The sequence below is a fragment of the Pyxicephalus adspersus genome, chromosome Z, assembly GCF_032062135.1.
Source record: "Pyxicephalus adspersus chromosome Z, UCB_Pads_2.0, whole genome shotgun sequence".
NCBI lineage: Eukaryota > Metazoa > Chordata > Amphibia > Anura > Pyxicephalidae > Pyxicephalus > Pyxicephalus adspersus.
The window spans coordinates 49,444,691-49,588,869 of record NC_092871.1 but is presented as its reverse complement, the minus strand read 5'-3'; the positions used below and the strand labels follow the sequence as shown (position 1 = coordinate 49,588,869).

At 40.5% G+C, this 144,179-nt stretch overlaps 2 protein-coding genes across 2 annotated transcripts in view; one reads left to right on the top strand and one right to left on the bottom strand.

Annotated features, from left to right (window-relative positions):
• The window catches only part of FAM163B (family with sequence similarity 163 member B), a 121,051-nt gene extending 62,995 nt beyond the window's left edge, over window positions 1-58,056 (bottom strand). Inside the window, exon 1 of the mRNA XM_072430013.1 lies at window positions 56,298-58,056. The gene's annotated coding sequence lies outside the window, so the exon portion shown is untranslated. The remainder of the gene's footprint in view (window positions 1-56,297) is intronic.
• Window positions 58,057-74,681: 16,625 nt separating this feature from the next.
• On the top strand, window positions 74,682-132,579 carry DBH (dopamine beta-hydroxylase). Its single transcript, XM_072429710.1, has 12 exons — window positions 74,682-74,999; window positions 82,845-82,991; window positions 83,673-83,930; window positions 86,080-86,256; window positions 88,681-88,783; window positions 91,451-91,617; window positions 98,113-98,256; window positions 98,774-98,812; window positions 114,111-114,170; window positions 115,427-115,554; window positions 121,953-122,112; window positions 132,204-132,579. Exons 1-12 carry the CDS (start codon window positions 74,733-74,735, stop codon window positions 132,327-132,329), a joined length of 1,776 nt encoding a protein of 591 aa, XP_072285811.1. The 5' UTR covers window positions 74,682-74,732; the 3' UTR covers window positions 132,330-132,579.
• Window positions 132,580-144,179: the final 11,600 nt, after the last annotated feature.

Below are 144,179 nucleotides of genomic sequence, written 5' to 3'. Positions count from 1 at the left end.
ACCCACCTTTTTTCATATTCATTACCATCAAATTTATTAATATTATTATTATTATTATTATTATTATTATTATTATTAATATTTAGATTTACTCATCCAGTCAGACATTTATTTACATTTAATATACCTACAAATATTTTTATTGAAGTTTTTTTAAACAAAAATACAGACAAGAGAACAAAAAAGAAAGAAATAATATTAAATAACAATAGAGTGCAAAATAGTAATAAGACAAAAAACCACAACTCTTCAGTCAGTTATTTACATTACCGTGACTTGTATGCTCAAACAGATTCTTCATAATGAAAAGATAGAACATATAGTGATCACACTCATTAAGCATATATTATACAACAGAACAGTAGCCAATAACATAGGCAAACCAGCAACAAAACAGAGACGAGAGGGGAGAGGAAGAGCAGGGATAGGGGAAGGGGAAGAGTGTGGCTAAGACATAGGGTGACACATGGCATTTATTCATAAAGAAAAATAAAACGCCAAATAAGTAGAGAGTCATACTGTCAGCCGGGCGTAGTAATGGTCCAAGACTTCACATGTTGCCTCAAATTTTACCACAGTGTCCCTAATAAGGGCCGTGAGATACTCCATAAGACGTATTTCCTGAATTTGTGTATGTAGATCAGTAGTAGAGGGAGACTAGTTGACTAGAGACTAGCAGATTTCCAGTTGGAGGGAATCAGAGTGCGTGCCGCAACCAAAATATGAGCACACCTTGAAATATTTACTCTTACATAATATGAGAATAAAATACATATTTCCCTACCCTGGAACCCATACTATTTGAGGGTTTCTCTTCAAACTCTTCTTTCTCTGGATAAACAAAAAGATGTTTTAACTCCTCTAATCCTACTCCATCCACCTAATTTACTCTTTTCATCATCTCAAGTGAGTCCATTATTATTATTATTATCTTTTTATCTTCACTTTTCGCTTTACCAGCATTAGATCCAAAGATTTCATACTAATTATGATTTTATGAATACACAATAATATACTTTGAATATACTATATAAACTATGATTTAGTCTTTCAATATACTATTGTTTGCTTCTGTGTGTTACTTTGTAGCTTGAACTATAATTTAGGTTTTGACTTATGTTGAACTAGATAGCCATTATTATATGAATATAGCACATATCATTAAACAATAAAAGACATATGGGTTTGTTACTTTTTATATGTTATACTCTTTAATATACATTTTTTTTCTGTTTTATCATATTATTAAACCGGTTTATGTCTCTGGTCCCTGAGGGGGCCAAAACGTGTTGGGATCAGAGATGACCTATATCTACCATATCCTATTGATATCTGTTACAATTATATGTATCCCTGTAGTGGAACTTTGCCTGGTATTTGTAAGTCCCTGGTCAGTGCCAGTATTCTCCAGACACCAGTCCGTGAATCTAACGCCGCAGTCCTCACCTATAGCAGCCCCGGCTCAGCCTTGGGAGACTGGTTGCGTCTACCAAGACTCGGTTGCCCCCAGGACTTAGTGTGCAAAGGAATGGTGTCTGGGGATAGGTTGGCAGCAGACCAGGAGCCCACAGAAGCACAGTACAGAAATTACCAGGGAATCCAGAAACAAGACGAAGTCAAACACAGGAGATCAGTCCACCAAACAAGGTTCAAAGGAAAAGGCACAAGCAGAGTCGGGGTCACAGGCAAAGGTTGGTCCAGGCTGAGTTTAAGCAGATTGTCAGGAACAGGCAAGGGTCAGCAACAGAAAAACACTCAGAATATCTCCAGCACAGATAAGCCCAGCTAATGCTATAACAGGCACCGGTGAATGGGAGCAGAGAGGCTTTAAAGTCCCAGCAGCCAATAGAACTGCAGGCCTGGGTCAGGAGCTGATCAGCTTCTAGAATCCACTTCAGCTGTGCACAGCCTAACAAGGGATGCTGGGGATGCCATAAATCCATTAGGCTGCATGGCTAAAGGGAAGCAGGGGCTGCTGCTATCTTAGTTCTCCTGGCTGCTGCAAATGACATCTCCGGACAGAACAAACACTGTTTTATATTGCGATGACACACAGCACGGTAGTAGTAGTCAGCGAGATGAGCATCTCCTAACAGTATTACCACTAGCATTATTGTTGTATATACCGTATTTTTCGCCGTATAAGAGGCTCCGAAATATAAGACGCACCCAATTTTAAAGGAGGAAAATCTAGAAAAAAAAGATTCTGAAAGATTATTCCCCTTCTGATCACTCATGTGCCATTCATACCGGTATTCCCCTTCTGATCACTCATGTGCCATTCAAATTCCCTTTCTGATCACTCTGTGTCATTCAAAATTCCCTTCTGATCACTCTGTCATTCAAATTCCCCTTCTGATCACTCTGTCATTCAAATTCCCCTTCTGATCACTCTGTGCTTTTTTTCCACTGTACGGCAGTTAGGACAGGGAACAGCAGATGGCACTGTGCCGGCTTCTTTCGCTCTGCTTTACAGACAGGAGAAGACACGCGTTGGCAGAGGAGAGAAGAGACAGACGCTGCATGCAGCCAGAGACACGCAGGATCGGGTATCGGGTGAGTATATTATTTTAATTATTTTATAACACATTTGTCGTATAGGACGCACTAACTTCCCCCCCAGTTTTGGGGAAGAAAAAGTGCGTCTTATACGGCAAAAAATACGGTATATCCTAAAACAAATAACGAGTAAAAACACTTTTGCCACTAAAATGCCCTTTTCTCCTCTTCATTTTTTTTACTACGGCATCGTTGGAACATAAAATACATACCTATCAAAATGAGCTGCCCTGTGATACATAACAGCCCTCTTGAATCCCCATTTCTCTGGAAGGGAAAGAAAACAAAAATGTAGGTGCAAGTGGGGGACTCTTGTGACTAACACCCCTTTCCTAAAACGTCATCACTATGGCCAACAAAAGATAGAAACATTATAACAATCATCATCAATATCTAAATGGTTGAATACACCTCATCTACGTGCTTTCAACACAATTTTGCCTCATCTTCAAGGAGCCATGTATGTTTATTTTATTATTCAAAATATAGGGACTTTAAGAGGCTAAAGAACAATTTTTCAATTATTCAAAACATTTATATAACATACCACATCAATTGTACATACACATTAAAATCATTTAAAATCATATACCTAAAACTCTCTGTATTCCTAATTGAACTTTTGTTTTTCTTCTCAAAAATGGTCCATTTCATCAGAAAGAAAAGATCAGAGAGAATTTAAGGTAGAATGGTCAGTTTCATGATTGTGTGATCTCCTCAGGCATTAAGTGCGGTATCCAAAAGGAAAAGTGGCAGCTATGCAGGGTATTTTTTGCAATTCAACCAAAATGAACCATTTCAACTATTTTAACCATTTAGATGAATACACCAGAAATATAACAGCCATTAACATAAACATCTGCTAAGGAAATATCAATCCAGTATAAATGCTACTAGTCCAATGTTTTACTAAGCCTCCAATGAAGCATTATAACAATCATACTTTGCTACCCTGTCACACATAACTGACCACTTGCAATTTTTTAACCTGAATTTCTTTAGAACGGAGAGATGAAGGTAACTAAAAATGTAAAGCTGCATACACACTTCCAATTATTATCGTTTGTAAACGAACGACGAACGATCCTGCACGATATCAGCGAACGATCGTATAGCACCGACCCTGTACATACAGATAACGACACGATCGTTCAAAGATATTGTACACACGATAGATGCGATTGTTTGAACGATACAGGAAGTGACGTGCACCACAGGAAGTAAATATTGTGTACGAACGTTCGGATCAAACGAATAACATTCACCACACTGTTCCTTTCTCCCTATGTGCAATATGCCCTTCAAAGTGTTCTCAAGGAAGAAGAAAGCCGCTCTTGCTTTGGTATGTCTGCTTGAAAAGGAGGAGCTTGAGAAGAAGCGGCGAATGTGGTGTAAGGATTGGTTGTTGGACTGAGACAACATTTCATATGAGAATCTGCTACGGGAACTGCGCCACTCATTCCCAGATGACTACAAGAATTATCTTCGTATGTCAGATGTCTGCTTCCAGCAATTACTTTCTGCAGTTAGACCTTTTTTGCAGAAACAAGATACCTTCATGAGGAAGTCTATTACACCTGAGCAGAGGTTGATCGCCACCCTGAGATACCTTGCCACTGGAAGATCTCTGCAGGACATGAAGTTCTCCACTGGGATCTCACCGCAAGCAATGGGTCATATCATCCCCGAGACATGTGCAGTGTTTTTATAAATTGTATAATAAAAAGATTTTTTAAAAATTACCTGGTCTGTTGTCTTGAAAAGCTCAGGAGTCTCATCAAGGCTTTCCCCAGCATCCCTGTGTGTACCTTCCCCAGCATCCTTGTCCGCTTCTTCTAGGCTCCACACTGATGGGCGACCTTCATCCTGATCTGCAGTGAATGCCAACAGATTAAAGTACCATAATTTAGGTACGTATACATCATCCGCTGCAACACCTGACCACTGTGAAGCCTTTATTTTGTTCATTTCCTTTTTGAAAACGGTACACAGGTTTTGTATCTTTTGTTTCACATACTTAATGTCAGCGGCAGGATTAACGATCTTGCTGAGCTCCACCATACCGGTATACGCCTTTAGTTTCATCTGACGATTTGAATAATCCGCAGACTTTACCTTCCACAGACAGGGATGGGACCTGTATGCCTTAATGAACTCACGCATGAAGTCAGGATTATTAAATGCATCATAGGCCATGATCAGTGAAAAACATTAAAATATAAAATGTAACAAAACTATAAACATATAATTTAGGAAAACATAAAAATATGCAGCATCACCCACCTCAATAATGTTCGTTTCTCGGTCGAATTGTCGGACGAATATTCGTACGAACGACCGCACGTGCCGGATTTTGCACTTTGCACTTCTGATTTCCCACAGCACTTTGCAAATGCACCCACCCACTTCCTGTTATATGTTTGCCTGTGACGTCAGAGGATGTCTGCCCAGAGAGCCACACCTATGTCAAGAGAGGAGATGGAGGTGTTGGTGGAGGTCCTGGAGAAAAGTGACTATGATGGTAGAAGGGGGCATTATAAATCCCAGAATGCCAGGAAAAATCAAATTTTGGAAAAATTGCAGAGGAGATTGCAGCACAAATTATTTCGTGTGGAGCGGTCAAAGGATCAATTGAGGAAAAGGTGGTCTGATCTAAAGAACCGAGAGAGGGACGTGCTGCATACGTTAAGGCGACGTATCGCCAGAAAACGTAAGTAAAAATTTTGTCAGTTTGTAGAAGTTAATTTTTTTCAAAATTATTCTTTAGAGGTTATGTAATATTTTTGGACAATATTTTTAATTTATTTGCATTTGTTTATCTATTTTTTTAATTAACAGTACTTTTTTTATTATTATAATTTTTTTTAAAATTATTTTTAATGACAATTTCTGCTTCTAAATATGACAAATACATTATTTTTAGATATAGTTCAAATATGTTTTTGATTTTATTTTTATGCAGAGTTGATTCTAGGTTCACCTGGCCAGACTGAGCGTCTGGAGGAGCTTTCCAACGACTATCCTCGTTCGTCGGCGTCGTTGGTTACTTTTTTTACGAACGATTTTTGGCCAATCGGTCGTTCATTCGTCGTTCATTTCCAACGATAAAAATTGGACCTGTGTACGCAGCTTAAGTGAATCTCCTCCTTTCACTATCTCACCCACAAATTGTATTACTCTGGAAGTAACCAATGCAAAGATAATGGGGTTCAAACATGGTTAGAAGCCCCCTGGATCTGAGTGCATTGTATGATAGGTGTAGTTTCTGCGATTTGGTTGAGCATGGTGAGCAGGTAGCAAAAGCTGACATGCCAGCACTATATGATAGCTTTAGTTTGGGGGTGAGCTTGTTTTAAAGCTCTTATACTGCTTGATAATATCATGTAAATTTTAGGGTTAGGGTTATAGTTTATTATTCATAGTCTCGAAGCAAAAAAAACAAACAAAAAAACACCAGTGTTACTATATACCCACATCTTCATAGCATCTGCCATTCTGCCATCTCATCTACCAATCCATCTTTAACACTGCTATAGGCTCAAGTCATTGGCCACTGTTATTTCTGGACCTTTATGAGATGACGTATCCTAACCATCCTTGTTAATACATACATTTGTTTTAAAAGTTAACTTATTCATTCTGATGGATAGCTTGAGAAGAATGCTTAGGACCCCCACTGGGCTTCTTTATCATGTTGTAACCCTGCAGACAAGTCACTGCTGACAAAATGAATCATTCATATCCTAAGCTGCTCTATTGCCAACAGTAGTTCTCCATGGCCAATGTCACTTGAAGGCCTGTGGCCACTCTTAAGTCACAGTTTGAAAAGACCTAAACCAGGAAATATATAAAGTAAAAAAATATCGTTCTAGTACACACCTAAAAAAAGGAAGGGGTAGCCTGTGTTCCTGTCTTCTTTGCTGCCTTCTCTGTATTGATTTAAACCAAAACTTCTGTAAAACCTCATGGGTATTTAAAACTTGATGCATACCATATTGCAGTACGTTGCAGAGAGGTCAGTAATTACAATCCTCCCAATCTCTGGCCTTAAAGTTGTCTTTGTGAAAGTCAAAATGTTCCAGTTTAAAATGTATCTTGCCATTCTGTTTTCTCTTAATGTATACTGCTTATTGTACTCAACCCTGAAAGACATAAAAACAACATTTTATCTAAACCCAAACCATTCACATCTGTCAACGTACCCAGACAGATCATATCCAAAATCCAAGGCTTTTATCAGCCCCAAAGTGAGATTCTGTTTGAGGGAGAAAGAAGTGGCAACTGTATATTTAGATAATCACAACATGAAATACTAATGTTTATTAGTGCACCGCTGTCAATATAGACATATCTAGTACTATAATGCCTTTTTGTACAACTCTTAAAAGCTGTCATTATTGCCCTTGTTTTATTACATCATTATTGACCCACAAAAAAAGTAAAAAAAAGCAATTGATTTTGGAACTTTCCACCAGCACTTTTGTTCAAGGCCTGTTGCTATCATGAGGTAGTACAGCAAGGATATGAATATGACAACCCTTGAGCTTGAACTTTTCACATACTTCAGTATTGGTCACTCATATTTTTAAAGGACACATGTAACACTCAAACAATGCTATCTTTTTATTAAAAGATACATTAAATGACCACCAGTTTTCCTATTTACTAGCACATAGCCCACCACCCAGTCATTTATACTTGTCATGCTCCTGACAGTGTTCAGGTCTGAACATTGGCCACTCAGCACCCACAGAAGAGATCCCATACTTCCCCATACCCTAAATTCTTGCTTCATTAGAAAGGACTCTGGCAGTTAAGGCAAGGCAGATTGATGAAATAAGTATACATGTCATGGGGCATGGGCTAAGGGCTGACCTTGTCACTATACTTTATATGGGCAAAAGGACTGTCTATTAACGTGGACACCATTTTTTTTTACAGATGTCTGAACTTAGAGAATGTTCACTGTCCCCTCTACAAAAGAGTACTCTGTCTATAATAAACCAGTTATCAGTGTTGAGCATAGGCTTTTGAGAGTCCCAGGGTCATTTAGATAGGACAAGGACAAGATAACAAAAGAAAGTTAAGCTGAGGCACCTTATGAGAGTGAAAACCCAGACAGTACTTTAGTTTTGAATAGGGGTCAAGACCTTACTTTTATACTGCACACACAGTGTATGAATTTAAAACTACAGATAATGAAAATAAACTCAGCAAAATGCTTAAGCTGCGTACACACCTGCAATTTTTCTCGTTGGAAAGGATCTTTCACGATCCTTTCCAACGAGAAAAGACTGCACGAGTACACACGGCAGATTTTCGCCCGATAATTGGCCGATACCGATTATCGGGCGAGAAAAATTTGCCGTGTGTACGCAGCTTTAGATTTTTTGCAATTGCAAAGCAAATACCACAAGTTCTTCTAATGGTTTTCATGGCATTTGACAAAAGGTCTGCTCTCAAATGGCCTATCATGACAGTAAATAGAACTGATGAAGATTTAGTCTGTAAATTCACAGCAGCACAGAGATATGAGGGCATTAAGATCTCTGCTTGTCCAATCCCCACGTCTTCTATTGGTCCTGCCATGCTCTCACGTCTTTTTATTCATGCTTCTGCCTGTTGGAACAGGTCAGGCAGAAATCATCTTCTCCAGTAGAACAACAACAACCAAGATTGTATTTTATGAGCTCATTACTTTCCCTCCACTGTCCCATTGCCATCTTCCAGTAAATTCATTCCCAATTCCTGCAACGGATATCCATAAAGTGAGCACTAATAATTGTTTCTTTAACAGAAAATATAAGGTCAAAATAAACACAAAGGATGAGATCTGAAAATATTACTTTGTAATCCTTTGGCAAAAGCAACATTCATCTAAATGTTTACCAATTAGGTCACCAGCATCTCAACTTGAAAATAGGAACCAAGTTATTGTGCCATTTATTTGTAGCAAAAGATAAACCTATTATAAGGCTACTTCTCTAAATACCAGTGGCTTCAACTCTTTCTTAATGACCTATTTATAAAGCTGTGAATCAGACATCCACCAAACACTTTCTGGTGTGGAAACAATCACGAACTAAAACAAATGGACCTGGAAGAATCTCCACCAGGAAATGAATGCACATTTGCAGATTTTTTTTTCTCTGTTTTTCCTGATTTGTCACATTGTTCAGGGTTAATCACTAAGAAACTATTGAAGCCCGAGGGCAGCATGACTAGCAGTCAACTAGCATTTCCAGAAATAAGTCAGCAAAATCAGCTCTTACATTTTGATCCCTGCAGGTTTGTTTTAAAAGAGATGTGCAGATGAATCTAATAAATCTACAGGATTCCACTGGCCAGCTAGCTCTAAACTGGTCTGACTCCAACCTATACTTGTTTTAGTTTTAGATGGAATGGCCTAAAATCTCTGTCAGCCGTTTACTGTGTAATGAGCTCTGACTGGGGAGATTTCCTCTCACTTTCTGCCCAGGTAACAGCAGTCACAATCTGGCAAACTGAATGCTAGCAGAACAGGATGTGAGTGAAAGTCTTCCCCACAGGCACACTAAAGCAAATAATACTCTATGCTCTCCCAGGAGTGGTGACTGATGGTTGGGTCTTTGCTCAAAGGAGGAGCATAAAAAAAAAAAGCATACAAATTCCAGAAGAGAATAAAAACTTGACTTTGACTTTATAACTTCTGTTTTTGGTGCTTTCCTACTTGCATACAAAATCCATAATCAAACAATACAAACGAGGTCCTTACTTTGTGTCAAGGTGAAGTCCGTTCAGAGTTTAAATCCGAAGTCCTATTTCAGAGCCACTGACTCTCCCAAATGGTGACCCAGCAGCATTTCCTGATTTAGGTGGTAACAACAGCAGCCCTGAACCCTTGTATAAACTGGTTTTGTTCAAATTTAGAAGGGGTTGTCCCATGTCCTTTAATGCAGTCAGATGAACTGACTAAGGTGGACCTGTGGGAATTATCACTGATTTGGTTAGACTCCACAAAATCTGCCCTACTAACCATTTTCTGAACAGATCCATATTTCTTTGGAAAAAGAATATATGATCAACAAATGATTGCATACATTATTATATTTAATTTATTTGAATAGATGTAAAATTTTTTTAGATGTATCAGATACTGTTCACTCAGAGATAACGTATGTTATGTTACATCAAGTAAAATAACATACATCATGTGCATATGAAACCAGACTAAAGCTGAACTCTAGTCAACAAATGGAACTAAAGTTTCAAAAAACAAAACAAAACAGAAAGCAAGCAGGTTTTTAGTTGTAGAAGAGAAAGACTCTTTTCTCAAAGGTACACTGAGCTGTACTTAACGAAGGCCCAACCCTGGACTGGGTACAGATGGGGGGGCTTGAGAAAGAGCCAGGACAAGTACATGTTTTTAAAATTTGTGAACAGTATGCTATATTTATTTTATTGCAGTAAGGAAGCTGTTTGTAATTTTTTATATTTTCCACCCTCAAACCTCCATCTCCTGTTCGTGTGTAGTACCCTGTGTAATCCCTCTGTTTAGCTACTGTTATTAACTACTACTAATTGTTACAGGGATTTAAAAAACATACCCTCAGGAGCCAGGAGGAGTCCAGAGTGTCTGCCAGTCTCTGTGACCAGTGACCAATCATAGGCAGGGCATCTGTAATATGTCGCTATATAAATCCTGTTTAATAATAATAATAATAATGTGTCAGTGCAATAAAAGCAGGGAAGGATCTTTCTACTGTGCTAATCAGGTATGTCTTACACTGATCTTAGGACAATAGCTTGTGACTCCACTAAAGGTGCGTACACACTTCCAATTTTTATCGTTCCAATCGAACGACGAACGATCGATTGGGCAAAAAATCATTCGTAAAAAAGTAACGTCGTTATCTCTATGTGCAGGATCGGTGCTATACGATCGTTCGTATATATCGTGCAGGATCGTTCGTCGTTCGTTTTCCAACGATAATAATTGGAAGTGTGTAGAAGTCTGTATGAAATAATACCATGAATGCAGAATAGTAAATTTCTGTAAGGACAGGGGATTTCTAACTCATGCACTTCCTCTTACGTATTCTATCACCACACCGCAATTCTGGATAGATCTGCATGCAGACGACCCTAGGTAATGTTGGGTGGATGATGCTTGTTGTGAATCATTAAGGAAATGAAGTGGCCTCAAGCTACTCTCTGCACATTCTAATGTTTGTTGAATGCCACAGTGCACAGGGTAATAGAACTAATACATCTCAGCTCAGAAGGGGATTATCTACATTATTGCAAAAAAAAAAAAAAAAACTGAAGTTCAACTTTAAAATTGCAGCAGCTTCTAGAGTCTCATGTTTCAAACACTGGATAAAAATGTGTTTGAATTCTTTCACAGATTAAGTGAGAGTCAAGCAGCAGAGCTTGGACATGGAAAACATGATTCCCAGAAAAAGGTTCCCACAACTGAGGCCAAAAAAAGTTACACGAGGGGAGAACAAAATTTACACTATGAGATGCATTACAATTACAGAGACCAACATAAATTTGTATCCAAACGGAATTCTTCAATCTCAATAAAATGTGTAATACTTCACATGGAATTCATATTTCTGCTCAGCTTCAATTTGCTGTTATCATACAAAGCTGGTTTGCTGAAAACTCAAAGGGATTACCAACAGGAAGCAGACTGTTATTAGGAAAACGTATTCCCCCCACAATTAAAGGCGATCTAAAAGGTTTTAATTCTGCTTAGCTTCTAAAAATTCTGACATATCAATGAAAGCAATTTGCTCTTTCATATGAGCTGGTTGTCTTTCTCTATTTGTTAAATGTTCTTTTAATACTCTAAAAGTAACAAAGTAAAGAATGTGTCAGTCTTGGAAACACAGATACAAAGGGCCTGAATTATCAATGAAATCCGCGCTTCCAGCGAGCCGGTTTCCCGCGGTTCGGAGTCGAGTGCGCTCGTACACTCGCCCCCTCACTGCCAGCCGGATTCCTGCCTTGATAATAATGAGCAATTGGGGTCGCGAATCTGCCAATTAAGGGGATTAGATTTCAGCTGCGCGATTAAGGAGGATCTGGTTAACTCTTGCATAACAGAAAAGAAATGAGTGATTTTAAAATATGCTTTTTTTTTAGCGCACATACATGTTTTAAACATTTGAACAGCACAAACCTTTTTTTTTAAGTGGTAAGGGTATTATGTGTGCCATTAGAAAAATGATTTTTTTTAGGGGAACAGTGACTTTTAATGCAAGCTCGCCAGTGTAAAGCTGCCGGAGATGCACGGCTCCGGCCGCGAGCTCATTCAGTTGCATAATTGCGCGACGGCTTACGATTTCGGATCGCGAATACGAATGCGCGAGCGAGCTTCTGATTTTGCTTGATGAATCAGCCTCCCAGTATCAGAAGAGAGACAATTACAGAAGAAGAAAAACAATTACAGCAGAGAAGATGTAATTACTGCAGCAAGTAATATTCACTTTTGAGAATATTGGACAGAAAAGATTTAATGCCTGACTCCTCTTAGATTGTGGGGATGTAAAATTTATAACACACTTGAATCTGAAGCGAGCAGACACATACTTGTTAAATGCCAACCTAAAGTTTCAGATTTCATTGGACTCAACTGAAAATGCTGTCACTTTTTGGTATGTTAGCTTTATGAGATGAGCCTAACATGTATATACAGTCTAGGGCAGGGGTCGGCAACCTGCGGCTCGCGAGCCACATGCGGCTCTTTGGATGTGAAGCTGCGGCTCTTTAGTTCAGTCCATCGGAAGCTATTTTTTTTTTTTATTTTAAGTACAAGTTACACTGTTTAGTAAAATATAAATTTTCAACTTGAATAACCATGCAAAGCCATCGCTCCCATTGAATTTGTTTGCTCAATTGTTTGTTATTGAAGTTAGTGTTGTAAGTAAATGTTTAACTGTTTTAATTTTTTACTTAAATAATAAGTAATTATCTAATAATGCCATATATATTTTCTAATTTGTTGTGAAAAACACTACTTATATATGAATAAATAGATATTTTTCCTTATGAATAAATATATTAGTTTTTTTTATCAAAAAACTTTATTTATGCGAGTACTATTTATTGTTGGCAAGAAAAAATTTTGTGGCTCTTTAAAAACTTTGAAATTTTGTAAATTGTAATTTTTTACTCTTCCGACTCAAAAGGTTGCAGACCCCTGGTCTAGGGGACTCTTTTTCAGCTCACAGCACTGTCCTTGCCAAAAATAGTCCAGGTTAGTTTTTTGGAGCATGGTGGTTCATTTCATATTTAATAAATTGGCTTTGTAATTAGGTCTTTCTTCAGAGGTCCAACACATACCTTGATAAAGCAGAACTACAGCTTTAATTGGCAAATTAAATGTACTCCATTGTTTGGAGAGTTCTTGTAGAATTCTTTGACTAAGCAGAGCAGGTATTGGACCTATTCTATTTTCCTTTGTTTCCACGCTTTCGTTGCACTCTCTGGTGTAACTGCAAACCCCCAAAACATCCTACAAAAATGCATATTTTCTGACTGGTGATGGCTGACTGAGAAAATGAACAATGAATTGAGGGAAGGGGAAAGGAACATACAAATTCCACCCTTGAAGGGTCTCTTTTTTTTTTAGAGAGAGAAAGCAGCCGTAGCAAAGGAGATGAGCTATGTACTAGTACAGCACTAAACAATGCTAAAGGACAGAGTGCTAAATGTGAGAAGGACATAAAAGACAAATGTAGGGCGTGGCTTAGAGCATGGGAGAGTGGGACGCACGGAAATAGGACTCCTGTCACCTACCAGCTTTTTCTTCTCTCCACACAGCTTCACCACTTGCCACACAGAGGCAAACACTCCCTATGGGGAAGCACAGACACTGGGTTTCCAACTTGACGCTGGGCGCCTCCCGCCCTTGGGAAAATAGGGACTTTTTTTCACCTGACCAGCTCCACCGGGCCTGCAACCTGTAGCCAACATGGTGGCAAGATGGCTCCGGCTGCTGACACTCCGGCCGCCCTGGACCCCACACTGCCACGGTTGAGCCCTTAGCCTTACTCCTAGGCCCCAAGTAGTCCTGGTGATACCCTGGAACAGGGTCCCCAAGCAATAACTCTCCCTGCACCTAACCCCATGGGCAGTGATACAGGCTTGGAGGATCTTGAATCCCTCCTGAGAATTCTCCCCACAAAAGCAAACTTTGACTCTTTAGCCCAATGGATGGAGGGTACATACAGGTCAGAGATGGCTGAAGTGATCTGGGAAGCAGAATGGAGGATTTAGAGGACACGACTGAGGTTCTTAGAGAGAACATGGTGAAACACACTAAGGCCCTCAATGCACACTCCATGCTTCTTAATCAGTTGATCTACCAGCATGATGACTTAGAAAACAGAAACAGACGCAACAATACAAGGATAAGAGGTGTCCCTGAGAGTGTCAGTACAGAACAGCTGCTGCCAGCTGTGACTGCTACCTTTAATGATTTATTGCAGAAAACATTTGATCACTGTATAGAATTTGACCAGATCCACAGGGCCTGGGGCCCCAAATCGCAGGACCCTGCACATCCACGTGAATTTATATGCAGAATCCACTCATATCGCCTTAAAGAGGAAATTATGAGAGTGGCCCACTTTCAAGCCGCCATCCTGTTTATCGGTCTCCCAATCCACCTGCTGCAAGACCTTTCCCGCCATACCATGTCACAGCGTAGAGCACTTAAACCAGTCCTGGAAGTACTTCAATCACGCAAATTCAAGTACTAATGGGGCTTTCCCTTCCAGCTAACTGCTTTCAACAATGGAAAGACAGCAAACATTAGGCACCTGGATGATTTACCCTCCTTCCAACATGCTCTGGGCCTATCTGACCTTTTTATTCTGGACTGGCAAGTCCAACTTCCTCCTCTGGATCCTTCTCAGCCCTCTCCTTGGACTGTACATAAGTGCAAGTCCCCAAGAAAGATGACCTTCTCGACTGCAACTCCAGTGACCCACGACTGCTGAGTCTCCTGGGACTTCTCCTCCTCAGCCTTCCTCTTTGGGTCGGACCTTTGAAGAGCTCCATTTGATGAGTTTACCTCTCCTACTTAACTCAGGATTGTCTACTGTTACCTATTTTTGCACTCGGTTACATTGTTTTCATTGTAATTACTGTTGATTGTATCTGCAGACAATTGCAGACAGGCACTTATTCTTGGCCTTCGGGCCTTCTTTCAGATGTTGAATATGACTTATTTTGCTGTGGCTTTCTCTGCTCATTTTTGGCCTGTTAGAGGCCTTTTTCCTCTGTTACTTTGACCATGTAATTGGTCCATGTTTATGCCGCACTTTTTCAGATTGTTATATATATATATATATATATATATATATATATATATATATATATATATATATATATATATATACACACACACATATATATATTGTTTTAGGTCAGTTGGACACGGGAACCCTCACCCCCACCTTGTTGACCCACCATGTTTCCTCACCTGGGGACTTTAACACAAATTGCTGTGTCGCACACTTTGGCTTTCCATTCCCCTCATTCCCCTACTACTACAGGGACCATTGTAATCATATCCCCATAGTACCTAAGAAAATGCCTGCAACCATTGTTCTCCATCCACTATTTTATGATGACAGTAATGGTTTGAAAGTCTCATCTTTAAATGTCCGGGGTTTTAATATACCAGAAAAAAGGAATAAAATACTTAATTATTTCAATAAGGTTAAAACTAAAATCCTTTTTCTGCAGGAAACACACTTTAGAACTAACTCAGCCCCACCCTTTAAAAATTCTTACTTTTCCACAGCACCAACCCCCATGCCAAATCTAAAGGGGTATCCATTGCATTCCATAAATCCTTCATCCCTGGGCTCCAAATAAAGATCACTTGCCAAAAAAAATAAAAATTAAACATATTTGGCAGAGGATTGGCCTGGCATATCTCACATTCTACCGATAAAGACTACAGCTATTGACTATTTTTCATTAGGTGTTAATATTTTTACGCGGTGAGCTTATCCAACATGGAGCAAGTTTAAAAGCTAGACCTAGGTTAAAAAGACCTTTTAACCCGTATTGCTAATTTAGATACCCAACATAAGTGAGACTAGCAGGCTGGTACTCTCATTGACTTTTCCAACACGCGTAGGGTTTTTTTTCGTATTCTTGATTCACAATCTATTACTACAATCGCCAGAAACAAGGCTAAAAGACATCATTACAACTTTGTTAACAAGTGTGGCATGCACTTAGCTCAAACTATCCACCCCAGACCACCAAAAACCCCTATACCATTCATGATTCCAGAGGGCTCTAAAGTGTTTGGCAATATGGACATTGCAGGGGTATTTTCAAAATTTTATTTAAATCTCTATAATCTTCCCCAATTATCCTCCACCAGGGCAGATTCACATTCCGAAGCTATCAGATCATATGTTAGAGACACAGCTTTACCAAGGCTGGTGTCCTCCCAAATAACTGCATTGGAGGCACCTCTAAAACCAAAAGAATTTACGCAAGCCATCAAGAACCTTAGATCAGGAAAATGCCCAGGTCCAGACGTGTTTAGTCCCTGCTTTTTTAAATCCTTTTATGATGGATTTACTGTTCTTTTTGACCATTGCCTTCAACGCAGTAGATGCTGAACATCCTGAATCTTCTCAAATGATTATGGCTAACATCTCTGTGATTCCCAAACCAGGAAAGGACCATACTCTTTGTTCTAACTACCGCCTCATCTCCCTCCTCAATGTAGATATCAAACTCTACGCTAAAATTCTTGCCATCCAGCTATCTCCCTTCCTCCCCTCACTGATCCATACTGACCAGGTAGAATTTATCCCAGGTCAAGAGGCCAGGGATAATACCATAAGGACTATTCATTTGATTTCTTACACTGAAAAAAAAGAAAACACCCATATGCCTGATATCGGTTGACGCTGCAAAGCTTTCGCTAGGGTTAACTGGCAGTTTTTTGACCTGACTTTAGGGCAGATCGGGTTAGGCGCAGTGTTCAGAAACAAAATTATGTCACTTTACCCTGCCCCTATGGCGAGAGTCCTGGTTAACGGTTCCCAATCTGAAGTGTTTAACATCACTGATGGTACCAGGCATGGCTGCCCCTTGTCCCCCCTCCTTTTCGTTCTAGTTAAGGAACCTCTTGACGTAGCCATCAGACAAAATCCCTCTATTTATGGAATACAATCACCCTTCACCACAAGGCTATATATGCTGACAACATTCTTTTATATGTCACTCAGCCTCTTTGTATGTTACAGTTCCTAATCTCAATTCAACAGGTTTGGTGCTTGCAGTAATTTTATGGTAAATTATTCCAAAACTGAGGCCCTAAATGGTAATCTGACTAAAGTTCTTGCTTCCCAGATTACCTGTAATTTCTCCTTCATCTTACACCCTATTCATTTCACATATCTGGGGGTAGCTATCCCTTCTGTGCATCAAGAGTAGTGTACTGTATTATGTTCAAAGGTATTGGGCTGTTATGCTATTGACCTAAATGCTTGCATATCACCTTTTTTGAAGCATCAGTAATCGAAGTGAAACAATAAACCACACTAATTGGTCCTACATTGGTGTTGTCAGTAGTTATTATTATTATTATTATTATTATTATTATTAATAAACTAGATTTATATAGAGCCAACATATTACACAGCGCTGTACATTAAATAGGGGTTGCAAATGACAGACAAATACAGACAGTGACACAGGAGGAGTGGAAGACCCTGCTCTGAAGAGCTTAAATCTAGGAATAGTTGCAACTAAAAAGACCCATACTGGTGTTGTCAAAAGCTTGAATGAAAAGTCACACACGAAGAGCCTTGTACTTGGTAGGAGCAACATATTGCCCATGAGTGACAGCGGTAAAATATAATTTGTAAAAAAAATACAGACCAAGAAAGCCACTCATCATGAAAAAAACCCAAAAAACGACATTATGGTTCTTACCACCCTCATTACAAAGAAATAACTGAAAATGTGTATTTGAAGGTATTATCAGACCACCGCAAAAACTAGGTTTTTTAAATCCTTAGCTATAGTCTAACATTGTTTTAATACTTTTAGACTTAAGATGCCCATAATGCTAAATTTTTCTTTTTTTCTCACAGTTTCCCAATCATGCAAAAAATCTTGAAACAGGACTAGAAGACTGTCAACCATCCAGGAAGGTTCCCTGCAAGCAGAATACCGAAATAAGGCTCAAAAGGCAACAAAACAAGGAATACCACTGTATTGACCACCCTCCCTTTTGGAAAAGTAAGTCACATTTAAACATTCATCCTGGACCCCCAAAGCATTTGGAAAAAACAGCTTTATATCCTACTGCTAAAGACAGAGAAAGCTGACATTCTGAAAATATGAACCGGGTAAGTTTTAATTAGATCAAGCCTTTCTTTGCATGACATTAAAGTGTTTTTCCTCTAATGGACAGATTGACATGAATGGTTTAGTGATCTCAACAGAACTGCATAATGTAAAGCTATTAATGTATTTCAGTAATAATACTGTGGAGGTTGGTTGGGTACATTACATTGCAAGGTGTAGAAACTGGCGTGAATAGTTTAATTTTTAGCTTTAGTTAGTTGGCTAGCTGACATAAATAAATATATATTCAGCCTGATACAACTGGAATAAAATTGCTGAGCAACTGATTTAAAGGAGCGCAGTGGTGAATACGACAGACAGCCTCTGGTTAAAGTATTTCCCAGAAATTGACCTATGCTGCATCCTGTCCATAATACCCCCCCCCCCCCCCCAAGGGAGATTTATCTCTTTCTGCCAGCAGAGCAGCTGTAAATTTCACTGGCCTGCTGAAAAGAAGAAGAAGATTATTCATTTATATGTGTATTTTGGCTTCTCTGTACTTGTACTTTATCTTCCCCTAGCATACAGATCAATATTCACAGTCAGACCAAGGCCTGGCTTTGCTCAGGGACACTGAACTATTAGATATTTCAAGGGATTGTGCAACAGTCTATTATAAAGCAACACCATAAGGTGCCTTCACCTTCAAATTGAAAAACTAAAAACACAGCTAAACTCTGATGTTGGAAATTAAGCTCCTGTGTTTGGACACTCCTTCTTCACAGTGCCCAGGCTAGAAAAATCTCTTCTGGATTATAAAAATAATTATTATGTGTTTTCTACTTAAATTCTTTGATCAGGTTTTTTAAATAAGACAGGTCGCTTGCTAGAATGAATTGTACTGGAAAATGCTATGAGAACAAATTATCCTTCTTCAGGTCCTTGAAATGTCATGTTAATGACCATGGGGATAGTTTGGTCTTCTTGGTGGGGCATTTTTACTTTGTAACCTTCTTTTCTTAATAAAGGATTTTGTGTTCAGTATCAGCTAGTGGAGAATGTGGGCACTGTGTTAGATTAAAATGAATTTAGCCTAGAACATACTTTCATTTATATAATGGATCCAGGGAACAAATCACTAGATACTACACTTTCCCTCAGTTTTTTTTAATATAATACAAATGCTGACTTTTTGTAAGACTAGGCACAATGTATATACCTCTCCCTCCTCTTCTTTTATATAATACAAATGCCGCAACACAAGGCTAAATAGTGAGGGGGTGCAGCTGCAGAAACAGCTCCCTGAGCTGTAGGAGGAGGATTATCCTTGTCAGGTTCACATACTGGGAGACATTTTGTTCTTCCACAGCCTACATTTGGCTAACAAATTACCCATACTTGTCTGAATGTGCACCAATGAAACCCAAAGACAGGTAGACAAGCAGAGCATCCAATATCTGCTTAAATGTAATGTGTAGTAGCAACCTGACACAATCCAGCAGTATTCCTGAGAGAGGGCTAATAATCAAGCAAAACAGTCCATAGCTAAGAGGTGATGCTAATCCTGTCTCACATGAATATATAGTGAAGCCGCAGAAAATACCACACAAAACCATAGCTTTCTTCTGTCCTTTTCAATAATAAAATCAAGATAGTGAACAAGTGAGGGTGTGAGGAAACTGCAAAAAATACAGGGAGGACCCTAACGAACAACGGTGTTAGGTGGGTGGCTGTAGTGCTCACTGCACCCCACATGCCTGGAGCCATTTACCAAGACACAGATGTGGTCAGTATGCTGCTTATCCTAGACAAGACTAGTTAATCTGACCTTACTTTTAGAATCAAAAGTGATTTAACAACGTAGTTTCCTTAGGTACACAGACAATCACACCATTAAGTCATCCCATGCCCTTACCAGAGAGAGCAAACTAGCAGAAAAAAAAACATTTCCCATGAGGGGGACCATAATTTCGTTGTCAACATACCTTCCTACTAAAAAGTCTCATAGACCAGAAAAGGAGAAACTAGTAACCAATATCATACCATTGGTCACTTAGTGTAAGTCCTAATTCTCCAAGTCCAGATGCTTACAGTGCTGGGAAATAGCTGAGGTTCTGGATGGCCTGTCATTCTCCACCAACTGACTTGCATTTTCAAGTGTTTTCTTAATTGCCAGACCCTTAATTCCATTGGCCAAGTGAAACCTTGCCAAGCTCCTACAACTTGGAAAAGGAACTTTTCAGATCCTGTTGACTACTGCTACATCAGTTAAGTTTGGTGGTAAGCCCACCGGAATTCATACCTCCCGCTGCAAAAGGTTTACATGCATTCTTGTGGACATTACCACCCCAGGCGGGTTTCTGTGGGTTACCAGTCAAGGAGGAGTCACTGTTAGGTGAGAAAGCCACTACCTTGGCTGGATGGAGCCTTTCAGGAGTGAATTGTTTGTTGCTGTATATGTGCTGCATTTTACCAGTGTGACTTAAAGTAATACTAAACTTGAAATAAAAAAAAAACTCCCTTACCTTTACCTTTAGCAGATCCCTCGCTGGGCACTGTCATCTTCTATCTTGTACCTGTATCTGCCTACGCCACCTGATCTCATACTGCGTATGCACAAAATTAAGTGACCTAGCCACTGTAGTTGGGGGGAAAAGGGTGCCTTTTGTTATTTTATTTTTTCCCATTGAAGAAAAAGCTCCTTCTTTCTCCTTCTAGGTGGAAAGAGCACCTAGAAGACTCCTGGGATGCATGACACGGCAATTAGGATAGAAGGAGAGGGGCTTCACCTTCACCTTAAAAAACAAAAATATATTTTTTTTTTCTTTCCTTCTCATTTCATGCTTTAGAGTCTTTTTCTTCCCATGCTTGCTTTACCATCTGGTACCATAACCAGATTCTCTGGTTTACAGCATAATAACCAAAATGAACAGGATTTTCCCCATTAAGGACTATTTAATTATGTGTCCATTGCTCATAGAGAACTCGCCATTGTTAATTTAAATTTTAGATAGGACTTGGAATTCAAACAATCACCTAGTAAATTACAAGATCAGATATTGACATCCTAAGATTACTTCCTTATCACTGGAAGGTTAGATATATATATTGTTACTAAATACTTTGTTCTATATATAGAACAAAAAATAATTTTTTCACTTGAATGAGAATAATGATATTACTTTCTCTCCCATTTTTGTATAACAGTACAAATTCATTATTGTTCACTAAATATACAATCAATCAGCTTCTCTATTGACCTGATCAAATGTAAGTCCCACCACTACAATTGTAGATTGAATCTTTCATTACTAAAACCCTAATATAATTTCCTATTCCTATTAGACCCACAATGCAGTCCGGACCTAGAACACCTCATCGATTTTCGAATAACCCTTTAGGTTTTACCATAATGAGCCTCTTTTGCTAACATTGTAAGTCATTGTAATTACTATTTATGCATAACACATGTCAAAATGGTATAATAATAACAATAAGATGACACTATTCAAAGCCATGTTTTCCACTTTATTTGTTCTGCAATCAACTATTATGGATAAATTGCACAGATCTCCATATCCCCTGAGGAGGCCAGTTAGGCGAAACGCGTAGGGTAGGAGACCTATTTAAGGGATCTGATTACTTCAAGCAGTTACAATAATAATATGCTCATGATTTGTGCAACTTGAACTCTTTTAGAGCAAAAAAACACAATACTTTGTGTAAATTGTTTTTGTACACTTTTTATGTTTCCCGTGCTAATAAAATCAACGTTTTTATCAGTAGTTAAAAAATGCCACAAAAGCCTCTCTTTCTTTTTACTTTACTCTGAATCGTTTCATTACGAGGCTTGGCAACTGCCAGAACAATTTGGCTTATACACTTTAAATCATTCCTGTTTAGATATTTGCCCAACATTGTCTGGAACATAGGCCTTCCATCGGGTGAGGAATGGATGTCTTCCTTATCATGTTTGCTTTCTTGCTATCCTTTCTTGTGCTCCATATACCGACAATGCTTTGGCACAACTGCATAGTATTACTTGGACTTGAACTGTTGGATATGTGGCCATATTTCTTGTACCTGTTTTTGGGGGTACCCAACAATTAGTCACGGATTAATTTTCCAGGGAAAATTTGCTGGGAAGAATATTTCTTCCCCCAGAAAACATCATGTTTTAATTAGGTTAGCAGGTTTACTGCATGTTTATGGTTTTACTTTAAAATGTGTAGTAGTATTTTATTGTCCCAGCATGGTAGAAAAGGTGTATTGGTTAACCAAAGACTGCTGTAGTCTATAAAAGCAAGAACTTAAGATGTACGTTGGGACAGGTGACTACGTAATGAGGTCACACTTTTCTAGTTGAGATGTATCATGTGGTATATTCAATTATATTTATAATACTGACAAGGGAAGTTTAATTTACTTTGTTATTAAGAAGAATGCCCTTGGCACTATCAACTTTTTTTTTTCACTTTAGTTCTGTTTTAAGAGAATGATCTTATGTGAAATGTTTACGTCCTGGGAGCTTCTGGATGGCACATGTCCAGAATTATACCTTTAACCTCCCTAGCGGTTCATTTCTTTCCGGTTTTATATGTCTAAAAGCGGTACATTGTTTTTCATGAAAATTTATTTAACATTATAATATATTAGTATGAGTATAATAAAGTTTGAAACACAAAATCATGTAAAAATATTAAATTGAATAAATTTAAAAATCTATATATTTAAAAAAAAAAATTTTTTAATTTTTAAAAAAAAAATACATATTATACTCATACTAATATATATACTGTAAAATAAATGTTCTTGAAAACAATGTACTGCTTTTACACATATAAATCCAATGTATTGCATTCCGGGAACTTTTTTCTACCCCGAGTCACAATCCGGGTTACCGCTAGGGAGGTTAAAAAGCCTCCAATATGACTATCAAGATAGATCCTCTATACATACAATGAGGATCTCTGTGTGTATTAACCTTTTGCTTTATGCAGGTTTATAAACTAAATTAGGAATAGTTAGGAACCATAGAGGGGAAAGATGGATTTGGTTACAAAGGAGTACCAGTTCTTTTAAATGAGGTTGGAAACTGGAAGGGGGGGTTGCTACCATATTTATATATACTTGTTTAATTGAAAATACTGCTACAGGGGACCCACAGGGCCTCCAAATCTGGTATCTACAGTACATTTCTACTATTTTTTAGAATTACTTTTGCTTAATCCAGCAATGCAATGTAGACACCTTTTCAATAGTTATTAAACACATGATTATGAAGTGCTTCACTGATATTTTCAAAAAGTTAAAATGTGGATACTGCAACTCTTGGGTTTTAGGGGGTCCAAGGTCTGACCTACAGGAAAAGTTTAAAAACTAAACCCAAAAGAATGATATAGGATGGGGGTTAGTATTACTTGGCAAGGTTAGCTTAATTAAAGTTAAGATAACTGGCACGGCTGACTCTTTGTCTTCTTTGAAATAAAAAAGCAGTCATTATACAAATTGGTACAAACCCATTGGGTTTAATGTCTATGCTAAACTGAGAAATTGTGTAAGCACTGCATTACGGAAGCTAATTTTTAAATTACAATTGGTATCCTTATGTACTGTTAAAGTAAAAATGTGTATACATGCACCTTCAAGTTCAAAGCCTAAAGAGGAAACCATATTTTGTAAGATAAAAATAGTGTACAACAGTTCTATAGAACACCATGTGCATTTTAGCTGTAAATTGCGACAACATTTTGAGCATTACTAATGTTGTATTTTTTGATAACTTCAGTTATCAGTTCAGTTCAGATAAAATCAGTTCAGTATAGGCTTTATTATATGTGCAGCTAGTCTCATCTTATACTCAGAGAAGTAAAGTAACACACTGAGCTGTCATTAGCAGTACATGATATATTTAGAACAAGATTTTTTAAATGCCCCACAATGGAAAATTTATTGAATTTTCCCTCTTAATCAAACAGTTCTGATTTATGTCCAGGGAGGGAGTCAGCTATACTTGTGTGCAGGGAAGTCAGAAATAATAAAACAGTTAAATGTATTTTCACCCAGTATACACTCTTCCAGATGGTCTTTATCACAACAGATGTCAATCGACATCTGAAAGCATATAATTCCTGCAATGGGTCCAAAGCTGGGCAGAAAAAAACAGACTTCTTTTTATTTCCATCTATTTCAAACATGTTCTAAAAACATTAGAGTTGGGTAATGTTATGTACAAACACACATAAATTAAAAAAACTTTATGGTTGTATAGTAATATATAACGAGAAAGAGTAGTTAGGAAAAAAACAAGAAGGGGAGGGGGGGAGGGTATGAATGAGGAGAGGGCGGAAGGGGCAAAAAAAAAGAACCAAGAAAAAAATAAGACCAAGGAAAAATGAAGAAGAAAAGTAGACAGGTGGGGAGGACGAGAGTGAGAGTACAGAGAGGAAGGTACTCGTGCATTTGTACAACAAGCAAGTCAATTAAATATCTATTTACAACCTAGAGTCAACGTTCCATAAATCTATTAGAAACATATTGTTGAAGACTGGTACCCTTTCTTGTAAGTCTGTAGGGATCATACAATATTAAGCAGATATAACCACACATGTTCATGACAGCCCTTAAGATTTTGTGATTAAAATTTTACATTTTGGTTGGTGAAAATGCGATTTTCTGACCATAATCTCCTAATATTGTATTTGGACATTGCTTCCAAAATAATACGGAGGTAAGCTATTTGGCCAGCTACTTTATTATCATTTATTTTGTCTGTTTCTAGATTATATCAATTTTAAACTATTGTGGGTCATTGGAGGCTGTGGCAATACTATCCCAATCATGGAATTGAGTTCCACCATTTTCCTTTGTGTAATAAAAAGTCTTCTCTTTGTTCTCAGTTACCAACTCTGAATTATTTTGTAGGGACCTATAAGACCCTTTGGATGTACTTTCTTAGTCTTTGTGACTTCTTAACATTTAGAGCGAGTCACAAAGATTTTACTTTTAACCTTTTAAATATATTACCCATGGAAATACATTTTGCAGCATCTTTTAATTCAGTTTGAAATATTCACACGTCAAGGTCTTAGAGCAGCCCTTAGCATGGCAAAATCTTTTTATTTTTCCAGTATGTTTTTCCATTGTTTGCAACACAGATCAATAAAATCATGCTACAATAATTGATAACCAGATTTACCTTTATATGAAAATTTGTAATCCCTGCCATAAAATTTCTTGTATTAAGTTTAAAAATGTCCATTGTTTTACTGGTAAATCAGTGGCAATACACCAGTAATTTTTAAGGTAGGTGAAATCACCCATCATCATCATTGTCCCAGCCTGAACAGAATTTTCTGTGTATAGTGCTAGGTAGTTAGTCAGATTACTGGGAAGCATGTAGTAAACTCCTGTAAATAACTTGCATTACACATTCTCAGATGTAATTCCGCCCATAATGCCTCAGCCCTATCACAATATCCATCAACAAGCTCCTTAAACATTCACTTTTACAGTATTATTATTAATGTAGGGAGAGAGAGCCACCTTTTCTTTTTATCCCACATCTCCAAAAGAGAACATGGGAGAGAGCCAGGTTTATTAATGGACCAAACAGCAAACAAACATGTAATTTTCCTTATCTCCTGACATAGCCCTCCCCTCATGATTTAAAAAAAACTGGCAAATAGAGCATGAGAATTTAAAGGGATATCAGGGATACCTTTCACATATGATTGCAATAACTCAATTTTTTTTTCCCTGTTCAGGGAAATTAGTCTGGGAGCTCAAAGAAATTTGAACTGGTGGGTCCCTAATGACCCTTAAATTTCTCATTTAGACAGGGAAAATAGTTAGCATTAATTTTTGATTTACGAACATACATCCAAAAAGAAGTCACATATCTGCTGTAGCTACATATGGTCTGCATTGAGTTTATATATTCTTCCATATTTGTGTGCATTCACTGCGTTTTCCTCCCACATCCCCAAAACACACCGATAGATAATTGTCTTCATCCCAAAACTGGCTATTAACTATTTTAGGATCACATGATAATGATTAGCATTAAACACTGAATTGTGAACTCCTGGGGCAATAAGTAACAGAACTTTGGACTCTGTAAAGCACTATGTGAAATTTTGTAACTATACAAAAATATTTTAAGATCCCCTCACTCTGTTTGAGAGAGCTAGGAGTCTATAGTAATTGTAGTTGAATAGACCTGCGCTGCCTATTTATATGAATTCATTACCATGTTCATAGGGTACCAAATTGCTTATAACAAAGTGTCTTTGACCAGCAGCTTAGCCTGATACATTTTGCTGTGTTTTTATGTTTAGGTGAGACTTACACCACCAACACATTTTTTCGATATTTAACTACCTTTAAGATGGGAGTTTGTTTCATAAAGATACATACATTTCCAATGAATTCCCTATAGTAAACTTCTTGTTCACTGTCACACTGCTTCTCCTGAGGCCATCTTCTCCCATGACGTCTGTCTGTCTGGTTTATTTTAACCAGGGACCCCTGAGGTGCAAAAGTTTGCACGGCACCTGCTGCTTCCTGGCTAATGTCACACGGGCATGCCAGAAGGAAGCATGTTTACAAACTTTTGAGAAGAGCAAATGGGAAAAAAAATAAAAAACAATGGCTTATGGTAGTAGGAACAACGAAAGAATCATATATGAAAAAGTTTTACTGGAGTTAAAAGTTTTCACCATTAAACACATATACTTATATGTATACACATATATATTCTTTACAGGTAGTGAAGGATATCATTTTTTCCAAATAAACACTGATCAAACAGTACAGCTTTTGATTGACAGCCCTCCCCCCATAAAAAATATATTCAGTAAATTAAGAAGCCTTTGTGCATTGGTGTAGTGTTATTCTTGCTAATTAAGGAAGTGAAACTAATGAGTATATTATTACAGGAACGATCTGATGATACCAGGGCAGTCTCTCTTAAACGCTCCTAATGAATTAATAAATGTTGTCCAACTGCTAACACAATCATGGGCATTCTCGCAGCCTCTAGTTTTCCCCCCACCATTCCAAAAAAGAGAAAATCCTGGCCTAGGAAGCTGGACAAGAGGCTCTTGTCTGATCAATTATGCTGACCATAATTTAACATACGCATGCCTGCACCACAGGGGGCTATTGCAACATCTGCAGAATTTATTATAGACTCACTGCTTAGTGGAAATCTGACTTTGGAAGCAAAGACTTTAACCTTCCCAGTTTAGCCTCAATCCCAAACCACTGAATTTTGGGTTATGCTAAAAGACATGCAAAGAAGAGAAGTTCCTGCATATTTTAGGTCGATAAAATTCACAAGGATGTGACAAGATGTACATCACTCCTTATAAGAGATGAATGTACAGTCATGTGAAAAAATTAGGACACCCATTAAATATTTAATTCTTTATTAAGAAATGATCACGTATCAATGTCTGATCTTGTTCTTTTTTCCATGGAAAAGAAAATTCTTTAATTGCAGGTAAACAACAAAAATGAACCTTGGTTAACTCAATAAACAAAAGATATCAACAAAAATGTGTATTCCAACTGAGGAAAAAGTTAGGACACCCTACCCCCTAAAAGCTAGTGTTACCTCCTTTGGCTAAAATAACTGCGGTGAGACGTTTCTTGTAGCCATCTACCAGTCTCTGACATTAGTCTGAGGAAAGTTTGCCCCACTCTTCAATGCCGAAATACTTCACCTGTGAGATGTTTGAGGGGTTTCTTGCATGTACAGCGCTTTTCAAGTCATCCAACAGCATCTCAATGGGATTAAGATCTGGGCTTTGACTTGACCACTCCAGGACTCTCTATTTCTTAGTTTTCAGACAGCCCTTGGTACATTTACTGGTTTGTTTTGGGTCACTGTCGTGTTGCAGGGTCCTGTTCTGCTTCAGCTTTATTTTTCTTACAGATCGTCTCACCAGTCCCTTAAGTATTCATGATGGGTTCTATGATGGTGAGCTGTCCACGTCCTGCTGCAACAAAGTATCCCAAAACCACGACACTTCCACCTTCATGTTTCAGAGTTGCTATGTGGTTTTTTTTCCTGGAATGCTGTATTTGGTTTACGAGAGATGTCCTCTGTTCTGGTGTCCATATAATTAAAAATTAGACTCATCTGTCCAAAGAACATTATTCCAGAAGTCTTGGTCTTTGTCTAGGTTCTATCTGGCAAACTTCAGTCTGGCCTTGATGTTTCTCTTAGAGATCCAAGGATTCCTCCTTGCACACCTCCCATGCAAGTTAAAGTTGTGCAGTCTCTTTCTGATTGTAGAGGCATGCACTTTCACATAGAGTTAGTAGCAAAAGCCTGCTGTAGTTCCCATGATGACATGTTAGGGTTTTTGGAGACTTCTTTTAGCGTCCTGCAGTCTGCTCTCAGGGTGAACTTGCTTGGACGGCCAGACCTGGGCATGTTGGTAGCTGTTTTGAAAGTCCTCCATTTGTAGACTATTTTCAGGACAGTGGAATGGCTGATTTCAAATTCCTTTGATACTTTTTTTTAAATCCCTTACCAGACATAGCTGCTACAGAAGCTGCTTCAATCTTCTTTCTGAAGGCCTCAGACAGCTCTTTTGATCTCTCCTCAGCAGTTAGGAACACACCAAACTAAACACCTGTGTATGATTTGAGCCATTTTAAGTGGGAATAAATTTGGGGGTGTTCTAATTTATTCCACATCAGAAATTGTATTTTTGTAGAATTTTATTTTACAGAAAATTTTGAAAAGTCTTTTCTTCAAATGTATTTGTTTATTTATATTACTTAAATAGCCCAATATTGGTACAATTTAGATAAAAAATCTGTATGTCCAAGAATGTTACTGATGACAAAGCTTTTTTAGGGTATCCTAATTTTTTTACATGACTGTATATAAAATAACACATAGGTCCTAGCCAAATGCAGATGATTCATTCTTAGTCTGCTAAAATTAGTAAATTTAAGATAATTTGTCTGTTCAACCAGCTGAAGATAGTAAGATGCCTGGTACCTAGACCTAGGTCCTAGAATATGGAGGATCAAATGACACTCCATGTAACAGCTTTATGAGTGGCCCGGGGGCATCACAAATCACATGGAGATTGGAAAACAGTCCATAGATCCATAAAGTCCTCCAAATGGAGTGACTTGAAACTCATATAGGAAAACAGTATTGTTTGGGTCATTGTTCATGGTGCTAGAGGGAAGCCAGTGCATATGAGTATATCCAACCCATGCATTAACTTGTATGGTCAAAGCACAGGTTCATTTTTTTGGATGTTTGTTGATGCCCAATTCATTTCACACTTGAATGGTTTTACCTCAAAATACTGCAATTTCATTGGTAATCTCCTGTTCTTGATTCTAAATGAGCTGTGTTACAAAATTGAATGTTTATTAAACTCTAAGCAGAACTCAAGGCAAGGAAAAACCCTTTATTTTTGCAATATGTTGAATTACAAAACCAGCAATTTATTTAAAATTTTTTCCAGAATATCTACCAAGAATCTTTTTTTTATCTACCCTGTTGCTCCTACAGCAGAAATCACATTGATTTTGATTTTTTTCAATAGTGCTACTAGTACTTACACTAAATATAACACATGTTGGACCCTGGAAGCTAAAGCAGGGCTACTTACAGTAGGAAGGTGAAAGTCAATCGTAATGGTGCTCATTCATGCTCTAACTGTCCTCCTGATTACTACATAGAATGGCAGGATTTTGGGTCACAAAACTTGCTAAAAAGACATTTAAAATATGTGCACCATATCTGTTATATGCTTTAATATAGTAACAAAAATAAATAATTTTAAAAATTTTGTAATTGTAAAGAGCTCAAGCAGTATACCTAGTCCACCTGGAGTTTGATCACAATTTATCATGTCTTCAAATTATGGTGCATCTGTATGTCTGTCCTTCTGAATATGTATTGCACATATTGTATACCCCCCCCCCCAACTAATACACAAATCTGCAATGGGGTCAGTAGTGTCACAGTCCCTCCCATGACTGAGGTTAGAAGATCTGTGAGACAAACTGCACGTGAGGTTATCTGACAGTCTCTTTGTTTTCACTTGTTTCAGTGTTGTTGTTTGTAATGACCACACCTCTTGTATGAGATGCAGCTGGTGGTCATTACTGCTCCTCCATTTAGTCTGGCCTCACACTTCATGCTATGTGGTTGATTTTCACTGCTTGGATGTGGAAGAGCTGGTGTGTTGTCCTCTCCAGAGTTCCTGCTCTTCCATTTTCTATTAAAGATAAGTTGTCTTACTCTTGGTTGTTTTGTTGTTCACTTGTGCTCGTTGTTACTAGGCCTCAGGTAAATGCTGGTTCGTTCATCAGGGAAGGAACCAGTAGTCTCAAACCCTGTCACTATTCCTAGGGCAATTCAGGGCTAGTAGGGCCTAGGTTCTGATGTATGAGTATTCCCACCTTTCAGGGTATATTCATACTGATAGGAGTCAGGGCTAGGTTAGGGTGTCCATAGGTGGTGACCGTTCCCCACTCCCTAGCCTTTGAAGGCCTAGTCCCTTCTGGTGTTCCTCCCCTTCCCCTTATCCGTGACAAGTAGGGTGGGAACAAAGCAGATTTGGCTGAAATATGGGTTCATTTGGCTTTATTTATTAAAGCTCTCCAAGGCTGGAGAGGATACACTTTCATCAATAAAGTTGGGTGATCCAACAAACCTGGAATGGATTTCTTCAAAGTCATTTGCTATTTGCTAGCAAATGTTTTGAATCCTGCACCAGATCCATTCCGGGTTTACTGATCACCCACCTTCACTGATGAAAGTGTATCCTCTCCAGCCTTAAGGAACTTTAATAAATCAGAGCCATTGTAAGAAAGCCCCTAGGCCTAAGAAAAAAAATCTGCAGCAGTAAACAAACCACAGATATTCAGCTCATAAAAACAAGCCAGGAACTGAATAAGCAAACAGTGAATGCCAATCCCAAAAAGCACTACAACCGTGCTAAAACCAATATGCTTTCAGAAGGAATTACCCATTTCTTTCTATAAAATTTTGCATAATTATATATTATCTATTTACAGGACTCCGGGGGTGGGTTCTTTATGGCAGGTACTCTATTTTCCTCCAGCTTATTGGCAGAATATTAAACAAAAATGCATACAAAAATGTGTACACTGTACAATTACAATAAAAATCTCAAATTAAATAAAAGCGGTGTCTGATACACACCACACACACAGTACAGGTAAGTAAAGAAAAACATTGCAATAAAAATGCGTCAGTGATGCAACAAAAATAATATCTGCCACCCCTATATTTTCCATTTTCTAAAGGTGAAAATACAACCCATGAACTATAACCATATAACAAAACAAAAGGGTATAACACAAAAAGTTGGACAATATTATCGATCTTAGCATATTCTTACAGAGAACCAGATGTAGCACTACAGTCCTAAATTCGCAAAAAGAGGGGGCGTGTCCGGCCGGCTCCTAAGATGGCCGCATTTTGAGAGAGCTCTGTGGTAGTCTGGGCATTAGCGACGTTTTAGGCAGCGACTGTGACCCTCCGCGTGCTTTACTGGTGCTCGGGAGCCATACTCACCCTGGCGAACATGACCAGAAGGAAGAAAGGGAAGACGGAGCCTCAGGAACTCTCTTATTACTTTAGACCGCAGCAATCTCGTCAACAACAAGATGGCGACGGGCCTTCTCTCCTGGCTACCTCTCCTGCACGATCTTTGGGTGAAGTCTCTCTGCAGTCTTTTTATAAGGACAAATCGGTGAGCAGTGCAGAGGGGTCCTCCCGACTTACTGCCTCACCTGAACCACCATCTCTACTTTCGCAAGATGAGATACCCCACAACCTGGATCCCGCGGTAATTGAGACCGGGGCTGCTGCCCTAACAACAGGCCCAATTGTGGAGATAGCATTGGAGAGCTTTCAAGTGGGAGATGCGGTACTGTCTCTAGCGACTCTGAAAGAAATGCTGCTGTCCTTGAGAGATTCTATACAACAGGATTTAAACTCCATGTTGGGCAAACTTAATTTATCTATCTCAAGCTTTGGGAAAAGGCTTCATCATGTAGAATCTAAGATGGGGGAATTTGCCCAAGCACATAATGATCTAATTGATGCTCATCAGGAACATACATCTGAGATTAATTGGCTTAAATCCAAAGTGGCAGATCTGGAGAATCGCTCCCGAAGTAAAAATATTAAGCTTAGGGGAATCCCAGAATCTGTGGCCTTCAGTGAATTGGGAGGTTTTGCTAAACATATGTGTCATGCATTGGTTCCATCAGCTACAGATTTAGAGCTTACAATTGATCGGGCCCATAGACTTCGTAAGCCTGCGTTTCTTTCTGCTGAAACTCCACGAGATGTGTTGATTCGTATGCATTTCTCCCACACTAAAGAAAAAGTTATGGCAGCAGCCAGAAAACCACCTCCTTTACCGGAACAATTTCGTAATATCCAATTGTTTACTGATTTATCTGCTCAAACGATTCAAAACCGGAGGAAATTGTCACCTATTACTAAAATTCTGCGAGAGAACCAGATCGCATACCGCTGGGGATACCCGACTAAGCTTCTCATAGCTTACAATGGCACAAATCATGCAGTTTTCCCAGTGGAAATGGGTCGGCAGCTACTTGCAGGGTGGAATCTGGATAACTCTACCACCGAACATCAGTCGCCTACATCTCCGAAAAAAGTGTCCCATGAGTGGACCTAAATGATTGTATATTAAATGATTATGCCAAAGGATGTCAGTTCATGAGACATCAGGTGCAGTTTTGGCACAGTTTCTGTCCTGTTTTAAAACTTTTATATTTACTATAACTTAAATTTTATATATTTTGGAATACATCAATTTCTGCTTCCGAGAAAAGGGCAGATTGTCATGTGCAGCTCATTGATCAGATTTCAAAAATAAAACTAAAAAGCCAATTCTATCGGCATATTGTATAAAAGCCACTTAGAATAATTATATATAAAGTCCAGAGCAGTCAGAGCATCCGCAGCCGATTACTCAGAAATAGCAAATAATAAGAGATTGTATTGTTTCCATAATCATTGTGTTAAAAAATTTTTTTAGCTTTGATTTAAGTGGTGGTGGGTGTGCGTGTGTGTATATAAAGAGTGGAGAGATAGAATCCCTGTCATTTTTTTTTCACTAGGAAAAGAAAGTGATGTTAAATTCAACATTTTGAGTTGCCACCAGGGGGGAATCTGATCACTGTAGGCAAATCCCTCTAGCAAGTTATCTGCTCACTTCCTGAGAAAGGTAATTATCAGCAAAAATGATCCAGACAGTAGTTTTAACCTTCATCTCTTTCTAAAAAGTAGTTTAAAGGTGAAATTTAATCTGCTAATTTCTATTTCTCCTCCAATTAAAGTGGAACTTGGTGAGTGGTGCACCTCCGGCATAATCAGCAAGTAAGCCTATGGCACACACTTATCCTGTACAGTTGCCCTGCAGTGAAGACAAGTCTAGGACCTGTTTTTGCTTCACACATAGAACTTCTAGACTTCTAGACGGAGATGGTGATCCTTCACACTCAAGCCCCTGTGTGTCTGCAGGAGTTACATCATCCCCGGCAGCTGACTCTGTTTAGTTTAGAGCGCCATGTAGTTTAGTGCCTAAACAAAATGTCAACAGTAGCAAGGGAGTTGATAGCATCTTTCTTTTGTCAATCAGTACTACCTTTTGCTATTTTTTGTTTTTGTTTTATTGGCCAGTGTTGCCAGGCCAAATACATTTTTAATCAAACCTTTCTATTTTCAATACATTCCTTACTTTACACCCAATTACATAATTACTGGGGCTTTTTTTTTTTTTTTTTTGCTTCTCCAGGAAATGCAGGTAGATTGTGGCTAATGGGAAGGGCCAGCAGGGTGCTGTACACAGCTTCCTAAAAACACCCCAAGACCCCATCACCCTCAGGAGTCCAAAACAAAGTATGTAAAAATATAGGCAAAAGGCACACTGTCACTGAGCAATACATACACACGTTTATACATGCAAACATACCTCTGACATATACCACAGCGCTGTATAAAGATCAGTGGTGCACTCACATGAGTCTCAGTCAAATGTATGGCAAGTTTGGTTGAAATGTCTCCATGCGTTTTTAAGTGATGGTGGAACATACACACATACATACATCCAATTTTATATATAGATTTATATAGCTCTGACATATACCATAGTGCTGTACAATGAAACACTTAGCTGGACCCATCAGTCTCTGTGAAGAGGAGCTCACACTCTAATGTCCCCCCACAGTCACACACTAATATTATACATTTATATACCTCTGACATATACCACAGCGCTGTACAAAGATCAGTGGTGTCTATATGGTGTCATATGCCTAGCAAGTTTGGTTTAAATGTCTCAATGCATTTCCGAGTGATGGTGGAACATAGCAAGTTTGGTTGAAATGTCTCCATGCTTTTCCTAGTGATCACCAAATATAGCTCTGACATTTAGCACAGCGCTGTACAAAGATGTCTGATGCACTTACAAGAGTTTCAGTCATATGTATAGCAAGTTTGGTTGAAATGTCTCCATGCGTTTGCGAGTGATGGAAGAACATACATACACACAAATAAACATCCAATTTTATTTATATAGACTAGCTGATTACCCGGCATTGCCCATGTTTATTGAAATCTTATATTATACAGGAAATGGAATCAAATAAAGCTATAGTGTTAAATCAAAGAAATGTTTTTTTTAAAGGTTTTAAAAGTATAAGTACATTATACAATTAAATTAAAGAACCTAAAATAATGGCATATTTTCCAATGCTGTTTTAAATGTTTTAATAAGAACATTGTGCTCATGAAACATCCTTTGTATCTTTAGGACAATCTGAAATTTTGTTCCTAAGATGTAGGTGCCCCTCTAGTCAGTTTCTATTAGTTTGTTTTCAATAAAATATAGTTGTAGAAAGTTTGGTGGTTGATCTGGCAGCGGTAGTAACAATCCCGCTTTATGGTAAAATGTGGATGGAAATCCAGGCTTTTGAACAACTGATGTGGTGCCGATCAATGTCATTTGGAAACATGAGTTGTATTTTCTGATGTTATTAAGAAGATGTTTTGACTCTTCCTTTTTTGCAGCAAATACCAGGAGAGTCAGATTTAAACTTCCTGGTTTGACAGTAACTACAAACCATTTCCATTTTTCCAATGGTAATACCTGCATGCTGCGAGTAATCTTTATGTGGATCATAGTGGAATCCTTCCAGTGTTAAGATAGAATGTTGTGCAGCTTGTGATTGCCTGGCTTTTTTTCTTTTTTCCTGTAGTCGGGTCTCACGCTGTTGTACTGTCTCTGAAGCTCTAGATATAGTAGCTCCATTTCTTTTTTCCTGTAGCCGGGTCTCACGCTGTTGTACTGTCTCTGAAGCTCTAGGCGTAGCAGCTCTTTCTCTGATTTCCTGTACTCGGGTGTCAGGCTGTTGTACTGTCTCTGAAGCTCTAGATGTAGTAGCTCTTTCTCATTTCCTGTACTCGGGTCTTGTGCTGTTGTATTGTCTCTGAGGCTCTAGATGTAGTAGCTCTATCTCTGGTATACTGTAGTCGGGCCTCATGCTGTTGCACTGTCTCTGAAGCTCTAGATGTAGTAGCTTTATCTCTCCTATCCTATAGTCGGGTCTCACGTTGTTGTACTGTCCCTGAGGATCTAAATGGAGTTGCTCTCCCGCGCAGCATGGCAAGTCTTCTATTCCTGTCCTATTTTACTTAGATTTGTCCCAAATTTACATAGGAAAACTTTTTTTAAAAAAAGGCTTATTAACCCTTTCAAGGAATGAGTACAGGGGTACATAAAACCCCTTAATCATTCCCTGAAAGGGTTAAAAATGTGTGTAAAAAAAAAAATAAAAAAAAAGACGAGGCTTTAATGTTAAAGTATTTTAATAAATGTGTGTTTTGTGTAACTCAAACTTTTTCTTTACAGGTTATTCCACAATGAAAGGATGATTCCCACGGCTGCATTCATGACATGAACACAGCCGTGGGACTCCTGACAGTGTGGGATCCCTGGGCACCAGAGAGCAAATGAGGACAAGTCTCCCCATTCACCTCCAGTGCTCTGTCATTGGCTTGAGCCGTCATCAGGGTTTCCCTTTCCTAAGCCAAGTCTCCCCATTCAAGTCTAGTGCTGATTGGATGAGAAAAGGGCAACCCTGATAACAGCTCAAGCCTCATCAATATTTCCCTTTCCTCAGCCAATCATGGAGCAGAGCAATCCGCAGAGCTCTGCTATGCTGACAGCTTTGTTTTCTTGATTGCTTTCACAGCCCTAGAGGAGCTGTGACATGTGTTCTGTATCCACGAACACATGCCACCCTTCCGCTAGGGTTTCAGGAGCAACAAGGAGAGCAGAGCTGTCAGCACAGCAGAGGTCCCGATTGCTCCGCTCCGTGATTGGTAGAGGAAAGGGAGATACCAATGACGCTTGAGCCGTCATCAGGGTTTCCCTTTCCTCAGCCATTCAGCACTAGAGGTGAATGGGACAAGTCTCCACATTAATGTCTAGTGCTGAATGGCTGAGAAAAAGAAAACCTTGATGACGGCTCAAGCGTCATCAGGGTCCAAGGGTCGGCAAACTCCGGCCTTTAGGCCAGATACGGCCTAACTGGTAGTTTGTTCCGGCCTAAAGCCCACTCCTCGAAGCCGTGGGTTGCCGGAGGATTGGCCAGGGGGCGTTAGGAACTACCGGAGCTGTCCCCTTGCAGTTGCTCCCCTATTTACCGCGGCCAGCATTGATACTTTCGCCTCCACGGTAAATAGGGAAAGCTCCCTGAAGGTAAATCCCTGTCCTCCGCAATGCATACGGAGGAGAGAAATTTCACTCCAGGGGGGCGTTCCCTGGTGGTAGGGGGAGCCATTAGGGTGGAATTGGCCTAGTGTGCGCTCGCCCACCCCATAAATGGCCTAGTGGCCATAAAACTTTGCCGATCCCTGGTGTAGACTAAGCCTTAAATGTAATACCTGAGGCACAAAGACAAGGACTTATCTTCATGGTATACAAACTGCAGTTGTAACAGAGGTACCAGCATCCCCTTACAGAAGCTCTGATATGGCATAATAAAGACTTGAGATAAAGTGATGGCAATGAGATGGAGTCCTGAGAGAGCGGCTTTTGCTTTGATGTAAAAGAAGCAGACAGGCGAGGTCACTCATTGGTATATTCCCCGGACAGTCTACAAACTGAGAATGCACGGGCGGCCATCACATCGCTGTTCATTACTAGAAGTGACACGGCGTAGATGGGCAGCTCACAATGGCTTTTTAATGACCGCACCATGGAGCACAACAATTTCTAAACCCTAAAGCCACATACAAAAAACACAATCATGCAATTTTGTATTATTTTAGCTAACAGTGAAATGCTGGATGGTTGACATGGGAGCTCATTTGTAAAGGCAGCATTTCATATTCGTATTCTTTTCATCTCCTTTTCACCTGATAACACTGCAATCAAAAAGATGAACAGCAGTAATTTGAAAAGAAAAAGCAAAAAAGTAATGGCAACATTTTATAATGAAATGCAACAAAATGGAAAATAAAAGCATTGCTGATGGTGAATTCTGCTTTGATTGTATATTAATGTACGGTTTCACTATACAAAAAAGGCCTATCTAAGTTTTAGACTTGCTTACTTATGGTGCCGAACAGCAATGTGTGACCACATACACATAACATGTGACATTTCACCTCTTTAAAATGTGGCCTTCAAAAAAACATGCACAGCAAAAACTGTGAATAAAAATAGGCAAAAAAGATCTTGTAAGTTCTGTTAATTAACCGATAAATCTACATTTACTTTGTGTTGTCTGTGACTAAAATGTAAATTGTATGTACTGCTATAATGTAATATTATGTTATATTATTGTAGAAACATAACTTTTTCGAAAAACTAGAACAGAATAGAAAAACTTTAATAAAAATGCATTAATTAAGATACATTTATTTTCCATGTTGCAAGTCTGCAAGATCCTACTACAAGCTACATGTTTGTTTCTGAATATCTTCTAGATGTTTCACAACGGCACCTCAAGTGAATGTACACATATTGATTTGTTCAGTACAGCACTGCAAACAAACAATGCAGACAGGACAACTGCTAACTGTAACAATGCAGAATGCGTCTGTGTGTGGCCTTTTCTCGTTCGTTTCCAGCTAAACAAATCTAAATCAGTGGTGCCCAACCTTTTGTCATTGGGGGGCCTCTGTTGACATTCAGATAAAACTCACAGGCCACAATGCAAACATTAAAGATGTGTGTTTAAAAATAGAAAAGTTTTAAATTAAAATGAAACAAAATTTAAATGTTTCTAGTTACCGTAATGTACATGCACCAAAGAAAAATGACAAATCAAGAATTTCCGCAGTAACCATTCGATGGTAAATTTAATAATGAAAGATACAAAACTAAAGCTATCATACAGTGTTGCCAAGTCATATATTGCTTACCGCTCACCATTCCTGTACCAAAGAGCAGAAACAACACCATACATTGCATCAGTTATAGGGGGCCGCTAACCTTTTTTGTACCCAAAAATCTCTGCAATGGATACTTCCAGAGAAAAGCAATTCATGTGACAGATAGCCAAGGGGTACATGTTCTTGCTACTACAAGTTCAGGTCCTTACATCCTTACAAAAAGCATTTCCTACTGGCTCAATTTCCAGTTGCCAACAAATCTTTGTTCCAGAGAAATTGGAGTTCAGAGAAGATAAGTAGCCAGCTATGTGTAACAGGCACCCCTCCAGCCGCTCGGGCTCTCACATCACAGTGTCTGCAGATTTTAAACCAGGTGGCAGTGAGTGGTAATGAGTGTCTCCCCCTAGGCTGAGTTCTATGGCATGAGAAAGGGGTAACCAGACCACAACCTCACTGCCAATGTGAATGCAGACTTGAAGTTTTGTGAGCTTCAAGGGGCACCACAGCGCACAACTGGCAGTGGCCACTGGTAATGAACATTACCATGAGAGTGGCCCCCGGGATGTCCCCAACATCCAAACTCAATTTGGGTATCCTGGTCTTGAAATAGCCCCCCTTAATGTGAAAATATCCCTGATTGTTGTTAGGATTTTATGCTTGTGACCCTGTATCTGGCAACTTGGTTGGCTTGGTAGCAGCTATCAGGGTTTCCTGTGGACCCTAAAATTGTAATGTTTCTATGAAAATCTGTGTAGGGGATATGAAGGTTTATACATGAGGATAGTAACAGCTGCATGGACACAGACACAGCTTTCATGCTGCTGGGATTTTCTCACAGTACAAGATAGGTGGGGTACACGCCCATTCTCAGGGAGCTCACACTGAGCATGCTCAGGAAGCTCCCTCCCCTGGTAGCACGATACTGATAGAGAAACATAGGAGATGCATGCACCCCATCTCCTGCAAGACAACAAGCAGAAAGGAAATGAGGAAAAGGTTGGACTTGGGCACCCTTGATCTAAATGATTAAAAAAGTGTTCAGTTTTCAAGATGCAGTCATTACACAATGCAATGTGGGCACAGTGTGTGGCCTGTGTGCTACAACACATACCTTTTCCCAGAAATGCAGTGCTTGGGCATGTTCAGCCAATTGCCAAGCCCCAACGCTATCATAGTTACATTGTTACATAGTAGGTTAGGTTGAAAAAAGACACAAGTCCATCAAGTTCAACCACTAGGCAAATAAACATATCCCAGATATAAAACCCTAAAAGATATAGTTGGTCCAGAGGAAGGCAAAAAAAACCCTAGTACAATTTGCTTCAACAGGGGGAAAAAATTCCTTCCTGATTTCATGAGGCAATTGGATGTTCCCTAGATCAACAATTACGGTTATTTTTACTTTAAAGTCTTAATACCCAGTTATATTCTGTGGTTCTAAAAAAACATCTAGCTTTTTCCTAAAGCAATCTATAGTAGTTGCTAAAACTACTTCCTGAGGGAGCTGATTCCACATTTTCACGGACCTTACAGTGAAAAATACCTTCCTTATCCCGAGCTTGAACTTCTTTTCCTCCAGACGCAAAGAGTGCCCTCTTGTTCTTTGTAATGATCTCAAAGTGAATATTGGGGAAGAGAGTTCTCTATATGGACCGTTTATATATTTTTACAGGGTGATCATATCCCCCCTTAAACGTCTCTTCTCAAGGGAGTTCAGGTAACCTCTCCTCATAGCGAGCTCCTCCGTTCCTTTTATTATATTAGTTGCCCTTCTCTGCACTCTCTCCAATTCAACAATGTCCTTTTTATGAACTAGTTCCCAAAACTGAACTGCATATTCCGGGTGTGGTCTGACCAATGCTTTGTACAGGGGCCATCTCTGCAGTCTATTCCTCTTTTAATACAAGAAAGTATTTTACTAGCTTTAGATATTGCAGCTTGGCATTGCATGCTGGTATTAAGTCTATGATGTACCAGAACCCCCAGATCCTTTTCCACTTCTGACTCTCCCAAATGTATTCCCCCTAGAGAGGATGAAGCATGCATGTTGTTAGCTCCCAAGTACATAATTTTACATTTATCTATATTAAATGTCATTTGCCACTTGGCTGCCCAATCAAACAGTACATCCAGGTCTGCTTGTATATTATAGACATCCTGTATGCACATATTTCCATTACATAGTTTGGTGTCATCTGCAAACACAGAAATGGTACTTTCCAATCCCAAAATCTATATCATAAATAAATATGTTAAACAGTAAAGGTCCAACACTGAACCCTGGGGTACACCACTAATAACCTTAGACCAGAGTATGAATCAATAATTACAACTCTCCTGGATGCGATCTTTAAGCCAGTTCTCTATCCATTTACAGATTGACTTTTCTAAACCTATTGACCCTAACTTGCATATTAACCCTCTCTGGGGTACAGTGTCAAATTAGCAAAGTCCAAGTACACTATATAAACTGCTATTCCACTCTCTACCTGTTTACTTACTTCCTCATAAAAAAAATGTAAATTTGTTTGACAATTTCTGTCTTTCTTGAAGCCATGCCGACTATCACTTAACTTATTATTTTCTAGCAGAAATTCCTCTGTCTGGTTCTTTATCAAACTCTCTAAGACCTTTCCAACTATGGATGTTAAACTAACGGGTCTGTAGTTACCTGGTAATGACTTTGCCCCCTTTTTGAAGATAGGAACCACTTTGGCCTTACACCAATCCATCAGTACCTTGCCAGTGACTAAAGAGTCTCTAAAAATTGAAAATAATGGCTTTAAAATAACTGATCTCAGCTCTTTGAGAACACGTGGATGTAATTCATCAGGTTCTGGTGCTTTGTCAACCTTAATTTTTCCCAGCTGTTTCTCAATCAAATCCATTCTGAGCCATTGTAACTCATTTAAGGCAGTGACATTGATTTTATGAATTTGGACTTGACCTGTGCCATTTTCCTTCGTGTACACAGAGCTAAAAAAAAGTGTTTAGAAAATCTGCCTTGTCTTTATCCCCAGTTTACAACTCAATGACATCCTTTGAGGAGCCTACATGCTCAGATCTGATATTTTTGCTATAAATTTATTTGAAAATTTTGGGGGGTTTGCCTTACTTTCCTTTGCAATCTGTCTTTCATTTTGAGGTTTTGCACATTTAATCTCCTTCTTACATCTTTTGTTATATTCTTTATAGGATTCAAATGATAAAGGTTATCTTTCATTTCATTTTTATATTTTTAGAATGCCCTTTTCTTGTTCCCTATGGCTTTTTTAACATCAGCTGTGAGCCACATAGGTTTTAATTTTAGCCTCCTAAACCTATTAGCCACTGGATATATTTTTCAGTTTTCCTTTGTAGAACAGACTTAAACATTCCCATTTCTGTTTTGTGTTCTTTTAGGACAAAATTGATTCCCAGTCCAAGTCACAGAGAGCCGCCCTTTATAATAGAAAATTTGCTCTCTTAAAATTAAATGTTTTTATCTTTTCTGTTTTTGCTTCCTGTGTACAGCTTATGAAAGACAGGGAAAAACCTACTGCCTTAAAAAAGCATGGATATCATCTAACACAACATTTACACAGGGTTGAGATTCCCAGCTTCGACAGATGAACAGAACAGTGAAGCTGTGCAAACAAATCAGAGAATGGATAGAAGGTTATAGGGATGCTGTACAGAGATATTCTTTAAGGGGAACATATTTGTAATCCCAGCAGACAGAATCTAAAGTTCACCAGTAGCCAGGTCTTCTCCAGAGCCTCTAGTGGTGAGGATGTTGCGTGGCTGGTTACTGCCAGGTTGTGGTCCTTGGGCACCCCAGGGTTGGCAGGATGATACACGGTAGAAAATCACTAGGTGGAAGAATTGTTAAAGAAGGCCAGAGTCAAGGCAGGCAGAAAGCAGGTCAGGAACAAGTCAGGGGTCAAGAACCAGAAATCTAGGAAATGGACACTGGGCACTACCATAGACACGGGAAACACAGGATATACAGGAAGCGACATGAGACACAGGTGACATGGGAGACACAGGGATCACTGCAAACATACTGCAACAGCACAATGAAACAATCTGGGAAACCCCAGACAGGGCAACAAGGGGTTAACACAGGAGCTGGACAGGGAAAGCACTGATTTAAACTGCAGGTATAGAGGAAATGCTCAGTACAGCTAGGGGGCTCGGCACTAGTGGAGACCTGTTGCATGAACTCTCAGTGCTGTGTCTGAGCTAGCTAAATAGCCAGGGATGATCAAGAGGCTATTTTCTTTTTTGCCCGGCAGGATGGGCAAACTGCCCAGGGTCAGAACTGCCCACATGCGCAGGAGAGAGGGGCCAGCAAGGAAGAAGTAAGTGTGACACTTGATATGTTAACTTTTCCATATGTTAAAAGCTTAAAGAGAGTGGGATAGGGAATTCCAGTCATACATCATCAGCATGGGTTTTCAGGTAACTACAGACAGAAAGAAAGAAATGGGTTTGACTGGTGCACTACAGCCATGCCTGCATACAAACTACAGCTCTGAACAGTAGTATGTGTTGCCTGCATGTCACACTTAGTGTTCTTCCTCGCTAAAATGCAGACGCCTCTCTCCTGCAAATGTGGGCAGTTCTGACCCTGGACATAGCTGTCCTAACCAATTTTTATTAGTTTTGTCCATCCTGCTGGTCAATCAGAAAATAGCCTCTTAATTATTCCTGGCTATTTAGCTAGCTCAGACACAGAACTCAGTGTTTGTGCAAGGTGTCTCCACTAATGCTGTGCCCCCTAGCTCTGCTGAGCATTTCCTCTACACCTGTTGATCCACTGAGTGCTTTCCCTGTGCAGCTCCTGTGTTAACCTCTTGTTCTCCTGTCTGGTGCTTGCCAGCCTGTTCCCTTGTGCTGTTTCAGTGTTCAGTGTCTGTGGTTATCCCTGTGTCACCCACTCCTCCTGTCGCTTCCCGTGTCTCCTGTGATCTCCAGTGGCTGCAGTGTCACCAGTGTCTATTTCCTGGATATTTGTTTCCTGACCACTAGATTGTTCCTGACCTTTCTTGCTGGCTGCTTTGATCCTGGACTTTCTCTTGCATAGTGATTTGGTACCATGCATCATCCTGCCAACCATGGTGTGCCCAAGGACCACAACCTAGCAGCAACCACCAGCACAACATCCTCCATACAAGAAGCTCTGGAGAAGACCTTGTTGCTGATTAGATTCAGCACTTTGGCCATTCCCAGGGTTCACACCACCTTTGTGCAAAGCTATAGAGCACCCCTGGAGGCTCTGTCTTCCCAAGCATGACAGTTTGCACAAACCATGACCACACCATTCAAGGCCTCAGCAGACCCACTCACTCAGAGGATAGACGCCCAGGAAGCTACTCAAATCTAGGTACTTTGCCAGCTCCATACCCTCACTATTCAGCTTCTGGCCTCCCTCTGGTGCTCCTGCCGATCCTCCAGCCCATGCTTAGTCTCCTGCTATCCCACTGGTTTCTGAGATTCACCTGCCACCCCCACAGTGATTCTCTGGGGATCCTTGGTGTGGGCGTCCCAATTTGGGAAAGAAAGGTTTTGGTCACCAATAGCATTGAGACCTTCCTGGCCCTCTTCAGGATTTTTGATGAACCAGCTCATGCCTCCTCAGTGGCAGGTACACTCTTTTATCTCTGCCTAATTCACTCACTGTAGGATAGTTTGCAGTCAAATTTCAACCCTGGCAGTTAGGCTCCCCTGGAACAATAAAGTGCTCAATGCTACCCTCTGGCAGAGCCTGTCTGACCGCATCGAGGAGGGATTGGCTGGTAGAGAAATTTCCTATTCTTTGGATGAGCTAATTGTCCTGGCCATCCAGATTCATATTCAATTCATACAAGTACGTTCATTCAAGAACGTTGTCAGGAAAAATCTCGCTCACGCAAAGTTTTTTTCATCCTACCTTCTAACCTCCTAACTACCACTGTCCTTTCAGCTGCCTCTTGAACCTTCAGCCCCTCCTGTTTCTCCTTCTTTGGAAGAACCTATGTAACGGGGGCATTCATGTCTGTCTTCCCGAGATGAGGAGGCCTTTCTACAGGCCTCCTCATCTATTGTGGACAGAAAGGACACTTTATGAACAATGTCAACAGAAGCCGGGAAACCTCAGCTCCTAGTATGCTCTGAGAGGGGCATGCTATGTCAGTCTTTCGCCCCCCCCCCCCCCCCAGCATCCTTTCTTACCTTTTCAGCCTCACTTCAATACGTCCACACTTGCCCTTCTGTCCTGTGGACTTATCCCTTCCATACTTTGCCCATGCAAATGTCTGTAGGTGTGCTGCATCAAGAGACCATAACCTTCCTTGTTCTTTCCAGGCCTCATCTGCAGATAAATTAGGACTCCCATGGCTTCAACAACACTCTTCAGTGCTTAATTGGTCTACTCCAGAGGTATTGGCTTGGGACCCTTCATTCCACTTCCAGTGTTTGACCAAGCTCACACCTCTCAAAACTCTTGCTCTCACCACATCAGAGGTTGATATTTCCATCCCAAAGCAGTACAATAACTTACAATCAACCAAGATGTTTTCTCCAAACGTAAGGCTGAACAATTTCTTCCCCACCAGGCCTATGACTGTGCTATAGACCTCAGATTTTGCCACACCTCCCAGAAGTTGGGTATACCCTATCAGTCTCCCTGAGACCATGGCTATGGGTGAATACATCAAGGAAAACCTGCAGAGGGGATTTATATGCAAGTTCCCTTCCTTTATTGGCACAGATTGTTTTATTTGTCCAGAAGAAAGATGGAACTGTCTGTCCTTGTATTAATTATCAGGGTCTGAATGCCATCGCCATGAAATATTATAACCCACTGACGCTCATCCCCGAGCCCTTTGACCGTGGTGCCCCAGTCTTCACCAAACTGGACCTCTGAGGGGCCTATAACATAATTCTGATCAAGGAGGGGGGCCAATGGAAGACAGCATTTATTACCAGGGATGGGCATTATGAGTATCCAGGGATGCATTTCAGTCTCTGTAATGCTTGGGTTGCCTTCCACACTTTGTCAACAAGATAATTTCTGACCTGCTATACATCTGTTTTATAGATTACTTGGATGACATCCTGATTTTCCTCCCTGACTTAGCCACTCAGACAGCATGTCTGTTTGGTCTTACAATGGATCTGAGACAATGGATTCTTTGTAATGGCTAAGAAGTGCTTGTTTGAAATTATTTAGGTGCCCTTTCTGGGCTGCATTGTTTTCAAAGTAGATCTCTCCATGAATCATGAAAAGGTTGCAGCTCTTTCTAACTGGCCACTTCCCTGCGGCCTTAAGGCTACTCAGCGTTTCTTGGAGGTTACTAACTACTACCGGCAATTCATTCGAAATTACTCCATGCTGGTAGCTCCCATTACAGCCAGATATTGGATATTGGATATTATAAGCCTTTTTAAATTGAGGTTGATGCCTCCTCTGTTGGAGTAGAAGCTATTTTCTTCCAAACCCTCACTCGAGGTAGATGTTCTTTTCAATGAAGTTCTTCCCAACCCAAAAGAATTACTCCATTGGAGAGAGGGAGCTCCTAGCCACCAAGCTTGATCTGGAAGGATAGTGATATCTCTTGGAAGATTCACCTCACCAGGTCATTATTTTTACTGACCGTAAGAACCTCCAGTACCTACAGTCTGCTCGTCACCTCAATCCTCGGCAGCCCCGTTGCTCTTTTTTTCTTTTCTGTTTGATTTTGTCATTACTTTTAAACGTAGTTCTGCTAACTCCTGAGCAGGCACTCTTTCTCATTCCTTTGATCGACAAGATTCCAAGACTGCTTCTGAGCCAAAGTAAATTATCCCTCTAGCCCGCTTCCTATCCTTGACCTCTATCCAGGAATCCGCTATCCCTCCTGGTAAATTCTTGGTGCCTCCTCAACTCCATACCAAAATCTTATGTAGGCACGATTCCAAACTTTCTGGTCTCCTGGGCATACACATACATTTCTCTCCTGACAGTACTGGTAGCTCAATCTTCATAAGGATGTGACAGACTATGTCAAGGTCTGTGCTGTCTGCACTCAAAGTCTGCCACCTGTGCCCCAGCAGACCCACTTCTTCCACTACCAATTCCCACAGAACCTTGGTGTCATCTAACAATGGATTTTATCCTTGATTTTCTACCTTCTGATGGATGTACGGTTATTCTAAAATGGCCCATTTGGTGCCTCTCCCGACTTTACCATCGGCAGCAGCACTGGTGCCAATCATTATTCAGGAAATTTTTCAACTGCACGGTATGCCTACTCATGTCAGATCGTGGGTTGCAATTTATTTCATGTTTCTGGAAAGGTTTCTGCAAATCCCTGGACATCTCTGCAGAATTCTCTTTGGCTTATCACCCGCAAACGGATGGGCAGTCGGAAAGAGTCAATCAGTTTTTGGAGCAATATCTTTGAGCCCTGGTATTGGCCCACCATGATCACTGGGTGGCTCTGCTACCTTGGGCAGCGTTTGCCCACACAAATCATGTCTGCACCAGCACCAAGAAGTCTCCACTCTTCATTGTCTTTTCAAGGCAAATATCCGCGCCTTCTGTCTAACATACCTTGCTCCAACGAAGTACCCACACTCATTGCCCTGCAGAGAGGCTTCAACCGTATTTGGTCTCAAAGCACCTAAATCAGTCAGCTTCTCTTTACAGAAAGTTTGCTGATTGGCGTTGCATTAAGGCACCTCTTTTCTGACCTGTGGTCAAAATATGGCTCCCTACGAAGACTATTCATTGCAGGGTGCCTCCCCTGAAGTTTGTTCCACGTTTCATTAGACCCAAAATTTGTTGCAAGAAGCTTATGTACCTGAATGACTGGAAAGAGTTTAGTCCAGTATAAAGAGAAAAAAATGAACGGTATGGACTCCACTCTCAGTCTTATATAAGGTTTGCCACACCCCACTCACATGTGATTGAGTAGTAACAGAATAAAAAAGAACAAGATATAAGAGGGGTGTTTAAATGTTAAATGTAATTTATGTTTTTATTGTCCAATTAGCATACATTGACCATAGAACAAACATCATTACATCAAACAAATTTAGATAATAAAAGTCCATTGCCGATTAGACATTCAGGTGCATCTGACCTTGTAAACTATACAAAGGAAATTCTATAATATCTGGTTACTTAGTACAGATCACACTATAGCCAATAAACCGGACAATACCATTATACGCCTTTTTGCCCAACGCATTTCCCCTTTTGGCTTCCTCAGGGGTAATATTGAAGATGTCTATGTTCTGCGTGATTGAGTACAGATATAGAGACAATTATAATTTCAAAAATCAAACTTATACAATTGCAGCATATTTAGGTACATTCAATATAGGTGAGATCATTCTAAGAGTGGATTAATTTATGGTAGTGCTTTCATGAATTATAATGTGCATGGTCTTGCATATATGGCATAAGTGTGATTAGTTTTGTGCATATCTATGTCAGAATATTATTATATAAATGTGTGAAATGGTTTTTTGGATAGAATTGAAAATGCATATATACGACTTACTTGAGAACTGAGGTCTGAATTATGTAGAGGATCCAACAAAAGAAAAAAATAGGGTGCAGATTACCTAAAGGGGTATCACAGAATAAATCCAATTAGAATCACTAGTAAATAAATAATTAATTCCAGTGTTCATACACAAGGGATGTAAAAACTTACATGTCCCAGGCTTTTAAATAAACACCCTCAATTTTACCCCTGAGAAAGCCAAAAGGTGAAACGTCTCGGGAAAGAGGCGTATGTTATTATCATCCTGTAGGTATTAGCCATGGTGATCCTTGCTAAGTAGCTAGATTATATAGAACAGGGGTGCCCAACAGGTGGATCACGATCTACCGGTAGATTGCAAAGGCAACGCTAGTAGATTACGGAGCCCGGCCTTTCAAAATAAACTCTACCGCGCAGAGTTATTATTGCCAACTTTTTATTGTTGGTAGATCATTTTGACTTGGTCATTTTAAAGGTAGCTCCCAAGCCAAAACAGTGTTGGCACCCCTGATTTAGAATTTCCTTTGTATAGTTTACAAGGTCAAATGCACCCTAAATGTCTAGTTGGGCATGGATCTTTATTATCTAAATTTGTTTGATGTAATAATGTTTGGTCAATGAATGCCAATTGTACAATCAGAACATATATTACATTTGTCATTGAAATACCCCTTTTATTTCCTGCTCTTTTATAAGGTTTTGGTCCAGCCAAGAGCTTGTGGGTTGCATCTGCAGATGTGTCTGCTCCTCTTGCCAAGAAGTTCTATGTTGCTTTAATCTTACACCTGAACCCCAATTTCTCAGGAACAAGTGGAACAGGTGAACAAAATTAGAGGTACAAGTGGGGGACACTTGTGCCTAACACCCCCTAAAATGTTATAATTAGGCCAGCGTCAGAACATAAAAAAACTCTGCCCATCAAAAAAATCTACCCTGTTACACATTGGTGGAGGCTTCTAGCACCTGAACCCCAATTTCTCAGGAAAAGGGGTTGCAGTTGAACAAAATTTAAGGTACAAATGGAGGACACGTGTGGCTAACACCCCCTAAAATGTAATCTTTAAGGCTTCGTCAGAACAGAAAGAACTCTGGCCATCAAAAAAATCTTCCATGTTACACATTGTTGAAAGCTTCCAGCACCTGAACCCTAATTTCTCAGGAATCTTGTTAGGCCATCGCCAGAACATAAAGAACTCTGCCTATCAAAAAAAATCTACCCTGTTACACATTGGTGGAGGCTTCTAGCACCTGAACCCCAATTTCTCAGGAAAGGGGGGTACAGTTGAACAAAATTAGAGGTACAAGTGGAGGACACGTGTGGCTAACACCCCCTAAAATTTAATCTTTAGGGCTTCGTCAGAACAGAAAGAACTCGGGCCATCCAAAAAATCTTCCATGTTACACATTGCTGGAAGCTTCCAGCACCTGAACCCTAATTTCTCAAGAATCTTGTTAGGCCATCGCCAGAACATAAAGAACTATCAAAAAAAAATCTACCCTGTTACATATTGCTGAGATTGGGGTTCAGGCGTTACAAGCCTCCAGCAATGTGTAACAGGGTCTATGCCGCATTTTTTCGTGTTTTTAACACATTTGTGTTTTAAGTGCTTATAAACGCAGGAAAACGTCCCACTAAAATCAATAGAAGTGTTTACCCACGTTGTTCCGTGTCTTTGGGTGTTTTCCAGCTTTAACCTCAGGTTAAACGCTGGGGGAAACGGTCGTTTAGACCAGGGGTGGGCAAACTTTTTGACTCAGGAGCCACAATATGAAAAAAAAATTCACAGAGGGGCCGGGCTGATGGGAAAGTGTGCGGGGTTATGCCATCATGTCGCCACTGAACGTGACGTCATGATGGCATAACCCCACCCACTCTCCCATCGCAGGCTCAGATCCAGGGTACGCGTTCTGCGGCTTTTACGGATGTGCCCTTCCCAGTGGGCTTCTTTTCCTGACCCTGCTCGGGGTGGCACCAGCCAGAGCCACACCCAAAGGGCCGGAAAAACATCCCTATTGGGCCTTTACCATTGCCTGGTGTAGACTAAGCCTAAAATGAAAGTAACATAAATAAAATGTTTTTTTTTTTGTTACATGCCAACATTATTTCTCCTTTAATTTTATGCTCTCCTGGCTCAGCAGTAATGCAACAAACAGAGCACAAAAGCATAATAACATTGAGACTTGTGTCTTCTCACTTTCTGTGGTGTGAATCTGCAGATTGCACCAAGCTGCATTTTACCCTCCTTGATGGTAATGAGTCTCCTCACCCCCATTTCTGGGAGAGAAGTGTGCCATCCAGCTGCAAACCAGTGTTCGATTAGAGGAATATTACAACCATGCTTCCCAATAGCTAGTTTCAGCTGGGCATCAGCAGGGGTTCATTTTATGCAGCTTCCAAAGAACAAAGGCTGTTGTAGCAGGCTGTTATTTCACCTTCTGAATGTTTTTAGCTGCATGATTTTTCCAAAGTCCAGACAGCTAAAGTAATTGGCTTTATGAAAACTCAAAGCTTCCTTCCTGTGTTGCTTCATAAAAAGCAAAGCTTTTACACATATATATATATATATATATATATATATTGATATTCATTAGGGCATTATTTACATTATACCCCGATCTCTGCTGCTTTGCTATAAGAAAAAAATAAGGAAGGTGACAACATTGTTCAGAGCTTGCAGTTAATCAGATTCTGATCCCCTGCCTATTGCTTATTAGGGTACATCTGTGATATGCCCCATACTCTGAGATCTCTACATCTCACAATCCTGCTGAAATACATCTTCTTTCTGCCGGGCCAACACAGAGGAATTTCTTATGATTTGTTATTGTTGCCAACAACCTTGAAAACTAGCCTCCTCAATCCAGTTTGTATGAGATGTTCAAAAACTGATACAGATCTACTTCTATTGAATGAGAAATATACCAGTGAGACGTTATGGTAATCAGCATTGGTCTGATCTAATAACATATGGCAAATGTGTTTTACTAGACCATGGATGTGTGCAAGTATGTGGAAAAAATGTAAACACAAGGACAGGGGGCAAACTAATATTAAATGATTACTTAAAAACTTTATCCTGTCAGACCTGACTACCTTTTTTAAAATTATTAAAAGAATCAAGTTAGGGGTTGAATAAGCTGCAAGCGAAAAAGAAACTCTGCTTAACCTTGAAAGATGATGATTACAGAAAGTTTACAGAGGTAATTAGCCAAATTATATTAGATTGCAAGTTTACTGTAATTTCTTTTTTGAAACTCTACAACTTAATTAAGTACGCATCCGCTTAAAAGCCTGACCTTTGTGGATGCCCCACGCACCTTATTTTTTAAGTCAAGGACTATAGCTGTCCACGCCCGTGTCTCAGTTATATGCTGCCATGGGTGTCACCTAAGTACAGTAGAAATGACCCTCATTAGATAGTGAATCCTACTTTGACTGTATATTAACATACTATTTATCTATACAAATAAGACAAAAAAACATGTTTTAGACTTGCCAAACACAGAGGTGTGGCCACCCACAGACAACTTGTGCTTGGGAGTTAAAAAATGAGAACATCATAAATCAATTATGACATATGGCATGAACAGCAGAACTACAAGGTAAAGACCATGGATTTCACTATGTTGAATAAAACATTTTTCCTACTGCATTTCATGGCACTAGAGAAAACACTGTCCAGTTTACTTACTTGAATTTTTTATTCAGGCATTATTGTAGAGTATCTTTGCACCCCAATCCATTCTGTCAGTAATCTGCTGTTTTTAGAACCCCTGTTTGTAATGCAGAAGAATCCCCAAACAGGGCTACTGTATGGACCTTGCTATCTCTAATATACATAAAGTCTGAGTCTCTAATATACATAAAGTCTGATCTCTTAAAGTACTGTATTAGAAATATTTACCTTGTGTGTTTGAACGTGATGCGTAATTCAGTAAGAAAATAGTAGGGAAGGAGTGAGTATCCCAGGAAGGTGACCCATGCATATCACAGGAGAGATGTTCTTGTAACTCATGTTACAGCAGAAATATGGTATGGTAAAAACTAAATACCCTAAAAATAGCTTAGGCGTTTGCTGGATTGGTTTCACTTTTTGATTGGAATTGTTTTTGAAGTTTTATGCTGAATGAGACACCTAGGTTCGACACAAAGCACTTGTATAGGATGGGACTCTGCTTTAAACCTCATATCTTTAAGTTTAAACTCCATGTAAACAGCTTAAACTATTACTGCTGAACTACATGGGGGAACTACAAGGGATTTCTTTACATAATTGCCCCTGGACAGGTTTGACATAAATATACTGCTACTGCACAAACATCCTAATCTGTCTTTGTGAAATTCATACTTCCCAGACTGAGCAGACTTTTCAGTAATTTTTGGATGGACTACAGCTTTATGTAAATTAATTTATGTGCCATGCTATCTATCTCTCATGTACCAGTGTGTGTAGGTGAGGCATCAGTGGGCTCTAAAAAGAGTCAATTCTGTACCCATAGAAGACATTGGCCGCATTTTCAGAGTCTCATAATGACTAATCCTGCAAAGCAGCTGGGTGCAGACAGAACAAACATTAGAGACAACAGGCAGGCAGAATATTGTGAACAGAGTGCACACAGGACCTTAAGAAGGTAAACTGCCTGCAAAATTTATAGGAAGCTCCTAAATTGCCAGTAGCAGCTTTCAGATATCTTTTAGACCTTTTCTAAAACTCATTGCATACTATAATGCAGATACCAACATTACCTTGGAAGATGGTGCCTTCATGTGAGAGCATGCTTACTGATCAACAGTAATGGGCAAAATGGGGCAGGGTTTGGGCTCTAAACAAAAATTCTGGTTACGTTTGTGTAACTGGCTTATTTATGTTTGTAACTGAACTGAAGCTTTATGACATCAAATGGCTTGTATATGACATGTGCTCCTGCTGGAAGTATCCATTCTTACAAAGCACTGCATTGCTTAACCTCCTGAATAGACCATTCTAAAAAATTTAATGAAGAACAGTAGTTCTTCAAACTGGAAGGAGTTACCAATTGCCTGTGAAATTGATTAAAGGAGGACATCAGAGCCATCTACCTGTCAGGTCAAAGACTAACATGTAACCCTAACCCTCCACTCACTATCTGATTCCTGAATGGGGAATAATTAATGCAGAAAGGATGTAAATAATCTCAATGATGCGTTTTATGTCAGAGTTCTCTGACCTTTGGCATTAATTATGATCAGACCTTTCTCTACTTGATATAAGACTTAATGAACTCACTGCTCCATGATGTCTGCACAGCCCAATAAAATAGCAACATTTTTTTTAATGGGACAAACTCCACCTTGACCCCTCAAAAAATAGGAAAATGAGTCACAGATGCATCACATTATGGATGCATTTCATTGGAACATTAGCAAAAAGCAACAAATCCTACCACACCTACATTTTAACAGAAAACAAGGTTAGCTTTTTGTTATTTTATTATAAAGAAATGCAATCCCTGCATGCGCTGCTTCTTTTCTATGCTGTAGTTAGCTACACTGTGCACGGCCAGTGGTTACACCAATGTTACGGCAGCCATTGGATGCTACATCCTGCAGGGGCACTGTGCGTGGTCAGGATACCCTGGTAAATCCTTGGGAAGTAGGCGAGACTAGGAGTGGGGGGTGGGGAAGAAAAGTCATGAAAAAACTATAATTTGCATATCAGTATATTTAAACAAATAAATATATAAGGTTTTCAAAAAAAAAAAAATATTCTACAATTATTATTAATAATTAACAAACTTTCATAAATATTGTAAACAGCCTTGACCCAATCAGACCTATCTGAGTGCAAATGTATGGTTGTATAATAATAACAGCATGCGACTGAAGTGAGGACATTGGAGTGTAAGCACCTTTGAGGAAGGGAATGGTGTGAAAGGCTTTCTGTACAGCACTGAATGTTAGAATTAGTGTGTGACTGTGCTAAGGACACATGAGCGTTAAATCCCTCTGCTGCAGGCTTAGTGTTCTTGTACAGAACTAGGCAATATATCAAAGCTACAAAAAAGGTAATAGTGAGTGACTTTGCTAGGAACATTACAGTTCTTTGGTGTAGTGACAATTCTTTGGTGTAGTGACCAATGTGAATGACTTAGGGCTCTATTTATAAAGCAGTGAATCTGGTATTCACTGAACCATTCCCTAATGGAGAATCAATAACTTCCCTTGAAAACACATGGACCTAGAAGATTCTCCACCAGTGAATGTTTTAGTAAATGTCAGATTTAATTCTTTATAAATGGAACCCTTGGTGTTCTCCATACTGCACTGTAAAATATGTTGGAGCTACATAAATGTATTATAATATCATAATATAATATATAATCCTCCAGTGGGGAGATTAGACTGTAAGAGTAATAATATTAATCATAATAATATTGCAGAATAGTTTGGAGCTACATAAATGTATTACAATATGAGTGTGTTCCTCCAGGGGGGAGATTAGAGTGTAAACTCCTCTGGTGCACAGACTGTTTTCTGCTTTAAGAATGGATGAGAACAGTGAGATAGTAAAATCTGTAAAAGGCAGTGGAACACACTGGAATGAAATAAATACATATTTACAGATTCTGTTACTCTACATTTGATATAGATACATTAAACACTGAACTTGAATTCCTCTTACTGTATTTAATATGATGACCAAACTCTGCATTTAGTTTTCCTGTCAGCCCTTTATTATTTAGCAGAGCTCCCTGGCTGACACAAGGGTATATGCTCCATCGTCATGCCTTGTTTATTACAAGAAAAAAAAAATTATTCAACACACACAGTTAAGACAAAACTCACAGAAAGAACAAAAATGGGCACTACGTTGACCTAAATCAACCTCAGTTCTCACTCTCAACCAACACATAATCCATCGAGAAGTGACAATCCCTATCACAGAGGCTGCTTGTGAAATGTATTTGCACAGTCACCCCAAATAATGAAATGGAAATTCACTGGCAACAAAACCTGCAACAGATGAACCACCAACTGCTGCTGATGAACTGCAAATTCCAGCATGACCCAGCTACAGCTTGTAGATCTAACCCGTTTGGGGTTATAAATAAACTCCAACACCAAATCTTCCAACCAGCTGCCCGTTCCAGCAAGTAAACACAACCATTTTCTTGTAGATGACAAGAGGAAGCTTGAAGGACACTTCAACCCAGTCCAAATATTAAACAACCCCATTGGATGCATAAATATCAACCATCCACACATGCACATATCACTGTTTTGTAGCGTATAAACTGGATTACATCCATGGTGATTGAGCAATACACAGTACAGCGATACCATTGGATAATAAATAAAAAAAAGGTTATTTCATATTACTTTGATTTTTTGTTTTTTTAATTAAAAAGAGACAAAGTGCCGAAATAACACTTGAAGTTAGTGCAGCACAAGGTTTGCTGAAAAACAATGGCAACAGACTGAGAAGCAAGAACAAAATTACTGAACACTGGTGAACACTATACGAATACCAAAGACAAACTGATTATGATGATCACTTTGAGAGCACGTTATATATATTGCTGACCCAAAATTTTATTGTGTGTAATTTTTTGTAATGTATTTGATACCTCTCCCAACAGAAGGGTAAATGCTGTGAAATGTGTTGAACAGGAAGATGACCTTGGAACAGAAAAAAGTCAAGAGTCAGTTGGTTAGGTTGAATTTTTTTAAGAAATTTCACTATATTTGCACAGAAGAGTTGTGTGCACGTTTAATAGCCTGTGGGGCATATTTTAGAGCTAGAAATGTCAGATGCTAATCAAATAAAGGGTGCCAAAATGGAAATAAAATATATCTTCTAACTGTGTGATTTTTTTCATTACAAATATGTAAACCGATTCCCTATAAATGCTTGTTTGCTAACAGACTAACAAATTCCTATGGGACTAATCCTATATAGTCCAAACCTGTTCTACATTGAGCAGGGCATTGAAAAACAAGCAATTCCTAAAAGGATCAAAAAATAATGGACAATTACACTGACAAATTAGTGGCCATATCTGCTCTGTCACTAGTTATTAGACATCTGTCAACTGCTTTATAACCAACTTTTATTTTCTTGCACAAAGCAAAGTGTAAACATTGTTCTCCAAAATCTCAGAAAGTTTTGCTCCTTAATTGACCATAGTGATAATCCAGCTTTACTTTAAATAATGTGGAAAAGGTATGTTCCTCTCATTAAATATTATTGCTTTTTTTAACTCTCACACTACCTGGATTTTGTTGATGATAATCCCATCTGTTCTGCAACTACCAAAAATTGGGTACCAAAAATGTCGAGGCACCAATTTTCTATGATGCTCAAAAATACAAACATGAAGAATTTCGGCAAAGAAATATAAGATATTAATAGGCTCACAAAATAATACAAGCTAAGGAGCACTCCAACCCTGTGACTGCTTCTGCAGACGTAAACGTGACAATTCCTCACCTTTAAAAAGTGGAAGTCTTCTTTTGGTTAGGTGAGGTCCTGCTTATGGAGCATGAGGTTTCTTCGGCCAGTCCAAATCCAATGTAGAGCAAGGATGAAACTGACCCCTATTCTGTAAGTTTGGCCTCTTTAAAGAGGCAATAGAACAGGTTTCTGTAGTCTAACTCAGCCAAGACTAGAAAGAGATCACATTTGGGATGCTCAGTGCATCCTGCAAGAGGCCAGGTATATGGAAGACGACAGGTTATGTCCTGATATTGGTCAGTACTAATATAATAAATTAGTAGGGTGCAGGATAACCTTCCTGATTAGGATGTTAGATCCTTCCTGATATTAGAAAATTTTATATTATATACAGTAAGTAGGCTGGCAGACAGTTCTGATTATAGTAGGGACCAGGTGTAATATCCCATTTGGGGTCCTGAAATCAAAACTGCAGTGGTGTGAAGTGATATTTTGTAGTAATACAATGTTATTAAACTGCTAGGAATCTTCTGTACAGAGAGAAATTTTGGGCAACCAGAAAAATTCAAGAGACCTGTTCTGCTTTTGGGGTAAAACTCTGTATTTCGGCAGATTTTGTGAGTAGTACCTTGAGAGACTGTGGGGTGCTGTGGTACGTGCCTTGCTGTATGGCAAAGCCAGCAGTGAATATGTACCGTCCAGTCTTCTCTTGAGGATCCCTTCTCCTTACAGGAAGCTTGTGGGGTGCACAGCAGATTGCACTGACCTGTTTACCATCAGCTGTTGCAGTGCTGTCTGGATTGCAAAAAAGCTTCCCGAGTGCTGCTTTACTGTCTACTTCTGGACTAACATGCTATTTGCGTTCAGCTATTGTGAATACTTATTACTTATAATACTTATTTTTGGTCAGTGTCTGAGGTGCTTTCAACTCCCTACAGTTATCTCTTGGAGTGCAGTTTTCAATGCTATAAACCTATATACTCTTTCAGGGGTACTTAAAGTGTAAAAAAGGATTTAGGTATGCAGTTCCAATTCAATGGGCCATGGAGATCGCTGCAGACCTTACAGTCAGCTTTTGGGGTGCTTAGTAGCATGCAGAAAGTTTTTGGGTTGCAGTGCTGCTTGCACTGAGCTCCTGGAATGCTGCAGCTATTTAATGTCTTTCAGAGCCTTTGGGGGTTCAACTAAGATAAAGGGTGCAATCCCCAAAGTCTATCCCCCAGCTTAAATAAATCTTAGTGGGTTGCCCTCATTGGGGTGTTAGACTGGTTTACTGCCCCAGTAAGGTGTCAGTGTCCCCTCCTGCCCCCAGTAAGGTGTCCAGTTCTTCTCTGGCCTCAGCAGAGTTTCAGTCTTTCCTCCTGCCCCAAAGGGGTGTCAGATTTTCCTCCTGCCCCAATGGGGTGTCAGATTTTCCTTCTTGCCCTTGGAAGGGAGATAGAGTTTCTGTTTCTCTCAGTGGAGTGTCAAACTTTTCTATTGCCCCCAGTGGGGAGTTAAGAGTTTCTTCTTGTCCTCAGTGGGGTGTCAAGCTCTCCTTCTGCCCCCAGTGGGGAGTTCGGTTCCCTTCTTGTCAGGCTTTCCCCGTCCTCACACAGTGACAGGTTGTTCTTCTGCCCTCAGTAGGGTGTCCTTCTCCCCTCCAGGGGTGCCAAGCGTTCCTCCTGCCCCAAATGTTGGGTCCGGCTGTATTTCTGACCTCAGTGGGGTGTAGTTAGGTGTGCGGGCCGGCAGCAGGGGACAGTCGTGGCAGCGCAAAGCGATTCTTCTCCTCTGACTGAAGCTTCTCCCGCAGCTGCTGCTGTTATTGTCGGTGTACGAGCGCAGAGGCGGGAGCGCGCTTGAATCCGGGGAGCTCTGGGAGGTTGCGCGCCTCGCGCCCTTTTACCTCTGGAAGGCAGATCGGTGGCCCTGTGACTGACTCTATTGTAAAATTGGCTATTGTAATAAAATATAACACACTAACGCTGATTACATGACTGCCCCTCCGATACTCCGAGTCACTTACCTGGTACAGTTCTGTCACCTACCGCCAGCCTGTGCCAGGGGCCACCTCAGGAGAGAGGGGGGGGGGGGCGGGTAGAAACCCCTTTCGTGGCCGCTGCCAGAGTTGAAATAAGTATTTTGTAAGCTTTCAGGTTGGGTGAAAGTGAAGGTGTGCTTTGTCCAAAGGGTTTTAGTTGTCTCATAGATTCCAAAACAGCCAGCAAAATGGTAGCAATCAGTTGCTAATAATTTGTATAATATACAATGGAAATCACATGTTGTATTGCACTGTAAAGCTCTCCATGGACCTGAAACTGTGCCTGGAAATGGTTGCAGTCCCAAAATGGCTAAACAGTGAGGGACAAAGCTAGCTCCGGGCCCCTGTGTAGAAATGACTCGCCCCCGCCCCCCTCAACTTACTTGGGACCCCTGTGTAGAAATGCCTCCCCCCCTTAACTTACTTAGGGCCCCTGTGGAGGTCATCATTGTCCAGGGGGGGGGGGGTCTGAGGTCCCTGTGCAGCGGCACAATTTGAACCACCCTATGTGCACTGTGGGTAAAGGTTACATTAAATACAAATGTACAAACATTTAGCCCACCTTCCATCCCTTTCATCATTAGGTTGGTGTTTTATAAAACAAAACTGAGATCCCAAAGCAACAAGGCTTTGTAATCAACGGGCAATAGGCTCTCATATCTGAAGCCCAGAGGGTGCCAGCAAGGGGATCTGGGGGTCTATCTACCACCTGCCTATTACCCCTCCCTAGTGAGCTGACTTTAGGAGTCCTTTGTATCCATTAACATTTCATCATATGTCAAGGTGTGCATGTAAATTGTAAAGAAATGCACCACATGTTGTAAAAAATACTTTAAAAAAAACAAAACTATTTTTATTACAATTTACCTTGTAGATTTCGATGTTGTCCCCCAGTGTCCTGGCATGAAATCAGAGCTGGAGTTGCAGAAGATCGCATGACAAGCACCATGGGCCTCCTATCCTCATGGTTCCAGTTCCTGTTTGACCAATGATTGAGTTGAGTGATTATTAACTATAGCAGCAGGAATTAATGTGCCCAAGGAACTGTGGGGAATAAGTTTCCTCTAACATCACTGTCCATGGTGGGTTTTAGACCAATTATGGACACTGATGTCACACTTCTTCCCCAAAGTTCTCTAGATATGTGCCAGGAGAGCAAACTTCTAAGTATATAGATAATTATTAAAGTTATTTTATTTAAAACATTTTTGGAGTGTCTATTTACATTATCCTTGCAAACGGCAAACTAATTAGGAGCATTTAAAGCTAAAAAAGGGAGGGGGGGACCACCTGCTTATGACTAATTGTGTGATGGCAGATATTACATAACCTTATTCCGTGCTTTTTGGGACCTTACATTTTGGGGAAACACTTCTAATAGTCTACTCTAATGTCTAAAGATACCCAGTCTTGTATCAACATAGCAGGGAGGAGGTGCAAACTTGCTCTCTCACTATCAAGATACTAATCAGATTTATTACTTTTTTTCAGATCACAGTGGGACTGCAACTCTGCTGCCAATCCAGATAGCAATGGGCAGGACTAGGTGGTGGTCAAATGCTGATTGAAAAGCTATAGCCCTCTAAATAATCATTGAAATGCAGATAATCACACTTCTCCAATTATCTTCAAATCTCAATGTGGTGAAGACACAGCCTAAAAAAAGGCATGGCAACTCTGCTCTGAAATCAGGAGCAGTGCAACACTGTTGCTTCCCCATCACCAAAAACTTCATTGTGTGAACTTCACTGGTCAGATAAACCTACATTACCTATTCTTTTAAATGGTGCAGACTTTTTTTATAGCATTGTCATACGTCATGGATTCTTTGATAAGTAGACAGATTTGTGATTTAGGCATTTTAAACACGCTCCTAAGGCATAGCATGCACATAAAATTCAGAATAATTTTACATCACTTACAGTAATAAATACACAATCAATGACAGCATGACATGTACACACCTTAGACATTCAAAATGGCATTTTGGGAGTTTTTGCTTTTAATGCATTTTTAAAGGAAACTGTTTAAAAAGGCACGTTGAAATCTTTAGACTTTGATTTACAAATGCTTCCTATACACATCTAAAATTAGTAAAGAAAAAGCATATCAGTTATATATGCAATTCACAACTTTCCAGTATCTACCAAACATATCAGAAAATCAGCTGAGTAGACAGACCCTGTAATTTACTAGGATGAAGAACTGATGTCTCTCAGTCAGCTTTTCAGAGAAAGAAGCTTTTAAATGGTTTGATGAAATTTTAGTTTTGGGCAGTCAAAAAGCAAGAGACTGATAATCAAAAACCTTGATGATGTTTAAATGACCCCCTTGCATTTTTTTAAATAAAAAAGTCTAATGTTTTTTGGGGTAAAAATAGCTTGGTAATTATGGTGGATAATGTTTCCTTTGCACTCTCATCCCCAGTGAAATCCATAGATCCATTCTGTAAAACACATTAACATTTAATTACCTGAATTTTATAAAAGTCACAAATCTACACAGCGAGAGATAAATTATTGAGACTTTCCCCCGTCTAATTGTGTCTTCATGTACAGCCTGATGGGTGATTTGACGCTTTTAATTATTAAATGCACATAATTGATTTTATATACATTCTTTACATATTGAGGCAATTGGAAGAAGCTGTGTCTATATCCCATAAGGAGGCAAACTTATAGTCAATGTAATATATTTTCTTATCTAAGTTGTTTCAAAGCAATGCAGGTCAAAGGTTTTTGTAGTTTTTTGTAGTTTTGTCAAATGTGACAAAACTACAACATAAATCATAGCTGCGATGACTACATAAGATGAGTCACATCTTTGTTATCAAAATCAGTGCTGTTGTAGCTATTAACTTCCATAACACCACTATAAATATTTAAAATATAAAAAAAAACTAAAAAAAAAACACTGATGGAACACCAACACAGATACTGTATGAGTAATATCACTATGATCAGTGTGTTGTTTCTGCTGCTGGACTCTCCACAATGAACAATAGAAGCAGTTAGAAGCAATAGAAGCAGTTACAGAGTCCAGATATTGTTGGGTTCTCCACATGCATATACATTGGTATATTATTTACATTACAAATGGTAATAAAGCTACTGTGATTTATAACATTATGGACACATTTTTGTTTAGTAGAACAAAACATGCAATAAAATACAGTATATAACTGTTAGACAAGATTTTTTTTATCATTTTATGTTATGAAATATTACTTTTCCATTACAATCTGCAGCCAGCTGTCATTTGTCAAATTTGCCAACAAATTCAAGGGCCGCTTTTTTACAATTATGCACACTGAGAAAATTCAGTTTGTGTTTGTGTATATATAAACTTCTTTTCCTGCTCATGACTGTTTTTTTATATTTCCTTTCAGTCAGCACACCGAGATTTATAGTAGCAGACAATCCCACCACCTTCTGTATGAGAAAGTCCTATATTCTGTACAGCTAAATCAGGTAATAGTCTGCCAAAGTGCCATCACACACAGTCCTAGCACAGAGGTTCTATCTTATTCTCACTCTGCCCAAAATTAAATGAAAGACTTTAGCTGAGCTGCATGTTTTTTTTCCTTTTCTTTCCCATTATCCACCACCTGTACTGATTGAAATGAAAGATAGCGAACATTTCCCTACAAACAACAGAATTAGCTACAACTCAGGCTAATTTTCCTTACTCCTGGATTAAGGAACTTCCATATTTAGGGGTGCGGATTGTTGCCAACAATAATGCACTTTTTAAGGCTAACTATATACCTCTAATACAGTCATTGTGTGCAGCCAAATTAATTAGTGGTCACCACACCCTAATGGAGATATTTGGCAATGTACTTTTTCTACCAGGAATTATTGATAGTTATAGATTTTCATGGTGGATTCAGAAAGATATGACTACGGTTGTTTCTATGCTATCTAGCTCAGGAGTGCGCCCCTTCACTTACTTGAAAGACAAATACGATATCCCCAATCTGGAGTCTTTTCGATATTTGCAAATATGGCATTTTCTCAATAGTTTGCTTTGTAACTTGCAATTTTCATTAGGAATTAGAGAGTTTGAACATACATGTAGGGATAAACCGGTTACAGTAGGGGCTATCCCCTTTCTATATACATCTATTGTTCAAAAATGGTTCAACAAACCGTTATCTTACCTGTCAACATAGGCAAAGGAACTTTCCATTAAGAGGATACTTCTGGTCTATGGCTAGCCATATACAAATCTTCTAGAAAAGAACTCGCACTGGAAAATTCTTATAAGGTTCTCATGAGATGGTACCTAACCCCGGCAAGGGTAGCCCATGCCTTACCTAACAGATCTCCAAACTGTTTTAGGGGATGTAATGCAAAGGGTACTATGGGTCATATTTGGTGGAATTGCCCCAAAGTTTCTAGACTATGGATAAGAGTGTACCACATGATTTGTACTGTTCTAGGGATTAACTTAATCAAAGACCCACGACAAGCCTTATTCCATGTTCCTTTGCCGGATGTTGATAGGAAAGATTCAATTCTTATCTCTCACATTTTTATGGCTACCAAGCAGACTATTGCCTATGCCTGGAATTTACTATTCTGAATTTTATGGAAATTAAAAATCGCATGCAGGGGACAATGGTTAATGAAAAGATCACGGCCATCATTAATGGTACTCATGGTAAGTGGATATCTAGCAGTTCTGGCTGGACTACTACTTACAATCCCTAAGGACGCTTTCCCTCCTTCATATATGATTTGTTTCTGTATATGTTTTATATTAGGACATACTTACTCCCTCCCTTCCTCCTTTTCTTTTCTCCTTTCCCTTTACTTTTCCTTTTTTTCTTCTTTTTCCCTATTTTTTTTTTTGTTAAAAAATAGAAGCTGAGAGAATGACATTTGTGTGGATACTTTTCTAACCATGAGTATTTTATTTGAGGTTTATTATTTTTATTAGACATTTTGTTTCATGGAGCAAGTGTACAAATGTGTTGTGATGATTCTTGTATACTAATATTTAAACTTTGAACAGCTGATTATTATGTTCCTATCCTGCTTGTTCTATAACCGATTTTGATTTTCTCAGGATTTTTTCCATGTGATTTTGTAATCTGCTCCTTGTTAATTGTATTTGTTTATGCTTTTCAATAAACTATTTTGTACCAGAAATTAAAGATAGCAAACACGAGTGTTTACACATTGATACCCGGCAATGGTTTATGGGAGAGTGGATAAGATGTTGTGATACACACGTACAATTAATTGCCTGCTTAGCAAATAGTTTTGCTCTGCGCAAGGCAGCTAAAAGTTTGCAATAGCAAAAGGTTTTCTGGAACCCTAATCCTAAACACTTAATTTTGTTAAAAATGACACAATAGGGGGCGTGTCCGGCCGGCTCTTAAGATGGCCGCGGTTTGAGAAAGCTCTGTGTGAGTGTGGGCGATAGCGACGAATTTCCACAGCTACTTTGACCCTCCGAGATTCTTACAGACATACTGGGACCTTACAGAACTTGGCGGACATGACTAGGCGTAAGAAGAGCAAAACGGAACCCCAGAAATTGTCTTATTTCTTCAGGCCGCAACAATCCCGTCAATACCAAGATGGCGGTAGGTCCTCCGTCTCGGCTTCTTCTCCCGCAAGATCAACAGGAGATTCTTCTCCTTTGCCAATCTCTAAAACTAGATCACCCGACAGTGCGGATGAGTCTTCTCAGAATACGACCTCTCCAGGACCGTCATCGATGCTTCCACATTCAGAAGCACCGCGCACACCGGATCCTATACTAAGCCTAACAGGAGATGCAGCTACAATTACAGGCCTGACAGAAGACATTGATTTGGAACGATTTCAAGTAGGTGACGCAGTTCTCTCACCAGCAACGCTGAAAGATATGTTAATATCTTTAAGACACTCCATACAACAGGATTTAAATTCGATGTTGGGCAAATTTAATGCAACTGTTTCCAGTCTTGGGAAAAGAGTACAACATATTGAAACTAAAATGGGGGAAATTTCTGAAGCACATAATATTCTGATTGACGCCCATCAAGACCATACGTCTGAATTGAATTGGCTTCGATCCAAAGTGGCTGATCTCGAGGATCGCTCTCGACGTAACAATATTAAATTCAGAGGGATACCTGAATCTGTGATTGTGGGTGAGTTGGAATCTTATGTTAAACAAATGTGCCATGCTCTAATTCCCAATGCAACAGATTTAGAACTTACCATTGATCGAGCCCATAGAATACCTAAACCAGCATTTCTCTCAGCTGAAACTCCAAGAGATGTACTGGTGCGTATGCATTTTTTCCACATTAAAGAAAAAATTATGCAAATAGCGAGGAAAAATCCTTCTGTACCAGATCAATTCCGCAACATTCAATTGTTTGCCGACTTATCTAAAAAAAAAAAAAAAAAAAAATGACACAATAAAAGCACCAGCATGTTTTCAGGAGACGGAAGTAAAATGAACCTGTCCTGTCCTGATTTAGTGTGGACTGGGCATGTACTTTGTAAATGTTTTAGGTGCTACGTTAGCATACTAAAGAAAGGCTAGGAATTTTTTTAATTAAATATTTATTAAGACCTTTTTTGAAATTAGATCTTTCCAGTAAGGGATTAGGGGATATTGGCTGTGTTTTTTTTCCCCAGAAGTAGATGTACGCCAGAGCAAACCTGTAAATGGTAGAGCTTCCATTGTACTGCAGTTACATTATTGGTGTTTTGTTGTTGATTCCCTCAGAGACCCTGCTGTGCTCATACCAATCTTCAGACTCTCTGCTCTCTCCCTGTCTGTAATTACAACAATCTTGACTGCTGGATGAGAGGTGACTGACCTTATTTTGTTCTGTAGTGTCACAATTTTTTTGGCCATAATTTTGGGGTAATTGAGAAGCCAAGAGAAGATGTTCAGCACAGAGTACATGCTTTGGATCATCAGGAGGCCTTTTACTCTTGGTTTAATCATACATGCCCCATTGCTGGTACGCTAAGGAATGGAGCTGGTGCCACACTTCACATTGGAACCTTTATTCTTTACAGTATATCTCTGCAATACAGGCACATTTTTCCATGTTTTATCCCTAAAAGACCTTGCAAGTACAGAAAATACATGTTGATCTGCCTGCAATGCACTAAGCTTCCAAATTCCTCTTGTTCAATGACACAACATATCTGGCTGTAGTGACATTGACTTGGTGTAGGCCTTGCTCAGGTGTCTGTCTTTAAACTACTAAATTGTTCTGTGGGGTATTTAGGCTATGTACACACATAGGATAATTTCCATGCAAAAATGTTCTGCTTTTTTGCATGGAAATACAGACAGAATTAGAACGCTAGGGGGTTAATATTTATATATTTTATTTTATGATAAAATCTGTATTAGTCACTCAGCATTTTTTATTTGATTTGTTTGGAATATAGCACATCTGATTGTATATTGGGTCTGCTTAATAATAAACTAAATTTGGCTGATCGATGTGCTTCAAGGAATGAAAATATATTATTTTAAAGGGTGCAGTTATGTCATTTTGGGCCTGGCATCAGTTCCTATAAAGAGTAATACATTTATTATATGTGTTTTAGGGGGGAGTGTATAATGGCTCTTCACCCTGCCTGGATATTTTTGGATTTTGTGATTAAATAAATACAAGGATAACATGGAAGATTCAGGCAGTAATTTCCCTATTCAGAAAATACCCCAGAATCACCATTACTGAAAACACAAGAGCAATATCCTATTAGCAGTGACACTGCCTAAATTGGGTCTTTTTTTGTTACATAACAGGACAAAAGAGTTATAATATTATGTACAAACTGAGCTGCCAAAAAAAAAAAAAAACACACACACACAAAAATCTGAAGAAAGCTTCTTCTACTAGTTATTGAGAAATCAGTCTTATTTATTTTACCCCAGGAAGAGAAGTCTGACCTGCAGTCTTGTTCTCACGCTCGTGCCACAGACGGGCAATTTTATTGCCAAATCATTTTGTTCTTTGCTTTGCCTCCAAAATAATTTTGATTGGCTGGGAGGATGAATCTGTATCTAAATTAATAGGGCAAAGCAGCACATTTCATTATCTATTTCCAAAGGACTGTATAGATGTTTTTATTTTGCTTGTCTTGCAAAAATCCTCCTTTTTAATTTCGCTGCAGCCAGTCCGGTGACAGTACAACAAACATGAGAGCCAGGAGGTAATTTTGAGCTGGCTCCTGTTTAAACTAAAGATTTAATCCAGTATTATTTAGATATATATTATAGTATAGTTTTTAAATAAAACATGTACATGTTTACTACATATCTTAATTTACACCCTGTGGGTTTATCACTAAAGTTTCCCTAAATTTCTCTATATAATGCAAGTTGATCACTGCTAGTGAGAGGAGCTAGACTCATGTTGTATATAGGTTTCTAAAAACATCACAGTGCCCTGTTTCAGTACTTATCTGAAGAGCCTGCAGGCCTGATGCTAGCAGAGGACTGACTCTTGGAAGAGATAATCAAATATAAAAATGCCCTGGTAAATAGTAATCAGAGGAGTTAGCATTTCTAGGCAGACTCATTTGCATACAGACCATCTAGGTAACACTCACCTGTGATGCCAAAATAAATTATTTAAAAGAACCGAAATCCAATAAATGAAAGGGAGCAAACCAGGGACAGTAGTGCTAGGAAAGAAAGGGCTAGATGGTGCCAGATGTCATTCAACCTGGATATAAGATGGGCTCCAGGTTACATGCCTTACCTTTTTATGCACACTGTGTAAAGCTGTGTACACAATTGGAGCCTCTATAACTGAGCCAGAAAAAGGGTAGAAGAGCTAATGGAATTCTAGTAGTAGAAAGCACCTTGTGATTGCTTGAAAGACTAATCTGCCAAAAATATGCTCTTTTGTATCTGTGCTCTGTTTCTCCTGTACATCAAATTTTTAAATATCAAAGGGTAAAACTGTAAAGTCCTTAATGCAAGTATGGTAATCTCAAGTCTAAGGCTACATACGATGACGTTAAAAATAGTCATTTGCCCACGGTCTTAAAAAAGAATCCCTGGGGGTACTTTGGCGTGAATATTTCCTGGGTACCTCTATTTTTTGCTTTTAAAGCACAGTAATCACACATTCTATTGTTATTGCTCCTCATCTCTATGATCCCTACAATCCCCTGAAGAAGCCTTATTGGCGAAACGTGTCAGGCACTTGAGATAAGCTAAAAAAATTACTTGATCACCTACCATCAAGTGTAAACACTGTATATTGTTTCATTTACGTCCACAAATTTAATATGCCTTACACTAGTAGTTCTGTGTTTACAATAGGACCACTACAAGTATTGATTAATAAATGTTTATATCTTATTTGCCTTAAAAGCCTACTCATCTATCTCTCCTCCTTGTAATATACTATACAAGGCTTGGCAACAATCTAAAACTTTCTCTTTAACTATTTCTTACATTGAAGAAAAAAAAAAACCTCCCCATGGTAGTACATTGCAGTGAATTACAAAACAAAAGGTCTTGTGCTTTTCTTTGCACATAATTGTGCATTGCATCCAACCCAATCATTTTTAATAGGTTGCATTTTTAATAGGTTGCCCTAATGCTCGTATGTTAACTCCAATAACCCATGTGCTTTAAAGCACCCCAAAAATCTAAATGGGCCTGACTGACTTTATAGTGCAATAAAACACTGATAACAATGGCCAATAGAGTTGCTGTAAGTTAGTGTGATCAGCTAAAGCTTCCAACCACCTTCTTTGTGCCAATTTCAGTGCTGTTCTTGTCCACCACATGACCTTCAAGCAACGCTACTGTTTCCGTGTAGTTTTGGATGCAATCACTTAGGCCCTAATACACTCATGTACTAAAAACAAACACTGTAGCCAGCTCGATCTGTTTGAATCTACATATTATAAAATACAGGTAGTCCCCGGGTTTAGGACATTCGACATATGGACGACTTCAAGCACAGAGGCTTGGGGGGAAGGGGTGGTTTGCATGACTTGTGGAAGAAATCATTTGCTAAACACAGCTGAGACTAACTCTTCTGTAATCTCTTGTAACTTTTTAATGACCAGAACAAACTCTGCAGTTGTTTCTTATTGCATATTAAAGCACAGCTTACTCCAGAAGGTAATGAATGTCCAGGCTCCATAAAGTATTTTGCTTGCCGTTGAACTGCAGACTTTCAGCTTTAATTCAGTGATCAAATAGATTGCATAAACTAGAGGAACTAAAGCCTTTTTTTTTTTTTTTTTTTTACACAATCACTTCATTTCAGGGGCTCAAAAGTAATTGGACAATTGACTCAAAGGCTATTTCATGGGCTGGTGTGGGCAATTTCTTTGTTATGTCGTTAGGCAGATACGATCGTCGTCCAATCCGATCCGTCAGTCCGGTCGTTCGTTTCCAGCGACTTTCCTCGTTCGTCGGCGTCGTTGGTTACTTTTTTACCAACGATTTTTTGCCCAATCGATCGTTCGTCGTTCGATTGGAACGATAAAAATTGGAAGTGTGTACGCACCAGGATCTGCCACTGGAGACTGAATGACTTTTTCCTTAAAAATGAAGAAACTAAACTGTCACTCACTGCGGGCATACAAAATTATTTTACAGAGAATAAAGGTTCAGCGACTCACACATCCACCCTCTGGGAAGCTCACAAAGCGGTGATCAGGGGTCAATGTGTGGCCCTAAGCTCCCATATTAAAAAGAACTCCGCTCTACAGCGCACCCTGACAGAAAAGGCATTAAAGGTGGCAGAGGAACGGCTTTCTAATAGTCCATCTCTGGCTCACCTGCGGGAGGTGACTTCCCTCCGCTCTAAATTACGGGCCCTAGAGTTGAGGAACGTTAGCTGGCTGATGCAAAGAACTAAACAAATCTCTTATCATAAGGGTGACAAGGCCGATACGCTATTAGCACGTAAACTGAGGGACACACAAATTAACTCATCCCCTATGGCCATCAAGGATGTGAAAGGTGTTCTTAGATACCCCTCTCATATAGCCTCCCGGTTTGAACAATACTATACACACTTGTACCACACGGTACATCAGGCACAAAGTGATATGGGCCCCAGGCTACAACCTACTATTGACTCATATCTAGCAGACCTGAATCTTCCCCGTTTGAAGGCGGAACACCTGGAACACCTTAAACAGCCCAATTACTGGAGAGGAGGTCTCGCAGGTTATGTCTCACTTCCCTTCACATAAGGCCCCAGGCCCTGACGGGTTACCTTACTTATATTACAAAACCTTTTTGCCACACTTGCTCCCCTATTTAGTGGATTTATTTAATGACTTTTTACAAGGTAAACCTATCCTGCCTTCCATGCCATGCCTCCATATCACTGTTATTCCCAAACCAGGTAAAGATCCTCTAGAGTGTACTAATTATAGACCTATTGCATTGCTAAATTCGGACCTTAAAATTTATTCTAAAATTCTAGCTAATAGGCTTCCCAAATATATGCCATACCTAGTGCACAGGGATCAAACTGGCTTTATCCCATTTCGTCATGCTAGTGATAATACTCACAGAGTAATCAATATTATTGATATTCTCAATAAACGATACTAAACTGATACTCAGCTTAGATGCGGAAAAAGCGTTTGATAGACTTAGCTGGCCATTTATGCTCTCCATGCTGTCCAAAATGGGGTTCTCTGAACCGTTCCTGGGCACCATACGTTCCCTCTACTCTTGTCCATCAGCATCAGTCAAACTACCTCATGCCTCATCGGCGCTATTTCCAATTAAAAATGGTACGTGACAGGGGTGTCCCTTATCCCCCCTGCTATTTGCGCTTAGTATTGAACCACTTGCTGAGAAGATCCGAGCCAATACCAATATTCAGGGAGTATTAGTGAAGGGCTCCTCCTACAAAATCTCTTTATATGCAGATGATGTACTTTTAACTTTGACACAGCCTCTTACCTCCCTCCCGAACCTATGGGCTGAATTGCACACCTTTGGTACTGCCTCAGGCTATAAGGTGAACTCCTCCAAAACGGAGGCCTTACCACTACACATGCCTACCTCACAACTGTTGGCGCTACAAGGCAGTTTTTCCTTTTTATGGCGGTGAAGGGTTAAAATAGCTAATCTAACTTGAGCCACATATGTTCCTGTAAGGAAGTTGTATTTCTTCTCCTGTCTACTCAGTTTAATTGTAACCAGATGGTGGAAATTGTAAATTCTTTGAAATACGATGTATGTCTTGTATACCTTAAAATGTATCAAATAACACTATATATGGCTAAAACTTAAATAGCTGTATGTAACTAAAGACCACTCCTTATATTGTGTATAAAAGGACCACCTTGTCAAGTAAACAGAGTATATTCCTAAAACCGTACTGTGTGCGTGTGTGTTATTGGGATATCTCTCCAGACGTCTGTCTCTCTGGTGCAGGAGAAGTCACGGTGCATTCGAGGAACTAGAAGTAGAAGCAGATCCTTTCAGGTGGGACTGCTCCCTAAATTATTTGGGCACTCAAATTACATATGGCCAACTGTATGCTCGTAACTTTCTTCCGCTGTTTCAGGAGAAATATAATTACCTGAACAAATGGAAGGGGCATTCTCTGTCTCTTATGGGCCGTATAGCATCTGTGAAGATGACGCTATTACCCAAGCTGCTTAATTTATTTGAGACCCTTCCGGTCAGGGTTCCGGTTTTGACCCTGAAAAAGCTACAGGCTGGCTTTTTGAATTTTATTTGGGCGTATAGGAGACATAGACTGTCCAAGACAGTGGTTTGTACACTCAAAGATCTGGGTGGCCTAGGGGCCCCGGATCTTATTAAATACTATATAGCAGCCCATCTTCGATTTCTGCCCGCATGGACCAAATTGTTTTCCTCCAGTGTCTGCCGGGAGATAGAGGAGGCCTGGCTCGCCCCTCTGCACCCCAATGTTATGCTATGGAGTTCACTGGTACTGACAGATAGAGATTTACTTGCACCGATGGTGTTTATGAGGAATATATGGAGATCTCACAAACTTAAATATGGCCTTTCCGCCCCTGCCTCTGTACTAACCTCTATTATACACACCCCCCTGATACCCGACAGCCTTACCAGATCTATGTGGCTACCCTGGCGTGAGAGAGGGCTTTTTCATATCCAGGATATTTTGCATCCCTTGGAGCGGAGATTACTTACCTTCCCGGAGTTGCGGGAGAAATATGACCTCCCCCGCACCTCCTTTTATGCATACTTACAAATCAGGAATTTTGTCCTCTCTCTTTAGCAATCTCCCAGCTTTTCTCAAAAAACTCCCTTTGAAAGGTTGTGTGCAGCTGGTCCCTATGCTAAGGGCCTTATGTCCTCTATCTACTGTCTTCTTCATGTGTCAACAAGGGAGGCCTCTGGTAAATTTGTTTATATGTGTACGTGGGAAACTGTCTTGGGCCGCACCCTTGATGGGGAGGAGTGGTCTGCCGTCTGGGAGGCAGCAAATAAAAGCTCCATTTGTACTCTTTTGTTCAACCCACTGAATTAAAGCTGAAAGTCTGCAGTTCAACTGCATCTGAGTTGTTTCATTTAAAATTGTGGTAATGTACAGAACCAAATTTAGAAAAAAGTTGTCTCTGTCCAAATAATTATGGACCTAACTATGCATATGTCCTAATTACATTTATTAAAACAATGTATCTGTTCTGACTTACATACAAATTCAACTTAGGAACACACCTACAGTCCCTATCTCTTATTTAACCCGGGGACTACCTGTAAATACAATTTCTAGCAGGGATGATGGCAAACATTCATAATAGCCACAGTGGATATGTAGACCCATGAATTGTGTACTCCCCAGTCCCTAAGACACAGGGGGCTTAGCCTTCTTAACTAAACCCTTAAATACCGTGTTTCCCCAAAAAGAAGACACTGTCTTATATTTATTTTTCCTCAAGAAGACACAATATGGCCTATTTTCAGGGGATGTCCTATTTTTATTAGGTATGGTACAACAATCTACATTTATTCTACATCCCATGGTGTTTGTGGGGGGTGAGAGAGACTCACAGACTGTTGCTGGTTGGTGCTGGGGGAGAGAGACCCACAGTGCTGAGTAAAACGGCAGCCACAGCTTTACTTCTTCCCCCTGAGAACACACAATACCCAAAACAGAGTGTCCTGCTCCTCACTTCACTGAGAAGACTTTTACTTTCACTTTCTATCCTCCCTCTATGCCTCAGCTTGCAGCAGGCACAGAACGACACGCCTATCACTATGTCTTATTTTTGGGGTATGGCTTATATTGCACAAATGCTTAGAAATCCTGCAACGGCTTATTTTATAGCTATGTCTTATTTTCGGGGAAACACGGTATCAGTTTTCAGGTGATGAACCCCTTAAACCACATGTTTTTACATTTTTTTTTTAAAAATAAAATTAGTCTTTGTTAATATAATGATTTGCCACACTAAAAAGTCTCTCCTAACTGCAGCAGTCTTATTTCTTTGAATTATGTCCTAAAATATTAGTATTCAGGATGAGCATCTTGTGCCATTTTGTTAAAGTTTTATGAATACTTTAACCCTTTTATTTAAAAAAAAAAAAAAATCAATAAATGGCTCAGTCCATGATCATTTTTTTTGTTTTCCAGATGCTCTCTTGCACGTATACAACGTTGATAACTTGTCACCATCACTCTCTGTTCCCCTCAGGGTTATGCATTTGTGTTGCCTTACATTATCCAAGTGACGAGCAGGTAAATTCAATAAAGCCAATGAATAGGGCAATATCAGCAGAGTTGAAATGTCATGTGCCCTGGAGCAGCAAGGCCTGGACAGATCTTTCCTCCATTCACAGGCAAGCAGGTGCGTCTATTTTGCCTTATCTAATTTCCAGACATGCTGGATGGCTGAGCAGTTAATGCTTTTGGCAGTCATGTAGGCCTTAGTGTAAAACTTAACTCTTGCACTCCTAAAATACAAACAAATACTTTTCACACATAAATATTTATTTACATTGAGCATTAAGAAGAAATGAACGTCAGTTTTAGCTTATTGAAGGGCTGCTGTAAGCTTCAATGTGTCATTTAGAAATGTACTGTTCTTAGGCATACAAGGAAAATCTTCAACAGAAACATGTATAAAAATATGACGGGGAGTATCCTTTCTCAACCCTACCAATCAAAAGTATTTTATTCTTGTCTGTGTTTACCACCCACAGGACAGGAAAATCTCAATTTATGCAGTCCGGCGGGCAGAGTCGGCTTAGACCTTAAAAAACTTCATAGGGCAGTCAAACATGCACATACAGTCTGGACGCTCTCAAGCATTTACGTCCTACAGTTTGCTCCTATACATATTAGGCCAATGGAGAGAGGAGGGGGGCTAGCAGTACAGGCTGGTGCTAATGCTGCTGCTTATTGCAGGGATAAACAATAGTGATTAGAATAGGATTCTAACCTGATTTTTTTTGAGTGTTTAGAAAGCAATATATATAAGCAGGACATATAGACTTTGCATTTTTTATCTGATCCAGCCCTTTTGGCTTGACTTAGGCCACTGACCTCAGATGATCGTCAGTTGTTAGATAGAGAGACTTTTTTAGAAGTTTCATAAAAGTAGATGTTTGTTTCACCCAAGCATGCATAATTATACTATGCAGATGGAAAGACACTCGGGTGTATCTCAGGTGACACAATATTAGTCAATTTGTTTTTCAAATACTCTTGTACAGCCAGGAGCATCTGATGGGGCTGGTGCTAAACACATGTGTACTGTCAATCTATTGAAATAAATATCCAGTCACACAAATCATTATAAATAAAAGAATGATTGCTTATTGACTTAAGTTTTGTTAGCACTAAATCACTAATTAGAATTTATAAATAGCTAATAACACAATCTGTAGGATGTAAGGAAACTTTACTGCAATAATACAGCACTTTGACAATTAAAAAGTCTATGATCTCTACACCAGAAGTAAAAGAAAGGACATTTTAAATGGAAATAAGGGACAGAGGAATTTTGTTACCAAACAAAAAATCCATCTTTGCTAATGAGGGTCTGCCAGGAGATCTAAACATGAGTTTGCCACTAATTCTAGATGTAAAGGGTCAAACTAGACATTTGTCATCTCAGCTGCAGACTGACCTAAAAAAAGGTTTTCTGTCACAGGTGAGGAAGTGAATTTCGGCAGCAGCTGTGTGTTACAGATGTCATGGCCTGTGGAAGTCACTTTAAACTTGCCTAGACAATTAGGGCCTATCACTGTGTGGCAGCCAATGAGGCCTGCATGACCTCAGGGCCCAAACACAGAATGAGATTTGCGATCAGGCAAATGTGATTACAGAACTCTGCTGACCCAACCTGCACAGATTATGTGAGGTATAAAAAGTCACTCAGCCATGGTCTGCCACTGTATCTTAACCGATGGCGACCGGGAAGCTCTCCTGTTCCTCTCACCTGCAGATCAGAAAGGTTGTCCCTATCTATTTCACCATGATTGGCCTTTTCTTAGCCCTACTCATGGTCTCCCTTCACGGAACAGCCCCAGTGGACAGCTCCTTTCCCTACAGCGTCCCCCTGGATCCTCAAGGGTCGCTTCGTCTTTTTTGGAATGTCAGCTACCCTGAAAAAGTGGTGCATTTTCAGATCCTTATCAAGGACCTCAAATTTGGATTGATTTTTGGAATGTCTGACCGAGGGGAGTTTGAAGAAGCTGATGTGGCTGTTTTATGGAGTGATGGACTGAGCTCTTTCTTTGGTGTAAGTGACAGTTTTTTTTTCTATATTAGATTCTACAAGCGGGGACACTTTTTAGTGACTGGTTTGCCTATACATATTCTGTAAAAGTTTTAAAGTCCATTGTCATTTGAGTTCCTCTTAATATAAATACTAAATAAAAAGTTTTGCTACAGAGAAGGACTGTTGTTTTTTAAGACTATTCCCTCATGTACTAGAGCATTGCCTAATACAGATGTATCTCAAATTCAGGCCTTGCTGCTCTCAGGCTGCCATGGGACCACAACTCTCCAGTATGCTCACTGAGTTGTCCATAAAATCTAGATAAAACTGTTTGTTATAAAAAAAGGCTGAAGTAAATTTTACATTCTTCCTAAGTTATGCATTTATTGTGATGAATCAGCTATGTAAAGTATACCTAAAACTTATTATATATATATATACACATGCTTCTGAATGTATTTAAATACTATAGGATAATGACATAACATTGTTTTGTTTTTAAATGTTTTTAACAAAATATGTAATATTAGTAACAGTAATAGTCATGTACCAAAAAATGTATTGGCATATATCCGGTTTCATAATTTTGGAAACGATTGTGTATATTAAAGAAGACATTCAGTAAACTATGGCTAAAAGTTTTTCAAAACAACCAGTTAGACATTTGCCTTAAATTAACTCACCTAACTGCATTTCTCTATCAGGAATCTAGTTGCTATGACTTACTACCCTTTGCAAACATTCACCTCATTAATTACAGTTTGATGCATCTATGATATCCATGAAACATTTTATTACTGCTCAAATCTTACAGAAAGCTACAGATTATATTCTTGCATTTGTTTTTTGTGTTTATAATGTCAAGTGACAACATGAGCCTCATTTATCATAGGTGGAACGTTGGACAGCCTATGTTGCCCATTCCAACAATTAACCAATCAGAAGGAAGATTAAACTAAAAATCCTGTTGATTGATTATTATTATAATCAACTAGTATTTATATAGCACCAGCATATTACGCAAGGCTTTAAAAAGTTGGTAGTTATGTCACTAACTGTCCCTCAAAGGGGTTCTCAACCGAATGTCCCTATATCAATTAAATCAACAATCAAATATGGGTAACATAATTATAACATATTAATACAACATATTTATTATTTAGAAGGCATTTTATGACTTATAGCAGCCAACCAAAATGCACACAAGATCAAAATGGATTTTTATTGGTTGTTTTTTTTTAATCAGTACAATGAATAAATAAAGTCCAGGAAGGCCCTATTTATTCGCTCTGCTGTTCCCTTTTCCTAGCTGTACAGACTCGACTATTTTCTCACCTACAATAAATCTTTGTACTTCATGGCAATTATTTAATTTATAAACCCAACCTAAAATTAATTGAGAACAACAAAAATTTACATGAGAACTGGGGGGACAGGTGGCAGAACAATATGGCAGGTACATTCCTGAGTAGGATGTGAGAATCAGCATCATATGCTGAACTACATAGTTTTTTTGTTTTGCTTTTCAAAGTACACAAAAATGTCCATGATATTGAATATGAAATACATTCTACCAGTAAAGTTGCTTCTTCGCACCACTGTCCCTGGGAATTGTGTTAGATCACTGTTCCATCGTGGCATATTCAAAATGAACCTTTCACTAACTATTTACGTTTTTATTGAAAATTCCTGACCTGGTACGATATACAGCAAGATGGCAGGTACATAAAATTTTAAGGGAAAAAATGCACTTAAGACCAATTCAGTTATTTTGCCTGGATAATGTCATCAGTTTGCAGACAAATAGAGGAATGTTATTCCCCCCAGTGATCACTTTAGGTCAGAGTTTCCCAATCAGGGTTCCTCTAGAGCTTTCTAGGAGGTTTCTCGAGCAATGAGAAATTTGTGACTCTCAGTTCAGTTTCATAAGAATGATCTTTTTGGCTATCTTATGGCCAACAATGTAGGAGGCATTCTTCCCACTGACCGCCACACTAATGTACTCTGAGCTATGGATATAGTAAATATAGCTGTAAGTTGTAACTTTGTTGCAAGTGAAAGATGCTGCAAAGGCTGATTTGTGTTTGGCATGTGTAAACATAGATAATATGCAGACACCAGCATTTTTATTTTTTTTTACATTGCGACATGTTAATAGCTTAAATCTAGCTCATGTCTAGTGAAAACAAATCTACTTCCCAATCATCCAAAGGCTCAGTAAGTGTTCAATCTTTGGGTTATACTGCCTGCCACCTACAAATGAACTGAACACTGACACACAAAAAAATTCCCCTACTATCTGCACGCCTCATTTTTGCTAGTGTTCTAGGAAGATGGAATTGTTTGTCAGCTTTGTTATGGTAAAGACCATAAAATTTTTGCCAGTACATTTTCTTTTTTATATTCATAATTCTTACGTAAAGCAAAACTCCTTCTTGCATTGCTGCTGGAGCGTTGTCATTTTTATAGCATGTTCATTTCAGCTTGGCTGGTATGCTAAACTCGGCATTGCAGGGAGAGCCTGAAAGTAGCCTCTGTCTTCTGCACTCCAGTTTTTTGCAGTCATTGTATAAGGTATAGGGATGCGATGTTTGCAGCCAGTCAAGAAGTGAGGTCTCTTCTTGACTGGCTGCAGGCATCGCGTCCCTACACCCTATATGATGACTGCAAAAATTTGGTTACTCATGGTCCCCACTCCTTAAGCTTGTTTCCATAAACCACCACCTGTTCTGGAAGTTTGGAATCTTGAATATTTCATTGAATAAAGTATCTTCAGGGTTAAAAGTCTTTAGATATCATTACGGATGTAAATGTTATCCTAAGTGATACTATTATCAATTCTGAATAGGGATGGGAGTTTGAATAACAACGACACACATATATATCCTTGAAACACTTACCCAGGTTGTCCACATATGTCCAGCTCCTTTAATATCTTGTTATAAACCACATTGTCTCTATCTCCTCAGGAAGCCTTTATAGGCAAAACGCGTCAGAAAAAAGTGACAAATGCCTCTTTTGTGCATGTGATTACACTTTATATGTTTACCCAATATGGAAACTATATGTATTCTTGTAATAGGAGCACTATGTCTAGAGTGTAACCTGGCATATTAGATCTCTGTTAGAATTCAGCCTTTCTTTATTATTATATATTACTTTCTATCATATAAATAGATTAGTTACATTTTTAAGGCATATTGCCAAAAAAGCCTGCTTTCTCTTTCGCTTCCACTTTTTTTCAATTAACCTCAGGCTTGGCAGATATATATTCATCTAGTATCCCTATAGTGAACCCCCTCATTTTTCATCTCAGTAAAATATTTCTAATAGGGCTATTGAAATGAAATTCGCACCAAATGTCGGTAACAACTCAAGTAAACCACCCATACAAATAAATAAAAGCAAATACGTATTGACCACATGAAGAAAAGAGGTGCAAAAAGGCACGGCAAGCTGCTGAAATCCATCAGTATTTAGAAAGCGATCCAGCCGTCTATCAGTGCAAAAACTGATGGCCTATGAAAAAAGTTTCTCATTTTTAAGGTTTTACAGAAGAAGGATCTCTTGAACTGTAAAATCAAAGAGCTTTTTCAAGACCTTCACAATCTTATTGTTGCAAAACATACTAATGGCATTTACTGGGGAACAATTTTGTACACATTGTTTGTTGACTTCAATTTTTAAGCTTATTTACACTAAAATAGGTATGCTGATTCTGAAAGTGCAGTTAGTTTTCTTCTATCACGTCAGTTTTTTTCTCTACCACTTATACTGTTGCGATTACTGTAGCGTGGATTTGTACAGGCTATTCATTTACATGCAAGACAGTGTGGTCAGAGGTTGTGCGCTGCTCTAGGTAGTGAATAAGCAAAATTTATTTTTCTACTTACACTCGTATTTCCCTTCTTTCAGAGCATGTCTGGCTCTGCTGTTTCTCATCGTAAGTGCCTAAACAACCCTGATTCATTTTGTTATATCTGTGGCAGTTTCACCATTCCCAAGGGGCAAACATCAGCACATTTGTAGAGCAAGCATATTTGGCATATTTCAAAGTTAAACTTGGTGAAGAAGATAAGTCTTGGGCCCCTCATAAGATGTGCAAACAGTGTGTCGAGGGTTTACAGATGTGGACAAAAGGAACGCATGATAAGATGCCATTTGGTATACCTATGGTTTGGCCAGAGCCAGGAGATCATTTAAGTGACTGTTACTTTTGTAAAGTGAAAACTTCAGGATATAACAGGAAAAATAAATATACCAGAGTATCCTAATCTACCATCGGCTATACACCCAGTAGCTCATTCAGATGAAATCCCAGTGCCGGTTTTCGTCACCCTCTATTGAACAACATGATAATGGTGATGAACTTGGTGACAACAATGATGAAGATTTTGAAACTGAAGAGGACTCAGTTCATAGGGGATTTGATTAGAATGAGTTGAGTGATTTGGCACGTGATTTGGGACTATCCAAGAAAGCTTCAGAACTCCTACCATCAAGACTGCGTGAGAAAAACTTACTTGAATAAGGAACAAAGGTATCATACTTTCGAACCAGAGAAATTGCATTTCTGCAGTACTTTAGAACTGACAGTGGCTTTGTGTATTGCCATAACATACCTGGTTTAATGGAGGAATTGGGAATTCCAATCTATAACTCAATTGAATGGCGACTATTCATCGATAGCTCAAAGGGGAGCTTAAAGTGTGTCTTCCTTCACAATGGCAATATATTTGGGTCAGTCCCAATTGGCCATTCACTTTCTCTTTGTGAAGGCTTTGCAGACATAAAGAGAGTCATTGAGTTGTTGCAATATCACCAACACATTGGGTCATTTGTGTTGACCTTAAAATGGTATGCTTCTTTCTTGGTCAGCAACACAGATACACCAAGTATCCCTGATTTCTGTGGGACAGCATAGCTCATGAGAGGCATTGGGTGGAAAGGAATTTGCCCCCAAGATCTGCCTTAAAACCAGGTGATACAAACATTCTACATGAGCCAGTGGTTGATAGAAAGAATATTATATTCCCACCTCTGCACATGAAACTGATGAAGCAGGTCGTTAAAGCTTTGCCAACTAAAGGAGAATGTTTCGAATACCTCATTTTGGCATTTCCTAGCCTGTCATTTGAAAAAATAAAGGCCAGTGTGTTTGATGGTCCACAGATTTGGCAGCTCACCAAAGATAAACATTTCATCTGGACAATGTCAGTTGTTGAAGTTGAAAATAATGCTTTGTTATCATTCAAAGCTATTGTCAAGGACTTTCTTGGAAACACAAGAGCAAATAATTACACAGAAATTGTCCAGAAACTCTTGGAGAGCTACAAAATTCTTGGTTGCAATATGAGCATCAAGGTGCATTTTCTGCATAGCTATCTTTCTTTCATATGTACATATGATGGCTGACTATTGTTGGAGCATCCAGCGGGATTGTTCTAACACTGAACACTCCAGGAAAAGCTATAAGCGTACATTTTTACATTAACCGCTCACCCGTTTCATTTTCAAATGTTTTACTATAAAAAAAATGTCATAGAGTAACAATAAAACCTTTGTATGAGCAAAAGAAATTTAAATAAACAGTACATTCAAGTTAATATTTAATCATATGTAAAATTGGTATGTTTTTGACAAAAAAGGAGGGTACCCTAATAATTGGATGTGATAGTAAAAAAACTGGGGTCATTTCTGGATTCACCACCCAAAAACTAGTAAAAAAACAAGTGTAAGATCCAACTCAACAAAAAATGTGTTTCCCAGTGTTACAGATATATTTCTGAGAAGAAGAGTTATCCAAGAGCCTAGGATCACTCATGGAGAGCTTCAGAAAGACCTGGAATTAGCAGGTACAGTTGTTTCAAATAAAACAAGTAATCCACTCAGCCAACATGGCCTCTACTCACACTCACTCGCAAAACTCTACTGCTGAAGAAAAAGCATGTTGAAGCTCATGTAAATATTGGTGCCGTCACAGATTCCCGCAGGTCCAGGTTATCTGTGCCTCCTTCTTGCAGTCCCCTGCTGCCAGCACCATCTCTGCCTCTGGATCCAACACTCTGCATACTTCCTGTTCCAAGTCAGGTGATTCTCTGTCAGCTGCTCCCTTGCCTCAGAGAACCAAGGTATTCCACAGGTGCACTCCCTCTGCTGGCAAACATCTGAATAACACCTGAGATTATCTCAGCAACAGCACTCCCTCTGCTGGTGGGATTGATGTCTGCAGCTCACTTTATCCATGCCCATCACCTGACATTCCCTTCTTAAGGAAGTGACCTGGCAACAGGAAGTTGCCTGAACAAGGAGTTTCTTTGGCTTTGCTTTCAGGTCCCTGGTTGTTTTTCCAGTTCCAGATTCTTCATGTACTGACCCGGGCTTGTTTCCTGACTACTCTTGTTTGCTGCCTGCCCTGACCTCTTGCCTGTTTTCTGACCAACCTTGTTCGCTGCCTGCCCTGACCTTTTGGCTTGTCAGACTACTCTCTTGGATTTCTCTTTTGCACTACGTCCTGGTTCCAGCTTCTTAGCAGTCACCTGCCTTGGCGGGCATGGGGGCCGCAACCTGGCAGTAGCTTGCCTCACAACATCCTCACCTCTAGTGGCTCTGGAGAAAACCAAGTTTCTGATTAGACCCTGCGCCCTGTGCACGTCCCTACCCACAGGATTGGTGACACAGTGGATCCACCACTTGGCCTTGTGGAGCAGTGACAGCTTCGCAAGATTTGGACAAGCCAGTGAAATACTGGCAGAATACAGTCTGGTCAGATGAGACCAACATTGAACTCTTTGGATGCCAACTCAGTGTGGATGGCACACTGCATGTTTGGAGGCGAAATGGCAATTTACATCTCAAAACACACCAACAGTAAAGTTAGGAGGTGGGAACATTATGGTGTGGGGCTGGCAGACTTCATATATTTGAAGGAAGGATGAATGAAAAATGTTCCAAGACATTCCTGATAATAATCTGCTGCCATCTACCAGGATGCTAAAATTTAACGAGGGTGAACTTTTCAGGAATGCAATGATCCCAAACACACAGCAGCACACATGAAAAACTCTCTTTTGGTTTTAGTGAAAGAGAAAAAAAAGCTGCTAGACTAGCCTAGTCAATCACCCAACTTGAATCTAAGTGAGAATCTATGGAAAAAACTGAAGATCATAGAGGTCTCCGGGACCATCAAGATTTGAAGACAGTTTATGAATGGGCTAAATCACACTGAGCAATCCATGCGACTGGATTCTTCATATAGGAGGGAGGCATCTTAAAGCTGTCATTACCAACCAAGGCTTTTCTACTAAGAATTAAATACATTTACAGAAAGTTTTCTCAGTACATATTCCCTGTGCTATGCAATTTGGTGTAAATTTCATGTCAATAGCCCCATTAAGAATACGTTTACTAAAATGTACTAAAAATACATTTTTAGATGTTAAGCTATATTGATACCAATAATACCAATTGCTAGAGCATCCAGTTTCACTGATTGAAGTGTATTTTCCCCAGCCTTGGAGATCTTTATCAAATCTGCCCCAGAAACTCTGCGTATCAGAGTAGGCCATTTACTTAGCCTAACCAGCAATGGCAATTGCCATTGCCATTTTGAATAAAAAAAGGAAGAACCTAAATACTCACATAACTAAAAGTTTTGCCATTTGGTAACATTTCTACTGAGGGTTAAGATAAACAATTGTCAACTCTGAACTACCTTCAATAATACTGTAATACCAAGGCTTTCAGTTACATGAACAGTGGTGGAGGGTATTGAAGCAGCATGTTGCTAACACAGCTTTGTGTCTCTAGGCCCAATTAAAATTAGTTACATACTGTAGGTATAACAGTCTTATATTGTATTCCTAGGATGCCTGGAGTGACAAGGAGGGAAGACTGCACATTGACAGTCACCAAGACTACCAGCTGTTGTCAGCCAGACAGACGCCAGAGGGCCTCTACCTTGTCTTCAAAAGACCCTTCACAACATGTGACCCCAAAGATTACCTTATAGAGGTACTGTCTACATTACAATAAACCGTTCCACTTTTCTAGGGTTAAACCCACAAAAGACAAAGCCTTTTTTAGTTTTCAGTAATTTGGGAAAAGATTGTCCCTATTATGCATATGCAATAGCAATACATTGTTCAATATCCCTAATAGATCCATCATTTAATTTATTATTGTAATTATTAAAAAATAAAAAGTAATTATTAAAAAAATTACAAAAATAATTTTGGAAAACAGGGCTTCCCATACTGATTTTTGATCAATATCAATTCTCTAAAAATATCAATATCAACCCTTCTTTGCATTACCAATATTTAATACTGGTGAAAGCAGGGGGGTCAGCATTAAAAATGTACTAAAAACAAGGCTGGCTTTATGCACAGTAATAGCCAAGCAAATGGTTAATAGACTGGGTGAAACAGAATACTGGCCACTGTATGGCCATCAAAAGATAGATTTATCCCTCAATTTGTACCTGTGTGGTGGGGATCCAAAATGTTGCCCCTGGATCAGAAGTAAATAGAAATTCCCCCAGTGGTATGCAGACAGCAAAACGTAACCAGGCAGTAGTTTAAGCATTCTTTTGAATACAAAATAAAAAAAAAAAAACAGGTGCTCTTTAAGTGCCTATATCCTTTCAAAATTCTGTTTTTGCAAATCTTCATTATCTGTAATCTTCCTTCTCAGGAAGGTACGGTACACCTCATCTACGCCCTGCTAGAGAAACCCTTCCATTCACTGTCGGCCATTAATATCTCCACCCTCCACCGTGGCCTGCAGCGAGTACAGTTGCTAAAACCAGAGATTCGTGTGCCTCGTCTGCCTGATGATGTCCTGACAATGGATGTCCTTGCTCCGGATGTTGTCATTCCAAATAAAGAAACAACTTACTGGTGCTACATCACTGAATTACCTCAAGACTTCTCCAAACATCACATTGTCATGGTAAGACAAAACATTTAATTTTAGAGTGTAACTAAAGTTGTATTGCCAGCACGCTCATGTTTCAAGTGGTTATTTATATTTCTTACAATATATGCTTGCTGTACCATATTTTGTTACTGCATCACATATACCAAACAGTAAATTCTTCCACTATTGTATTTCTGTATTTTACTAGAACAACATCTCAGTCCCTGCAAAGTGTTGTGTTTTGAATTAGCCATCCCTTACAGGTAGCCTAAAGCATACCATTTTTCTGTGTTCGCTTGTAAAATAAATTTATAAAAGTAATGACTCTTCCTCAAACTTTCAGGGTTCTAAAAAGATTGATGGGTAACTCAGCAGCCTTATGTGATACCCATATCATATATCCCAGGAAGCTGTAAGAATATACACAAGGACCTGGTCGAAGCACCCATTCTCATTTTCTGCATGTGCAAGATGACTTGGACATTTACATTTTTGGAACACCCAGTAATGATGCAGACCCCCATCTTGCACATGTGCAGAACAAGATTGAACACTTTTTCCAGTGCCCTGTGTACAATCCTGCAGCTTCCTGACATACGTGACAAAGGTATCTCAGAGGGATGTGGAATGACCCATCTTCAATTGAGCTACCTGTGGAGCCTCTCCAGTTTCATCCTATCCATTGGACAATAAATCACCATGATTTTAATTGCCAATAGACAGGAAAGTGAACCAGAAAACAGTAAAGTGTTCTCCCTTGTTTTGCATTGAGGCAGAAGTCTTCAAATCATAGGACCAGTTGAACAAAGTCGCAAACATATTTGCAGGTTAAACATACTGTATTTTGAATGTGTGTGCTTTGCTGTTGTATTAGCACCCTTAATTTTTCAAATAATTCTATGATTTTTTTTAGAATTATAAGGGTCTAAACATAAATGGCCCTATATTATAAGGGTCTAAACATAAAGTGAAGCTGTTATCATATATTTATTAATTCTACACGTTTTTCCAGTATTCTTATTCTTACAGAATCTGTCATGTATATTTGTACTTGGTTTGGTTATCATGTATGTATGTAGGCCTTAGAATATTATTAAATAATAAATAATCCAGTATGAGTTGCTCTGTGGACAAGGGGTGGAGGTAAAATCAGGTCAACGTCAGGCCCACCCAGGGAACCGTTTGAAAAATGGGCTGGACTGGACACAGCAGTAGCAATAATGGGCAATGAAAATTGGAGCTCTTAAATATATGTATAATATGAAGCCAGCAGAACAGATTAGGTTACTAGAGTAACCATTTCTGTGCTGCAGTACAAACAATTTGCAAAGTCATGGTAAAGTTGTTCCTTGGAGTGTTATTTAAAATTAGTCTTTGCCATGGGGAAGTACATTGACAGCACTGGGTTTGTGTGCCCAGTAGACTCTATTTTCCAATTAGTTTGATAAATACATGGGTAGGATGGAAGATGGCAGATGTGAGCACCCTGCGCATATGCTTGCAGCCATCTAAATTTTTTCAAGAAATAAAAAAAGGCCCAAAGACGAGAATCTCTTAAAAATTCACCAGTCTCAGTGTAAGTTAGAACATTCCTGTTAGATGTCAGGCAGCTTTTCTAAAATTAAACCATTCATTTTAATCAGTTGTTTAATTGCTAATAAGTTCAGATGCCTAAAGACAGGGGCTAACTATAGGATTTAAGTGAAAGTCACAGTGTATTGTACACACAGATTTCCCTCAACATTCTACCATTGCAGTCGCTCAGGCCTCCCTGATCAACAGCTAAGAAAAACTGTCTGCACTCGTTGTTTTCACATACAGTAAGACAAGACTGGTGGACTTGTAGAAGGAAAAAGAAACAAGGAAAAAGAACAAAACACATCTACTGTATCCCTCTACTTGGTAGAAGTACATATGTAGGAGCAAACAGGCCCTCCTGTATTCCTATAAAATTAAAAACTTTTCATAGACAAAGTATCAAAAGGATTTATGCACACTGATAAAATAATTTGCATTTTACTGATCATTTTAACATTTATATGAGCTGAATCATTTTGCATTGTGGGACAGCGTTTCAACAGAGACCCTATTGACAAGCGGTGCTTGAACATTTTGCTGGTCCAAAGATCTTATTGGGAAGTCACATGACCACTGTTATAATAAAAATGATTTTTTTGTGCAGTATGAACCGGTAATTACAAAAGGACATGAGGCAATTGTTCATCACATAGAGGTGTTTCAGTGTTCTGAAGACTATGACACAATTCCCCACTACAATGGGCCTTGCGACTCCAAGATGAAACCAGAAAGGTTAAACTATTGCAGGCATGTTCTAGCTGCCTGGGCCATGGGGGCAAAGGTGAGTCTCAAATCCACTAATGAGGAAATGTTTTTCTTAAAGAAAAAAATACTGGATAACTGTTATTTCACAGTAACTTTTAACACCAATTGAACTTAAGGAACATAAATGGCACTCCCAGTCTGGGAGTGGTCATTAGGTAGATATAATATTATTACACAAGATTTATATAGAGTCAACATATTATGTAGCACTGTACAAAATCTATAGTCATGCCAGTAGCTGTCACTCAAAGTTGCTCACAATCTAATGTCCCTGCCATTGTCATATGTCATTAATACAGTCTAAGGCCAATTTTGGGGGGAAGCCAATTAACCTAACTGCATGTTTTTAGATATAACTAATGTTCTTTGCCTCTATATCTAATGCTTAAAAAATAATTTTGATTAAGTTAGGATTTAAGGGCCCATTTAGATCTATTCATTAAAACACATGTTATTTAAATGCTCATATATTGGTACATTGCCCTGCTCTTCATTTTAAATGATACCCCATTGCATCATGGGGCATCCAACAAGCCTCATTTGCAACACAGCACACTAGATATATTTGCTCCTCCTATGTTATGATTTGCTGCATCTGAAAAACAGTGCAGTTTTAGATATATATATCTGTTGTTGGGCTGCCTTAACAAATTGTATGTTAACACTCGGTATACAGTTAGGTCCATACATTTTTGGACAGAGACACCTTTTTTCTAATTTTGGTTCTGTACATTACCACAATAATTGTAATTGAAACAACTCAGATGCAATTGAACTTCAGACTTTTAGCTTTAATTCAGTGGGTAGAACAAAAAGATTGCATAAAAACCTGAGGAACTAAAGCCTTTTTTTAACACAATCATGAGAAAGAAACAAAGCACTGGTGAACTCGACAACACCAAAAGACCTGGACGTCCATGGAAGACATTAGTAGTGGATGATCGCAGAATCATTTCCATGGTGAAGAGAAACCCCTTCACAACAGCCAACCAAGGGAACAACACTCTAGGAAGTAGGCGTATCAATATCCAAGTCTACTATAAAGAGAAGACTGCATGAAAGTAAATACAGAGGGTGCACTGCAAGGTGCAAGCCACTCATAAGCCTCAAGAATAGAAAGGCTAGATTGGAGATAAAAAAACATCTAAAAAAGCCAGCACAGTTCTGTAAAAATATTATTATCATGAAACCAAGATCAACCTTTACCAGAATGATGGCAGGAAAAAAGTATGGAGAAGGCGTGGAACAGCTCATGATCCAAAGCATACCATATCATCTGTAAAACATGGTGGAGGCAGTGTGATGGCTTGGGTGTGCATGGCTGCCAGTGGCACTGGGAAACTAGTGTTTATCCATGATGTGACACAGGACAGAAGCAGCCGAATGAATTCTGAGGTGTTCAGAGACATACTGTCTGCTCAAATCCAGCTAAATGCAGTCACATTGATTGGGAGGCGTTTCATAATACAGATGGACAATGAACCAAAACATACAGCCAAAGCAACCCAGGAGTTTATTAAAGCAAAGAAGTGGAATATTCTTGAATGGCCAAGTCAGTCACCTGATCTGAACCCAATTGAGCATGCATTTCACTTGTTGAAGACTAAACTTCGGACATAAAGGCCCACAAACAAACAGCAACTGAAAGCCGCTGCAGTAAAGGCCGGGCAGAGCATTAAAAAGGAGGAAACCCAGCATCTGGTGATGTCCATGAGTTCAAGAATACAAACTGTCCATACCAGAAAAGGGGTTTCAACCAAGTATCAGAAATGATCATTTTATTTTCAGCTTTTTGATTTGTCCAACTACTTTTGAGCCCCTGAAATGAAGTGATTGTGTTAAAAAACGGCTTTAGTTCCTCATATTTAATGCAATCTTTTTGTTCAACCCACTGAATTAAAGCTGAAAGTCTGCAGTTCAACTGCACCTGAATTGCTTCATTGAAAATTAATTGTGGTAATGTACAGAACGGGAGTTCAAAAAAAGTTGTCTCTGTCCAAATATTTATGGACCTAACTGTAGATTCACACTAGCACAGTGCAATGCCATCACTTGTATGAACCCTTTTTATTAAGTCATGTAGACTGTGCTGTAATAGGTTCCTGACATGATTGATACATGTTGTGGGTATACTGCATTTAAAAACGTACAATGCAATGACTGCATTGCTTTTTGTGAAAATTAAAATTAAAATAATGAATTTATATTGCTCTTTAAGCTTGTTAGCTGCTAAAAATCACATATATGCATAAAATTATTTCATGTGTTCATTTTGAAAGATGCTACCATCTTTACTTGAATAGCTTGTGTCTAAACTTTGTAAGTCAAATGCAAATCTTTTGAGTGAGCCTGCACAATGAGAATAATACAATGATGAATGCTCAATGGTAACCGGTTTTCTTCAGCTGAATAATAATGCTGACTGTTTCGACAATTTCAGCCATTTTACTACCCACAAGATGTTGGCTTAGCATTTGGAGGGGCAAGGTCTTCAAGATTCCTACGACTTGAGGTTCATTACCACAATCCTTTGCAACTAAAAGGTGAATTCTGTCAACTTTATCTCTAGATGTTGCTCATTGTTGTACTGGGGATGGAGCGTGTGCAGCAGGCCTGCATTGGTGAGATGGCAATTCTATCTTTTACTAAAAGAGTATCTACATCAGAAGGTACTTGTGGGGAAGGGAGCTAATTAATGGGGCTCGGCCACATATTATATTGTATTGATTAAATAGCACCATGGCTCAAATGTAACATCTTCACTCTTCAATTGTTCGTTGGAAGCTTTACTATCAGTGCTATCTAGCATTGACATATTACACAGAGCTTTACAGAGTACCTTTGTGGGCTTAGATTCATATGTAATTACTGAGATGTAACCACTTGCGGTCACCCTATTAAACTAGAGATGCACAGAAACTTTTTAGTAGCCTAATTGTGTGAACATTGCTAGCAATTTATCACTGATCGCCAAGCAAATTGAACAAATCTCTATGGCTTAAACTTTACAAGTAGCACGCAGTAGTAACCAGTACTAATCAGACAAATGTGGTTGGTGCTACAGATATACTTGTATGCCCCATGGATAGCCATAAGTTCATCTGCTTGGTACTATTAGGCTAATGACAATTTCCTGTTGACCTCCTATACAGAGTAACTGCTAGCAAACAATCTTGGTAGCAAGAGGCTTAAATCAGTTGTGATGTATCGGCTATTTATGTGTAATATTCTAATTGTATAGGCAACTGTACCTTGAAGAGCACTGTATGCCCTGATTGCTCACCTTACAATACTCTTCAGAGCATTGCATGCCCTGACTGACCTAACCTAAGTACTCTACAGAGAACTGAATGTCCTGAGCACTCACACTACTGTACCTGCAGAGCAGTGAATGTCCTAACTGTTGGTGTTCTCACAAGGTTATGTAGATCATTTCATCTTTGGGCTGTTTGTCTTCTTTGGTTGAAAACATTGAATCAGTTTGGAAAATTGTTCAGGAGGAGGAAAATCGATCCTTTTTTAACAAAAATATTTTCTCCAACCCCAATATGAGAACTGTCTTACAAAAGATAGTAGTGGTGTAATAGGTTTATAAATAGTAGTATAGCAATACCTAGCAACCCTCTGCATATACCTGATCAGAAAATGACAGTGCCTTATGTAATCCAGTGGGTAGGAAGTTAGATCTTGTAAATCTCCAAATGTTGTATCCTGAAACACAAAAATATAGTTGTGTATATAGTTGTGAAACCATGTTGTATATATCACAATCTTAGGGTCAGCACAAATATATATTTTTTTCAGATTCTTTTGCATAATCATTTTTTGTCTATTGCACTCTGCATACATACTAGTCTTTTGTGTACAGTATATAAATTTAATCCTGTTTTTGTTTATATGCATTTAAAGCAGGACAGCACCTAAACATGTGAACATGTTTCAACTACCTAAGGATTTCCAATATTACACAGTCCTTGCATTACAAAGACAGAAAACTCACACAGCAATAATTTTTTTTTCCAGCTTGGCAGCATATTGTGTCCTCCATTTCTTTCACCTTCAGGCTTTCAATAACCATGTAATGAGTGTCATTGCACCAATGGGGTCCTTAGTAAAGGTTCCCTCTTCTGTAAGATACTGAATAGTCTTCTGTAGCTTCCTGATGTTAGATCAATAGAACTGAGAAATGGTGTTTACGGTGCAAATAGTTTCACTTTTTGTTTTTCCCCCCTTTGCAAAGAATTAGAGTTAACATGAAGAAAGGCCTAACATTGTTCAGAATGCTGTTCAGTCAATACACTTTACCATGTTGAATTATCCTGAAATCTAACAGAGCAATGGTTTTCCCCTTTTGGTATATATCAGCTTGATTATTAATATTTTTTGTAGCTGCCAACCTCCAGTCTCATTTAATTACTACCGCCCCAAGGCGTAAGCTCATTAGCCGATCTCTGGTCCTCAGTGTGCAATAGCAGCAGCAAGCCATGTGGATTTCTCTGGCTGTCTGGTGCCACACAGCTGATAGCGCCAAGTTCCTCCCTGCCCACTCAGTACAGATAAACCGACAAAACACTGCATTTGCACTCCTGGGTTATTTATAGATTTTGGTAGCAGGGTAATTCAGGCTTACGAATTTCTAACTTATTAGCGAGAATACTATGATTACTTCTGTTACAGTATCAGTGTTGTCCAATTCTTTTAGACTAAGCAAAAACGACTTTTACCCACTATCCCGGAAGTTCCATAAAGTTATATGTCAGACCACTTCAGATCACATCTAAAGGGAATTATAACAAGTAAAATCTGGCAGTAAAATTAACATTTTATGTCCGCATTAGTAAGTTTTATCTAAGAGTGAAACGGAGACAGTCCCCAATCATTAGAAGCCGAGTTTATGGGTAGTGCACTACTATATGATTCTGTAAAGTTTAGCGAATACAGAGGGTGCGAGGGTGCAACTGCAAACCAGGGAACCCACTGACTGAGATGGCCAGTAATAGGATAAGAATACTAATACCTATATCAGTTCAACTGGTAGAGAAGCCAGGTGCACAAGATAAATTCTAGGACTGTGGACTGAGAACTGTGCCAATTCTCAATTTAACAGCAAAATTTAATGTTTGACTGCAATGATTCCTTACCCTTGAGTACCACTAGCTTCATTGAAAATATAAACACATCATGTGCAATTTGGTTTCATATTTCCTCAGGTCTGCATGATTCATCGGGCATCCGTTTGTATTACACACCATCATTGCGAAAGTTTGATGCCGGCATAATGGAGTTGGGTTTGGTGTATACACCAATGATGGCCATCCCTCCACAGCAAAAGTCATTCCAGCTCACTGGATACTGTACGGATAAATGCACCAAAACAGTGAGTGCAATTTCTGCACATTTTTTTTTTCAAATTTTACATGAAAAGTGGATAAAATTACAAAAAGAATTAAAGCTGAACTCCAGGTACAGATATAGGGGAAAAAAAATTCCAATATTGTATTTTGTACTTTTATTCACAATACAATTCACAATCTAAAGGGTTTTCCCTAGCAAGGGAATCAGTGTCATTACAGCAAGAAAGAAGTCCCATTTAGGAATAGTTATTAATTTAAAGTTCCTGCCTCCCAGACGTACAGTCACGCACCTCAGACGCACATTCGCACTGCCTGGCCTGTCTGGCATCTGCATTCCCTGGCCTCGTGTCCCCAACGTTCACACCCCAGGGACACAGATGCATTGCTGGAGGACGCCCCAGGCATTGCTGGAGGACGCTGCGGGCACCAGGTGAAACTGGAAAACTCCCTGGCAATTCCACCCTGAGTGTGGCTTGGGTTACTGCTTTTGGTATGGATAATTCACCCCGAGCCACACTCAGGATTACTGCTAGGGAGTTTAAAAAACTAAGCTTCAAGTTGAAAGGAAGGACCTCCAAGGTCATATTCTCTGGAATATTTCCTGTGCCATGCGCAAAACAGGAAAGGCAACAGGAGCTTAGACAGCTAAATGCATGGCTTAAGTCTTGGTGTTAAATGCAAAATATTTTTCCATGGATAATAAATTTAGGTAGCTAAAATTAAAACCTATGTGGCTCATGAACATGAAAAATAAGAGAAGGGCTTTCCAAAAATATAAAACTAAAGCATCACCTTCATCATTTCAAAATTATAAAGAATATAACAAAAGGAAAAAGGAACTTCAAAATTAAAGACAATTGCAAAAAAAAAGTAGGGCAAACTGCACATAACTTTTTAAATATATTAATAGCAAAGAGATCAGATCTAAGCATGTAGGCCCCTTAAAGGCTGTCTCAGGGTTGGTAACTGAGGATTTACTAAAACCTATTTTGTGTACACAAAGGAAATTGTCAAAGCTCAAGTCCAAAATGCTAATAGGAATGGAGGAACTCGGCTATGAAGAGAGATTAGCTGAACCGAATTTGTTCTCCCTTGAGACGAGACGTTTAAGGGGGGGGGATATGATCACCCTATATAAATATATATATGGTCCATATAGAGAACTCTCTTCCCAACCATTCACTTTAAGGTCATTACAAAGGACAAGAGGACACTCTTTGCATCTGGAGGAAATACATTTAATAAGGAAGGGATTCTTTACTGTTAGGTCTGTAAAAATTTGGAATAGGCTCTCTCAGGAAGTAGTTTCAGCAAAGTTCCATAGATTGCTTTAAGAAAAGCTGGATCCTTTTCTAGAAGCACAGGTTGAAATCCAAAAATCCGGCAACCTCCGGACCTGAAGAGTGTCGGATTTTTGAAAATTCAGGATTTTTTTTTATACTTACCTCCACACACAGACCAGCCTTCCTCTCGCAGCACCGCGGAAATCTGGCACAGGTCCAGGGAGCGGGCAGCAGGGATGTCTCAACATGTATTTAGTTTAACAAGCAAGACCTAACAGCTGTTTCTACAGAACAGCGCCATAAAAAACATTAGTGACCAAACAGTGTAATGCAGTTCCTGTATTGAAAATGTGATCTGAAATTCATGCTGGGAAACTGAAGGATCCGGATTATTGATAGTCGGATTTTCGATTGTCAACCTGTTATAAATTTTTAAAGTAAAGATTACAGAGACTGTTGATCCAGGAAACATCCAATTGCCTTACAGGATCAGGAAGCAATTTGTTTCCCCTGTTGGAGCAAATTGAACCATTTTTTGTTTTGCCTTCCCTGGATCAACTATGTTCATAGGGTTTTTATCTGGGATATGTTTATTTCCCTTGTGTTTGAACTTGATGGACTTATGTCTTTTTTATCCTAACTATGTAACTATATACCATGTCTGTGAGCACACCTAAAATTTGCAGTGAATTAAAACTTCTTTTGTCAAATCATTTAAACAATCTCTTTTACCGTCTCACTATAATAAATATAATGTAGGTTTATAGGAGACCCAGGACGCCTTCAAACTTCTTAATGCATGCAGCATTTTGGCAACCTAATCGTTTTAAACAGACTGGCAACTAATCTCAATGCTTTCAATACATTTGTAGGCAGCATAGCAGTTGGTACACACAGGCAAAATTTTTGCTGCAGATTAAAGTCAGTCTGAAGTAAAATATACTTTTCACCAATCATTATCAACAGATTTTCCATACCTGGATTGGTTGTGAAGCGATTAAATGTTTTCGCAAACATAAATGTGCCCACCATATACATAGCAACCATCCAATATGTACAATATGTCAACATTCATTCTGCAAACATAAATTATATGTCATTACAGCATATGTGTGCAGTGTTCCAGCCAATCAATTGCCAGTGAAATCAGTCAGTCAAGCACAAATGTATCATTTGATCTGCTTATAAGTACCAATACCAAGACTCTTCCCTTGAAGACTGAGACTGCTATTCTCTGGGGTTACAATTATTTCTCAAATAAAGACTCCCATGAGACATACCCCATCTGTTTTTTGTGCTGTGCCTAGACTGCTGCTTAACCTAAAATCAGTTTAATGAACTGTGACATATGGTACAGGTTTAGCTTCAGATAAGAGAGTATACAGATATGATTTCCAAACATCAGATACAGCCAACCTCCTGGCATTTTTACACACCACAAACTAGAATTAAACAAAACAAAATTAAACAAAAATTTGATACCTTCTTTTTCAAGCAGCAAGCCTACATCACAATGCTGGTACTTTCATTTATTGGTGTACCAGCACACTGCAGAGACACCATGATGGTATGTGGCATTCACATACGTGCAAGTGACATGTCAGCTTTTGTTTAAGTCTTGGAAATATTTTTATTCAATTCTCTGTAATAGATTCTCTGTATGGAAAAGCCAGGTGCTAAATAATAGCTGTGTTTTATCATACAAGGGGTTATTTCCCCTCCACCTGCAGCATTTCAGAACAAGTCGCATATTTATGCCAATGCGAGCTGACAGGGAATACATGGCGGATGATTGCAGTTCTTGCTCATGAAACACAAGCGTTGATAAATCTTTGATATGTATTTATGCCAGGACATAGCAGATCTGTTTGTTGTTTGATAGCTTTGACTTATCTTCTTATTAGAACAGAAAACATCCCCTGTAACAATTAATTGCAGAGTCGGGCAAAGTATTTTGTTGTCACACAGAGGGAAAAGCACTTGGAAATATTGTAGGATAAAAAGGAAACTTCTGGTCCGGTCTAAGGAAAAAATTAAAGTTTATTTTAAAATACAAAGCAATGGAATTCTTGTTAAAAAAAAAAAAAGAACAACAACATGCAAGTTGCCTGGCTATCATGCCATCAATGGTTTCTGGTTCACGAACTTGTAACAAACATGCACAACAAGCGGTCTATTGGTAAATCGGTGAATCTGACATTCACTGAAACTTTCTCTGGTGCAAAATCAACTACTGACATTGAAACACATAAACCTAGAAGGTTGTCCAAAAGGAATGTTTCAGTAAATGTCAGATTCACTGCTTTAAAAATAACCCCTAGAACGTTTGACTCCACTGGTTGCATGTTTCTCAGAGTTTCAAAGTACCAAAGTCATAGAATGTCAGATAACTAGCAAGTACCAAAGAAGGTCAATTATGGCAATTTATTTCTTAAAGTACAATGTTTTCCTTAACACTATTACCTAATTTTCAGGTAATAAGAGAGCAAGTAATATGCAAACACAATATCTGTCACCCCAAAAGCATTTATCAATGTCAAGTGGTTCCTCAAACTAGTTGGCATACTAGATTCTATATATTCTACTTTATAATTGTACTAGGGTTTTTAGATACCACTAACGTTTGATCAGGTTGTCTATCAACATATTGTTTACAACTTCTAACATCCAGACATCCAAACTTTATTGTGACATATTGCTTTCAAGGTAAACTGGAAGTGAGCATGAATTATTCACGCCTGCTGAGCAGTGTGACTTTCAGAGGCAGAATCCTCATCTCCTGCTGTGGACTAGAGTGTTAGTGAGGTGTCACTAATTTCCTACTATACTGAAACCTGGGGACCACCAGGCTTCCGACCTGTATTCTGCCCCTATTTACGCACCACATTGCAAGTCAGGCAGACCTTGACCTGTATAACAAAGTCCTGCAACTAAGCTAACTACCTGTTAATAGTACAGAAATTGTAATTTGGGATTACCTATAGACTTTTAAACTAAACCCGACTGACAGGAATCTTTTTATAAACTCAATTTATATAAATATAAATAAATCACTTACCAGCTTAATGTAAATACTCAGATAACTGGCTTAGTTGCTACTATTTAATGCATTATTGTAAATGTATTGTGTTATTTGCTTTTTATATAAACAGGTTCTGCTTGGTACTACTGCACAATAGTTGTCTGCTTCTGTCCCTCAATACAAGTGTAGCATAATTGTTTGCTCAGACTGATTAAAAAGAAAAGAATATTTATGATTTGTGGTTACTTATCCTATGAAGTATTTTGTGAAATAGCCCAAAAGAGTTGTGTGTGTGTGTGTATAAAATTTGTGAGGGACTGCCTAGACAAAGTTGTGGATGTCATATATATGTCACCTATGTTTTTCACCTACACAAGGGGAGGGGCTCTATATTTTTGTAACAGCTAAGGAAAGGGCAAACTTTTTGTTTTCTTGGGTAAACAAGATCTATTCTGGGTCTTGGAAGTTCGAAACCTTGTATAATTTTTTTAGGTTAAAGCCATCATTCCTAGTTTTTGGGCAAGCCATTTTACCTCTTAGACCTCTCTCTCTCTGTTTCTCTTCTTTACAACTGCCATTATCAGTTCAGCCTGGTCTTCTTACACTTTGGTGCTTAAATGTGGGTAGTGCTTTAAAAAGACAGAAACTAGGAGAGTGAGAAAAAGTAGGTTTATGTAAAACAGCCTAAATTGGACATTCTTACCAGCAACAATGCAGTGGTCCCCAAAGAGATCCATTACTAATATATTACTGAAAGAGATGAACCGCTTTATTGCCCAACAGATAAATAATTCAATGATCAGCCCTCCTTAAAGGGGCAACAACAAGTTAACCTGTCTTTACACCAAATACTTACATTCATGGCACATGGTTTATTTATAGTGTATTAGTACATCTACAGACATAAGCCCATTATTTTCAAATTTATATTGAAATTTATATTCCAAAACAGGAAAAAAAATAAAAAGTGTTGAGATTTTGGTTACAGAGTCTTTACCAAACAACCAAATAAAATTGTTGGAATGAATGCTTCCAAAACCATCCCCATTGCCTTAATCACCTTGTCCGTTCAGGCGTAAACAACATTTAAATGAAGCAGGGAGACATTAATTATTCAGCAGCAAAGGGAAAACATGATTTTTTTTTCTGCTTTAAGGTTATTATTACAGTCAGGTGTTTAAAGCAGAATGACATGTTTGCTGCAGATGGTTTAAAAACTGGAAGCATTGTAACAAGGTATATTTAGGGCTCTGTGAGTAAAAGTTAACCAGTTTGATTTCCAAAGAAAGTAACTAGGAATTTAGCTTGTCACCTGACCTGACCCCGAGGCTCTTTATAATATGGTGCCATTTTCACAAGAAACACCTTGCAGTTGCAGTCGTTGGTTCAAATCCAACCAATACCAATCAGCTATCCTATATGGTTCATGGTTGTAATCTTACTGGATTCTTTAAAGTTCAAAAAATAAATAATGGGTGCTTATTGCCCCTAATAGAGAAATGTGCCAACCCCTAAATGGTACAGTTGGAGGTTATTCTCGTTCTGCCTGCATGCTGTTTAATTTCCACTGTACTTTTACTTTTGATCAACGCTGTCAATCCTTCGTCCCAATTTCAATCCTAGACAACTTGGCCTACATATCAGACTACTCCTTTCATTTTGGTTCCCCTAACCATATAAATTATTCTTGCAACTTGAGACAATCTTCTACTGAATGACAAATTTTAATTCTCTTATTTCCTGTATAGAACTAAAAAGTTTTGTTGTTATCCATAGGAGATCTCTACTTGATCTGTAATAGCCTGGAGTTCTATTAATCCCACAATAGAGTGAGGGCACAGGACTATATTATAATAATATATTGTTAATGTTTTTTATCTTGCATCTGGTCACATGTCTCTGGTGTGTGTGTGTGTGTAGGGGGGGGGGGGTTAATCTCATTGGGGCTAGGACTATGGACGAAGGGTGGATAGGCAAATACAACCTATTTGCGCTAAAAAAAAATGTTAGCAATTACTTGTGAATATCTAAGCGGTTTGCAACCCCCCCCCCCCCCACACACACACAATCTGGGCCCTCACTGGTGATATGGCTTCCGGCACCGAAGGGAGAATCTTAACAAAGGGGACACAGAAAGCTTGTCTATGGAAGGGTTGGAACTTTAGTCTGGTTTTTGTATGAAGTTTACCAGTATTTTCCACTTGTTTTTGCAGACCCTTCCTTCAGATGGGATTCACATTTTTGCCTCTCAGCTCCACACACATCTAACTGGGCGGACAGTGACCACCATTATTGCCCGGGATGGGAAAGAAGTTGGGGTTGTCAATGTGGATAAACACTTCAGTCCTCACTTCCAAGTAAGACACAAGTTGCCCCATTTTCATGTTAGTTTAACTTACTGTTATATTGCTTAGTTCTAAACACACAGTAACACACAATGCCTGTATAGTTTAACTCATTAGACATGATACAAGCTGCCTGCATAATTTTTGTACAATCAACTGTAGAGTTGATTTATTTCTGGTAAATGGAATGTACATTGTTCTGCCAGACTGTAACATGCCATATGCATAGCATAATTTGCATTTTGGATTGAAATCTTTTTAGTTCCGTAGAGGTAGCATGGGACATAAACTATGAGAATAGGGGAAGAGAATACATCTTTTAAAATGGCCTACAATTTGCAATACACTGGTTTGAGAAAGCTTAAAAGCTGAGTTGGGAAATACTGGTTATAAGCGGAGTTTTCTTCTGAGTGAACAAATCAGTGGTGGATAAAATTTATATACTACTGAAAGACATGTCGCAGAAAATGAAAAACTTTGTTCACTGTGAATTAATTTGTGTTCACACATTTTATTTTGCTGCCAACAGGAAATTAGGATGCTAAAGAAGCCTGTCCAAGTCTTTCCAGTAAGTCAGATTCGGTTGCAATAAATGTTTTCATGATGCTTTAACAACAAAACTGTAAGAGAAGAGAAAAATGAAATAATACACTTACCTTGTAAGGCCTGGAACTATGTCGGTATTCCCCAGACACCAATCTCCCACTCTATGCTGCAGTCTCCGCCTATAGCAGCCCCTGCTCAGCCTCGGGAGATTGGTTGTGTCTCCCAGCACCCGGTTGCCCCCAGGACTTGGTGCGCAAAGGATGGTGTCTGGAGATTTGCTGGCAGCTGACCTGGCGCCCACTAAATGCAGAGTACAGAGCCACGATGGCAAAGTAAAGACTGGAATACAAAATACTAGTAAAGGTCAAAAACACACCAAATCAGTCCATCCAGCGCAGCACAAGGGGTGAGGCAAAAACAGAGTCAGGGTCACAAGCAGAGGTTGGTCCAGGCAGAATTCAAATGGATAATCAGAAAACAAGCGTAGGTCAATAACAGGAAAACTCACAAAAACACTCCAACACAGGTCAGCCCAGCAGACACTATACCAGGCACCTCTGACTTGGAGCAGAGAGGCTATAAAGCCCCAGCAGCCAATGACAGCCTGGGATTAATAGGATCTACTCAGCAATCAGCTGCACACAACTCAGTTCACTTCAGCTGTGCAGCCTCAGTGCAGAGGATGCTGGGGGAAACCTCAGCCACAGGGATTCTGAAACCTACAGGGCACTGATCCTGCAACTCCAGTGCTACCTTGAGCGCAGCCTCCGAAGGGAAGAGGCTGAGTGCACCCTCCTGTGGTGAGGTATCGTCTGGGTACTTACGCCCGGAGAGCACCTCCTAACATTACCCCCCTCTCGAGAAGGGGCCTCTGGACCCTCAACCCGTGGTTTTCCAGGGTTTTCGTTGTGAAACCCTTTAACAAACTCTTCCGCATGAACTTAATGTGCTGGAACCCAGCTTCTATCCTCTGTACCGTAACCTTTCCAATCAATCAAATACTGGAGAGAGTTCTGTACCCAATGAGAATCTAAAATTATCTCAACCTCATACTCAGGCTCACCTTCCACATCCACAGGAGGGGGAGGCTCCAAGGAAGGTTTAAGAGGGAGTCAATTGTTGAGAAGAGATTGCGTGGGTTGGAAGCTTGGGAGGAAATGACTGTGGAGAAATAATTTTGCTTGGTGACAGTGAGCTCTGTGGTAAAGCTTTGTAGCTTGGGTTTGTAGTCCATGAAGTCAGCGCCGAGGCCAGATTTTCTCCACTTATGCTCAGTTGCACGATCAGTCTTTTGTAGCTGTTTGGTGTGATTGTTGGGCCAGGTTGGGGGTTTGCAGGGCGGGGGTAGCGGAAGGTGGCAGGGGCAACTTTATCCAAAGCCAAGAAAAGAGAGTGGTTTAACATGGTGGTAGCTTCATCTAGGGAGGTGATTTTGGAGAGAGCAGGGGTTAGGGACGCAAGGCAGTTTGAGAGGGCAAAAGTTCGATAGGTTGAATGTGATAAGGTTGTGATCAGAAAGTGAAAATGGTGAGTTGTCAAGGAGGGTGAGGTTGCAGAGTTTAGAAAATACCAGGTCTAAAGTGTGTTCCGCTCTGTGTGTGGGGCCATTGATGTTCTGAGTGAGTCCCAATGAGGAGGTAATGGAGAGCAGTTTGGCTGAGGAGGGAAGGTTGGGTTTTTCCATTGCAACAATAAAGTCACTAAGGATGAGGGTGGGCAGGTCATGGAAAGAATGTGTGGGAGCCAGGAGGCAAAGTTATCCAAAAATTGTGATACTGGGCCAGGGGGGTGGTAAACAACAGCAAACAAGAGGGGTAAGAGGTTAAAAGATGGATGCATTAGCTGCTTATTTTATTAAGTAGACATGGAAAGAGTCTACACTCCTAACCGAGTGAGGAAGGGTTACCCTATAGGCTACTTTTCTCTCAGCAACAGGGTATGGCCAAATGAATTTGGGCTCCAGCCTGGTGGAGGGCTGGTGAAGGGCAATATTCCTAGTGGAAACCCAAACTAAATCCCCTGGAGCTAATTCTGGCTCCTTGAAACGATGCCGATCAGCAAATCGTTTCTACAACCCAGAAGCCTGCTTTAAATTTTGTTGTAATTGGGACCAAATTGTGGTCATGTGGGTGAGCCAATCTTACAACAACAGCATGTTGGAGGGGGGACCAGACAAAGAGGAGAATTTCGGATTTCGTCCACCCAAACATTAAAAAGGAGACATTTTAGTTGATGAATGTTCAGCGTTGGTAAAGGCCAACTCCGCAAATGGAAGGTCCACCCAATCCACCCATTCCTCCTGACAACCTGATACAAAGCAGAGGAGATACTCTTCTAACAATTGATTGGTCCTTTCAGTCTGACGATTAGTTTCAGGATGAAATCCAGAAGAGGAGAGAGAAATGTCTAAACATGCTAAAAACGAACGCCAGAATTGAGACGAAATTGCACACTAGGGATGAGTGAGAAGGCCTCTGACAGTTTTGCGAAAATTCCCTCGAACTTCCAGTGGGTTTGCAAAATTTCTGCAAATCAATTTAGCAAATTCCCTAAAGTCAATAGGCCAGCTTTAAACATTAATAACAAAGCCCCTATACATGTTAGAACCACCAAATTTGCTAGGTAAGAGTAGGAGAACAGTGGCAACAAGGAAAAAAATACAAAAGTTCCAAACGACCTTGTGGTTTTCCAGACAATGGCAGGCAAAGTGACAGGAAGCAAATAGGATTTTTGGGTTATGGACTGCATCCAGAATGCAGCACAAACATTAGGACATTGAGAAAGGGTGAACTCAACCCACTAGCAACAGTCTCTGCCGTCAAAACAGCAGGAAAACGTGTTGCTATTTAATGTACGCACCCCTATTGAATTTACATAGCTGCATAATATCCTAACGCTATAAAAATCCTGTTTAATAATTGCTAGCTGGCATCATGACCTGGATGACATGTGTTAGGAATGACACCCATAAAGTTGTGGACAAGTAGTGCGGTGACATTAGGCAAGGATGGAGGACCAGAGACAGAGCGTGGGCCAGCGAGAGCAGTACCAACGTGTGGCCTCTGGTCAGCTATCGCCAGGGAGACCAAATTGGTAAGCGTTATGGAGAGCTGGGTGCAGTGCATCCTCAATGCCACCCAGAAGTGTACAATTTTAGTGAATGGAGAACTGACAGGCGCCAACAGCAGCAGGAGGAGGAGGCAGTGGGCCATTGGTAACTGGCATCTGGAGCTGGGTGTAGTCCATTGTCGGAAATTTAACCATACCAAACGGTCTTCTTTGGTAAATAGGAACAGATATCAAACACTAAAATATCTGTATTGGGGCTCCCCGATTTTTGCAATCCCACCTAACACACAGCAGAAACTGCAGAAGGCTGACATTTATTTGCATTAATTTCATTACCATTTCTATATGGAGTCCACTTCTGGTTAAAGTTTTCTGAGCTGTATTATTGGGAAGACTATCAAATTTCTAACCATTAATGGAAGATTTCAAGGAGTTTTACTTGGTGTTCATGCAGATCACGCTGTTCTCCTGATTAAAGCCAAGGATTTGAAGACTAGTGAAGCTGTTTTTTGGGCAAAATGAGGCCAAGAGGTTGAAAGAGAGACAATAGAGGAAATATTCTGCATCTCCAGCACCAAAAGGTCTTGAGCTTGGGAGCTTCTGGCCTAAACATATGTTGCTATGGGAAACTGTGTTGGTTGCAGGTAGGCACAAGAAAACATGTTGACCTCCCTGACATCCTCACCATGGGACAAGGGGTCTTTAAAAATGGTCTCCAAGTGGTGTTTGAAGACAAAGGCATCCTAAAAGTCACCCACGACTGTCATTGGCTAGGAGATATTTTGTCCCACCAACATGGTGTGTTTTTGAATAATGTTTTTGATACACAGGTGGGTGATGTGTACTTGTTTTCCATGGGGGACTAGTGGTTATCTTCTTCATCGAACATCTACTGTGAAGGAATGTTTGACTCCGTATCTAAATATGCCGTCTGTACAAAAACATTTCTTGAATATCATACAAACATTGATGGAGCAAAATCCTAATATGTGTTCCGCCAGTCCATTGTCTGCTACTTTGCTCTGGAAGTATCGAATCTCCTAGATCAAGTCAAGGCTTTAAAAGAATATGGTGTTACCAGCCATGGATTCCTTGTGAGATAAGAGTAAACAAGGCCATGATCTCTAAATGGGTAATTCCTAAAATGAGATTGGTGCTAGGAGACGCCTTAGCACATACACACTTTGTCCTCTTTGTTTTGTGAACCACAGAACAATATTATATTTGGTTCTCTCATGTATCTGCTTACTGGTGGGATTCATACCAAATAATTAACATTTGAAAGGAAGAGAACTACTCTAATAATGATACAGTTGTATGTCTGCCTAAATACTTCAGAAAGTCTTGGACAGAGTTTTTTTTGTTGTTTATTTTTATTAGTACATTTAAATGTGGGGAAAATTAAGCACAGAACAACTCAATGTGCCTCTACTCTATTTTTGTGTTTCAGCAAAGTCTGTTAAAATGTAAAAACTATAGCTACCTTGGTTTGTTTATTACAACTGTTTCAAATAGTGGGCACTTTGTACAATACTGTAGATTTGTCAATTTCCAAATAAATTGCTAATGTAGTTAAAAAACAATATCTGTATTTATTTTAAAGTAGCACAGACATTTCACTGTACCAAACAGTCTTCTTTGGTAAATAGGAACAGGTATCAAACATTAAAATATCTGTATTTATTTTACAGTAGGCCAGAAATTTCACTGTACCAAACAGTCTTCTTTGGTAAATAGCTAGAGGTATCAAAGACTGAAATATCTGTATTTTTTATAGTAGGACAGACATTTTTCTGTAACAAACTGTCTTCTTTGATAAATAGCAAATTGTATCAAAGACTGAAATATCTGTATTTTTTATAGTAGGACAGACATTTTTCTGTAACAAACTGTCTTCTTTGATAAATAGCAAATTGTATCAAAGACTGAAATATCTGTATTTTTTATAGTAGGACAGACTATAGACAGATTATAGACAGACTCTCTTTTTTTGAGAGAAATACAGAATTTTTTTCTGGCTTCTTTTGATAGACAGCAAGTGGGATCAGAATAAAATATCTGTATTTTTTAAAGAGAAATACAGATTGTTTTTTTCTGGCTTTGTGGATAAATAGCAAGTGCTATCACAGTTAAATATCTGTTTTTCTTTTAGAGAAATATACAATATTTTCTGGCTTTGTGGATATATAGCAAGTGCTATCACAGTTTTTTTTTTAGACAAATACAGAAATTTTTCTGGCTTTTTGGATAGCTTGCAAGAGCTATCAGACTGAAATAAGTGTGTTTTTTTGTACAGTAGGACTAGCAACTTTAACTGCACAATCTGTATATTTCAAGATATACAGAAGGATCCTAATCTGCCCTGTCACAATGCAAAATGGCTTTTGTAATAGATATGTGATAGATTGCAAGAGGTATCAGACTGAAATATCTCTTTTTGTAGAGTAGCACAGAAATGTTTTTGCCTTTTTGAATAAATAGCAAGAGGTAGCAAGAAAAACTGCACAATCTGTATATTTCTAGATATACAGAAGGCTCCTAACCTGTCCCTGTCACAAAGCACTTCTCTCCCTGCTTCTCTCCCCCACATAAAACACAAGATGGATTGACTAAGCCCTCTCTCCTTTCCTGTATATATACCTATTCTGGAATCTCTGCTGATTGGTGCTGCTTGGCCTTGCTGTGCATCCTGGGAGCGAATGTTTCGCTCCCAGGATGCACAGCTCCCAGGATGCTTCGAACACACACTTCTCTAATTTGGCATACAAATGGTTCCCCCTAAGTTTCTAAAGAACCGCCCTAACATGCACATGATGCTGGGCCAGAGAAGGTGAAAAGGCTAAAATATCTTCTAAATAAACCACTAAAATTTCCCAAGAACATCACGCACAACATTATTCATGAAGTCCTGGAAGACTGCTGGGGCATTGCACAACCCAAAGGGCATAACCAGGTACTCATAGTGCCCATCCCTAGTGTTAAAAGCAGTCTTCCACTCACCCCCTGCCTTATTATACAGGGTAAAGGGTATCTGTTCTTAATGGTAATTTTGTTTAACCTTCAAAACATTTTTCACCCCATTTAACAATCTGTACCGAATCCCAGTCAACTATGGAATTATGTCTGCTCAATCAAGGCAGCCCCAAAATTATAGGTGAGGAAGGCATATCAAGCAGAAAAAATTCAATCTTTTTGGAATGGGTAACCCCTACTTTCACTAAAACCTCAGGGGTAACTGTTATGGGTTTCCCCAGCTTCAGAGGGGAGTCACCAATAGCCAATACACACACAGATTCAAGTGGCCTAATTGTAGGGATTCCCAAAGAGCGTGCTAGGGCCTAATCCAAAAAGTTGCCAGCGGCAATGCTATCCAAAAAGGCCTGACAATGTTTCACATTAGAACCCCAGAAAATTTCAACAGGCAATAACACACGATCTGACTTTAGGGGACATACCTGCTCACCTTGGGAGGTTTCCTCGAGCCCCCCTAGGCGCTGAAGTTTCCCGACTTCCTCCGAGTGCAGGATTGCACAAAATGGCCCGATTCCCCACAGTACAAACAGAGACCCTTATTCCTCCTACTTGACCTGACAATGTTTCACATTAGAACCCCAGAAAATTTCAACAGGCAATAACACACGATCTGACTTTACGGGACACACCTGCTCACCTTGGGAGGTTTCCTAGAGCCCCCCCTAGGCGCTGAAGTTTCCCGACTTCCTCTGAGTGCAGGATTGCACAAAATGGCCCGATTCCCCACAGTAGAAACAGAGACCCTTATTCCTCCTTCTTGATCTTTCTGAGGCTGACAGTCTTGAAGAGGCCAATTGCATTGGCTCTTCCGCCCGAATGGGAGGTGGACTGGGTGCAGGGACAGCCAGGCCCTCAGCAAAGGCAGTTGGTGCAGGCAGTTTCTCCAAACTGCGCTCGCGATTTCTGCGATCAATCCGGATGGTCAACATCATCATTTCATCCAGAGTCTCCGGCATGGGGTAATTGACCGGGATGTTTTTGATGGTATCAGATAGTCCCCAACGAAATTGGCTTTTGAGAGCAGGGTCATTCCATTGGGAGCTGATAGCCCAGCGGTGGAACTCTGCGGCATTCTCTTCTGCCCATCTGTTGCCTTGTCGAGATATCGGCCTATAGCTAGCACAATAAATAGGATCTTTACCCTGATTGAGTAGTACTGAAACATGCGCAGCAAGTGTGTCTCGAGGTAGAGTTTCTCCCTGCGCTAGGGCACTGAACATCTCCAGAAATTTTTTGGACAGTATAGGAAGAAAGCTTTTATAATACCTAAATATCAAGCTATCTGGCCCTGGGGCTTTTGCTGTGTTTCCGTCTGGCCCTGGGGCTTTACCCGAAGTAGCTACTGACAATTCTTCAGCTGTAATTGGGGTACTAAGGGATTCTACCAACTCCTTCGGGAAAACAGGTAGACCCAAAGAGGGTAAGTAATCGAGAATCAAATATCTTTTAGTGGAATTAGATTTAGAGGTACTATTTTTGCCTAAATTGTACAGATTCCCATAGAAAACTCGGAAAGTCTCCGCTATGTCTAGAGTGGAATGCAACAACCTGCCTGATGCAGGTTAGGCACAAAAGCTCTAGCTCCTTTTTCCCGTAAGGCTCGTGATAGTGCCTTACCACACTTGTTAGAGTGCTTGTAATGGAACCCCTTACATTTAGTGAGTAAGTATTTAGTTCTGAAATTATGCAGTTCCTTTATACGCTCTGTGTGCAGCACGATTTGTTGCTCCAAATCCGGTGTATGTTGTCTTTTATGAGAGATCTCAAGAGCATGCAAGTCAGAGAGCAATTGGCTTAACCTTGCTTCCCTTTCCTTCCTGCACCTGTGTCCTTGTTGGATAAACACTTGTGTGCTTCCCAAAGGGGTGAGGGACTATATATTTCTGGGGATTCCACCAGAGAATCAATCAGTCGCCAAGAACATGATTTGGGCGTATCAGGTCCCACTTGAACCGTGACGGACACAGGTGCATGATCGGAAACAGAAATCACATAAATAGCGGAAGAGACAACCCTAGGAATAGAGTGGTGCTTGATCAGGAAGAGGTCAATACAGGAATATGTTTTATGCATTGTGGAGTAGTATGTATAATCTTTCTCTGTTGGATGGAGAATCCGCCAAATATCAAAAAGCTGGTGCATGTGTAGAAGTTGTTTAATTTTTTTGAATTGCCGCAAGGGACAGTGCGGAAGAAACTTTAGAAACATCCATTACCGGATTGAGGGCAGAATTATAAATTGCCCCCCATAATCTACATTTCCTCACTGAACTCCTCTACCAGCTAAAACACTGCCTCTAAAAAAGAAATTTGATTGGTTTTCGGGAAGTATACATTCACAATTGTGAACATTTGAGAACCAATGGTACCTTTCATTAACCAACATCTGCCCTCAGGGTCTGGGCGATATGCAATAAGGGACCAGACCCGTGATTTATGTAGAAGCACACTGACTCCTTTGGACTTAGAGTCCACTGAGGTACTGTGATACACCGCCTGAAAATGATGATCCCTTAATCTCTGAATTCAGTCATTCAGTCGAAAATTTGTTTCTTGCAAGAGCACCACCTGGCACTTATGCCAGTGGAGCTCTCAAAAAAGTATGGCTCTTTTGATGGGAGAGTTCAAGCCCTTAACATTAAGGGATGTAACCTGTAATATCATGGATACAAGACAGACCTACACAAAAAACGGAAGGAAGCGGGGGAAAGGATGACTGTGGAAAAAGAAGAACAATTGAAAACCAGCAAACAAAAATTAGAAAAAAAGATCCCCCAAGTTAAAGAGACAAATAGAGAAAAAAAGGGGATTAGTATAACAAAATACTCTTTGTTTAAAGCGCCAAAAGAGAGAAAATCCAACCTTCAGGGAAGGTGAAATAGGTCTGTAGGCCTAGGCGGGAAAGTGGTACCCAATGGAGAGGAGGAAAGTGCTCATCAGCAGTTGAGTACCATGACACACCAGAGCAGAGTACATATAAACATAAAATAATTTTGTACTAAACAGATCTTGAGACCAGGGTGACTAGCAACACTGAATCCTGCATGATATAAACAGGAGAAACAACCCCCCCACTCCCTTGGGAAGTTGTGGGTATACAGGAGAATGTACTTTGCTCCGGTTAAAACAAGACAAAAGAAACAGAGAAAAGTGTTACCAAATCCTGCACAAAAGTGGATCACACGATATGCAATAAATGGCAACTGTCGAAGTTGAAGACAGTCCAGGTCTGCAGAGAGAAAAGATCTCAGAACTTTAGTCCTCATCCGCATTCGGTGGGGGTCTTTTAGCAGGACGCACCGGAGGGCTGGGTCAGGGGCGGTCAAAATTTCCATGGGGATCTCCAGCCAGTCCAGACCTCTATAGGCAATAATTGTAAAAATTCAAAAAAAGCTGGTAATTGTGAGGGCCTTATGAGAGCAAAAATAGTATTTTTCTTGGACACCAGCAGGTGGAAGGTTAACCCCACTTATAAGATGCTTGAGCTGAACGGATTGTATCCAACCTGGATCAGGTAGAATTGACAAGCTGAGGTACCTGGATGGTCGGCAGTAGGATGAAACTTTGCTGCTTCCGGAGCACGTTTCGGGGCCATCTTGACACTGGGGAGGACTGAGGGTGGTGCCGGGTTTTGCTGAAAAAACTGTTGCAGATCCCAGTTTTTCGAAGCCCTGGCGGGTCACGGGGTTTTCGGGTGTTGAGGCATGTGTAGGAGGCAAGGAAACTCCATTCTGTGATGGGACCGGACTGAGGTGAAACCGCTGACGTCCGGGACCTCTGTAGAAACGCGTGCTTACGTCTCCATTGCGTGACCACATCCCCCGGCAAGGTCCCTTAATCAGAAAATAAACTCAGGGTTGCCTTTTGCAAATATACACTATCTTATCACAATTATATGGCAGTGTCAATGGATCTGTTCATTAGGATCATGGTTGCCTTTTGCACTTATGCATACTATGTCATTGTGTTATTCCCCTAGATCTTGTACTAGATTACATATATTTATATAGGCATTTCAAATTTTATTCAAATTTAATCTTTATACGTCTTAAATGCATTATTTTTGATGGATCCTTGGGCCAACATCGCTTTTCAGTACACAATCAATGGATAGTACAGGGACACTCTCCCATCTAGACGGGATAGATTACCAATACATCCCTGTTCAGCCGGACTAGGCATCTGTATAGAGATGTCTTTTGATTTAAAAAACTATGTTTTTGGTTGTTTCATACAATGTTGCACAGAGGGTTTTCCACATATTGGTTTTACGCTAATAATATACGTTTTTTTCTCAGGCGGGACTGCTCGAGTCCCATCTTGAGTAGCCTTCTTACCCACATAGGTAAGCCGCCTAATTTAGGTGGCCTTTTTAGGTCTTTACCTTCTCCATAGGTTGCTCATTGGTGGCTGGGATCATAAATCCCTTCCAGCTCAGGTTCTTGACACCGTGTTAGACCCACTGGGCAGATATGTGTTTGTAAAATTTACCGCCTGGGGACATAAATATACAGTATCCCCTCTTAATTAGTTTAATCAACAACCTACAGTTGCCACTATAAAGTACCTAGACATATTAAAAGGATTCGCTGAAAGGTATCCTCATAGTGGGCGGAGATCTTAATTTTGCTCTTGACCCTAGGATTTATACCTCATCTGGGCAAACCTCTTTTTAATATTCTAAACTTAACGCATTCCGATCAAAACTTCAGGAGCTTCAACTGATCGACACTTGACATACTAAAAACCCTATGACCATAGATTACACATTTTACTCTAACCCACATTGTGTATACTCAAGTATAGACTACATCTTTTTTAGCCATAGAGCTTTAGATTGGCAACTTAAGGTGTCTATCGACAGCTGTTCCTGGTCTGACCATTTCTTTGTCTCTGTAACATGAATAATACCAAACCTAGGCAGGAAGGAATTGTCTTGGAAATGCAATGATTCTCTGATTAAGGACACAGTATGTGCATTTTCTGTGAAAACTGCAATCACTAACTTTTTTGGCAATCATGCCTCTCACATTACAGCTCTACCGACACAATGGGAAGCTTTAAAGGCTGTTATCACAGGCATTCTAATTCAACATGGCACACGTCTCAAAAGGATCAGATCTCAGGATATAGCAGACACCTCCAAAAAATTTCACTCTTTGGAGATGCTACATAAACAAAATATGGCACCAAATGTTTTCCTGGAGCTGTCAGCTGCAAGGAAACATCTTCTCCAATTATATGACCTTGCCCACCAAAAATTCAGGGACAGGTCCCCAAAGCTGTTATATCAGCATGGAGATAAATGTGGCAAACTTTGTGCACAAGGTTTACATCCCAGAGCACTGACTCTTCACACACATCCCCACGATCTTTGCAGGAGTTTATAGACTCTAAAGGCATCAATACTACCTTTAGGGTTTGTAACGAAGCTATCAAATATCTGGGGATTTATATTACATTAGACCCTACCTAATTATTCACATATAATTATTCCTCTCTACTTAACAAAATTTAATCAGATGTTCACAAGTATGACTCTTTACCCTTGTCCTGGTTTGTCAGAATTAATTCACTTAAAATGGACATCTTGCTCCGTATACATTTTTCAAAACGATAGATTTGAGATCCCTACCATGGGTAAACACTGAGTTGTTAAACCCCAAATACTGCTTTCCCAAACTGACCCTAGATCTCCTACATGTTTGCGATAATCTCTTTGCATGGGCAAAATTTTTTCCAAGATAGGTCCTATGACCATTTTTTATGACAACCCGGCCTTCCCCCCAGCAATGAGTACACATTGGTTCCTAATTTGGAATCTCGATGATCATAGACACCTTCAGGATATTTTGTCCAATGGACAACTCCCATCCCTTCCTTCCCTGAGCATTAGAGATTGTGGCAATTTGGCCCCTTGGTTTTAATACCAGCAGCTTTCCTCTTTCATGTCTGCATTCAGAGATACTCACATTTTTCAAAGAAGTCTGACCGCCATAGGGACGATATTGAGGTCCCCTGACTGCCCGTCGCATATCATCTCCCTACTGTACACTATCCTTTTGTCTGAAGCCAATACCAACTCTCTACTATACACTAGATATTGGGAATCAGGAACTGAATATGCATATCTCTAACTCTGAATGGGAACATGTCTTTATTTTGACACATAAACTGGCATTTTCCTGTAAAGTGCAGGAAATTATTTATAAGATACTCACCAGGTGGTATAGGTGCCCTACAGATCTACACTGTTTTTCTCCTTCTCAGCCTGACACATGTTGGCATTGCCTATCATTTGCCTATCATGTCGAGGCTCCATGCTACATATATGGTGGGAATGTCCGCCTATCCGTTGTTTTTGGGGAACAGTCATAAAGGTCTATAATAAATTGACAGGCTCAGATATCCCTAACAACCTCAAAGTGGTGTTGTTGTTGTCCATGATCCTAGGCTCAATCAAGTATGCCAAATGGAGTGTGCTCCACCATTTTTTGACTGCAGCCACAGCAGGTATTCCCAGGTTCTGGAAACAAACCAACATCCCCTCCTTAAAAGATTGGTTTATGGAACTGGAAAGGATCCAGCATATGGAATTGTTAGTAGCTGAAGACAAAGATCAATATGAAAATTCAAATTGATGTGGTCAGCCTGGGACTGGTTTAAGGAAACCCTTCAATTACAGACTTATCTGTAATGAGGTGCCATTCACCCCTTAGCATTGATACAGTGAGATATAGTAGCATATGTACTCATTTTTTTTTTTTTGTACTATAGGATCGGGTTGTTTATAATTCCCCTGCCTCATTTACCTTACCCCCATTTCTTCCTCCCAGACTTTTCCACACCCATCTCTTCCTTCCCCTATAACCCTCCAGGGCTTTGTATTTGTCGTTTGTTCCCTTGTCTTCCCCCTTTTATTTCTGGTTTAATGATGTCATTACGTGAATGTCGTTATAAATATTGACCTCTCCGATTGTATTGACTTGGGTATGTTATATTGATCTGCGGACTTGACATTTAACTAAGGGACTGTTACTCCTCATGGACATTTCTTTTTTTCTGAACTATTCATTTTCTCTTTGTGTTTTTCTTTTTTGTATATCACATGTGTTTTGTTTTCTTGTTTATGCATTCACGTTGACTGGACACTGTATGATGTTGTATTTGTTATTTTATATAAACCTAATAAAACTTGAAGCAAAAAAAAAAAAAAATCAGCATGTACAATTGTCAGCAATGTGCTGCACCAAGCATACCAATGTACATGCCAACCAACATATATGAGTTATAGAGAACGCGCTATACACATAAAATGGGAACAAACACTGCAGAAGCAATATTTTCCTGAACGAAATTTAATATATTAATATTTATACTTATTTGTCTAATGTGTATATCTGTAATTAAATGTGTTCAGTTCAAACTTCAATCATAAGTGAAGTTTTAATTGTATAAGGGCATCTTTGTTGCTAATGTACTGTTTGAAGTCTCAGCTAATAAGGTCTCTGACCAATATCTGCTTTAGGCTATGTGGTGGCCGGCAGCAGTTTTTGAATTAAGTGATGGGTGTACCTTGCTAATGGAAAGCTTGAAAGCTTATGAGCTAATATTTCAGCAAACTAAACTGAAATTTCTAAATGTCAACTGACCTTCAAACACTTTAGTTCTCTGTTCCCCCTTCTTTCTTTGTTTTTTGCACAGGTCTTTGTAGTATAGAATAGGTAAAAATGTTTGTATCTTTTCAGGAACCTAATAATCAGGCTATTTGCTGTTTAGGCTTCCCACTTCTCCTCAGAAGTCAATATTAGTTATGAAAAGAACAGATCTCCTAGAATATTAGGCGATTAGTGGAAAATTCAAGGTCAGACGTTCTTAGGCTGCATACACATGTACAATAATTGTCTATGGAAAGGATCTTTCACGATCCTTTGCAACAACTACAGCATACAGCAAGGTTCCACTCTATGGAGAGGGGAGGAGGAGAACGATGGAGCGGCACCCTACTCCACGCTCTCCCCTTTCACTTCCATTAGGATCGTTTGGTGTCCATCAGCCATGGATCCGCCAGGACCGTAATTCAGACGATGGAAGACAGGCGCTGTACTTACGCTAGATTCTCGTCCGATATTGGCCCTGAGCTGATTATCAGACAAGAACTATTGGACGTGTGTATGTAGCTTTAGAGGACTCTAAGAAGTACAATTGCCAGTCTCAGCTGACCTATTATAAAAATGTATTACAGCAAGCCAGATGAACATTCGACCCTGTGACATACTTGAAGACCTTAGGAATCCTTGTTGTATACTTACCATCACATTTACAGAATGAGCATATATGGAATATAATGCCAGGGCATCACTGCATGGAAACAGTCAGCAATGTGAATGATTACTCGGGTAGTTCTATAAATCAGGAATGGAATTGACTGTAAATAAACCACATGCAGCTACTTTTCTTTGAAAGTAACTAAAGCTGCGTACACACCTGCAATTTTTCTCGTTGGAAAGGATCTTTCACGATCCTTTCCAACGAGAAAAGACTGCACGATGACTGTACACACGGCAGATTTTCGCCCGATAATTGGCCGATACCGATTATCGGGCGAGAAAAATTTGCCGTGTGTACGCAGCTTTAGACTCCAGGAAACCTACAGTGTGAGTTGCTCCAACCTAGTTAGATCTACAGTAGTGGAAAATATAGAATCTTGGCTCATATCATCGTAGATTCGGAAAGCAAAGCATTCATTTATGCCCCTATGTCCATCTAAAATTATTTGGCCTATATAAATATAGAACTGTTTATTCAACTGCTCAACCAAAAGTGATAAATTAAGACACAGCCAAAACAAAAACATATTTTTGTGGCCCTGATACAGCCACAATTTAGCCCCACTTATCCAACTGTACATCAGGAACTAATAATTTATAACAGATACAGTCAGATACTACCTATTTAACTTTCCAGACCTGCAGACATACAGCATCAATACAACTTAAATGTAGAGGAATCTATTTACCTGTCTTTCCAGTGACATATGTTAAGTATTATAAAACTAACAGCTACATCTTTAGATGCTGTACATCCAGAAACACTAGATACATATAAAGTTTTACTGATGTACCAGTGAACTTGATCTCCAGTTAATCTCATCTATGCCAGTGGGACAATAGCAGTTAGTTTTATGAATTTCACAGAATGTTTTCTTTGACCTCACAGGGGGATTCACTAATCACTAGCTGTTCTTACAACACAGAAGACAGAAGTCAAGTCACGGTGGTAAGAGCAAATGCCTACATCTCAAAGCCTTTTCTTGTCATCCTCTTGGGGATCACATCACAAACGCAACAAAGAACTAATGTTGTTTTATTGCTGGATTATATAAACTTGGATGGCTGTTTTCATCTTTTATTTTTTTCTCTGGCTCATTGTTCTTCCACTTGGAAGTCACACTCAGTAATTGGTAACTTTAAATGTTAGTGTTATATATATATATAAATTTTTCATTTTCCTTACCGTTACATAGTTGTACTAAAAAAAAACTTCATTTAAAAAAGTTGTAATGCTGGAAGATCTCTTAGTTTAGAGGACCCCAAACCCCGCCAGCATAGTCAGAAGAAGCACCCCGCTTGAGGGGGCGCATCGGCCAGAGCCACGGACTATGTTTCTGAGAGACATCGCAGGCTTAGGAAGGTGGGCTGGTTCTGGCATCATGACGTCACTCTGGGAGGGTGTTTCTTCCCCTTACAGTGACACATGGCCCCTGATTCATCAATAAAATCCGCGCTCGCTGGAAGCGCGAAAGTACGCGCGGCCATCGATCGCGGTTTACCGCAAGCTCGCCAGTGTAAAGCTGCCGGAGATGCGCGGCTCCGGCCGCGAGCTTTTTCAGTTGCAGAATAGCGCGATGGCGTACGATTTCGGATCGCGAATACGAATGCGCGAGCGATAATCTGATTCTGCTTGATGAATCAGGGGCATGGTTTCCCACACATGTGCAGTCTGGAATTCGTGCATTAAGTGGTCCACAACCTGCAAAAGGGTCCATCACAAAATGGTTAAAAACATATAATACATATATTGGATTGCCAAATCTACTAATATAATTTTTTTTATATTCCAGTTTAAATCAGTTATATTCCAGTTCTTTTAAGTTCAAGTTTAAATCATATGCAAGCAAAAAATCACCATTTTTTTATTTCCTTACATGTGATTGGGTATTCTTGGCAAAGTAAATTTTCACAGCATTCTGTAAGCCATTTGACATAGAGTGAGATTTCACTTTTCAACGTAAGCAGCCTAAACCCCTTCAGTAAATCAATACTGAATACTCAATACCCTTCAGAAAGGGTACCCTTCAGAAAATTTAAACAGTGGTATTATTCTTTGCAGGATCCACCAAAATTTAAAACATATTTTAAGTGGATCATCCCTTTAATAATATTGGAGCTTAAACTAATGGTATTTTGATTTTGTTATTTACGTGATTGTGTATGAGAATACCATAAACTGTCATCCTTTTTTCTGTGCTTCAGGGTGGATTTAGTATCACAGATGAGATGTGTGTAAACTACATACATTATTACCCTCGTACTGAGCTGGAACTGTGCAAGAGTCATGTAGATCCAGGATATTTGCGAAAATACTTCAATTTGGTGAACAGGTCAGTAACACACCAGGAACAAGGAATTCATTAAGGACACCTGGAATTAAAAAAGAAAAGCATACCTACCATTAGAGACCTAATTTTTTAAAAACAAAATGCCAATTTCCCGGCTTTCAGGCTAGCTGCTTCATTTCAATACCTAGAGATATAGATATGGAATAAGCATGCAGATACTGGCTTATAATCTTTACACTTGCTGTGGTAAATATGTAAATCTGTATAAGAGTTAGCAGTTAGCAATTGGTAAAGGAAGACCAACATTGGCAGGATGTTGTTTCTGTGAAACAAAACTTTAGTCACAAAATGGTTACAGAATATAAAAAGTTTCATCATATGTATAGGCAGAATTTTTGGCCTTTTAGCTTATTACCAAAACATGACATTTTTTTCATGCCCCATTTTGATCATAAACTGACAGTTTTGAAGTCTAATAAACTTTATGGTAAGAAAAAAAAAAACTTTCATCTATTTGTCCACTGAGAATTCTAATGCGTTTTAAGGTGTCCAAAAGTAGTTTTAGCTGAGTGGTGTATTCAAAAGGGAGGTCAAAGGTCTGAGTAGACAGATCCCAAAGTCAGCAGAAGATACACTGAAGACAGGAATACTATTATTGATCCAGATATTCACCCAGCAATGGAGAAACTCCAGCACTGGAGTAGTACCTGTGAAAACAGAACCTGGGGAAACTTCTCATCAGTTAAAACTGCCATGAAAAAGTATCAGGGATACCAATGGAACAAAAACCCCCACAGATACTCTGAGAGGGAGGAATAACATCTAAAGAATGGGTTCCCAAGATTTAGTCCCAAACAGATGACAGAGAACATGTTTTGAGTTTCTACAATTCGTGGGGAGCTTTCCTGCAGAGGTGGAATGGGAAACTCATCAATGAGTGTCAGGTAATTTTCTAGGTCCTTGGTCAAAGATTAGATGACTTAAGTTTTAGCGACCCTAAGACAGCAGTGGTCCCCTGACCGCACCTGACACTCACAGAATAGCTGCTCATAATATTCCATAAAGATATCCACCTCCTAAATTGTAAGCATTTTTGGTCAGGGCCCTCTTCTCCTCCAGTGTCACTGTCTGTGTCTGTTTGTCATTTGCAATCCCTATTTAATGCACAATGCTATGTAATATACTATATAAATAATGTTTCTTAATATTAATATAATGCTTTGGCAAACTATTAGACTCTACAGACTTGTTGCAGGAAGTGATTAGGGAGTGCGGACATGTTATTAGAGTTGTTGAAGACTGGGGACATGCTTTTGGACAGTGGTCACCGACCTTTTTTTGCTCCACAAACCAGTGTCAAGCAACAACATTTTTACATGGACGAAGGCGGAAGGGGGGGGGATGATATCTGTAAAAAAAAGTTTTCATAAATCAGGTCAGGGAGGTGGGTGAAAAAAAGGGCCACAGCTGTGATTGGAAGGATCTGTGTCTTCTCCTCTTTCTCCAACCCAGCCTGTGTGATTGGCGGAAAGAAATGACAGATAAGGACTGACCCCAGTCCTTTTGGTTTGTTTCTATGTTATTCCTTGTTTCTATTGTTTTGTTTCTATTTGTTTCTATGTTATTCCAGTTGCACTGTTCACATTCCCTAAAAGGTAATTTCCTCCCCTATCCCCTTTCCACATAAGACTCAGATCTACCAAGACCAATACGCTTTGGTTAATCAGAATGACACCCTCCCTGGTCCTACCCTGAAAAGCCTCCAATGTAATGCCCCTAAACCCCTTAAAATTGTGTCTCATAACACTCAAGGTCTGAATTCGCCCATCAAGGGAAGAACAGCCTTTCAACACTCCCACTTCCTTATAGCAGATGTAGTTGCAAGAGACCCACTTTACCAAAAACTTGGCCCCCCACCTACCTGCATAAACGTTACCCGCTGTTCTATATGGCCAACGCCTGCAAAAACCATTGTGGAGTTGCTCTGTGCCTAGCAAAACACTTAAACGTCCAGGAATTGGAGGTGGCAAAAGATCCTGAAGGCAGATCTTTGTTAGTGGTATCTGGTCAATGGTCTCAATTATTGTTTATTATGTGCTCAACATGGGTCAATTGACATTTTTTGAAAGACCTCTTTTCCCACATCTTACCTAAAGCACAAGGTACCATTCTTCTCCTAGGGGACTCGCACATGGTCCTTTAATTAGATTCTGGACAAATCAGGTCTCCCATGCTATAAACATTTTCCCAAACTGGTCCTACTATTACGTAATCAAAACCTAGTAGATGTATGAAGAGAATTAAACCCTTCCTCAGAAGATTTCACACACTACTCTGCTCTGCTCACAAAGTATATTCTAGGATAGATAATATATTTACACCAGCGTCTGTATCCTGTCTTCCACCTGGTCCGACCATGACCCTCTGGTTGTTACATTTAAGGGCCTTAGAGGGAGACAGTCTAGTTTCTGCTGGAGATGGAATGATAGTTTACTACAAGACAAAATTAGTGGGTAGTGAAATAGAGACACATCTTAAGACATAACACATCTTAAGTTACCAATTTGAAGGCGTTTAAAGTCACCATCAGAAGTGAATTCATTAAATGGGTTTCTAGATTCAAAAAAGCTCAAAACCAGGTTATTCAATCTAAGATGAAAATGTATCGAGATCTTCCACATAGCCAGAAACATTTCCCACACTTAGATCTTCGCCCTCAAACCGAAGATCTGAGAATGGAAATAAACTTACCGTATTTTTCGCCGTATAAGACGCTCCGGAATATAAGACGCACCCAATTTTAAAGGAGGAAAATCTAGAAAAAAAGATTCTGAAAGATTATTCTCCTTCTGATCACTCATGTGCCATTCATATTCCCTTTATGATCACTCTGTGCCTTTCAAATTCCCTTTCTGATCACTCTGTGTCATTCAAAATTCCCTTCTGATCACTCTGTGTCATTCAAAATTCCATTCTGATCACTCTGTGTCATTCAAAATTCCCTTCTGATCACTCTGTGCTTTTTTTCCACTGTACGGCAGTTAGGAAAAGGAACAGCAGGTGGCGCTGTGCCGGCTTCTTTCGCTCTGCTTTACAGACAGGAGAGGACACGATGCTGGCAGAGGCAAGAAGAGACAGACGCTGCATGTAGCCAGAGACACACGCAGGATCTGGTATCGGGTGAGTATATTATTTTAATTATTTCATAACACATTTGTCGTATAGGACGCACTAACTTTTCCCCCCCAGTTTTGCGTCTTATACGGCAAAAAATACGGTATATCTAACCACTAGAGCTGAAAAAACTCTCTGTTGGTAAGGTCATAGGTTTTTTTACTTCGTCAAACCAGGCTTCTAGTTAATAAGCTAAATCCCCATCTTAAAACTCACACATTGCCCAAATTGAAAACATGATCAGAGAGAAGCACCCAAAGCCCAAAATTGATTTTAGAGGAATTTAATGATTTTTACCAGAAACTTTATGACTGTAATGTCCCTCTTTCCTCACAGGCAGCTGAGTAGCTTTTCCAGTCCTTACATCCTCCCAAACTTAAAACAGTTCATAAACAGAAGTTAGAAGAACCTTTTACATAGGAAGAACCCCTCCAGGTTCTGAAGCACCTTAAAATAAATACTGCTCCGGGCCCTGACATTTTTCCAATGCATTTTTTTAAGAGATTCCGGCTTAAGTTAGGCCCTCACCTGATAGAATATTTGAATGCACTACACCAGTGGTCGGCAAAGTTTTATGGCCACTAGGCCATTTATGGGGTGGGTAGGAGCACACTAGGCTGGACCCGCTCTAATGGCTCCGCCCAATACCAGGGAACACCCCCTAAACTGAAATCCCTCTCCTCTGTATGCATTGCAGAGGAGAGGGGTTTACCTTCAGGGAGCTTTACTTATTTACCACGCCGGTGGAAGTATCAACTCTGGCCCCGGTAAAAAAGGGGAGCAACTGCAAGGGGGCGGCTCCGGTAGTTCCTTACGCCCCCTGGCCGATCCGCCTAAAGGCCGGTGTTTGCCGACCACTGCATTATGCGAAGGGGAGAAACTAATGAATGAGGCCAATTTAGCCCACGTAAGTGTCATTCCCAAACTGGGTAAGGATCATTCCTCCATTTCCAATTATCGCCCAATATCTTTAATCAATTGTGATCTTAAGATCATGACTAAAACTCTATCTCTCCGATTGAACTCTTTCCTTAGTGGTTATATCCATCTCGACCAGGTGGGGTTCATACTGTTTTGCCAAGCCCCTGACCAAACCAGGAGATCCATTGACTTGATCTCGTCAGTCTCGACCCATTGGGACAATAATCCAAACAGAAGGGCCATGCTTCTCTCCGTAGACCTCCAAAAAGCATTTGACAGCCTTTCCTGGAACCACCTGTTTTATGTTTTTAAGAGGATGAAATTTGGGGTTATCTTTTGGCAACTCCTGGCCACCCTATACACTAATCTCATGACAAAAGTTACCTTGGGATGCTTAGTATCAGATAAATTTGCTATCAAAAAAGGCACAAGGCAGGGTTGCCCTTTCTCCCTAAATGCTCAGGCAATTGACTCCTTAGAAATCGCTATACGGTCTAGTACTGATGATAGGGGTATTGTTTGTAGAGAGGTGGAACATAAGTGCGCCCTGTTCGCAGATAGTATCCTGATGTGCATCACCTTCCTAAACCTTGACCAGTTTGCGGACCTCTCCGGTTTACAGGTCAACCACTCCAAGTCGATGGCCACAAATAATAATCTAGATCAAATTACTGTTTCTTCCCTGCAACAGGTTTTCATGTTAGAGTGGCAAAGTGAGTCTTTACCAAATCTGGGGATTAAGCTGACTCCTAATCTTCTCCAGCTTTGTAATAAGAATTATGGCCCGCTGTGTAACCAAATTTTTGCAGATCTTACAGATGGTCATTCTCCCCATTGGGTGGCTTCAATTAAAATGAACATTTTGTCTAGGGTTCTTGTCTTGTTCCAAACGCTTCCAATCCCAGTACCACGTAGATCATTGGATCTACTGCAATCTAAAGTGATGGAGTTCATTTTGGTCTGTAAAGGGAGTAGAATCAATCGTACCAAAATAATAACCCCCAAGGCTCATGGAGGACTAGGGGTTCCTAACTTCAGATTTTATCATAGAGCTGCCCAGGTTGCACAACTTTCCCGCACCACGTTGCTATCTCACAAACTCCAATGGGTAGACATAGAAGCCAATCCCAATTCTGTACTAGAAATTGCCTCTGTTATGTGGGTATCCTCTCGTAACAGACCTAATATCACATGCCTCTCTCTTCAGTATTCTCTGTTGGTGTTGGATAAAATAAAACACTTTACAAACATTAGCTCGCCTTACACGCCCCCCCCCCCCTGCTCTGCTTTGGGAGAACCCTAAGTTCTGGCTGTGTCTATCACCCCATAAGTTTAAATGGTTTGAGTGACCATGAATTCAGCAAGGTGGGAAACCTAATTTTCAGCAGGAATTACCCCCCTCTGAATACTTTCGTTATGCCTAGCATCATTGATTCGTAACTTCTAAAATGTCCCAAAGTAAACCCCCTTTTTGCAAAACAACTTTTGAAAATACCTGTAAGACGTTGGCAGATTCCTTTTCCAATTCTCTACTCTGCCCTATCGGCCCCCTCCTTCAAGCTACCATCCATGAAACCTTGGGAAAAAGATCTACATCAATCATGGGAGCTGAAAGAGTGGATCGAAGTACCCTGTAACCTATCAAAGATCTCCCTCAATGTAAGTCTAATTAAACTGAACTACTGGTTATATTAAATTACAAACTTTATTAGATTTAGTTATGAAGTAATCCAACAAAGAAATCTTATGAGGCAAATACAAATATATAAGTTAAAATCCATCTTTTTCATTCATATATCATATTATTACTGAAAGCATGAGCAAGGATGAGTTGCATTCCTCTAGGACAGGGGTCGGCAAACTCCGGCTTTAGGCCAGATACGGCCTAGCTGGTAGTTTGCCGCGGGTTGCTGGCTGGATCTGCCAGGTGGCATTAGGAACTACCGGAGCCACCAGAGCTAAGGAGCTCCGGTTCCGCCTCCTTGCTGTTGCTCCCCTATTTACTGCGGCCAAGGTTGATATTCCGCCGGCGCGGTAAATAGGGAAGGCTCCCTGAAGGGAAATTCCTCTTCTCCGCAATGCCTACGGAGGAGAGGGATTTCACTTGAGGGGGTGTTCCCTGGTAGTGGGCGGAGCCATTAGGGCGGGACTAGTGTACTCCCACCCATCACTGAAATGGCCTAGTGGCCATAAAAGTTTGCCTACCCCTGCTCCAGGATGACCTCTGGAAAGATATATGTTAGAAAGTAATTACACCCAAAAGTCATTTTTGTAACAGAAACATTGTATCCTGTGTCCTTGTCTATGGTACTGTGTCATTTTAACTGAGACTATTGTCATTGCAGGTTTAGTGGGGATGAGGTTTGCACCTGTCCACAGACAGCAGTTACTGAGCAGTTCAACGAAGTGCCCTGGAATTCCTTTACCAGTGATGTCCTCAACTCCCTGTATGCCTACTCCCCTATCTCAATGCACTGCAACAGATCCTCTGCTGTTCGCTTCCCAGTAAGTGACCAAAGGTGGCAGCAAAGGAGAAACACCAAACACAAATAGGACACTACAGCAAAAAAACATTATTAGGATTACAACCACACCTTTACCTTGATGTACAAACACTAATAGAGTTCAAAAAAAAAAATAGCAGTTTTTTATGGTTTGATGTCATTGCTGACTGCAGATTGGGACTTTATAGTATACCAGCTAAGTGGTTAGCACTCTTGACTGCAGCTCTGGGGTTCAAATTAGGGACACCATCTGCATGGAAACTGAACCAAAAGCTGAAGTATAGCTTTGGTCTCCCATGGCAATGCTTGCAGCTTTTGAGATGGTAGTTTAAGCCAAGGTTTCTGTGCCATCAGGCCCAAGCAGCCAACCCCAACCTTACATCACCTACTCCCATCTTCCTTTGTAATTTAATTTAATTTTCTTACTTTTCTGTTCTGATTTTTACCAGCGGTTGGAGCTTATGCAGTTCTAAAAAGCTCTACAGTCAAAAAATTATATAAATAAAGATCTGCTTCACTGAGCCCTTTCCTATATAGCCCATAAGACACTGAAACCTATAATTCCCTAATCTATAAATGCTGCAATTCTATACTACATTTGCTTGTGTTTGCTTGCAAATCTGGCTTTATTTTCACTGTGCTTTGGGTGAAATGTTTCCCTAGGGGGAAGTAACAAATATTCTTTTTGGGATAAACACCGCTAATACGCTTCTCACCCACGCAGCAAGTGAGAGGGAATAAACACACATTCCCTCACTCTTTCTTTATGCTGAGGGGGCGTAATTTTTACAGCTTCGCCTTTTTTTCAAGTTTAGAATAGAAACAACCTATTCTCTCTCAGCTCTTTTGCTCTGCTCTGCAGGAAGGTATGTATAAAGGGAATTGAATGAGAGATTTCATGTAGTGAGTCAAAGTTGAAAAAAAATATTTAAAAAAGAAGCTTTAGTGCCTACCAGTGCTTTAACCTGTTAATAAAGATAATAATATGGCATCTACAACTGCTGACTGATTTTTTAAAGGAACTCCCTGTGGTTCTTGTTTTCAACATTTCTGCTTCTGTCAGATAGTGTGTCCCCCCTTAAGAACTCCCAAGGACCTCTATGCCATTATTGCATCCTTTAGCAGCCTATTGTTAAATGGGAGTGACCACGATGGTCAACAAGGAACACCTGGAAGTGTTAGATATCAGTGGTGAATGGCTGTTTTGAAGAAAGCAACATTTCAACGCCCTATTGGCTAGAATATTGAGTATTTCTTTTGCTGGTTTGAGGAAACAACAGGGTCCCTTTCAAAACGAGTCACAGATTGTAGATGTAATACATTTCAGCTTCTAAATGAAAAGTTTAGTATTTCTCCTCTTCATTTGCAAGATATTGTCAGCTTTGCTGTAGTTAGGAACAGCAGGACCACCTTTGAAAGATGTAGTCTCCTGGCTTGTTATCCTTATCCTGGCTTCACCAACATGTGAATTATTGGCATAGAACAAACATGCACGAGTTCATTCTGAAAAATTTGGACTCCCATCTTGCATGTAGTAAAGGCAAGATAAGGATGACAGTTCGGGTTCATTAAGGTAGTAAAGACTGTTCCCATACTTCTATCTAGTACATCCATGTATCTTAAAAGTGACTGCTTTTTCGTCAGTCATGCCCCCATGAGGCTGGGTGCGCACATCACTAGGGTAGCTCGTACCTTTGCCCCTTCAAGATTCCCCCCCCCCATACCTACTTATGCTCCTTCTTCTTGCCAGCCCCTTCTCCTCCTTCCCCTTCCCATTCTTAACCTACAAAATTAAACACACTACACAATCTGCATTTAAGTGGCTGGCAAGCAGCCAATTATTAACAAAATAACATTTTAACAAATTCTTATAACTTATTATTATGCATAAATATAATAATTTAACACATACTATTAACAACAAATAAAACAATAGAGAACAATATTAAACCACAATAAATAACCTTTTAAATCACAACCTTTATCCAATTAACCCCTTAAATAACCACCCTTACAAATTATAGCTTAACCATTTATTCCCCCAGAACCAATTCTTAGATAACCAATCCCTTTGTACCCAATAAACAACTAGGTTGCAGGTCCGGAAGGTAAAGTCCGCCACCACCACCACATCACCATAATCACCAAAACCGCCATACCATTCTAGCCCCTAAGCAGCACAGTACCACCTCAGGGGCCTCCACCTTTTACCACTTAAAGGGGGTCACCACCACCCTGGGTGCCCCCTAACCAAACTTGAACCAGCACACTTACCTTCCACCAAACCTCAACCACCAGAGCGCACAGGTGGGAATCCTCACTCCCGTGCGCCCCTCCACACCCTGATCGCTCTGTGCACTCCATCCTGTATACCCAAGCACCAAATATCCGTACCCACATCAGTCAGATGTACCCCATCGCCCCTCAGAAAACACCAAGTATCTTCTTTCAGCTCCCTATGCCGCACTACCAAACCACCATTCCTTGCCACAAACCTCCCTACTTCCTTATTCACCTTAATTCTCGCTTTATTTATCCTGTCAACTGACCTCGTCCCCCTCCACACTGCCCTAGCAATAATGTCCGACCACACCAAAATTGTCCCAGGAAACTCCACTCTCAACCTCAAAAAATCCAACCGCAAGTCCCTGACCAATTCTTTCATACCTCTGCGTGCCAGATCATTACCCCCCGCGTGCATCACCAGAAAATCCGGCGACCTCTCCAGCGTCGCGCACCTCCGAATTTCCGGGACCATCCTACTCCACAGCATCCACCGCAGCATGACCTCTTCTCTTGGGAAGCCCAGCTGCCTGCCCTCTGGCCTGGACCTCCGCCCTACGTGCACCCCACCACACATAGGAGTGCCCCACGATCCAGACCAGACACCGCACGATCACCTAAAACAAAACAACAATTAACAACAACCGTTCATCCCCCCTTCATTCTGTGCTTCCCACCAGCCGATTTCCTTAACCCCCCCCCCGCCGTGCAACTACAACAAGTGAGGCCTAAGGTACAACTTGTTTCTGTCTAATCCTCAGGAACCCTTCCACTGCTTGTACCGGGCAAACCTTTGACCCTTCCCCCAAATGAAAAACCCTTACCATAAGGCCCTTGCCACTTTGATCTGTTTTTGACCTCCTAATCCACATACGCATCTCCTCACCCGTACAGACCACATCTTCAAACAACAGACCCCCCGGCCGCCTTTTTGATGGGCTAACCAGCTCCCCTATGCGCATGGCCCCAAAAAACACAATACAAAACGCTGCATTAAACAATAACTGTTCATACCCATCCACACATACTACTCCCAAGCTCTCCACCACCCTCTGCAGCAAACCGAAAGATACCGGCCGCCTTCCGTCCTGAACCCTGCGGCCTTTCCTGTATCCTTTCAAAGCCTGTCTCACTATGAAATCTTTGGTCATATCCCGCCATCCCTGCCACTTGAACCAAAACGCCATAACCACCAACAGCCTATTGACAGACGCCACCGATGCACCTCTAGTACAGTGTTTTTCAACCGCTGTTCCGCGGCACACTAGTGTGCCTTGAGAGATCTTCGGGTGTACCGTGGGAAATTATCCAATTTCAGTTAATTGGTCCCAAAATGATTTATTTACTGCAAAAAATTTGTTATAGTGATAGGCAGAACCAAAAAAAACTCTTCCACTAGATGGCAGCAGGTAGCTAATTTACGTGTCTGACTTTTTGGTGGTGTTCCGTGGGATTTTTCTAATTGTAAAATATGTGCTGCGACTAAGAAAGGTTGGGAAACACTGCTCTAGTAAACTCCCTAACCAGCCAATACACCAGCACATGCCCTGCTGCGCCCCCACCCTCACAACCACCCAGCTGCTCCCATAAACCTTCCCATTCTCTCCACACCGCGGAATATGCACCCCAAGTTCGCTCACTCACCGAATGCCGAATCAAACCTCGGATAATCCCAACGCTATTTCCCACAACACTTCCGGACATGGGCAACTGCATCGCTCCGCCTCTGGTGCCAACGCGTGAAACCTGTCCCACTGAAAACGAGACAAAGCATCAGCAATGACATTAAACACCCCCGGAATGTGCCTTGCTAAAATAAAGATATTTAACTGCATGCACTTTAAAACCAAATACCGCATCAACCTGACCGCCGGTACGGAGGACACCGAGAATTTGTTCACCGCCTGCACTACTCCCAAGTTGTCACAGTGAAACCTCACTTTTTTATTAACCAGTTCCTCCCCCCACAGCTCAACTGCTAACACAATCGGAAACAATACCAAAACCACTAAATCCCGCAGCAAGCTCCCGTCCACCCAAGACTTGCGCCACGCGCCAGCGCATCATTTGCCTCCAAAGTACGCCCCGAAACCTGTCGCCCCTGCCACATCTGTAAACAATTCTAGGTCCACCGCGGCTACCGGCCCTTCCAACCACAATGCCCGCCCATTAAAGGAAACCATAAACCTTTCACACACCTCCAGGTCCGCCCTCACTTCCCTGGACAACCGCACAAAATGCAACGGCGCTTTTACACCTGCCGTCGCAGCCGCCAGCCGCCTGCAGAAAATCCTGCCCATCCGGATCACCCTGCAGGCAAAGTTCAGTTTACCCAGAAGGGATTGCACCTCCTGCAGCCGCAATTTGCGCCTCCCCTTCGCCATGCTAACTTCCGCTCGCAAACCTAGCAGCTTGTCCTGTGGCAACCTACACTCCATGGCCACCGTGTCCAATTCTATACCCAAAAAAGTCAGCGCCGTGGTAGGTCCTTCCGTTTTGTCCGCTGCCAGAGGAATGCCAAATCTCTCCACCACGTGTTGCAACGTGGCCAACAACACCCTACACACAGCACTCCCTGCTGGACCAATCATCAAAAAGTCATCCAAGTAATGAATGACCGAATCCACCTCCGCCACTGTCCTAACCACCCATTCCAAAAACGTACTAAATTTCTCAAACAACGCACACGATATGGAACACCCCATTGGTATACAACGATCAACAAAATACCCCCGCCCCACTTGCAACCCAGCAACCGCATGCATTGCGGATGAACCGGTAACAACCGGGAAGCCGCTTCAATGTCCGCCTTCGCTAACAATGCCCCTTTCCCATATTTCCGCACCCAAGCAATAGCCGCATCAATCGAGGTATATCCCACGGCGCACGCCTCGGGTTGAATCCCATCATTCACCGATTCCCCCGGCGGGAAGGATAAATGATGTATCAAACAAAACTTACCCTGTTCCTTTTTGGGTACTAAACCCAACGGCGACACTACCAAACCTTCCAACGGCGGCTCCTGAAATGGGCCACACATCCGCCCCAAACTCACCTCCTTCGCCAGCTTCTCCCCCACCACCTCCGGATGTCTCAGCGCAGATTTCAAATTCCCAGGCTCCTTGGACCCCCCCGCTACCTCACTAGGAATCCAGAAACCCTCCGTAAACCCCGCCTCCAAAACCTCTGTCGCCTCCCTGTCCAGATACCTACTTAAAAAAGGGGCGCATCCTTTCGACCTTCACTGGGGTCACCCCCTTTTCCACTACCATCGCCCCCTCTGCCGCCACCTGCCTTAAAACACCTTGAGAGCTCGTGATTGCCCCCACATCCAGAGCATTTGTGTCCGAATCGACAAGTCCCCCCAAACTTGCATCCCCCTTCATTAAACATCCAACAGAGCCCCTTCTTCCTAATGACCGGCGACCCCGGTGCCTGCTGACCGCCAACCCCTCCATGAAATGACTGCGTCCCCCCTACCCTAGGACCCGACATCAGCTTCATCCATAGACCTGTGTCCTTGTGGTCCCAGCGCAATGACTGCCGAACGGCCTTCCTTTGCCGGAATTGCTCATCATAACGTAGCCAAGAAATCCTGCCAAACATCTTGTTAGTTTCCCTGATCGTGTCCAAATAACAGAACAGTGAAGCACACAACTCCAGCTGTTTTTCCCCTATCACACTTGCCAAAACGCTGAAAGCCTGCATCCAATTCATAAATGCGCGTGGAATCAAACGGTGACACCGCAACTCACTTTCCTCCTTGCGCCCTCCCCCCCCACCACCCTGTCCAAATTAAACCTTTTCAGCGGCAGCAATGTGAAAGTATCCACATACTCATCTTTCCAAATCCGTTCCCTGACCTCCTCCTTCAAATGCGCCCCCAGCGGACCCTCAAAGCACACATACACCGCCCCTTTCGCCGCGTCCCCAACCCCCAATTGCTCCCCAGGCGACCCATCTTGCCCAGCTTGACCCACCTCCGCCGCATTATTGTCCGCCAAAGCCACCGCCTCTTCTCCCCCCGGGGCCCCCTGCTGCCCTGCCCTGAGACCCTCGTCCCCCTTGGGCATCCCCATGCCCACCCCACTATCTAAGCGCCGTACAACCTCCTTCAGTCCCTTCAGCACTGCTTGTACCCCCTCCCCTAACCCACCACTATTCACCTGCCCCCCACCCAGGTCTCCTGCATCCCTCCCTCTTGTCCCTTCTAAATTGTCACACCCTTGCCCCCCCGAACCCCTTTCCCCCCCTGTCACCCCCCCAATGGCCCCCCGGTATCCTACCTGGCAGTCCCGTGTCCTGGGATCCTGCCATCCGTCCGGAAGGGTCCTGCTCCGCCTCCATCGCCCGGCCCGCCTCCGACTCGTCTCCGGAAGATGACAGCTCCCCCTCCAAACGGGGAGCTTCCGCATCTGGCTCCCCTTCGCTTCCGGGCTATCCCGATGATGCAGCGCGACCTCTCGCGTCACTTCTGGGCGACGCGTCTTCTTCCGGGAATCTCGGAGCCGCTGCCATCTTGGCCACGCGGCTCTCCACGCCAGGCCTGGCAGGACGCTGGGCCCCCACCGCTCCTGGACCACACGCCTCCTGGACATCTTCTGCTGCGTCCGCGGATGGACCAGCAGCTCCTGCCTTCCACCGGGACCCCACACCACGCGAGGCCCCGGCTTCAGGTAAGGCCTGCCCGCGTGTAGCACTCGCCCTGGGGCAAAGCAACTGCTTTTCTGGGTCCCCCAGAACGAGGGACCCCAGCCCCGGATGAGGCCCCCGCAGTCAGGGCCTCACCGTGCTGAAAACGGGGGCTGCGCCCCCTCTCAGCCACAGCCCCCCCGGACAGTGGAAGCCCTTCTTGGCCCTGTAGAATGGGGTATACTGCCTCCAGGTGAGGCCTCCCCTCGCAAGGCCTCACCAAGATCCACGAGCGGGCTGCGCTCCCTGTCAGCCGCAGCCCCCACACCAAAACTCCGCTGGCGCCGGGGATTCCTCCCTAGCCTAGGACCAGACCTGGGCAAACGCCGCCCAGATGACCTGCTAGGAGGGTCCATTGCGGGGCTCCCAGAGTGGAGCTGAGTCCTTGAGAACGGTTCTGGGCTCAGGCGCACCGGAGCCCTGTCTCTCCGAGGCCACAGCCCCTCTAACCTATCCCCCTGCTGCTCTCTAGCCGCCCCCCCTACTGCCTCCTCTAATCGGTCCCGCAACCAGGCCTCACCTTGTGAGGCCGCCGCGGCCCTAAGCTGGCGCATTAAGGCCTCAATCGACTCCATGCTGCCTGATGCTCCCTACCCCAACTTCTTCTTCTCAAAAAATGTGCCTCACTTCCGTTCCACTCTCCTTTTACCCTCTCCTTACCCCTCCCCTTCTACTTCCGACTCAACCTTCTCTCCTCTCCCTCTTCTGCCCTGTAATTGACCTTAACCCCTTCCCCCCCCATCTCTTGTGTCTGTCCGAGCACGCCTGTCATGCAGCCCTCCGCATATTTCCCTGCTGCGGACCTCTCTAAAGTGTAAATTTATCCAAAACATTTTTCTGCAGGTAAAAGTAGTAGGTCTATTGCATTTTAAATTCTGATTGGTCTTTACTGTGGTGATTTCCCTGAACTTTCCATACTAAGAAAGAGGACAGGATGTAAGTTAAACCAAAATAAAGGAATCCCACAGATGTTACAAGAAGAAATGTCTTTTTTGGCAGATTTCCCTTTACCTCCAGTGTTGATTACAACCATGCAGTTTTGCCTTCCTTTGATAATTGTTATTAAGACAAATCAAAAGGGTGGATCTTCCTGAATGAAAATTTGACAGATATCCCAAACCTTTCCCACTCTACCCAAAACATGGACATTTTTAGTTCCTCAAGTAAGTTATTGCAACCTCATCTGGAATTTGTGCCATGTTATTACTACTACACCTACCAGCAGTTTCAGATTTCTGGAATACAGAATATTTCCCACTCACATCTCCTGCTGTTCAGGATAATTGTGTTTCAATTGATAATGCTTCCACAGGTGACTGCTGTGTGCTCACCTTCCCAGTCGACTTCAGCTTCTAAAAATAGTGCACCTAAATGGAAGTGACAACCTGCCCAGAACATTGACTCTCTCAGTGATTTTGCCGCATGGCTGTCAGGTACAGCTGGCTGCATTGCTGATTCTGTGTCTATGGAGCAGAGCGGAGATCTCACTGCATGACAAGACTGTTAATAACATTTAAATGAGAATTTCAGGCAATTTTATAAAAAAATGTTCTTCAGTTAGAGTCACATAATCATGACAAATAATCTACCTGAAAGTTTTCTTTTTAACGAGACACCAGCTGAAACTGACCCAATATCCCTAACGCACCCAATAATGCACACTAAAATAGGGATAATGTTGTTAAAATAAATTCACATTTATTAAAAAAAACATGACCCGCACAGCCTTTCATCATGTCCCCTTTCGTATATCTATAGGCATGTCTGGCCAGGAAGCCAACAAGCATTTAATTTACGTGACACTAGATCACCTAAAGTTTTGACAGAGAAGCTCCTGCTTGGGGCCAAAGCCAGCAAGCAAGGTAGGGCTAACCCACAGGCACTGCTAAAAAAAATTGCTAAGGGAGATACTGCTACACTGTGCATCAGCATGACATCCTGTATCTTCAAAGCAAAAGCCCAAACTGATCACACCAGCACTGATTTGCTTATATGCTTGGTGTGGTCAGTATCAAAGTATAAATCCGGGAACTGGCAGGTTGACCAGGTATTTTACCACATGAAAATAAATTAATAGCAATGCATTTTCAGTAGAACAGAAATAAGCAATTTATCTGTTCTAATGACAGTATTTGTTTATCAAAAATAAATTCTGGCAACCAATCCCAGAGCTGCTAGTGCTTATCGATCAAACATTGCAACAGGTAAACCTCAGACTGCAGCCTTTTTGATAATATTTAAAACAATATTAACATATTTGCTTTTGTTTTAGAGTAAAAAAAATGTATAGGGAACAGGGTTTGTAATTATTATTATTATTATTATTATTATTATTATTATTATTAATAAACAGGATTTATATAGCGCTAACATATTACGCAGCGCTGTACATTAAATAGGGATAATGGTGGGCTGTGTTCCCTTGAGAAGTGTTCCCTTCATTTGTACATTTTTTAATTTAGCAAATATTTCAAGTAATGTTTACAACGAGTATGCAGACAATATTTTGACAAGCTGTCTGTACAAATGATAATAACATTCTGTTTCACAATATTGTTTTATATTACTCCTTTATTTTCTCTCTCTGGAACACAACAGGAAGTGAGAATAAATGCCTCCAGAGTGAGGTGAATATTCCACCAACACAGCAGTTACCAGAACAAGGAGATTTCCCCTTACCTGTTCTAGTGACAACTGTATATTAGTAGATTTCTGATCACTTTATGTCCCTTTTGTCAATAATCACCAAGACAACCACCATCACTTGAAAACGCATTGGGACTCAAGACCAAACTTGCTATACCTATGACTGAGACTCATGTGAGTGCAACGCTGATCTTTGTACAGCGCTGTGCTATATGTCAGAGCTATATTTGTATGTATGTATGTGTTTTATATAGATGTGTGTATGTGATCTCTATGAACCAAACTTGCTAAGTTTCACCATCATTCGGAAACGCATCAACACATTTCAACCATGAGAGCTTATAATATAATATAATAGTATAATATCGGATTGCAATAAATAAATACCTGGGCAAAGCTAGGTAATCAGCTAGTATCCTAAAAACGTAAGTTTTACACTGGTGACAAAATATTTTTTTTTTTTTTATATAGGGTGATTGGGAGAGGCAGCCATTGCCGAAGATTACACAGGCCCTGCCCCTTGCAGATACAACTTGCCCTACCCCCAAAGAACTAGTATCTCTGACACCAGTGCTTCTTGAAGACCATGAAGGATAAAGATTAAAGGCACTGCATCTGCTTTGCATAATGAAAATGTCCAAAAACAGAAATATCACAAACTCACATATATGTGTTCATATGAAAGCACCATAGCAATTGCAGTGAACGCCTCCCTACTAGTTCTGACTGCTTAAAGACATGTACAATCTGCCTTTGAAACCATTAAAGAAAAAACAACACTAATTGAAGAAACATGTTGTCATATTTATACAGAACACTCATATAGAAATCCATAATACCCATCTAGTTTTCCTATTAGTTAGAATCTCAAATGTCTAAAAATTGTGTAGATTAAATATTTTTCATGTGTAAAGTACAGTTTTTCCATATATCTGATTATGCAAGTGCAAGTTTACCTGATACCTAATAATTTCACAATCCAAGTATTGGGCAGAAAGATTCTCTGGTGTTCTGACAATTCCACATTTGTAAAATCCCATCTGTCTGGCATAAGTTTTGCGGCAATTTAGCTCTCTCTTCTATAATAGAAAATGTGCCCCCAATGTAATAATTTGTTTTACTGGTATTTTTTGTAAATTAAAATTGTTATATAAACTAGCCATGTTGAACAATACAAAACTAGGTCAATCCTTAAAGTGCTAAACTATGCCTTCTGTTTTTATGGCAAATAAGAAAGAACAGAGCTTCAAATAAGTTATATGAAACAATAATTTCATGCAGCTGTCCGAATCTGCTGAGCAAAAATGAAACACAACAGGTCTTCTAAATGTGCTTCACCTTCAACCATTTGATATCTGGATGGGAGATCTTTTTATGCAATTTACAGTTTGCAGTCTTTATTAGAAATATATATTATATTTTATGTTCAGTTATAAACTGCCTTTTAATGAACATTTATATCAGATATTTACTTAAACTTCTTGTCAAGTGAATATTCCTTGAGTAATACCCCCTTACGTAATGGCCGCCAGTGTTCATCGGTCTAAGGAAACTCTCTGAAATTCCCCTTTCTAAATGATATGTCCCTGGGTCATATTTACCTTCAGCAGACTTTTTACCCTTGTCAGCTTGCAAATTAGTGCAGAAAATTGGCAGCCCAGGTCAGTGGCAACTGACAAAATTTATGCTCAGAATAAGCAAACGCTTTTGGTTCTGTTATCTGCGGGCAACTAGCATATCTCCATACTTTGTTTGGATATGTCAATGATAAATGAAAATAGGAATGCAGACAGCTGCTTAGAGATGTAAAAATTTCCCTGTGGAATTCACTGAACAGCTAATGAAGCTCTAAAAAGGTAAATGGTGCAAGCTGGCAAATTAAAGGTAGCCTTTCAGAAGTCAGATATTTGTTATCCCCTACAGATGTGGCAGTTAGCCAGTTTTGGAGGCAGCCATAACCAAGATCCTGAAATTGTTGTAGAGATGTTCTCTGCCCCAGAACAAGTGCCACTTAAAGGAAGATTCAAAGTCACAGTCCTCACATTAAGAATAAAGAGCAACAAGCATTTGCAGCAAATCTGTGCGGAGACTGTTGCTTGTTTCCAATATTTCTGGCTCAACAGCATCCTGCCTATATATATATATATATACAGTATATAAAAAAATCACTTCCTCAGATTCCTTACATTGTATATCCAAGATGTGAGTGTTTAGAGCTGTGACCTCTCAGCTCTCAAATGAACGATAGGATGGCTACAAATTACCATTCTAAATGGACCATGAATTGTAGCCCTGTGCATTAAAGATATGAAGGTCTTTGCAAAGCATATGAACTATTTTTAGAATAGGAGGAAGGAATGTATCATTAAAACAAATATGATTTTTTTTACTTTGGGAACATATTAGAATCATACAATAACAAATCTTAGCACTGGGTAGGAATCTCAGCAGTGCATGGTTACATTTCTTGTGACAGCTTACCTTTTAATGAGAAATCCATTTAAAGCAAACCTTAAAGTCTCTTTGTTTTAAAATCTAGCCATAATTATACTATAGTTTCCAATCTGGTATGCTACAGGCAGGCTAGAGAGCACATTGTGCACACATATAAGGAGAATTGCCAGATACAGAAAAATAACACTGCATGACAATGATTTTGCTACTGGGAATAACACATGTGATTTACATGATATAGAGTGTTCTGATTCCAAATCTGAACTCAGAATTTGCCTATCACGAACAGATTTTAAATTATAGGCGTGCTAGAGCTGTTCAAATGGTTGGAAATTGGGTAATGTATTTTTACATAGGAACATTATACCGATGAGCTGCTGCCTCAGCTGAATCACGCCCCCTTCTGGCATGCATGTTCCAGCAGTGGCTGGGCAAGTCAGTGAGCTGCGTCAGAAATAGGTATATAAGGTGAGATGGACCAAGAGCTTGTCTCTAGTGGGTCTGTTTTGAGCTAAAGATGAGTAGGCGCAGCAGTGTTAATAAACTGGACAGTTTTTGTCACATTTGTGGCAAATATAGTCCTGTGTGATCAATGCAAGAATCTAACCAAGAGGATGAGATCTGCTTATAGCATATATATATATGCTTTAAAGTATTACTTTATCTGGGCACCTCATATCTGCTGTCAGGTGTGTTCTGTTGGCCTAACACAATGGTTGAATGGGAAAAGGAATAAAATGCCTTTTGCTGTGCCTATGGTTTGGCGTGAGCCAAAAGACCATCACTCTGACTGCTACTTTTGTATGAGTAAAAATTGCTGGGTTTTTGAATGTTATTTAGGTATATTTATCTAATTATCTGCATACATATGGAAATTATATCCCCTATCAATGCATATAGATATTCAATTAAAGAAGGTTCATGCACAAATAATAGCTAGTCATTCAAACAGTTTAATTAAGGAAACAAGGTAAGACAAAGTACACAGCAATATTGTCAGATATTTAAACACATAGGAACTTCAATTATTGATACATATATATATCACATGGACATAGTTATTAGTAGTAACCCCTGTAATAATCTAGTAACTACTTAGTACACAATACATCAAAACAATATAAAAATAATAGCATTGACATATACTGAGACATATACCGAACAATATAAGAATGCAATTCAGGAATGTGTAATAGCTACCTGTAAAGATGTTGATGGGTACTCTATGAGCCTGATTCCCTAAGAGCTCCCATCATTCCCTTCCTCCTCCTTGTTATATTCCAGCTCCCCTTTTTATATATTTAAGTCCCATTAGGTAACATAATTCCAAGTCCCATTAGGGACTCCTTGATTGGTTAGTGGGTGTGTTTGGTACGATGACCATCAGTTGGCACCCACCCCACTAGATTGGGATTGGTTACTGTCATTTGATGAACCTCCCAACTAAATTTGATACAAGAATCTCTTGCTGGAATCTAAATGTAAGGGTCCAGAGGTCCAGCTGGGTTATCAACCCAACCCATCTGTTTGATTATGCATCCATCTTCTGCCCACTCTGGCTTGATGGATTAATTGCCCCTTGAAGGACCTACTAGTGGTCTGTTCTTTTCATCTCTTTGTTTATTTGTGGTTTCTTGGCAAACCCTCTATTTGTATTTACTACCTTTTGTTATTCCTGTAAAGTCCTTGAATTAGAGACCCCTAGGCGGGCCAGAAGCCAGTAAAAAGATACAAAAGGTTTTCATGTTTACTTAGATACAGTCTCACTATTAGGATATCTCCAACAGGGTACTATATACATAAATCCCTGAACACATATACCTATTCATACATCTATGAATACATATATATATATATATATATATATATATATATATATATATATATATATATATATATATATATATATATATACATATTCATAAACAATCTTGAGGTGCAACAAGAAGACTAAGTCAAAAATTGTCTATCCTGATTGTGAATCTGCTCTGAAGCCAGTGCCACATGATGCAGAGAATCCGGTGCCAATCCCTCCTACATCTGTTGTTACTGACAGTGACATGTCGGATGAGGAACAGGAGGATGATGCCGATGTTAATGAATGTTATGAACCCAATTTGAAGAGGTTAAGCCACATTTAATAAGCCAATCAGATTTAGATGATCTAGTAAGGTACCTGTCTTTGTCAAAAGAGAAGTCTGAACTGTTAGCCTCCAGATTTAAGAAGTGGAATTTGCTACAAGAAGGAACGACAACGTCACACGTGATCATCACACAAAGTTCCTAGGTTATTACAAGCTGGAAACGGCAGAGTAGTCTGATGATGGAGTTAGGTTGCGAATACATACCAGAGCAGTGGAGATTGTTCACAGACTTGAGCAAAGCAAGTTGTAAAGCTGTATTGCTGCATAAAGGTAACGAAAAACCTTCTTTTCTTCTTGCTCATGCCGAGGGAATGAAAGAGACATACGAAGCCATGGAGGTCATTTTGAAATTGATTACCTATTCAGAATACAAGTGGAACGTTTGTGGTGACCTGAAGGTGGTGCTACTCCTTCTTGGTGCTTTCTGTGTCTGTGGAACAGTTGTGATGACAGCAACCATTACAAAGTGAAAGAATGGCCATCCAGACCTGAACACTCTGTTGGCCGGTACAACGTGAAGCATAAATCACTCATTGATCCAAAGAAAGTTTACCTTCTGCCCATTCAAATTAAACTTGGATTAATGAAAAACTTTGTTGTTGCAATGAATCGTGATGGTATAGGTTTTCAGTACCTACAGAACCAGTTTGGAAAAGTTATAACAGATGCTAAACTGAAAGCAGGCATTTTTGTTGGTCCTTAAATCCGCAATTTGATGCGTGAAGTCTTATTAAGAGACAAACTCAACCCACTTGAATTTGCTGCTTTTATTTGTGCTAGTTGCACAAAACGTTCTGGGCAACCAGCAAGCTGAAAACCAAAAAAAATGCAGAACTCGTGAACAACACGCCAACAGCATACCATCAACTTGGCTGCCGATTGTAACCTAAAATTATTTTCTTACATTCCCATCTAGGCTTCTTCCCACAAAATGTGGGTGATGTGAGTGATGAACAAAAGCAGAGGTTCCACCTGGACATTTCTGGGGAAAACAGCAGAGATCCACAAACTCAAAAACAAGTGCTTGAAACTATTTTGAAGTGTACATGTGTGTTGAATTAGGTGAATTATGTGTAATTGTTTTTGTAATGTCATGGAACTGTGAGGCAAAAGTTAGTCATGTATAAAGATTACATAGAGACTGCAGAGTGGGATAATGTAGCTAATCGCATCCTTACGCGTAATTAACCTAAGATCCTGAAGTCCTAGCCAGAATCTGTCTTCAGATTTGCATTCAGCGCACTTGTTTTAATATATTGGAGACATGGATTAGATCAAGTAGCAGACAATTTTTTTTTTTTTTTTGATACAGTGATGAAGGTATGCATTTCAATGTAGGGAAAAGCAAAAGGGTTACCCAAGGGTGTATGTTAACCTTTATTATATATTTTAGTATGTTTGTTATCATGCTTCAGAGTATACAGTTCTCATAAGCATATTCTTAATCAAAGTTTGTTACCTGGAGCAGAAATATAACTAGAAGTTCCAAGCCAACCTCAAATCAGTTTGCAATGTGTTGTTTTTTATTACAACATCCAAATTTGATTTTTGTATTTCTTTGACCTTTGAGTTGCAGATGACATCAGTTAAAGAAACTTTAAAGTAAAAAAAAAATAAATTATATGTAACACCTTACCAACCCTTGGTTAGCAACATACAAACCTAAAAATGTCCTTCTTCTCAACAATTGACTCCTTCTAAACCCCACACTTGCTTCCCCACAACTACCTTCTCTGCTCAAGACACAGCCACCTACTTTGGAGATAAATTTGTCAAAATCAGACATGATGTCTCTGCTCATCATGCCACTTTAACCATATCCACCCCTTTCACCTGTAAATGATCACAAAGCTCCCTCAGCCCTGTTACTGTAGATGAAGTCTCCACTCTTCTCTTATCTCCTTCTACTACCTGTCCACTTGCCCTTGCACTAACCGAACTATTCAACCTCTCCCTTTCTACTGGTATCCACCCCTCCGGTTTCAAACATGCCATTATTTTCCCTATCCTGAAGAAACCCTCACTAGACCCCTCCCTACTGTCCTATCTCCCTTCCCCCATGTGTTGTCCCAAACTTCTTAAGTGCCTTGTCTACAAAAGACTCACCACTTACCTGAGCACTAACTCTCTCCTTGACCCTCTCCAGTCTGGGTTTCGACTTTCCCATTCCACCGAAACAGCCCTTACTAAAGTGGTCAATGACTTCCTCAGAGCTAAGTCTCAAGGCAACTTTTTCCACCTCCTTCTCGTTGATCTTTCCTCTGCTTTTGACACTGTTGATCACCCCCTTCTTATACAAATCATGCGCTCCATTGGTATCAGTGACACTGCTCTCTCTTGGTTTGCTTCCTATCTGTCTGACCGCTCCTTTCAAGTTTATTTCAATGGTAATTCCTCCTTCCCCACTCTCCTCCCTGTTGGTGTTCCCCAAGGGTCAGTCCTTGGACCGGTTCTCTTTTCTCTGTACACCTCCTCTCTCGGTAGTTTCATATCTCGGTAGTTTACAGTACCATCTGTATGCTGATGACACTCAAATCTATCTGCTCACTCCAACTTGTCTTCCTCAGTCCTGGATAAGGTTTCATGCTGCCTGTCAGCCATCTCATCTTGGATGTCTGACAGATTCCTGAAAGTCAACTTGGATAAAACAGAATGTATCGTCTTCCCCCCTCTTGGTGGCATATTTCTAATTGTTAACAACTCTGTTATGTATTCCTCCCCTTAGGCACATTGTCTTGGCATCACCTTCGATTCTGCCTTTTTCTTCAACATACACATTCATAACAATTCCAGGTCCTGTCACTTTCACCTGCGCAATATCTCCAAAATCCGCCCCTACCTGTCCCTAGAGACCACCAAACTCCTTGTACACATTCTTATCATCTCTCGTGTGAACTAATGTAATATCCTACTGCTTGGTACTCCAATAATCGACTCTACAATCCATCATGAATGCTGCAGCCAGACTTATTCATCCTTCCCACCACTCCTCTTCTGCTGCATCTCTTTGTAGTTCTCTTCCTTAGCTTCCATTTCACCTTGGAATCAAATTCAAGCTCCTATGCTTTGCCTTCAACCCCCTCCTCAGTTCTTGTCCCACTTACCTCTATCTGACCTGGTAAAAAAATAAACCTCCATCCACTCTCTTCGCTCCTCCAATGACCTACTAATACCTTCCTCACTCATAACCTTGTCACACACCCAGCTCCAAGACTTTTCTAGAGCTGCCCCAACTCTCTGGAAATGGTCTTCTTTGTTCTATTCGGCTTTCTCCTACTTTCTGCTACTTTAAAAGACCACTCAAAAACCATCTTTTCAAACTTGTCTACCCATCTCCTAGTTTGTAAGCTCTTCAGGGCAGGGTCCTCTCGTTCTGTGTCACCTTTTGTATTCGTCTGTCATTTGCAACCCCTAGTTAATGAACAGCGCTGCATAATATGTTGGCGCTATATAAATCCCGCTTATTATTAATATTAATAATATTAATACTTTCGTCTGTCTCTTTAACCCTATTGTGTGTTACTTCTCCCATGTCCTAGATTGTAAGCTCTTCGGGGCAGGGTCCTCCCCTCTTTCTGTGTCACTGTCTGTATTCGTCTGTTATTTGTAACTTCTATTTAATGTACGGCACTGCATAATATGTTGGCGCTATATAAATCCTGTTTATAATTAAAAACTGAATAATAGCAATACACCCTAATACATGGAGGTTCTGAGTAATCTCTAGTGGCTGACTAAAACTGCTGCCAAAAAAAGGAAGCAAAGAAAAGAGTTAAAGAATTTGAATTATTAAATTAGTGCCTTATAACAACATAACATACTCACTCTGCTTATAAAAAAATATCTCTGCATTTCCCCTCTGTTTTTATAAATAAGCCGCCACTGACGTGTAGCTGCAGGTACTGTGGAACAAATCACCTGCCAAATTCAGAGCAGAGCAAAAACATTTTTATTTAATTTCCTATTTTAAATTGTAACCTGACAGCCTTCCAATCTTCAACTGAAACACAGAACAGAAGCAGAGGAAGCAATGGCTGACTACAAGGAAAAGTAAAGGGGAACTGTGAAAATCTGTAAGTTATAGAAACAGAGCCAAAATAGGGGACAACAGTTAAAACTGGGATTTAATTAAACACTACCACAGGAAAGTTTGAAACTTGAAAGTAAAAAGAAAACAAAACACAGGATTTTTAATGTAAAAAATATATTTTTAAAGCAAATCAAAGCTGCCCAGTTCAATCCGTACCTTTAGCATAGCCTTTTGTTAGGAATGAAGCTTCTTGCTACAAACCTCCCATCACAAAGCACATGCGGGTAACGCTCTTTCGATGTCATAATGGAGGAACACATTTTTCAAACTCCCATCACCGCCCACAGTGCACAAACAATGCATCAAACCTGAATTGTGTATTTAGTTGGACTATGTTAGAAAGGCCTGCAGCAGGGGACTGAGCGTAGGGCCGGCATGACTAGGGTGTTTTGGGCAGCCCCCACCCCCTTGCCTTTTTCCTTTGTTCCTGCTAGAAGGGTCATGCAGGGGATAAGGTGTGAGGAAAAGTTCAAAGGGGGGAGTGGATTAGCTAGAGGTTTGGTCGGTAGCTAAGAGGAGGAGAATAGAAGGGTTTAAGTAAGAGGGTCCGTCAGGAGTAAGGGACAGTTTTTTCTGGAAAGGAAAATTAGAGGTAGGTCGACATCATGGAGTCTTGTGACGCCTTGATGGCTCAGCTTAGGGCTGCAGCGGCCTCACGAGGTGAGGCCTGGTTGCAGGAGAGAGTGGCAGAAGTTCTTGAGGGGGCTGCTAGTGGGCCCCAGGTAGCTAGATTAGGGGGGCTACGGCCTCGGCGGCATAGGCCTCCAGTGCGCTTGAGCCCTGAGCCTTTTACCAGAGCTCAGCGTCACAGTGGGAGCCCCCAGAGGGACCCTTCTACCATGCAGGCTGGGCTACGCTTGGTCCAGGCCGGGCAGAGGGTAGGGAGGAATCCCCTTCGTAGACAGAGCTCTGGTGAGGGGGCTGCAGCTGCCAGGGAGTGCAGCCCTCTCATCCCAGCAGGTGAGGCCTTGAGAGGGGAGGCCTCACCTGTAGCCGGGCCCCTGCGTTATGCAGGGACCCGTTCAAGAATGGCAAAAAGGGGGGCTGCGGCTGGCAGGGAGCTGTGGGAAAAGCGTGGGGGGAACAATTGTATTCTTGCTGGGGTGGGGGGGACAGGGCAGAGGGGTGGAGGGAAGGAGGGGGGACATAGAAAAGGGGGGGATGCAGGATGTGTTGGAAGAGTTGCGGGAGGTGGTGCAGACATTGAAAAGGGGGGCTGGGGGGGACTGTATTAACAGAGAGGGGAGTGCAGTGTGTGGGGTGCAGGCTAGGGGGGCTAAAGGGTCGCTGGCGAGTTCGCTTTGTTCGCTACCAGAGGAGGGGGTTGGGGAGCGGGAGGGGGGGGCAGGTGGGAAGCCGGGGTGCGTCAGAGAAGTCGACGGACGACGTGGGAGATGCAGCCAGAGGTGAGGTCTACGTATGCTTCGAGGGACCCCTGGGAGCACATTAAAGGAAGAAATGCGCAAGCGTATCTTAAAGGGGGACTACATATATGTTTTCTCCCTGTTGCCTTTAGAGCGCTTTAATGTGGACAAGCAGGCGGGGGAAGGGCGTAAGGAGGAGAGTGAGCAACGCAGATATCGTTTGATCCCGCGCACAATTTTTAATTGGTTACAGGCATTCAGTATATTGGCAAGTGTTTTGGGGGAACGGCAACCGGAGTTGTGCGCTATCAAAAAAGTTTGTTTTGCTATCTAGATACTATTAGGGAGGCGTACAAGCTTTATGGGGGCACAGCGTGGCTGAGGTAAGATGAACAATTTTGTCAGCGTAAAGCAGTATGACCTTCCTTGAGGTGGGACCACAAAGACATAGGCCTTTGGATGCAGATTATGTCTTTGGGACAGCCAGGGGGCGCGCAGTTTTTTCAAGAGGGGGCCGGTGGGCCACAAAGAGGGGCTTCGCCGGCCAGAAAGAAAAAAGGAATTTGCTGGTTGTATAATGAATGATCTTGTAAGTTCAGTGGAGGCTGCCGTTTTCGGCATAAATGCTCGGGGTGTGGAGGAAACCATGTATTGGCAAGGTGCTTCAAGCAAGGTGGGGGGAAGGGTGGTGACGGTGGTGGAAAAGGGCAGGACTCCGGTGATCATCGCAAGGATGCGCCCTTTCCTCGGTAGGTATCCCAATAGAGTGGCGGCCCAGATATTGGAACTGGGTTTCTTGGAGGGGTTCCGCATCCCTTGCACATTGGCGGTGATCCTGGCGGAACCCAAGAATATGAGATCGGTGTTGGATTACCCGGCAGTGGTTTCCGAAAAACTGGCAAAGGAGGTGAGTTTGGGGAGGATGAGTGGGCCATTTCGGGATCCACCGCTGAAAGGTTTGGTGATCTCCCCGTTGGGCTTGGTGCCAAAAAAGGAACCAGGTAAGTTTAGGATGATAAACCATTTATCGTTCCCGCCGGGGGGATCGGTGAATGATGGCATTGATCCTGAATTGTGCTCGGTGGCTTACACGTCTCTGGATGCGGCAATCAAGTGGGTGCGGCGATATGGTAAAGGGGCGTTGTTAGCCAAGGAGGATATAGAGGCTGCTTTTCGCTTGCTGCCAGTACATCCGGCAGACGTTCGGTTTCTGGGTTGTAAGTGGCAGGGGGAGTATTTTGTTTACAGATGTTTGCCCATGGGCTGTTCTATTTCCTGTTCCTTGTTTGAAATATTCAGTTCATTTTTGGAGTGGGTGGTTAGATCGGTTGCAGGTGTGGATTCGGTCATCCACTATCTGGATGATTTCTTGTTGATTGGGCCGGCAGGTGGTTCAGTGTGTAGGGTGTTGCTGGGGACTTTGCAACATGTGGCGCAGAGGTTCCGAGTGCCTCTTGCAGAAGATAAGACGGAGAGCCCTGGGACCTGCACTACTTTTTTGGGGATTGAATTGGATTCACAGGCCAAGGAAAGTAGGTTGCCGCTGGATAAACTGCTGGCGTTGCGGGAGGAGGTGGTGTCAGCTTGTGGACGCAAGAAGATGAGGCTGCGGGAGGTGCAGTCTTTGTTGGGTAAGTTGAATTTTGCGTGTAGAGTGGTCAGGATGGGGAGGATTTTTTGTAGGAGGTTGGCAGCAGCCACTGCGGGGGCACGGCAGCCTGGACACTTTGTGCGCTTGTCGCAAGAAGTGCGGGCGGACTTGCAGGTGTGGAAAGTTTTTCTGAAAGCTTTTAACGGGAAGGCCATGTGGTTTGAAGGGCCGGTGTCAGCCATGGATTTGGAGTTGTTTACCGACGCGGCGGGTTCTACGGGGTTTGGGGCATATTTTCATGGGAAATTGTGTGGGGGGCGTGGCCACAGGAGTGGGTGGCGGCAGAGTTAGTGCCGAACCTGGTGGTGTTGGAACTGTTCCCCATAGTCGTGGCGGTCGAATTGTGGGGGGCAGCTCTGGCTGATAAGAAGGTCAGGTTTCATTGTGATAACCTGGGTGTAGTGCAAGCCATTAATAGCCTGTCGGTTTCTTCACCTCCAGCGGTGCAGCTGCTTCGGCGGCTGGTGCTAAAATGTTTGCAGCATAATATTTGTTTGCGAGGCACATTGCAGGGGTGCGAAATGTCATAGCTGATGCTTTGTCTCGTTTTCAGTGGAACAGGTTTCGCATGTTGGCGCCGGAAGCGGATCTGCACGGAGAGCGCTGTCCGGAGGAGCTGTGGAAGTTTGCACTGGCTTGATTGGTAAGATGATTCGTAGGTCAGTGAGTGAGCGGACATGGGGGGCTTATTCAGGTGTGTGGGCAGAATGGGAACAGCTATGTGAGCAGTTGGGGGGTTGGAGG

Coding starts and splice junctions, on each gene's coding strand:
- DBH (XM_072429710.1), top strand. CDS start 74,733: ATGATTGGCCTTTTCTTAGCCCTACTCATGGTCTCCCTTCACGGAACA. Junction 115,555..121,952: donor TACTTCAATTTGGTGAACAG/GTCAGTAACACA, acceptor TTGTCATTGCAG/GTTTAGTGGGGATGAGGTTT. Junction 122,113..132,203: donor CCTCTGCTGTTCGCTTCCCA/GTAAGTGACCAA, acceptor TTTTTTATATAG/GGTGATTGGGAGAGGCAGCC.